This window comes from Gossypium raimondii, chromosome 13 (genome assembly GCF_025698545.1).
Source record: "Gossypium raimondii isolate GPD5lz chromosome 13, ASM2569854v1, whole genome shotgun sequence".
Taxonomy (NCBI): Eukaryota; Viridiplantae; Streptophyta; class Magnoliopsida; order Malvales; family Malvaceae; genus Gossypium; species Gossypium raimondii.
Genome location: NC_068577.1, coordinates 53242833 through 53387011, shown reverse-complemented (window position 1 = coordinate 53387011; position 144179 = coordinate 53242833). Strand labels below are relative to the sequence as shown.

Sequence of the window (144179 nt, the reverse complement as noted above, 5' to 3'; positions counted from 1 at the left end):
GTCACAGGTAATCCAAATACAAAATCCATCGTGACATGCTTCCATTTCCCATTCAGGATTCATGACAGGTTGTAACAACCCGTTGGAACCTGGTGTTCTGCTTTGACTTGTTGACAAATCAGACACTTTGCTGCAAACTCACAAATCTCCCGTTTCATACCCGTCCACAAATACATTCTTTTCAAATCATAATACATTTTCGTACTACCCGGATGAATGGAATACATGCTACTGTGAGCTTCAGAAAGAGTGTCATTTTTCAAATCTGAATTATTTGGAACATAAATGCTATTGCGATAACGTAACATACCATTATCATCATTGGTATACTCTAAACTCAACTTGTCCCGAACTATTTTTCGTTTTAACACCAATTTCAAATCATTTTCTTGCAACTCTCGAATTCGTTAAAGGAACATAGGTTTTGTTCTCAACTCTACTAATACAAAATCGTATTCATTAAGAGACAAATGAGCGTTCATTGCTCAAAGTGTAAATAATGATGAATTTTGACTAAGTGCATCTACAACCACATTAGCCTTCCCCGGGTGGTAGTCAATAACCAGGTTATAATCTTTTAGTATCTATAACCACCGACTTTGTCTCAAATTCAACTCTTTCTGAGTCATCAAGTATTTCAAAATTTTGTGATCCGTAAACACATAAAATTTCTCGCCGTATAAATAGTGTCTCCAGATTTTCAAAGCAAACACAACTGCAGCCAACTCACGATCATGTGTAGGATAATTCTTTTGATGCGATTTTAACTACCGAGAAGCAAAGGCCACTACTTTTCCTGACTGCATCAGTACATAACCCAATCCATTTAAAGGCGCATCACTGTAAACAACATACAGTACACCCAATTCTGGCTGAGTCAAGACCGAAACTTCTGTTAGCATTTTCTTCAACTTATCAAAAATCTGTTGACACTCATCAGACCAAACAAATTCTACGTTTTTTTGTGGTAATCGAGTCATCGGTGAAGCAATCATTGAAAAGTTCTTGAAAAATCAGCGGTAATATCCTGCTAAACCTAGAAAACTTCTTACTTTTGTTATATTCTTTGGAGTTTTCCAATTCACCACTGCAAATACTTTACTCGGGTCCACTCGAATCCCTTCGGCTGCTACAATATGACCAAAAATCTAACTTCATGAAGCCAGAATTCACAGTTATTTAACTTTGCATACAATTGTTTTTGTCTCAAAATATGTAACACAGTTCTCAAGTGTTGTACATGCACGAATTCTGTCTTAGAATAGATTAGTATATCATCAATAAACACAACCACAAATCTATCCAAATAATGTTGAAAAATCTGATTCATTAGATCCATAAAAGCAGCAGGAGCATTGGTCAAACCAAATGGCATTACCAGATACTCATAGTGACCATATCGAGTTTTGAAAGCAGTCTTCCGCACATCGCACTCTTTAACCTTCAGCTGATAATACCCAGATCTGAGATCTATCTTCGAAAATACTGCAGCACCTTTCAGTTGGTCAAACAAATCGTCAATATGAGGCAAATGATATTTATTTTTAATTGTGACCTTGTTCAACTGCCTATAGTCTATACATAGTCTCAAAGAACCATATTTCTTTTTCACAAATAAGACAAGTGCACCCCAAGAAGAGATACTCGGTTTGATGAATCCTTTGTCCAAAATCTCTTGCAACTATGGCTTTTACTCCTTTAACTTAGCTGGTGCCATACGGTATGGTGTTACCGATATCAGAGCTATTTTTGGAATTACATCAATTACAAATTCAACTTCATGATCAGGTGGTAAACCCAACAACTCCTCAAGATATACATCAGCAAACTCATTAACAATTAGTAACTATTCTAGCTTTGATTTAGAATCTTGGGTATCAAGAATGTAGGCTAAAAATGCCTCATTACCTTTCCGCATTAGTTTCTGAGTTGAAAAAGCTAAAATAATTCTAACAATTTCTTTCGGATTCTCAGACTCAACAGTAATCATTTCATCTGTTTGATTTAGTGGTTTCGAACCACTGTTTTCAGCACCACTAAAAATTTGGATGTTACAGTTAACAAGAAGAAGTCTTCTTATGAATCTTGTAATTTTCGTGGTAATCTACTTGAGTGGATTGACCATATTGTTTGAGAATGCATGGTTGCAAAGGAGAATTGGCTTTCTTCTCATCAAACTTCTACGATTGGTTTCAGAATAATCATACGTCTAACAACATGTTGAGCTCAAAGTTGTCATCAAGGTTCTATTTTTTTTTTGGTAATAAGGTATTCATTATTGATAGTAATGATTAATCGTCTGATTACATGCACTTTGAAAAGGTAAACAGTTGATCATGAATTGTGATTTATTCTCATAAATAGTTCTATTCTGTTTGCTTCTTTATTATGGGGTCTGTGAAAGTATAGAAATAATAAGATTTATGTAACTTCAGTATGTTAGTAGCACACGTGGCTGTTGAAGTTTAATAGTTTGCACTTGATATTTGTAAGGCCTTGTATAGTGCGATGAACCAAGTAGCCAGAGGGCCAAGGTTGGTCAGTTGGTCTAAGTTAAACACTGGAACATAGGGATGTGAATTTGATTTGTATTGGATATTTGACTTTTTGCAGATTTAGATATTGTAAATTTAGACAATATTTGGATATTTCAGATGCAAAAATTACTATTCGTTTCGAATTTGGAGCGGATGCATATAGATTCCCGCATAAATTTATCATCAGAATCCATATTCCTACACTTGTGGATTTAGATTTAGATATCCACAAATATTTGATCGGAATCTACTAGATAGAAAATCAATGCTTCTATCAAAGTTTGAACACAAAAGTCATGTTTTAACTATCAATATTTACCTTAAACATTGGTTATACTTTACACAAATTAACAAATGTAATGTAAAAAGATAATAAATTATATATTTTTAAAATTAAATATAAAATATATTATAAAAATCTCTTCTTTAACATATTATTCACTAAACCAAATTTAGTTTATCTTGGTTTATATATTTTTGCATAAGTAAATCTAACCAAAATAATGAGTGGAATCATAAAATCCCTATTTTTTTATCCCTTTTAGTTTTGATAAATTTAATAAGTGAAATTACTTTAAACAAAAAATTAAAATTTATATAATTAAAATAAATATTATTGATAAGCCACAAAAGTAGCATATATTTAATCCCATTCTTGATGCGTTTTTGGATGATTTATTATGTAAGTTAGTGAATTTGATGCTCCTAATTATTTAAATTAATGTTTTTATACATAGGTGAGCATATGGGGGTGAAAGGAGTGAAAAACATGCCAAAATCAGACAAAAAGTGCTACTTTTAGGATCCACACGGCCTGGGCATTTCCACGCGGGCTGGCTACATGCCCATGTGTTAGTTCGTGTCAATTTCGGAACTTGTTTCCCAAATACGCGGAAAACCCAGTTTTTAGGCTTTCTAAGCATTCTAAGTCTATAAATACCAATTAGAAGAAGACCTATAGGAGCAATCAGAGAAGATCGAAGAAAACACTCGAAGATCGCCATCGGAATCAACTTGGAAGCGAATCTCCCTCAAGATCGAATATATCCATTTAATCTCTTTTGAAGTTTTATTAAGTTTCCTTATGTCTTATGGTTATCTTAACGATGAGATGTTTAAATTCAAGATTATGAACTAAATTCCATAGATACCTAGGGAGGATGAAACCTATGATAAATCTTATTATTTAATTTCTATTTTTTACATGATAAATACTTGATTCTTGTTCTCAATTATGTATGCTTATTTTATGTTTTAATATTTTTGGGAGACTAATTCTTGTTTAATGTGATTATTTCAGTGGAGCAAAAGACCCTATTTAAGAGTAGATCTAGCATAATTGAGTGGAGTTGCATGCAATCCTAGAAATACAACAACATAAATCTACCGGATTAGAGTCAAATCTAATAGGGGAATCTATAGATCGAGTTAATACGATGATAAGGGTTTTAATTAGAAAGAGATTTCAATTAATCAACCTAGAGTCAGTTGTTCTTACTCCCGAAAGAGATATTAACATAATCTAGGGATTTCTACGGATCAAGACACAAGTGAGTAAATCGTTTCATTTAGGTTTATAATAATAGGTGAAGTCTAGGTGGATTCTTTCCTGGGTATTGTCTATCTCATTAGTTATCTTCGATTATTTTCCTATTTCATTCTCTGTTGTGTTCTTAGTTAGATTAGTTTAGTAATTTTAGATTAAAAACAACCATTCCAATTTGACGGCTAAATAATAGAAAAATGATAATTACTAGTAATTTTAGTCCTTGTGGATACGATATTTCCTACTCACCATAACTATACTATTGTTCGATAGGTGCGTTTGCCTTAGTCGTATTTATAGTTAGTTTAGTGACCATCAATTATAACTAATATGAATTTACTTTATAGTGTGAGATATAATTATAATCAATATACATACACATTTAACTTCATATAATATATCAATTGTTATATATAAGTAAATTATGAATAGTGAGAGGTTCTGTTCATTCCCAGACACAGCTTGGTTTCATCTTCCCTTGCTAAAATCGAACCATATTTTGATTTCTTCGCATTTGACAAGACATATTCGTCACAATAGGTCTTTTTGGTTCTTGGCTTCTTAGGTGCAACACCTTCCTTTTCCCAACTTATTCAAGATAGCTTGAAAATAGGTTTAGTAAATTCTAAGAATGTGGAATAAAGAAGTGTACGGACATATTACTACAAGGAAGCATTCGCTCTCATATCCAATATGTATAAGAGTTGTTCTGAAACATCAAGGTTGATCCCACCTCTACCTAGCGAAATACCATTTGTAGACAATACATTGTGATTCAATAGATCAACAAAGCACATAGCTTTGATGGCCTGGAAGCTTGAAGGTAACCCACATGGGTCTTGATGCCCTTGTGGAGGCTACTTTTACCCAATAGCTATTATGTCTTTGTAAATATTATTGTTATTCTCTAAAATTCATATATAGCACTAGCGTTGTTTATCAAGTCCTTAGTGTAGGTCTGGTCCTTTGGTTAAGTATTGGGCTAAGCTTATAATTATGGTTGCCCCAAACCCAACTGTTTCATTTGGACCTTTGTGGCATAAATGGTATATATCACTAAAATAAGAAATATGTAACTGACAGCCAGATATATGAACCCTAAACAAACTTATGCATTTAATGTCTACATTAAAATTACAGCTACTATGGTAAAAAATTTGGTATCATATCTAGAATTTAAACACTTGTCTTCTCATTTCCTTTTTAGGTCAAAATTAATATGTGTCTAGCGAGGACAAGTGATGCATCCCTTCTTCTCTACCAGCCTCTAATATCCATATATAAGCGTACACATTGTTGGCGTAACATGCAATCAAATACATAGAAACTAAGACTTCAATTCTCCATGTCTAGAAAGAAAATGAAGCTTGCCTACATTACCAATGATACAAAAAGGAAAACTACCTGCAAAAAAAGAACCAAGGGTCTGCTGAAAAAGGTGCGTGAACTCACTACCCTTTGTAAGATTGAGGCTTGTGCTATTATCCTCTCCCCTGATTTCGACTCTCAACCAGAGGTATGGCCATCCCACACAGGTGCCCAACAGTTACTTTCTCAGTTCAAGAAGCTACCCCAGTCGATACGAAACAATAAGATGGTTAACCAAGAGAGTTTCCTCGAGCAAAGCATAGCCAAAGCTACTCAGCAGCTTAAGAAACGACGCAATGAGAACCGTCAGAAGGATTTGAAAAAATTCATGTTCCAGAGCCTGAGTGGAAAATGGATACTTCAGAGTATGAATGTGATGGATTTGAATGAGGTCGGTGTGTTCGTTGAGCAAAACTTGAAGGATATTGACAAAAGAGTTCGTGTGCTTACTAATGAGTCTCGTTCCTAAGGATGTTATTTGCAGTGCTCTCTAGATCTAGTGCTTTCTTTGTCTCGGGATATATAGGCGTATCAACTTTAATTTTTTCTTGTGTTATGTCGACCAAATATTGTAGTCATTTACCCCTTGAATTTAATATGGTTCAATAAATTACATAGAATTCGAATATTTTATGTGACTATCGTCTTTGTAATAATTGAAATATATCATTTCCCCCATTTCAGATTCCTGTTGAGTCATTATTTATGAAGGCTTATCTGCAAAAAAAAAACATTATTTTTGAACTAGAAAGAAAAAAACATATTAATGTTTGATTTATGAGTTTAGATTTGTACTGAACTACGGTGAGCAAAGATATCGTGCCCATGAGGACTAATAGTACTAGTAACTACTGTCTTTCTATTATTTAATTGACAAAGTAGAGAGTTTGATTAAAACTAAAATTAACTGAATTAATTAACTAAAGAACACGACAAAGAACGAATTAGGAAATTAAACCATTAACTAGGAAGCGAAACAATACCTAGGAAAGAATCCACTTAGATTTCTTCTATCATTATCAATCTGAATGAAACAATTTCTTCACTTAGAACCTTGATCTGTAGAAATCCCTAAATTTTACTAATATCTCCTTCGAGAGTAAGAGCAACTGACTGTAAGTTGATCAATTGAAATTTTTTTCTAATTAAAACCTCTATTATTACATTAACTCGATATATAGATCCCCCTATTAGATTTGACTCTAGTCCGGTAGATTTATGTCATCCTATTTCTAGGATTGTATGAAACTCCACTCAATTATGCTAGATCTACTGTTAAGCAGAGGCTTTTCCTCCTCTGATTTCATCACATCAAACATGGATTAATAGTCCAAAAATATTAAACCAAGAATTAAGCACACATAATTGAAAACAAGACTCAATTATTTATTGTGTAAAATAGAAACCAAAAGACAGATTTGTTCAGGATATAATTGATCCCAACTTACCCAAAGGTAGACCGTTTAGATTTGTTGTTGGATGGGTTGCACACCCAAATTTTTTGGACTTCGTTAAGGACAATTGGAGATTTAACGGAAACATGACTGATATAAGCCATAAAATTAACATGTTTTTAATCCCATTCTTGATGTGTTTTTGGATGATTTATTATGTAAATTAGTGAATTTGATGCTCGTAATTCTTTAAATTCATGTTTCTATACTTGGTTGAGCATAGGGGAGTTAAAGGTACGAAAAAAAAATCAGGCAAAAGAGCTATTTTCAGTATCTATACGCCATGGGCATTTCCACACGGTTTGGTCACACGCCCTTGTGAGACACACGGGATGGCCACACGCCCATGTACCATCCTGTGTCGATATCGTACCCTACTTCCCAAATACGCAGAAAAACGTAAGTTTTAAGCTTTCTAAGCATTCTAAAGTTTATAAATACCAATTAGAAGAGGGCTTAAGGGAGCATGCAGAGAAGATTAAAGAAAAGACTCAAAGAACACCATCAGAGCCGACTTAGAAGTGAATCGCCTTCAAGATTAAAGATCTCCTTTTAACTTCTTTTGAAGTTTTATTGAATTTCTTTATGTCTTGTGGTTTTTCTGACTTTGAGATGTTTTCATTCAGGATTATTAACTAATCCCCTAAATACTTAGGGGGGATGAAACCTATGATGAATCCGATTATTTAATTTCTATTTTACGCGATAAATACTTAGTTCTTGTTCTCAATTATGTATGTTTATTTCATGTTTTAATATTTTCGGGATATTAATTCATATTTAATGTGCTTATTTCAGTGGAGAAAAGTCCCTGTCTAATAGTAGATCTAGACTAATTGAGTGGAGTTGCATGCAATCCTAGAAATAGGACGACATAAATCTACCAGATTAGAGTCAAATCTAATAGGGGAATCCATAGATCGATTTAATGTGACAATAGGGGTTTTAATTAGAAAGAGATTTCAATTAATCAACCTAGATTTAATTGTTCTTACTCTCGAAAGAGATATTAACATAATTTAAGGATTTCTATGGATCAAGACACAAGTGAATAAATCGTTTAATTCATATTCATAATAATAGGTGAAGACTAGGTAGATTCTTTCTTGGGTATTTTCTATCTCATTGGTTATCTTTGAATATTTTTCTATTTCATTCTTTGTTGCGTTATTAGATAAATTAGATTAGTAAATTTAGATTAAAAGCAATCACTCCAATTTTTCGCCTAAATAATAGAAAAAGGGTAATTACTAGTACTTTTTGTCCTCGTGGATACGATATTCCCTACTCACCATAACTATACTATTGTTCGATAGGTGCGCTTGCTTAATTGTATTTATAGTTAGTTTAGTGACCATCAAGTTTTTGGCGCCGTTGCCGAGGACTAAAATTTTAGGAACACTAGATTTTTATTAATTTAGCCATTTTATTTTTAGTTTAATTTTTGTATTATAATTTTTCTTTTATTTGCTTTTAGCAGGTTCCTTTAGTTTATGACTAAAAGAAACTCGTCAATACCATTACTATTTGATAGTGAGATTGAAAGTATAGCTCGTAGAAATCATAGAGAAGCAAGGCAGAGTCCATAGAGTATAGCAGACGAGTAAGAGGACGTTATTATTATTACTGAGGAGATGAGTGATAACCAGAATAATCAACTGCCTCCTGCGATTCCTGTAAATCCTGCAAATCCAAACCCTGTTCCTCGTACTATGTACAATTATGCCAAACCCACTCTAACTGGGGTTGAATTGAGTATTGTGAGACCCACCATTGCTACGAATAATTTCAAACTGAAGCCGAACACTATTCAAATGGTACAACAATTTGTTCAGTTTGGTGGTTTGCAAGACGAAGATCCAAATACTCATTTGGCTAATTTTCTAGAAGTCTGTGATACTTTCAAGATAAATGACGTTTCTGACGACGCCATTCACCTATGGTTATTCCCTTTCTCGTTGAGGAACAAAGCTAAACAATGGTTGAATTCTTTACCATGAGGTTCAATCAATACATGGGATCAAATGACCGAGAAATTCCTACTGAAGTGCTTCCCATCGGCTAAGACAGCTAAGTTGAGGAATGATATCTCTTCCTTCATTCAGATTGACTTAGAAACCTTATATGATGCATGAGAGAGGTATAAGGACTTATTGAGACGATGCCCTCACCATGGGTTACCTCTATGGCTACAGGTTCAGATCTTCTACAACGGTTTGAATCCCTTAACTAGGCAATTAATCGATGCAGTAGTCGGTGGTACGCTAAACAATAAAACACCTTAAGTGGCTTATAAATTTATAGAGGAGATGGCATTGAATAATTACCAATGGCAGGTCATGAGGACAAAGCCGATGAAAGAAGCCAATGTTTTTAACTTAGATGCGGTCACCATGTTATCGAATCAGATAGAACTTTTAAATAAAAAATTGATGGTTTATATGTTCTACGTAGGTACATCTGGTGATGCAATGCGATACGAATGGAGGAGGAATGAACAATCCAGAATGTCTACCCTACGTTCCTAGCATAGAAAACGAACAAATAAATTATATGGGTAATAATTCTAGGCCTCAAAATAACCCTTATAGTAATACCTATAATGCATGTTGGAGGAAATATCCCAAATTCTATTGGGTTGGTCAAGGAAATCAGAGAGCACAAGCCCCTCTAGGCTTCTAACAACAACCTTACCAGTAAGAGAAGAAGCCAACCCTTAAGGAGATGTTGATGATGTTTATCTCGGTGTTAGAAACCAATTTTTAAAACATTGAAGGAGCGCTTAAAATTTAACAAGCATTGATTCAAGGTTGGTAAGGTTGGTAAGCTAATTTCAGAAAGACCATGAGAGAGCTTGCCTAGCAATATCGAAACTAACCCAAGAGGGCAACTCCATGCAATTATTGTGGGACATGAAGAAGGGTTAGTTGAATTTGAACCAGAACCAAGGTAGGAAATTATGGTGAGTAACGGTAAGGTCGAGGTAAACCAGATTGAACAAAAATCGGTTGGTAAAGATTATAAACCTTGAGTGTCATATCCTAACGCGATGAAGAGAGACCACATGAATGAACAATTTGGTAAATTTCTTAAACTTCTAAAAAACTTACATATTAACTTACCGTTTATTGATGCTCTTTCACAGATGCCCAATTCTATCAAATTTTTAAAGGAGCTTTTGGCGAACAAGAGGAAGTTAGATGATTCGTCGCATGTGGTGGTAAATGCAATTTGCTCAGCCATTTAGCAAAATAAACTACCCAACAAATTGAAAGATCTATGGAGTTTTACTATTCCTTTTTTAATTGGTAGTTTGAATATTAATAATGCTTTGGTTGATTTAGGGGCGAGTATTAATGTCATGCCCTATAAAATGTTTAAGCAATTAGGTATTGGGAAACCCAAACAAACTAGGATGAGTATTCAACTAGCAGATAGATCAATTAGATTTCCTAGGGATATTATTGAAGATGTTCTTGTAAAAATTGATAAATTCATATTCCTAGTTGATTTTGTTGGTTTTGACTTTGATGAGGATAGTGGTGTACCTCTGATTCTAGGTTGGCCCTTTTTAGCAACTGCTAGAACTATAATTAATGTTGGTACAGGTGAATTAATACTTCGTGTAGGTGATGAAATGATTACTTTCCAAGCTCGTGATTCTGTAAAGACATCTAGTGATCGAGATGATTATTCAAGTTCTATTAATATGAGTAACCTTGTAGCTCAACCTTCTTCGCAGGAAATCCCTCGAAAAAATGCAATGGAGCCATGGTCCAGTCCATACGACAAAAACAGAACGGTTTATGATGAACGAATTTTACAAATCGATGAATTAGATGAATGGCGGACACGTGTCAATGAGAAATCGAGAAAACACGATGAAGAGCCAAAATGACGCCTTGACAAGCATATGGATAAAACAAACCAATTTAAGGTAGGGGACAAGGTACTGCTAGATAAAATAGATCCTTGAATTGCCACTTCAGAGCTTGATGCAAACAGATCAAATCCCTTTACGGTACTAAATGTCTTTCCATACGGTACGGTCGAGGTAACTCATTCTGAATTTGGCACATTTAAGGTAAATAGTACTCGACTCAAACCTTATTTTGATAATAGAATTGATAACGAGAAAGAGGAGTTTTGACTCTACGAACTACCGCAACCCGAGTGTTAACACTGCTATTTTTTTTTAATTTTATTTCATGATATTTTTAAAATTAATTAATTTAAAAAAAAGTGTTTAGACCCACAAGGCCTGGACACACAGACGTGTCCCAAGCTGTGTGCACGAAAAGAGGTTCGACAGTGAGTTACATAGCCTGGTGACATGGCCATGTGACCCACACGACCTGGACACACGGGTGTGTCCTTGGCCGTGTAGATCTTGTGACTTAATTTTTCCAAAAATCGACTGTTACACGGCCTAAAATAGTCCACACGGGATTGTGGCACTACCGTGTAGACCACATGGTCTGGACACATGGGCGAGTCCTATGCCGTGTGATACTTGGAGCAAATTTTTTCATTTTTAAATCAAGTCAGAAAGTTACATGGGAAAGGCACACGGCCGTGTTCGAGACATAGCCGAGCCACATGGGCGTGTGGATGTTCACACGAGCATGGGAGAAGTGAAGGAGGTTGCACACGGCCTGGACACACGGGCATATCTGAATCCATGTGAAAATTGGGCCTATATTTTTTAAAACGCAAACGGGCTAAAACGGAACCACACGGGCGTGTGCCATGGTTATTTTTAGAATTAAAAATTATAGGTTATTTACCTGAATTGAGGTATTACCTTGAAGTTTTAAATTTACAAGTTTGAGCCTTTAGAGCATACTTTTTTTTCTTGCGCATAAAAAATCTCTTTTTAACATATTATTCTCTATAATCAAATTTAGTTTATCTTACATTAAATTTTTTTGCATGAGTAAATCTAACCAAATAATGTGATGGAATCATAAAAATCCTCTATTTTGTTTATTCCTTTATTTTTTGATAGATTCAAGTAGTTAAATTACTTTATAAAAATAATAATGTTATAATTAATATGAATTTACGTGTGAGATATAATTATTGTTAGTACATATTATATTAAAAAAAATAGACATACACATTTAACTTCATATAATATATTAATTGTTATACATAAGTAAATTATGAATGGTGAGTGGTTGCAGCTTTGTTTCATCTTCCCCGGTTGAAATCGAACAATCGACTCATTCTGATTTCTTCGCATTCGACAAGGCAAATTCGTCACAACAGGCCTTTTTGGTTCTTGGCTTCTTGGGTGCAACACCTTCCTTTTCGCAACTTATTCGAGATAGCTTGAAAATGAGTTTAGACATGTCGACAAATCTTATTTCTCTTGTTTCGGTTCTGAAAAAATGGAATGAAAAAGTGTATGGACATATTGCTACAAGGAAGCATTCGCTTGCTCGTTGTATCGAGAATGTCTAAACTGCTCTAGATCATAAGTGCTCATAGTTTCTCTTGGATCTTGAGATGGATCTACGTTTTGAATATGAAAAAGTTATTGATGAAAAGGAGCTACTTTAGCAGCAAAAATCTGAGAGGGATTGGATTCACCAAGGAGACAGAACACCAAGTTCTTTCATAACAAAACTCTCTTGAGGCGTAAGTTTAACAAGATATCTGCTCTAAAGATCGATGGTGCTTGGTGTTACTGTTAGGATCGTCCCGATTAAGCAACGAACAAGTAAAAATAGTAGAAGAAATTGAGAAGATGAACACACAAATTTAACGTGGAAAAACCCCTCAAAAGAGGATAAAAAACCACGGTCAAAGATAATTTTACTATAATGGCAAAAGAATGAAGAGTACAAAAGATGGAGATAAAAACTAAACCCCGAAAACCCGAAAAACAAAGAACCCTCAAAACATAAACACAAAATTCTCTGAATGTGTTATGAGTTCTAATCTAATGGGTGTCTCTTTAATTCTAAGATTGTAAAGAGCCTATTTATAGGCTAAATTAGTAAGTCAAATAAACTATACTAATAAATGCTAAATATATTATACTAATAAATACTAAATCTTCTTTAAAGAAAATATATTTTTGTTTAACTTGACTTGCAAGCAATCTCTTAGAATTTGGGTCACACAATTCTAACAATCTCCACCTTAACACGAATTCTTTCAATGCCATCTTTGCCAAAACCATACCACGGCCTATCTTGAACTATGCAGGAATTAATCGAGTCGAATCTATGCTTAGAAGTCGGAAGACTTCTAGCCTTCGACTTGTGCAATTGCCAAATCAAAACTAACACAGGTCCGATCTTCACGAATACAATGCCCTAACTTTTCAAAACCAGCATCCAAAAGAGAACCTCTCTTCAACGAAACGGTCATACCTTTTTCCCTCCTATGACCAAGTTGCCTCCGCTTCAAATGAGTTGACTTTGACTCCGTAACAGACGAGGGACGTCCGATTTCACCGGTCACTGTAGAACCTTCCAGAATATAAAGACTGCCGGTTTTTTTACCTTTTAACAAAACGAGAGCTCCACGAGATACTTTAATGTCGCTCGACTCGATGTTGATTCTGCATCCTTTCAAGTCTAAAATACTCAAGGAGATGAGATTCTTTCGTAAATCAGGTACATACCTGACATCTGAGAGTGTCCTAATCGTCCCATCGTGTATCCTAATTTTAACATTACCAATACCGATTATTTTACTAGATGAATCGTTTCCCATGTGCACAACTCCACCTTCAACTGAACTGTATGTGGAGAACCATTCTCTATTGGGACACATGTGGAAAGAACTTCATGAATCTAGGATCCACTCAGACGTAAGCTTGGAATTATCGCTCGTTGACACTAACAAGAAATCATCATCGCCTTCATCGACCAAATTAGCACCAACTACATGTTCCTCGTTACTCTCAGCAGCTCTTTTATTTCGGAGTTTATAACAATCTGCTTTGACGTGACCTAACTTTTTACAATAGCGACACCTTTTGTCTTGTTTCTTTGATGCTACCAAAACGGAAGCTTGCCTATCTGCTTTTCTATTCAAACCAAACTCATTGTCGAGTTTGTCTCTACTCAACAAATAACCCTTCACATCTTCGAACGAGAGTTTGTCTCTGCCATAAATCAGGGTCTCCCTGAAAGACTTGTATGAAGAGGGTAAAGAGCACAATAATAGCATAGCTTGATCTTCATCGTCAATATGAACCTCAACGTTCTTTAAATCATTTAAAAGAGTAATGAATTGACTGATGTGATCTTTAAGAAGCTCACCTTCGTTCATGCGAAACGTAAATAGACGTTTCACCACTAAACGGTTAGCCAGAGACTTAGTCACATAAAGAGTTTCTAACATTTTCCATAAGGCGAATGAGGTCTTCTCCATCAATACCTCCTGCAATACTGTATTCGCGAGGCACAACTGGATTGCAGACAAGGCCTTTTCATCAAGCTCTTCCCATTCTGTTTGATTTAGATTCTCAGGCTTTTTCCCTGTAACAACCTTTTTCAAGCCATTTTGAACGAGAATTGCCATCATCCGAACTTGCCACAGATTGAAATTTGTCTCACCATCGAACTTTTCAATTTCAAACCTTGTTGCTGCCATCTCTGAACGGGCTGATCTATGAAAGTTAAACTAGCTCTGATACCACTTGTTAGGATCGTCCCGATTAAGCAACGAACAAGTAAAAATAGTAGAAGAAATTGAGAAGATGAACACACAAATTTAACGTGGAAAAACCCCTCAAAAGAGGATAAAAAACCACGGGCAAAGATAATTTTACTATAATGGCAAAAGAATGAAGAGTACAAAAGATGGAGATAAAAACTAAACCCCGAAAACCCGAAAAACAAAGAACCCTCAAAACGTAAACACAAAATTCTTTGAATGTGTTATGAGTTCTAATCTAATGGGTGTCTCTTAAATTCTAAGATTGTAAAGAGCCTATTTATAGGCTAAATTAGTAAGTCAAATAAACTATACTAATAAATGCTAAATATATTATACTAATAAATACTAAATCTTCTAGAAAGAAAATATATTTTTGTTTAACTTGACTTGCAAGCAATCTCTTAGAATTTGGGTCACACAATTCTAACAGTTACAATGATAAAGTCCTCTAGAGAGAAGCTGTTAATTTTTTCTCATCATTGTAGTCTCCAATTGACAAAAATTGGGTCAGTATTGGGCCGAGTTTACAATTTTGGTTACTCTAAACACAATTATCTTAAATTTTATTTCGACCTTCGTGACATAAATAATATATATCATTGAAATATGGAATATGTAACTGAAAGCCGGATGTATTAACCTTAAACATGCTTATGCATTTAATGTCTACATTAAAATTACAGCTATTATGGTAATGAATTTGGTGCCAATCACTCGATTTTAAACACCTGTCTTCTTCTTTTCTTTTTAGGTCAACATTAATATATGTCCAGCGAGGACAAGTGGGGCATCCCTTCTTCTCTACCAGCCTCTAGTATCCATATATAAGCACACACACTATTGGGGTAACATGCAATTAAATACTTAGAAACTAAGCCTTCAATTCTCCATGTCTAGAAAGAAAATAAAGCTTGCCTACATTACGAATGATTCAGCAAGGAAAACTACCTACAAGAGAAGAACCAAGTGTCTGGTGAAGAAGGTGCGTGAACTCACTACCCTTTGTGGGATTGAAGGTTTTGCTGTTATGAACTCTCCTGATTTCGGCTCACAAGTGGAGGTATGGCCGTCCCTCGAGGATGCCCGACGCTTGCTTTCCGATTTCAAGAAGCTGCCCCTGTCGAAACAAAACAAGAAGATGGTTAGCCAAGAGAGTTTCCTTGAGCAAAGCTTAGCCAAAGCTACTCAACAGCTTAGGAAACTGCGCGAGAAGAATCGCCAGAAGGAGTTGAAAGAAGTCATGTTCGAAAGCCTGAGTGGAAAAGGGATATTGCAGAGTTTGAATGCGATGGATTTGGATGAGGTGGATCTATTGGTTAAGCAAAACTTGACGGATATTGACGACAGGGTTCGTGTGCTTACTAAAGCGTCTCGTTCCTAAGGATATTATTGACAGTGCTCTCTGGTTCTAGTGCCTTCTTTGTCTTGGGATATATAGGTGTATCTGTTTCAATGCTTGCTTCTGTTATGTCGACCAAATATTTACAGTCAGTTACCCTTGAATTCGAATATTTTATGTGCTTACCGTCTTCGTAATAATCGAAATAAATCATTCCCCCATTTCAGATTTCTGTGGAGTGATTGCTGATGCAGGCTTATTTGCAGAAAAATAACGTTTTTTTTTTAACCGGAAAGAAAAAACATATTAATGTTTGTTTTATGAGTTACTTTCTTAATTGCTCTTAAATCAACATTCTCTTCATACCAACAATTTCAATTGAGCATAATTGAAGAAATTTATAAAATGGTTTTGTTAATATATTGATAAAAAACCAAGATAAATGGTCTAGTAATTAAAAGATAAGATAAAGATAATAACAATGTATTTAAATGGCTTTGTTACCGTTCGGATTTATGGATCGATTCACTGAACTATTTATCGAAAAATCTATTACGATTGATGGGTTTTTTTTTTCTTTTTATGGTTCTTTTTGCGAGTATAATCTATAATATATGAGTGAAACTCGTCAAATGAAATCTTTTTCCTCAAACTTAATGAGAGTGAGCTTGAAATTAAATGCCAATCAACCTCTTAATAAATTGAATACAAATCATGTAGGGGTTAACAAGAACAAGTCTTCTTATGCATCTTGTAGTTTTCATGGTAATCTACTTGAGTGGATTGACCATATTGTTAGAGAATGCATGGTTGTAAAGGAGATTTGACTTTGTTCTCGTCAAGCTTCCATGATTGACTTGAGAACAATTGTATGTCTAACAGCACGTGGAACTCGAAGTTACCATGAGGGTTCTATTTTTTTTGGGTAATAAAGTAGTCATCGTTAATAGTAGTGATTAATCCTCTCATTATATATGTTCTCAAAAAAAAGTAAACAATTGATTGTGCTACGTGGTTTATTCTCATAAATGTTTCTATTCTATTTATTTCTTTATTAAGGGCTCTGGGAAACTGTAGAAATAATAAGGTTTTACGTGGTTCCGGTATGTAAGAAGTATATGTGGTTGTTCAGGTTAAAAATTTTGCACTTGATATTTGTAAGGCCTTGTATAGTGCCATCAACCAAATAGCCAGATGGCCAAGGTTAGGCATTTAGTCTAAGTCAGACATTGGAACTTAGGGATGACAATTTGGATTGTTAACTGGTTATTTGACTTGAATTTTGTGGATTCAGATAATATTCAAAAAATTCAGATGTTTAAATTACTGTTCGTTTCGAATCTGGAGTGGATGCAGATAGACTCCCTCGTATATCCGTTATTGGAATCCAAATTCCTACACTTGTACATTTGGATTCAGATACATGCGAACATTCGATCCGAATTTACTAATTACAAAATCAATGCTTCCAACAAGGTTTGAATACAAAAGTCGTGTTTTAATTATCAATATTTACCTTAAACATTGGTTATACTTTACACAAATTAGTAAATTTCTTACAAAATATACTAAATTATATTTTTAAAATTAAATATAAAAAAATTATTAGAAAAATCTAATCTTTTAATATATTATTCTCTAAAATCAAATTTAGTTTATCTTGAATTATATCCTTTTGCATAATAAAACCTAACTAAACAATGAGATAGAATCATAAAATCCCTATATTTGTGTTTATCACATTTATTATTTGACCAATTAAATTAATTTAAACAAAAATTAACTAATACATATCTAATTAAAATAAATATTATAATTAATATGAATTTAATTTATAGTGTGAGATATAATTATAGTTAGTAAATATCATATTAAAAAAATGATATACATACACATTTAACTTCATCTAATATATCAATTGCTATATATAAGTAAATTATGAATGTATAATAATTATTACACAATTATGATAAGCAAAAAATTAAATAGTCATATTCATAAGTAAATTGCCTCTAGTGTTTTTCTCTTTTAAAACTTTTTGAATCTCCATAGACAGATCATCAAACATGGGCAAAACTTCATCATTTGAGAGAGCCATTTTTGTTAATGCGTGTGCAATCTTGTTGGTCTCTCTAGGAACATATCTCAAGCACCACTTCTCTTCATTTAATAGAATCTGTTGAATCTGTCTAACCAGAGTAGATTTTGATCGTTCAAGTTTGCTATCACTAATAGTAACAACGACCTCGAGGTTATCAAATTGGATGATGATCTCATTGTATCCTTGTTTTTGAATCAGGAGTAGACCATCCAATATGCCCCAAAGCTCTGCAACAAAGACTGAGCACTTCCCCAAGAATCGATTGTATCCCACGATCCAATTTCCCTTCCCGCAATACTCCATCTGCAGCAAAAAAACCTAGAAACTGATTGAACAACACCGTCAGTATTGAGGAAGACACACATACCTGAGTTTGAATGTTTAGGAGTCTGTTGTAGTCCCATCACCAAAGCATTTATTGATGATATGCAACCTAGTCTTTAAACATGTAACTGATTTTATGCTAAATTGTAATATAGACAATTAACATTACCTAATTTCAATTGAGTTAAGGCTTAATTAACATAATTTGAAGAAATTTATAAAATGATTTTGTTAATATATTGATAAAAAAAACAAGATAGACAGTTACATAAAAATTCAAACTAATAATTAAAAGATAAGATAAAGATAATAACAATGTATTTGAATGTTTCTGTTATAGTTCAGATTTATGGATCGATTCACTGAAGGATTTATGGAAAAATCTACTACGAGTGACGGTTTTTTTTCATTTTACGATTCTTGTTGTGAGAATAATCTATAATAAATGAGTGAAACTCGTCAAACGAAATCTCTTACCTTAGACTTAATGAGAGAGTTTGAAATTAAATTCCAATCAACCTCTTAATAGATTGAATACAAATCATGTAGAGTTAACAAGAACATGTTTTCTTATGCATCTTGTAGTTTTCGTGGTAATCTACTTGAGTGGATTGACCACATTGTTTGAGAATGCATGGTTGCAAAGGAGAATTGGATTTCTTCTCGTTAAGCTTCTATGGTTGGTTTCTGAATAATCGTAAGTCTAACAGCTTGTTGAAGTCAAAGTTGCCATTAGGGTTCTAATTTTTTTTTTTTGGTAATAAGGTATTCAGTGTTGATAGTAGTGATAAATCCTCTCATTTCATATGCTCTCTGAAAAGTTCAACAGTTGATCATGAATTGTGATTTATTCTTATAAATGGTTCTATTCTATTTGCTTCTTTATTATGGGGTCTGTGAAAGTATAGAAATAATAAGATTTTACGTGGCTTCGGTATGATAGCATCACACGTGACTATTCATATTTAAAATTTTGCACTTGATATTTGTAAGGCCTTTTATAGTGCGACCAACCAAATAGCCGGAGGGCCAAGGTTGGTCAGTTGGTCTAAGTCAAACAGTAGAACTTAGGGATGTGAATTTGGATTGTGGATTTGATATTTGACTACAATTTTGTGGATTCAGATAATATTTGAATATTTTGGATGCAAAAATTACTATTAGTTTCGAATTTGGAGCGAACGCATATAGACTCCCTTGTAAATTTATTATCAGAATCCACATTCCTACACTTGCATATTTAAATTCAGATATCCACAAATATTTGATCGGAATCTACTAGTTACAAAATCAATTCTTCTAACAAAGTTTGAACACAAAAGTCATGTTTTAACTATCAATATTTACCTTAAACATTGGTTATACTTTACACAAATTAATAAATGTAATGTAAAAATATAATAAATTATATTTTTTAAAATTAAATATAAAAATATATTATAAGAAATCTCTACTTTAACATATTATTCACTAAAATCAAATTTAGTTTATCTTGGATTATATTCTTTTGCATCAGTAAATCTAACCAAATAATGAGATGAAATCATAAAAATCGCTATTTTTACCCAATAACTTGTATCTCTTTGTGAATATTATTGTTATTCTCTAAAATTCATATATAGCACTAGCGTTGTTTATCTAGTCCTCAGTGTAGGTCTGATCTTTGGGTTAAGTATTGGGCTAAGCTTACTATTTTGGTTGCCCCAAACCCAATTGTCTTAAATCTTATTTGGACCTTTGTGACATGAATGATATATATAACTGAAATATGAAATACGTAACTGAAAGGCATGAACCTTAAACATTCTTATGCATTTAATGTCTACATTAAAATTGCAGCTACTATGGTAATAAATTTGGTATCAAATCTGGAATTTAAACACCTGTCTTCTCCTTTCCTTTTTAGGTCAAAATTAATATGTGTCCAGCGAGGACAAGTGATGCATCCCTTCTTCTCTACAAGACTCTAATATACATATATAATCGCACACACTATTGGCGTAACATGCAATCAAATACATAGAAACTAAGACTTCAATTCTCCATGTCTAGAAAGAAAATGAAGCTTGCTTACATTACCAATGACTCAAAAAGGAAAACTACCTACAAGAAAAGTACCAAGGGTTTGGTGAAGAAGGTGCATGAACTCACTACCCTTTGTGGGATTGAGACTTGTGCTATTATCCACTCTCCTGATTTCGACTCTCAACCAGAGGTATGGCTGTCCCACGCAGGTGCTCGACGATTGCTTTCTGAGTTCAAGAAGCTGCCCCGGTCGAAATAAAACAATAAGATGGTTAACCAAGAGAGATTCCTCGAGCAAAGCATAGCCAAAGCTACTCGACAGCTTAGGAAACTGTGCAAGGAGAATCGCCAAACGGAGTTGAAAAAAGTCATGTTCCAAAGCTTGAGTGGAAAAGTGATATTTCAGAGTTTGAATGCGATGGATTTGAATGAGGTGGGTCTGTTTGTTAAGCAAAACTTGAAGGATATTAATGATAGAGTTCGTGTGCTTACTAAAGCGTCTCGTTTCTAAGGATGTTATTGGTAGTGTTCTCTAGATCAAGTGTGTTAAAGTTAGTTCCCATGCAACCAGCTTCCCATGCAAAGGTGGCCATGCAGAAGAATACGTTGCAGGCATTCGAGCCTTGGTCTGCAGAAACTGAAGCCTGAAGCTTAATGTTGCCGATCCACTTGGTGTTTTTGGTTGCTTTTTGATTATTTTGTAATTTAGTTCATGTTGAACTAAGTAGGTAAATGTTTTGGTATTGATTGATTGAAAAATCAGCAATGCAAGTTGTACAAGCTAATCTTGTAAGTTTCAATGCAAATTAGTGGTGTTAGGTAATTGATTAGGTGATTACTTGTTTGTTTTACTTGTTGACTAATATATGTAATGGCTTAATGCCTTGTTGGTGTGTTAATGAAAAATATCAGCTCACTTTCATTCAATCTTTCTCTCTTCTTCTTGTTCTTCACTAGCTAATTTCATTTTCTGCTTTGTTTCTGAGTTTGTTTCTTCAGCAAGGCTCGAGGCTTGCTATCCAAGCAAGACCAAAACAGTCTACTGCTGCCTCTTTGCACCAACAATTGGTATCTAGAGCCTTTGTCTTAGTGGACCTGTTGCTTCAAATCAAGGAACCTGATGGCTTCTTCAGATTTTCACCAGACCCCACCAGTCTTCAATGGGAAGGCTTCCACATATGGTAGTAAAGATGAAGACTTACCTGCAGGCTTTTGATCTGTGGGAAGTTGTCAACACAGATGCTGAGCCAGCACCACTGAGGGCTAATCCCACAGTAGCTCAGATCAGGCAACATGCCGATGAAAGGACCAAAAGGCACAAAGCCATATCTTGCATCCAGAACTGTGTGTCAGATGTCATCTTCACCAGAATTATGGCCTGTGAGACTCCAAAATAGGCATGGAGTAAGCTTAAGGAGGAGTTTCAAGGCACTGAAAGGACAAGGCAATAGCAGCTGTTGAATTTAAGAAGAGATTTCGAGAATCTGAAGATGAGGGAAGAAGAAACAGTGAAGCAGTATGCAGATAGAATCATGGCAGTGGTTAACAGCATAAGGCTCCTTGGTGAGCACTTTGATGAGGCAAGAATAGTGGAGAAAGTCCTCTCCACTTTGCCTGAGAGATATGAGGCAAAGATATCCTCCTTAGAGGACTCAAGAGACCTTGCTAGCATCTCTTTGACTGAGCTTATCAACACCTTCTATGCTCAGGAACAAAGGAGAGCTAGCAGAGCTGAAGACCACCAGGAAGGTGTATTTCAAGCCAAGACAAGAGAGGCCTCGAGCACCAATGCTCCAAGAGGCAAAAAGCCTTGGAAAAGCAGGCCTAAGCCTGATACTGCAAGGAGTAATGATCAGCCCTGCAGATATTGTAAAAGACCTGGACATCCAGAAGATAGATGCTGGTTTAGGCCAGATGCAGTATGTCAACACTGCAAGAAGAAAGGCCATGTTAAGAGGGTTTGCAAAAACAAAACCAAGCCAAGGCAGAGCCAATTTCAACAACCAAAGGTTGAAGCTCGAGTAGCTAAGGACAGTAATGACCAAGAAGAGCAGGTCTTTGCTGTTTCTTGCTTAGCTGCTGAGAAGAAATGCTCAAAAGGGTGGCTCTTTGATGGTGGTTGCACCAACCACATGTCACCAGATGCATCTTTGTTCAAAACCTTGGATGAAGTAAAACTAAGGTTAAGGTTGGAAATGGTCAGTTTATAAAAGCTGAAGGAAGAGGAGAAGTGCTGATATGTACTCCTACAGGCAACAAAGTCATTTCAAATGTCCTGCTGGTACCTGAGATTGACAGAAATCTCCTTAGCATTGCTCAACTGCTTGAGAAAGGCTATTCTGTTGTGTTCAAGGACAAACACTGCCACATAGCTGATCCAAGTGGATCAAGCCTTATGACAGTCACAATGACTGATAAATGCTTTGAGGTCCATTGGTCAAATGACTTAAAGTCAGCATACACAGCCTCTACAGATGATTCCAAGCTCTGGCATCAAAGGCTCGGGCATGCCAACTTCAGATCAATAGCTCAAATGGCCAAAGAAGGCTTGGCAGAGAACTTCACCAGCTCAGTGGAGCATGATGATGTGTGTGAAGTGTGCCAGATGGGAAAACAGGCAAGACTGCCATTCCCAACAAACTCAGCATGGAGAGCCACTGAAAGATTGCAGCTGGTGCACTCTAATGTATGTGGACCTATGAGGACTGAATCACTCAGCAAAAATAGGTATTTCATCATCTTCATTGATGATTTTACAAGGTTTTGCTGGATTTTCTTCTTGAAACACAAGTATGAGGTAGCTCAAGTGTTTGTGAAGTTTAAAACTGCTGTAGAAACAGAAACAGGCTGCAAGATGAAATCGATAAGGTCAGACGATGGCACTGAGTACACTTCAGCTCAGTTCCAGGCCATTTGCAATGATGTTGGCATCAAACACCAGCTTACAAATGTCTACACACCTCAGCAGAATGGGGTATCTGAAAGGAAGAACAGAAGTCTGATGGATATGGCCAGATGTCTCCTGTTTGAGAAGAAAATGCCCAAGACCATGTGGGCTGAGGCAGTAAACACTGTCGTTTATCTGCAAAATAGGCTTCTCACCAAGGCCCTTGCACACAAGACACCTTTTGAGGCATGGTTTGGCTTCAAACCTTCATTGGCACACCTGAATGTGTTTGGTTGCCTGTGCTATGCACAAATACCAGCAGCAAAGAGGGACAAGCTCTCAAAAAGGGCTCAACCAGGTATCCTAGTGGGCTATAGCTCAGACAAAAAGGGCTATAGGGTTCTGGATCCCTTGACATGCAAAGTTCAGGTAAGCAGAGATGTTGTCTTTGATGAAAAGGCATGCTGGAATTGGGAAAAGAATGAACCAGAGGCAGTTTCAGAGGACCTGGTGCCTAATCAAGCTGAATTCGAGCACCTTGGTCCTGAAATGGATGTTGATGATGTGCCTGTGAGAGGAACAAGGCCCTTGGATGAAATTTATGAAAGAGCACAGATTGCTATAGCAGAACCAACCAGTTTTGAAGAGGCCGAGTCTGATGAAGGCTGGAAGCAAGCTATGGTTGATGAAATCAACATGATACAGAAGAACCAAACATGGGAGTTAGTTGATAAGCCTGCTGGAAAGAAGGCCATTGGAGTGAAGTGGGTCTATCGAGCTAAACAAAATGCAGATGGCAGTCTTAACAAGCTGAAAGCCAGGCTTGTTGTCAAAGGTTTTAGCCAAAGGTATGGTTTGGACTACTTGGAGACCTTTGCACCAGTAGCCAGACTTGACACTGTCAGAATGATAGTTGCTTTGGCTGCTCAAAATCAGTGGACCATTCATCAGCTGGATGTGAAGTCTGCATTCCTCAATGGCTTCCTAGAAGAAGAGATCTACATTGAGCAGCCTCAAGGGTTTGTATTCACTGGTAAAGAACACATGGTCTACAGGTTAAAAAAGGCATTGTATGGCCTGAAACAAGCTCCTCGAGCCTGGTATGCTCGAATCGATTCCTACTTGCTCAGTTTGGAATTTGAGAGAAGTGCCAGTGAACCAACTTTGTATGTGAAGAAAAATCAAGCTGAGACTCAGCTTATCTTGTCACTCTATGTTGATGATTTGTTAGTAACTGGAGGAGACAAAAATATGCTGCATGATTTCAAGAAGAAAATGATGAAAATGTTCGAGATGTCTGATCTAGGCAGAATGAATTACTTTCTAGGAATGGAAGTAAGACAAAATGCAACTGGAATCTTTCTCAGCCAGAGTTCTTTTGCTATGAAGGTCTTAAACAAGTTCTCAATGAAGAATTGCAAGCCAACAAGCACACCAATGGCTGTTGGAATGAAGCTATCAAGGTATGAAACTGGTGAACCAGTTTGTGAGACTATGTACAAGAGTCTCATTGGTAGTCTATTGTATTTGACTGTAACAAGGCCCGACATTATGTTTGCAGTTAGTGTGCTATCCAGATACATGAATTGCTGCAAAGATCTGCACTTTCAAGCAGCAAAAAGGGTGCTGAGGTACATCAAAGGCACAATCAATCATGGTGTAATGTTCAAAAGGGTTGAAAACATGAAGTTAGTAGGATATGTCGATAGTGATTGGGCTGGATCGAGTGATGACATGAGGAGCACATCTGGATACTCATTTAGTCTTGGCTCAGGCATGTTTTGCTGGAGTTCTAAGAAACAAAGTCTGGTGGCACAATCAACAATGAAGGTTGAATATGTTCTTCTTTGCATCTGCTGTGAATCAAGCCATATGGCTTAGAAAAATCTTGGCTGATTTAAACCAAAACCAAGAAGAAGCAATAGAGATTTACTGTGACAACAAATCTATTGTTGCAATTGCAAAGAATCCCATCTTCTATGGCAGAACCAAGCACTTCAATATCAAATTACATGTTATAAGGGAGATGGAACAAGCTCATGAAATCGAGCTGGTTCATTGCAATTCGGAGGACCAAATTGCAGACATTTTTACCAAGGCACTCAATGTGTCAAGGTTTATAAAATTAAAAGGGAAGCTAGGCGTAACCAGCATAGAAACTAAGGAGGAGTGTTAAAGTTAGTTCCCATGCAACCAGCTTCCCATGCAAAGGTGGCCATGCAGAAGAATACGTTGCAGGCATTCGAGCCTTGGTCTGTAGAAACTGAAGCCTAAAGCTTAATGTTGCCGATCCACTTGGTGTTTTTGGTTGCTTTTTGATTATTTTGTAATTTAGTTCATGTTGAACTAAGTAGGTAAATGTTTTGGTATTGATTGATTGAAAAATCAGCAATGCAAGTTGTACAAGCTAATCTTGTAAGTTTCAACGCAAATTAGTGGTGTTAGGTAATTGATTAGGTGATTACTTGTTTGTTTTACTTGTTGACTAATATATGTAATGGCTTAATGCCTTGTTGGTGTGTTAATGAAAAATATCAGCTCACTTTCATTCAATCTTTCTCTCTTCTTCTTGTTCTTCACTAGCTAGTTTCATTTTCTGCTTTGTTTCTGAGTTTGTTTCTTCAGCAAGGCTCGAGGCTTGCTATCCAAGCAAGACCAAAACAGTCTGCTGCTGCCTCTTTGCACCAACAAAGTGCCTTCTTTGTATTGGGATATATAGGTATATCAACTTCAATTTTTGCTTGTGTTATGTCGACCAAATATTGAAGTTGTTTACCCCTTGAATTTAATATGGTTCAATAAATTATTTTATGTGGCTATCGTCTTTGTAATAATCGAAATATATCATTCCCCCATTTCAAATTTCTATGGAGTCATTATTTATGAAGGCTTATTTGCAAAAAAAACATTTTTTAAACTAGAAAGTAAAAAAAATACTAATGTTTGTTTTATGAGTTTAGATTCATCTTGAACTATTTGGTTTTTCAATACAAATATACCCATACTTCCTTTCCACCCAGAGTTTAAATAAGCTTAAAGAAATGTTCTCTTAGTTGTTATAATAATAACAATTTCAATTGAATTAAGGTTTAATCAACGTAATTGAAGAAATTTATAAAATAATTTTGTTAATGTATTGATAAAAAACAAGATTTTTTTTTCTTTCCTTATGACGGAAGATTGTGGTGGCTCTCGCTCGTCGGAAGTAGATCTGAATACCAAAAAAATACATTTTAAAGAAACCAAAAGGGAGGAAAGTATCGATATGGTCGTTGAGCTATCCCCTGAACCAACACTTTCTTGGAAGGGCAAACTTTTGGGCAAGGGATCTCTTGAGCGTAACAATGTTTGATGTAGTTGTAAACTAAATAAAAATCTGACTAAGGCAAGTGCACCTATCAATTAATAGTATAGCTACGGTGAGAAAAGATATTGTTCCCACGAGGACTAAAAGTACTAGTAAATACTGACTTTCTATGAATTGACTGACAAATTAGAGAGTTTGATTAAAACTAAAATTAACTTAATTAATTAACTAAAGAACACAACAAAGAATGAATAAGGAAAATAAATGATTACCAACTAGGAAGCGAAACAATACCTAGGAAAGAGTCCACCGAGATTTCATTTGTCATTATCAATCTGAATTAAACAATTTCTTCACTTAGTACCTTGATCCAAAGAAATCCCTAAATTATGCTAATATCTCTTTCGTGAGTAAGATCAACTGACTCTAGGTTGATTAATTGAAATTTCTTTCTAATTAAAACCCCTATTATCACATTAACTCGATATATGGATCCCCTTACTAGATTTGACTCTAACCCAGTAGATTTATGACGTCCTATTTCTAGGATTGCATTGAACTCCACTCAATTATTCTAGATCTACTATCAAGTAGAGACTTTTCCTCCTCTGATTTAAGCACATCAAACATGGATTAACAGTCCAAAAATATTAAACCAAGAATTAAACACACATAACTAAGAACAAGATTCAATTATTTATTGCGTAAAACAGAAATCAAAAGATAGAAATCATCATAGGGTTCATCTCCCCTAGGTATTTAGAAAGTTAGGTCATGCTCGCAAATGAAAACATCCTAAAGATTGTATAACCACAAGAAATAAAAAAAATCATAATAAGCTTCAAAGAAAGCAAAAGGAGATCGTCAATCTTGATGGAAATCTGCTTCAGAGTTGGCTTCAATGGTGTTTTTCGAGTTGTTTTCTTGAGTATTCTATGACAGCTCCCTTATCTCTTCTCGTATTTGGTATATATAGATCTTATGATGCCCAAAAAAAACCTAAAAATAGCATTTTCTCGCGTGTTTGGAGTGTAGATCATGATTTCCAAATGGTCTGGTACATGGTCGTGTGGCTCACATGACCTTGTGGCTAGCCCCTGTAGCTTTTGTACCTTGCTCTAATTTTTTGGTTTTCACTCATTTTCGCTTATTTTTCTCCCAAATTCTCTCTTAAGTATAGAAACATGAATTTAAAGGATTAAGAGCATAAAATTCACCATTTTAAATCGAATAATCATCCAAAAACGCATTAAGAACTAGGCTAAAACATATAACTTTTGGATGATCTAAAGACCACTATTCATGATATGTCTACCCATTGGATGAGAATTGGAGACTTTAATACTATACTTTCCCTTAGTGAAAAGAAATGTGGGCGACATCCTGGGAAGAGGTGTTCTTTTTTGGGGGATTTTATGGATTGGGATGGAAATCAGAGACTTTTATTGATTTGAATGATTGTTTTCGTGGTCCCTCTTTCACTTGGCTTAGAGGCGGGATCCACGAACGTCTCGATAGGGCTATTGGTAATAATGTGTGGCTTACTGCATTTCCTCAGAGTTTGGTGACTTATCTCCCACGAATTAAGTCTGACCATAGGCCTCTACTCCTTATTCTAAGACTTGAGGCCAACTTACCCAAAGGTAAACCCGTTCAGATTTGTAGTTGGATGGGTTGACCCAAATTTTTTGGAGTTCGTTAAAGACAATTAGAGCTTTAATGGAAACATGTTTGCTTCCCTTGATCAATTTACCTTCAATATTAATCATTGGAACAAATCAGTATAAGGTCATATTTGAAATTGTTAAGGACATCTAGTAGAAAAATTATGTTATATTCAAAGGTAGATGGAATGATCAGATTATGATTTGTTGAGACAATTAGAAATGGAGCTTCGTGAAGACTTGGAGAATATATTTTGGTCCTTGGATGGCCATAAAGATCGATCTCGAGAAGGCATAAGATTGGGTTCATGGGATTTCATTGATGATTCACTATATGCTGCAGGTATATAACATCCAAAGTTGTTAATAGGTATATAACATCCTCTTCTTTAGCATTTACAGGGAATTGGATCCAGATGTGCACAGATGGATCCATCAAATTAGATTCAAGCTTTGCAACTGTAGTAGGAGTTATGCGAGATTGGAATGGGAAATGAATCGTAGGATTTAATCGATATTTAGGAACATGTTCAATCTTGGTAGCTGAGTTGTGGGCCATTTTTGATGGATTGACCCTTATCTTAGAACGGGGCCATGATAGAGTGTTGATTAATACAGACAGTATGGTGACAGTTCTGGTTATTCAGGATCAATACTCAAGAGATTCAAAATCTACTCTAATTAGACGAATTCACCAGTTTTTGACAAAGGCACATTGTAACACCCCAAACCCAGCCCAAACGTTATGGCCAGATCTAGCAATGTCACATGATAGGGTGTTTGAAAACCGTGTTGTCGCGTTAAAACCATTTCCATTGAATTCCTTATCTTGATATCTTATTAGCTCCAAAATTGTGTTGCTCATTTAATCGATAGTTTCAAAACATTATTCATTTGCGGAAGCTTTTAAAATAGATTAACAATCCTGGGCCTAAGCCATTTTTCAGTATCAGTAACAGTTTGGGCCTTAGCCCATCTCAGTACAGTATCAAATATGTAGTAGGGCCTTAGCCCATCACAATATCAATAGCAGTCATGCAGTATTCAGTAACAAAGTCCTACCCAACCAGCCTCTACACACCATCTCTGCCCAACCCTACACTCCATGTGGAGATCAAATCAACCTATCCATCCCTACACTCCAGGTAGTACCGAATGCGGCACAAAATAGTAATTTGTAGCTGAGCTACCAGTATGTTAGGCTTAAGAGCCTCTCAGTACACTTCCTCCAAATATAATTAACCCAACCCCATGTAATGCAACATACAAGTCATGACATGCTATTTCAGGACATAAGTACATATAACCAGTTCAGTATACAAGCATACTATCATCATGCTCAACACATACAGTTAATTCGTACAATTAGGGGTCTAAGTGATGCTTACCGACCCTACAGTAGGTTCATAGTCGACTTGGGCGACCCGTGCAACCTTAGCAATCAATTCAGTGAAAATGGCCTCACACACCCATGTGGTCTGCCCGTGTGGCCTACTTGGCCCAAATTGGCCTTGGCCGCAGGGTCCATTTTTAATGTAACCCGTGCTAGCTAAATATTCATATATCTTCCTTCAAAGCTGTCTACTTGAGTTACTCTTACTAAATTATTTATATCTTGAGCTACAGAATTCAAAATTAATGACCGCTTGATGTATTTGAAACTAGACTCAAATACCTTTCTACCATAAAATTTTCAAAATTTTTCGTCCAGCCAATAAGTACAGTAATATCTTCAATCCTACTCCTATTCTGTTGTCTGACAGTTTTGACCTTTCTTTGATAAAAATTAATTATCTCTTAGTAAAAAATTTGGATGATGTTACCATTTATTTCTATTGAAAATATACTCATTAATAATTTAAACATGTAAATTTTAACCCCTAATTATTTTTCTCCAATTTTTTATGATTTTCCAAAGTCAAAACAGGGGAACCCGATTTCATTCTGACCTTGTCTCACAAAACTTATTATATCTCACGATTTACAATTCAATTACTTACACCGTTTCTTCTATGAGAAACTAGACTCAGTAAGATTTAATTCCATATTTTTTTAATCCTCTAATTTGATTTCTACAATTTATGGTGATTTTTCAAAGTTAGCCTACTACTGCTATCCAAATAGAAAGCAATTTTGGCTTTTTGCCGAATCTCATTTTCTGCGTTTCGGGTACACACCTGGTTCCAGTTTGACGTGTAGACACTCCCAAGACACTCAGAACCTAGAATTTACATTGCCAAACATAGAGTCAAATTTTAAAAGAGTTTTTAAAATGTGAATATGAACGACTATAGCGCTAATCAAGCGACCAATGCTTACCCCAACACCCTTAGTGATTTCAATTACGATGTGACACGAGGAAGACCCCGTTCTTCTCGATTGTCTGCTGTCCAAAATAGAAAATCACAACCTTCAGTCGATAATCGAGTGCCAAAACTATAATAACTTAAGCCACTTACCAAACGGGGAAAAACACAGTGATCAAACAGAATCTCGAACAAGGAGACACGTCTTGGTCAAAACCATAAAAGGAAGAAAAAGGGATTTGCTAACACAAAAAGAAAGAAAAACAGCAGAGGAGAATTCGACAAGGGGAATTGATGGAAAAACGTGCAGATTTTTTTGGGAAAAAAAAGACTAACAAAATATCCGGTAACCACACTAAATCCCTTATTTTTCTCCTAAAAACAGTCCATCACACTCCCACTATCTCTCAAACTCCCCAAAAATCGTCCACCACATTCCGTCAACAATCGAATACAAACTTCACTCAAACACTTCAGTATTTTACTTCCCTTCAAACTCCCACACGGCACAGATAACAAAAAAATAACTCCCTTGCATGCACAGGGATTTGAACTCAAAACCACCAGCATATTAGCACTCTGCCAGATCAACAGGCCCATTCTGTTATATTTTTACAACCAAGAGTGAGGCTTTATTCAGAAAAATTCCAAAATTTTACCAAAGGCATGGCTTGAACTTGGGACCTTATACACACACACCTAAAACACTTAACCACTAAAGCAGGCAAATATTTGTCATATTTTTACAAAAACAAAAATATACATTCTTGGGGCGTTACGCACACCAATGGAAAATCCAACATATTTCAAGAGAAGAAAATCAATTTGCAGACTAGCTAGCAAAAATGGCTTGTCGCAATAATTATAATATTAAACTGTTTGAACAGCCTCCTCGTGGGGTACTAGATTAGGTTTAGCCTTTCCTTGTTATTTTTTTAACAAAAAAAAGGATAGATTTTCTAGTAATTAAAAGATAATATAAAGATAATAACAATGTATTTGAATGTTTGCGTTATGGTTCAGATTTATGGATCGATTCACTGAACATTTATCAAAAAATCTATTACGATTGATAGTTTTTTTTTCTTTTTGTGATTCTTGTTGCGAGAATAATCTATAATAAATGAGTGAAACTTGTCAAATGAAATCTCTTAACTTAGACTTAATAGATTATGCCAATCAACCTCTTAATAGATTGAATACAAATCTAGTAGGGGTTAACAAGAATATTTCTTTTTATGCATCTTATGGTTTTCGTGGTAATCTACTTGAGTGGATTGACCATATTGTTAGAGAATGCATGGTTGCAAAAGAGATTTGGCTTTCTTCTTGTCAAACTTCCATGATTGGATTCAAAATAATCATAAGTCTAACAACATTTTGATTTCAAAGTTGCCATAAGGGTTCTATATTTTTTTTGGTAATAAGGTATTCATTGTTGATAGTAGTGATTAATCCTCTCATTACATATGCTCCCCGAAAAGGTAAAAAATTGATCGTGAAATGTGATTTATTCTCATAAATAGTTTTATTCTATTTACTTCTTTATTATGGGGTATTTGAAAGTACAGAACTAATAAGATCTTATGCGGCTCCGGTATGTAAGCAGCACACGTGGCTGTTCAAGTTAAAAAATTTGCACTTGATATTTGTAAGGCCTTGTATAGTGCGGTCAACCAAATAGCTAGAGGGCCAAGGTTGGTCAGTTGGTCTAAGTTAAACACTGAAACTTAGGGATGTGAATTTGGATTGTGGATTGGATATTTGACTTGAATTTTGTGGATTTAGAGCAGATTCAGATAATATTTGGATATTTCAGATGCTGAAATTACTATTTGTTTCATATTTGGAGCGGATGCAGATAGACTCCCTCGTAAATCCATTATCAAAATCCACATTCCTACACTTACAGATTTAGATTCGGGTATCCACGAATATTTCATCTGAATCTACTAGTTACAAAATTAATGCTTCCAACAAAGTTTGAACACAAAAGTCATATTTTAACTATCAATATTTACCTTAAACATTTGTTATACATTACACAAATTAATACATGTCAAGTAAAAATATAATAAATGATATATTTTAAAATTAAATATAATAATTAAATATAAAAAGTATTATAAAAATCTCTTCTTTAACATATTATTCTCTAAAATCGGGTTTAGTTTATCTTGCATTATATTCTTTTGCATAAGTAAATCTAATGAAATAATATGATGGAATCATAAAATCCCTATATTTTTGTTTATCCCTTTATTTTTTTATGATTTCAAGTAGTTAAATTACTTTATAAAAATTAATATTTATATAATTAAAATAAATATTATAATTAATATGAATTTACGTGTGAGGTATAATTATTGTTAGTTCATATTATATTTAAAAAAATAGACATACACATTTAACTTCATATAATATATCAATTGTTATATATAAGTAAATTACGAATAGTGAGTGGTTGCAGCTTTGTTTCATCTTCCTCGGATGAAATAAAAAAATCGACTCATTTTGATTTCTTCGCATTTGACAAGACAAATTCGTCACAATAGGCCTTTTTGGTTCTTGGCTTCTTGGGTGAAACACCTTCCTTTTCGTAACTTAATCGAGATAGCTTGAAAACGGGTTTAGACATGTTGACAAATCTTATTTCTCTTGTTTGGTTCTGAAAAAGTGGAATGAAAATGTGTATGATCATATTGCTACAAGGATGCATTCTCTTGCTCGTCGTATCGAGAATGTCCAAGCTACTTTGGATCGTAAGTGCTCATAGTTTCTCTTGGATCTTGAGATGGATATGCGTTTTGAATATGAAAAAGTTCTTGATGAAAAGGAGTTACTTTAGCTGCAAAAATCCAAGAGGGATTGGATTCACCAAGGAGACAGAACACCAAGTTCTTTCGTAACAAAACTCTCTTGAGGCGTAAGTTTAAAAGGATATCTGCTCTAAAGATCGATGGTGCTTGGTGTTACAATGATAAAGTCCTCCAGAGACAAGCTGTTAATTTTTTCTCATCGTTGTACTCTCTGACCAAAATTGGGTAAATATTGGGCCGAGCTTACTGTTTTAGTTTCCCCAAACCCAATTATCTTAAATTTGATTTCGACCTTTGTGACATAAATGGTATATATCATTGAAATATGGAATATGTAACTGAAAGCCGGATATATTAACCTTAAACATGCTTATGCATTTAATGTCTACATTAAAATTATAGCCATTATGGTAATGAATTTGGTATCATCACTCGATTTTAAACGCCTGTCTTCTCCTTTCCTTTCTAGGTCAACATTAATATATGTCCAGCGAGGACAAGCCAGCCTCTAATATCCATATATAAGCACACACACTATTGGGGTAACATGCAATCAAATACATAGAAAATAAGCCTTTAATTCTCCATGTCTAGAAAGAAAATAAAGCTTGCCTACATTACCAATGATTCAGCAAGGAAAACTACCTACAAGAAAAGAAGCAAGGGTCTGTTGAAGAAGGTGCGTGAAATCACTACCCTTTGTGGGATTCAAGCTTTTGTTGTTATCAACTCTCCTGATTTTGGCTCTCAAGCGGAGGTATGGCCGTCCCTCGAGGATGCCCGACGCTTGCTTTCCGAGTTCAAGAAGTTGCCCCTGTCGAAACAAAACAAGAACATGGTTAACCAAGAGAGTTTTCTTGAGCAAAGCTTAGCCAAAGCTACTCAACAGCTTAGGAAACTGCGCAAGGAGAATCACCAGAAGGAGTTGAAAGAAGTCATGTTCGAAAGCCTTGAGTGGAAAAGGGATATTGCAGAGTTTGAATGCGATGGATTTGGATGAGGTGGATCTATTGATTAAGCAAAACTTGGCGGATATTGACAATAGGGTTCGTGTGCTTACTAAAGCGTCTCGTTCCTAAGGATATTATTGACAGTGTTCTCTGGTTCTAGTGCCTTCTTTGTCTTGGGATATATAGGTGTATCTATTTCAATGCTTTCTTCTGTTATGTCGACCAAATATTTACAGTCAGTTACCCCTTGAATTTGAATATTTTATGTGTTTACCATCTTCGTAATAATCGAAATAAATCATTCCCCCATTTCAGATTTCTGTGGAGTGATTGCTGATGCAGGCTTATTTGTAGAAAAATAACATATTTTTTTGAACTGGAAAGAAAAAAATATATTAATGTTTGTTTTATGAGTTCAGATTAGTATTGTGAAGTATTTGGTTTTCTAATACAAAAGAGACTATTTTCTATATCCTGCAAAATAGGTAATATTAGCATCATGAAAGCCATGTGTGATTTGGGAGCATCTATTAATGTAATGTCTTTATCTATTTTTAAATTGCTAAACACGAGTCTATTGAAAGAAACAGGGTGATTATTCAATTGGCAGATTAGTCATGCGTATATCTAGAAGGGGTGTTGGAAGATGTCCTCGTAAAGGTAAATGAAGTAATTTTTCCTGCAGACTTTTACATCATCGATATGGAGGATGACTACTCAAAAAATGCTTCTGATATTTTCCTCGGAAGACCATTCCTAAGTACCATACGTACAAATATTGATGTTCAAAGTGGAACCCTCACTATGGAATTCGACAGTGAGGTGGTAAAATTTAATGTTTATGAGGCAATGGGCCAACCCAACACAATGTCGAACATTTTTAGTATTTATATTATTGAATCACTAATGAAATTTCATTTTGAGTATCATGAAGGGGATGGGTTGCAAAATATACTTTGCAAGAGTTTAGACCTCGATAAGATGGATAAATTTGAGAAGTTAATGACATTCAAAGAATCGATTCGTGAAACCGTTATTCTATTGGAGACTCTACCATTTCCTAGAAGTCAAGGTAAATATTTTGAACTTTCTCCTTCTAAAACTAAATTCTTGCCTTCTATTTTGCAGGCTTAAGAACTAGAACTCAAACCGTTACCGGAACATTTAAGGATTCCAATAAAGGAAAAGGCAAACCTGAACGGAGAAGCTCAAATACGCCTTAATCCACCAATAATGGTGGAATTCCAAGTGCACATAATGGAAGAATTAATTCTTGAGAAGCCAAACGAATAACACTTAGGTCGTCGAGCTAACGACGTTAAACAAAAGCGCTTTGTGGGAGGCAACCCACATTTATTTCTATTTTATTTATTTCATTTAATTTTGACTTTTAGTTTAGTTTGAGAATTTAATAAAATATTATTTTAATCTATTTGATCGTGTTGTTTTCTAGGAGCAACCACATTCAACTGTAGATGAACGACTTCATTGCATTAAAACTCGCCTCGAAATAATGGAAGCCAACATCTCAGACATCCTCACAATTCTACAAAACAATCACTTCCATCACCCTCCGGCCCATTAAATATAAATGGGGAGTACACTTTCTCCATTCATATTATTCTTTTTACACATTGGGGGAAATATGGGCTAAGTAGGGGGAATTTTGTATCATGCCATACTTTCTTTTTGCATGTGTTTTGCCAAGAATATATTTTTTAATTCCTTTCAAAAATAAACCTCTAGTTCTTATGTTTAGTTTACTTAAATAAGTGGGTGAATCATGAATAACTATTGCTTACTTGATCAATGAATATTTTGAAGAATTGAAAATGTTATGCCTTAGTCGATATTTCATGAAAATTGTTGGTGTTGTTGAACTTGCCTAATAAAAGTACTCGTTTAAATAAATAAATAAAAAGCTTGGTTAAGAGTGAAGATTCGGAAATGTGACCAAGTTGAGTAACCGGGATGAGGTGCTTGGGTTGTCATCTTGTTTCGAGTCAAAAGGTTTGGTGACCAGCCGAAGCTTGTAACACTCTGCTAATCGAGCTACCTTGAGAAATAAATCGATTAGGGATATGTGAAATTGAGTAACCGGAATGAGGTGCTTGGGTTGTCATCTCATTTCGCGTCAAAAGGTTTGATTATGTCTCAAATTCGTTAAAAATAAAAAAAATCAAATAAAGAGAACGTGTCGGGTTGAGTAATCGGGGTAAGGTGCTTGGGTTGTCATCTCACTTCGCATCAAAAGACTTGACTACGTTTGGAAAAAAAACACAAAAAAAAAATAAAAAAATATGTATATAGATTGAGCCTAAATTTAGTGAAATAGTTGAGTTTGACATACTGTTTGAGATTTTATAAAATTCTTATTGATTGAGTTTTGTAATTTTTTTTTTCATTTTTGATTCACCTAATTGTTTGATGTATGCTTGACTAGGAAAGGGGGTTTTGATTTTGAAAGGGGTTGACAAATTATTTTTAGTAGATATCATGCTTGAGGACAAGCATCAGCTAAGTAGGGGGAGTTTGATAGCAAGATAAATTCGTATTTTTAATATATTTATTTTTTGCTAATTATCAAATAAAATGCTATTAAATTTGAATTTTTCTTATCAGGAATGACATTGGTGTGCTAAATTCAAATTCTTACAGAAAAAAGGGCTAAATTGGAACAAGAAGAAAAGATGAGGGCTTGGTTGAAAGATTGAAGATTCAAAGATGATTGGATAAGGATTGAAGGGTTGAAGATTTTTTTCAAAAGTGGCTGGATAAAGATTGAATAATTTTTGATATTGTTACAACTCTGTAATTAGTTTAAATTTGATTTTTAAATTTAGAATTATTTAGTGATAATATTTAGAATTATTTACTTATAATATTTAGTGATAATATTTAGAATTATTTAGTGATAATATTTAGGAAAAATCGAGCTAAATTTTAGCACTAAAAGTGCGTCTAAATACCTAATAGCTACAACCAATTGAACACACTTGGCTTTAGGCTTTAATAAATTCTTTTCTTTTCTTTTTTCCTTTCCATTACCTGTGTCACTTCATTATGTCATTTTCAATTTTTTTTTCTTTACTTTCAATCTTTTGGTCTAATTGCCTTGCAAGGCCCTTCCCCTTTCCATCACCCATAATTTCACAAATCTATTTTCAAAGCATATTTTTTCCATGATTAACTAAACCCTTTTTTAACTTTAGCTCGTATATTACTTCAACAAAACAATCGTGAGATACGAGCCCGCTCAAAAAACCTCTCAGCACAATATTTTCTATCTCTCCGGTATATGGGATAGTACAAATTTGTCCCTTAAAGTTTATTTAGCTTCGATTCAAAAAGTGCACGTTAGGTTGGAGTTGTTTGGCGTACAGTTGAAAAGATGAATCAGTCGTGCTGTGTTCCAATTCCCGCGAACAAATTGGTGTGTCTAGGTGGGAAAAGCCAGTTGGATTCCGTCAAGGGAGATAGAGATCGGATTTAAACGACCCACACAGTTAAGGCCGTTGATTCGAGTTAGGCTTTTCAGATCACAAGGCTGTTGAAATCTTAAATTGCGAACACGTATATCGTAGTTAGAAATTTGGCAATAGTCAGTTTGCAGGTCGTATCGGGATAGACTACATAAGGAAAAGTTGGTGACCGGGATGTTCTTGGTCGCTATAACCAACTTATTTCTTGGAAGGGAAAATCTATTTCAAGGATCGATTCAAGATTGGAGTACACCAAGGCTAAGGCTAAGCTTAAAATTATGTTATTTACCTATTTATTTTATTTTCTTAAATTTATTTTTGCATTTTCGAATCTATTTTTTATTTTATTTCACTTCATATTTCTTTATTTTATTATCTTAATCAATTTAAACCCCCACATTTATTTTTATTTTTTTCAGTACTACTACGCACAAGTTGTGGGCACGACTATGGTCGCAACAACAAATCTAGTTACAAGAAAAGGCGAAATTAGATAACCAATCTCTGTGGATTCGACCCTACTACTCTATATTTCAATTTATTGTTATTTGTCGTAGGAATTTATATTTGGTGATTTCGACGCCCATCAAAAGGGCAAACTTTTGGGCAAAGGATCTCCTAAGCGTAACAATGTTTAATGCAGTTGTAAACTAACTAAAAATCTAACTAAGGCAAGTGCACCTATCAGTTAATAGTATAGCTACGGTGAGAAAATATATCGTTCCCCCAAGGACTAAAAGTATTAGTAATTACTCTCTTTCTATTATTTAACCGACAAATTGGAGAGCTTGATTAAAACAAAAATTAACTGAATTAATTAACTAAAGAACACGACAAAGAACGAATCAGGAAAACAAGCGATTAATAGCTAGGAAGCGAAACAATACCCAAGAAAGTATCTACCTAGATTTCATCTGTCATTATCAATCTGAATTAAACAATTTCTTCACTTAGTACATTGATCCAAAGAAATCCCTAAATTATGCTAATATCTTTTTCGAGAGTAAGATCAACTAACTCTAGGTTGATCTATTGAAATTTCTTTCTAATTAAAACCCCTATTATCGCATTAACTCGATATATGGATCCCCCTATTAAATTTGACTCTAATCTGGTAGATTTATGTCATCCTATTTCTAGGATTGCATTAAACTCCACTCAATTATGATAAATCTACTCTTAAGCAGAGACTTTTCCTCCTCTGATTTAAGCACATCAAACATGAATTAATAAACCAAAAATTAAACACACGTAATTGAGAACAAGATTCAATTATTTATTTCGTAAAACAGAAATCAAAAGACAGAATTCATAATAGAGTTCATCTCCTCTAGGTATTTAGAAAATTAGGTCATGCTCGCAAATGAAAACATCCCAAAGATAGTATAACAACAAGAAATAAAAAAACTCATAATAAACTTCGAAGAAAGTAAAAGGAGATCTTCAATCTTGATGAAAATCTGTTTTAGAGTTAGCTTCTGTAATAGGCCCAATTTACCCAGCCCACAAACATTTCAGAAAAACAAATAATAAACAAAAATTAAAAAACCAAACAAAAATAAATAAAGTCCATTTACAAACTGCAAATCTATTTACAACCCAACTAAACCCGTGGCCCAATAACCAATTACAAACCCAACTCTACCCTAACCCAAAATACAATCCTAAACCCAAATTACCCAAAATCAAAACCCCATTACAATTAAGCCCCAAGTAGCCCAAATTCCAGAAACCCTAAGGGTTTCTAGAACAATCTGGCGTTCCAGGTTCCCAAGCGCTGCGCCTCAAGCCTAAGCCGCTACAGCCGAGCCAGGCCTCCTCCCCGCGCGTGCAGCGCCTCCGCACCAAATCCACGCGCACCCTCAGCGCCAGGCTGGTTCATCACCTGCAACAAACTCACAAAAAAACAAAACAAAAACGAAATAACAAGAAAAAAAAGGACAACAGATTGTATTTCAGTATTTTTTATTTTTATCTTATTTTTTATTTTGGCTATAAAGAGCCAATACAAACACTGTAAACGGATCTTTTGACACACATATTGAATAGAAAAACAGAAAATTTTAGAGAAAAAAAAGATCAAAAATTCGAAAGGTGATTTCAGACTCTTTTTCCTGGATTTTCTTTTCTCTTTTGCTTCATTTTTGTGCACGAGATGAAATAAAAGCAAGAAAATATAGGGCTAAAAGTTTACCTGTTACCTGAACATCGTTTACTCCGCCGTAATCGGAGCCAGACGATCATTCGTAGAGCTTCCGATTAGCCCGATTGCAGGAGCGGCGCATGGGGATTCTCTTTTGCCTTGGATTTTTTAGAATGGAAATGGCTGTTAAATTTTAGGGTTTACTTAGGCTTATTTTTAATGGAAGAAACGACGCCGTTTAAGGCCTGCACCAGTGGGCTTAAAACAGCGCCGTATTGGCCCTATAACCCGCGCGTGTGACCCGCCCCGGGGAAGGATCCTCGCCTTTTTGGCTCAATGGTCTATTTGTGCTATAAGTCCCTCTGTATTTGGGTGTTGTTGCGATTAAGTTCTCTTTCTTTTTTAATTTGTACTGTGTATTTGACTCAGTTTCCATTTCAGTCCACAGACAAACGGTGTCGTTTTCATTAATCAGATTTGAATTTCCGACTTTTTGTGTTTATTTGCTGTTTTGGTCCCTCAATGTGGAATCGGTTATTCATTTAGTTCGAATTTGTTCTTCTTTAAATTTTGGTCACAATTTTATTTTAGTTTTTTTTAGTACTTAATTTAAAATATAATTAGATTTTATTCCTACATATTTATTTCTAAAAAAATCTAATATTATTTCAATATGTAGGTTTGATATTGTTTTAAACTTATTATTAGTGTAATTTTAAGATATAATATATTATTATTATTATCAACATTATTTAAATTTGTCAAACATTAATGTTTTAGATATATTATATATTTTTGTTTTAAATTTAACATATTATATTTACTTCATCATTGATTATTTTATATATTTTATGGAAATTTAATACAACTCAAATAAATTTTGATGTTTTATTTTATATTGTTTCTAAAATTTATCTTTTATATATTCCGATAAATATTTACATAATAATTTTTATTTATACTATTATTCATATAAATATATAACTTATGAAATTATTCTTTTCTTAGGTATATATTAATATTTTGATTTCATTGTGATTATTAATTTTAAGTTCTTTTATATTTATATATGTCTTTTAAATCGGTTTTATTTATATAATTATGTTTTTTTAAATGCAATAATATACTTTCCTATTCTATTTTTTTTACTAGTATATATATATCATTATTATTATATTATTATATGCATTATTTATATATCAAACTAATAAATGTATATTGTCTATTTCAAATTTATTTCCAATTTATTTCAAATACCAATTATTTAATGTTTTATTATATTTTGTGTCTATTTTGAAGATCATATATGTAATTTATTTGGAAGCTTTCATACATAGGATATATTGTTTTATTATCTTAATGTATCTTTTGAATTTATGATGAATTTATTTAGCTTTTAAGCATTGACATCGATGTTTGTATAATATAGTTAAAATCATTATGGTTATTTGCATCTACCTACTATTTGTTTGCCACTTGTTAGTGTACATTTGGGTTGTGATTTATTTTTACATTATATATTGCTTTTGTCATGTCTCATTTGTAAAAATTGTATTTTATTGGAGCATTGCAATCATTTTTATTTCATAATTTTCAAGACATGGTGTTCATAGCTCTCGAGAGAATTGTGCCCTAACTTATCGGGCTTCAATTCTCCTCGACAAATTTGAATAATAGCGTTTATTTTGGTAAAACCATATAATTTTAAAATAAAGCTTTTGAGACTTCAAAGTGATGGATCCTAACTTACTGGACACAACATTTTGTTATCTCGATTTTAAAATAAAGGCAATGTTTGATGTTAGGGAATTTCGAGAAATTGAATCCTAACTTACTGGATTTTAATTTCTCGATTGATTTAAATAATCGAATAACTTTCTTAAAACACATGATTTTCTTAAAAAAGAGACGAATTTAATTTCGAAGATTGAATTGTTGCACTCTAACTTACTGAGTGTAACAATTTATTTCTTTGAAATAAGTGAACCTTATCATCCAATTCATTTTATTCAAGATAAAATGATCGTATTTTAAAATCTTTTCAAAATTCTGACATTAAGACATTAAACAATCAATTCGGTATCAATTTTGGCCGTCACGAGGGTGCTAACCCTTCCTCGTGCATAACCGACTCCCGAACCTGTTTTCTCAAAATTCGAAGACCTAAAATTATTTTCAAGGTGATCCGATCACACCTCAATACAAGATCGGTGGCGACTCCCAAATTTTCATTTTTAATAAGTCGATAACTAAAATTTAGATTTTTCAAAATGGTTTCGACAGCTTGGCGACTCCACTGGGGACCTTTAGAGAGTCAAGCCGTAAAATTGATTATTTTTGGTCTTATTGTCGAAAATTAAAAATTTGATTTGAAAATTTATGATCCTCCCTTTGCATTTGTTTGTATAATCACTGCAAATTAAATTTTATACCTTGGCATCATATTGCATAAAGACTTTTTAGTCTCACCTTTTAAGTGAGAGTGAGAAGCTACTCCTTCGTGAGGTTTTCACCTCCGTGCAGGATAGTGAATCACTTTCGGGATACATCCGTACCTATGTCTTCGTGAGATTTTCATCTCCGTGCAGCCATAGGGTAATGTATTCCCCTGAACCGAAATCGGTCTGTATGAGCCTATAATGGGTGAAGATCGAGGAATCTGCTGGTTTGGGTACCTTGACTTTAGAGCCAAACCGCATGTAGAAGACCTTAGGAATCCATCCTAGGTAGAGCCCCTCCAAATCCTTAGTGGTTACCTGACTAGGTACTTTTGTTTTCCTTGCTTGCTTATGTTTTCTACTAACCCCTCTTGTCGTGTTTTGATTGAGATTGCATTGCATCTGCATCTTAGGAAAGAGATATTGATTCAAGTTTGATTACTAACTTAGAAAACAATAAGACTGCCTGAATATATTCTGAGAAACACAAGAAGGGCGATGGAAGAGTTCGTAACCTTGCTTCGTGGCCTGAGGATTCAAGATGATTGTCTAAAAGCAACGTTTCAAAGAAGCTGGCGAGCCTTATGAAGATGGGCAGATGATGGATCGCGACCAAGATCAAGAAAAGAAGCTAGCAGTGGCATCTATTGGAAACTGGCGAGATTGTCTCAAACATGCGGAGGAGGAAAAAGATCGATGTTGTCTCTTGGAATATAAGGGCGATGCCATACATGCATCTGCTTTATGTAAAGGAATTTTCTTTCTAGTAAAGTTTCCTAAATGTAATTGAATCCGAATCAACATCTCTTTAGGCATTCATTTCATGCATTTGCATTACATGCATTAAAATCCTTTGAAAGGGTCTAATTGAGTAAGTTTATTTTAGCTAAGTCAACCTAACACCCTTACGGTATCCAAGCAAAGACTAGAGAAATGGAACAAAGGTTGGCAAAATTAGAGTGAATGCAGATACAGATACAGGAGCAACTAACTGAATTTCAATAGGAGATGAGAGATCAGATGCTAGAATTACGGATAACCATGATGAGCTAGTTCAACCGATTGCTAGCTGGAGAGTTAGAAAAAAGGAAAGACCCGGTGGTCCACTTTAGGGTTGATAATGAGGATCTTGCCCATTCCCTAGATTATACTCCGACAGGTGTCCAAGTCTAGCCAGATGGGCGTTCACAAGGGGCACTCTTTACTATCAGATCACAACAAGATCGGTGATCGGTACAAAGAACACCAAAGGTTGCTTGCTGCACTCCAAGGTCCAATTTGAGGAACAATTTTCCTGTTGCTCTCGATAACCCGGCTAAAACAAAGCAGGCGAGGGAGGAGTACCTAGGCACTACAAAGGCCCCGAGGAGGAAGGGGAATAAATGGGATAATGCAGGCAGGTATAACAAGGGCCACTCAAAACCAATCACTGCGGGCCGACCAAAGACGAAAACCACCAGCCATCAGAGCCCTTTAAAACAAGAATCTGGAGTGAAACCAGGTACTGAGAAGCTCCAGTTCACACCAATTCTGATGTTATTTAGTGAGTTACACCGAAGCTTATTTGATGCACGGGTGGTGTCCCCCTTCTACTTAAAACCCATAAAGCCTCCGTATCCCAAATAGTATGACACAAACGTACAATACGACTACCATGCGAAAATTACAGGGCATTCAATAGAGAATTGCATTGCCTTCAAGAAATTGGTTGAAAAACTCATTAACATGGGTGTTGTCAGATTTGATGACTCGTCTAGCGCAGAAAAACCACTACCTAATCATATTGATAATGGGGTAGACATGAAGGTAGGAAGGGGATTAGTTATTTCTGATTCAGGAGGAAATCAAGGAAAGACAAGGAACCATTGCGAGTTCCATCACGAGAAGGGATACGAGACCCAAGAGAGTGTGAAATTCAAGGCCTTGGCTCCGGACATGATGGACGAAAAGGAGATGAAGCTCTGTGAAGAAATTAAAGAGGGGAAAAACATACACACAATGTTGGCAAGTGTTCACACTAGAGTCGCTCATGGTCGGGCGGCCTGCCTCGACCTGACTACCGCCTCAAATATGGGAGGTTTGGGTAAAATATAGGCCCGAAATATGGGCTTGGGCAAAAAACGAGGCCCGATTAAAAAGCAGGCGGACCTCGCACACACTTTTTGGCTCGAGGCCATTGGCCCCACCCTACCAATTTAATAATAAATATTTTATTTTTATTTTTTAATTTTAAAATACTTTTAAAATACTTTTTAAATTTTTAAATTTTAAAATATTTTAAAATACTTTGTAAAATTTTTAATTTAAAATATTTTAAAATAATTTTTTAATTTTAAAATATTTTTTGGTATTTATTTAAAACGGGCGGGCCGGCTCGGACAAAATTCTAGGCCCATATTTGGTAGGGCCCTGCCTAGGACACAGGCCAAAATTTTTATGGGCCGGCCAACCTGCCTTACCTACCCATGAGCACCTCTAGTTCACACTAATGACATATATGAAGACACAAATGAAAAGGGACCTTGTTAAATATCTGCCCTTATAAATCTGGAGTGTTCTAAGCAATTAGACTGTTGAAGAAATCCCTATAGTTTTTAGAGCTTATTTAGAGTAATGTTCAGAGCATTTTGTTGTTTTTAGCCTAAAATGATAGAAATTCCTTTGTGAAATAGGCTCATGTCTGAACGTTGTTATTCTAATGATACATCTTTGTGATCATTTTTTAGTCAATGTTCTTTCATTCTTTTTGAATAATTATCTTTGATTACTTCATTCTTTTGGATTTTCTTCCACATTATTCATTCATTCATAATCATATTGTACAAATAATAATTCATGAATTTATGCATTCTCTTATATATTCTTCGGTGCTTATTATGGGTGCCCGGATATCAATTACGTGAATGACTCTGCTACAGACCCAGATTTTCCTTTTGAGCGAGACATGTGTTCAGAGGGATCTCACGACTTTGAAAATGACATAGATCATAGCTTATCTCTGTACTTGTTGATGATGGTTGAACAAGAGGATAGATAGATCTTACCTCACAAGGAATCATTAGAAATTGTGAGCTTGGTGAATATTAGAATTGACCTGATTACAAAGACGAAGCAAGACCTCGTTGAGTTACCTCTAGAGTTCAAAGATGTCTTTGTGTGGTTCTACCAGGATATGCCCGGGTTAACTGCTGATAATGAAATCTGCACAACAGTACAATGTCAGAAATTTGCAGTATGAACGATGTAATCTTTTGCCGGGGCAATACCTTTCTCGTTGACTCAGCATAACTTTGCCCATTTGAAGTCGAGTTTCTATCCCTTCAAGATGTTGTTGGATTTTATCCTGATGGAAGAGGAAGATCAAAAGTTTTCAGTCGTAGTTTCGCCCCAAGAGGCTCTATGGAAGAAATCTGACATCAAAAGAGATTCTTCGAAAGGGATAACGAGGACTTGCCTAACCCTATGAGCTCAAAAAAATCAAAATCAAAATAAAAAAGAATAAAAAATCAAAATCAAAATCAAGGCCAAAATGAAAATGAGAGAAAAAGAAGAAAAAAAGAAAAATCTAGGTGAAAAAAATCAAAATAAAAAATAACAAAAAACGGTAAAGGAGAGGCCAAAGTGAAAATCCGCAAATGGCACCTTGTGACCAAAAGTGGTTTTGAGTTGAAAACCCGAAAAGGGCGACACAAATTTTGAGCAAAATGGGGCATGGACAGCACCATTATCGAATACTTCTAATGGGTATTGCTTCACTATTAAAATCATTAATTACTTCACCAAATGGATAGAGGCTACTTCATACGCCAATGTCATCATATACTTACTCTAGAGAAGATGGTATTGGAAAATACATTGGACTGGAACAATAGCACGATAGCTGAGGTCTGAAATCAATTCAGAAACGGACACCACAATTCGTCACTGAGTTGTCTAGAGATGAACATCGAGAAAATTGAAGAAAAATGACTGAGACTTACAAGGACGGGCATGAGAAATTACCATTTGCCCTCCTTGTTGGTTGAACATCTATCAAGATTCCTACCGGAGTAGCATCATTCTCTTTGGTTTGAGGGATGGAGGTAGTTCTGCCCATTACAATAAAAATCTTTTCTCTCCAGGTGGTAGTTGAGCTAAGAGTTGCATGAGGCAGAATAAATCCAATCTGATTAGAAGGAAAAGGCTAAAAGCTATACAGCACAGTCAAGTGTATCAAAGGCAAATGACGCGAGCCTAAAACCAAAAAGTTCGCCTCAGAGAATTCTATAAGGGAAACCTAACGTTGAGAATGATCCTTCTTACACAAAAGGATTTTAGAGGAAAATGGACACCAAATGCCTTTTCCAGAGGAGTTCTGATCTTGAGTAGGATAGATGGTAAAATGTCACCAAATCCTACAAACTCAGATTCAGTCGAGCATTACTTCACCTTAAGAAGGAGAAGGGACCAAGATGAAAGCCTACAAAGGGTGACTCGATTTTTCAAACTAAAAAAAAGGATGAAAAATGAAAAATGAAAATGAAAAGTAATGACGGAGAGGCTAAGGGGAAAACCCGAAAATGGCACCTTAGGCCAAAGGGGATTTGAGTTGAAAACCCGAAAAGGGTGACTCAAATATTGATCAGAACGGGGCATGAAGTGATCAGTGCAACTCGAATCTTGATCGTATTGGGGCATGTGGTGATCTTCCTATGCCTGAATCAACATGAAAGGATAGGTGACATCTTGAGGCATCGACAAAGCACTGTAGATCTCCTAAATATGTGTCCAACTCAAAATGGTCTTCAGAAAGTTTGTTCAGAGAAGTTCAAGCTGCGATATCTGGGGTACCCAATTCTCATATTATTTGTTGTTCTTGGAATACTTTTTTCTTTTCCAAGATATACATTCCCAATTAATTTCTTTGTCATCCTTCTTTACTATTTTCAATAATTTGTTCTTTCGAGCTATGCTCAGAACCAACTTTATTCTTATCCATTGTTATGACCTTTTTTGCAAACATGTTGCATTGGAATAATGATTAATGGACTAATAAAACTTTCACAAAGGAAGTTTTGCATATTACTCTGAAAAGTTTCTAAATAATATAGGAACCTGAAACAGGACTATTGTTTAGAACGCACCAGGTTTAAAGGTTGGAAATTTGAGAAGGAAGAGTCTAATTTGGACTTTCTCTTTGGATTTTGTTGTCAAATGCATTGATTGAACAAAATGATAAGATGATGGGTTAATGACAAAGCTTAAATAAACAAGCAAGTGATGATCACCAGGCAAAAGGAAGAGGTTACCTCGGAGAAGAGGGCCTTCATCTGCGCATAAGTCTTTGGTACGACACCCTGAGAATGGTGTAAGAAACTAGAACGATTTAGATCATGTATCCTCAAATGGTGATAGAAGGATTGAGGAAAAGCCGCATATTTCTACACTTGGATTACAATGGGAGAATGGAGGTACAAATTTTGTGTCCCAATGGATTAAACTTTGAGGTTTACAGTTGTGGGCAACCTGGCTAAATGTCTCTTCAGAAAAGTCAGTCAAACAAGAAGGTGTTGTGTCACGTCGGTGTTAAAGCCTTAATAAACTTTGAGTAATGACAACCTAAGCGGGATCATTCTCGAAAAAAATAAAACTCTACATTTATACAAACACTATTCACATATCTAGTTAGGAGCATTTGATTCATTTTGATCATGCCATCCTAATCATTAGGCATAATTAGGTTCATTATACAGGTCATGTTCCCCGGAGAACAGATCTGGGAAATTACAGATCTTGTCTCCCTAAGCAATAGCAGGGCAGATCGAAGACGGCAAATCTTATCTTCAAGTGTAATGAAGCAGATTTAGGCCACAGGTCTTATCTCCTTGAGATTACAGTGGATTAGACCGAAGAATTCTTAATCGAAAATGGTGAATCTTATCTCCCTGATGTTACAGTGGAGCAGATTGAAGCTAGAAATCTTATCTCCCTGAGATTAGAGCGGAGCAGATTGAAGCTATTAATCCTATCTCCCTGAGATTACAGTGGAGCGGATTAAAATAAATGATCTTATCTCTCTGAAGTTACAGTAGAGTAGATCGCAGCAGATTGAAGCTAGAAATCTTATCTCCCTGAGATTACAGCGGAGCAGATTGAAGTTAGTAATCTTATCTTCCTGAGATTACAGTGGAACGGATTAAAATAAAGGATCTTATCTCTCTGAAGTTACAGTAGAGTAGATCGCATCAGATTGAAGCCAGAAATCTTATCTCCCTGATATTACAGCGGAGCAGATTGAAGCCAGTAATTCTATTTCCCTAAGATTACAGTGGATTAGACCAAAGAATTTCTAATCGGAAATGGTGAATCTTATCTCCCTAATGTTACAGTGGAGCAGATTGAAGCCAAAAATCTTATCTCCCTAATATTACAGCGGAGCATATTGAAGCTAGTAATCCTATCTCCCTGAGATTACAGTAGAGCGGATTAAAATAAATGATCTTATCTCTCTGAAGTTACAGTAGAGTAGATCGCAACAGATTGAAGCTAGTAATCCTATCTCCCTGAGATTACAGTGGAGCGGATTAAAATAAATGATCTTATCTTTCTGAAGTTACAGTAGAGTAAATCGCAGCAGATTGAAGCTAGTAATCTCATCTCCCTGAGATTACAGTGGAGCGGATTAAAATAAAGGATCTTATCTCTCTGAAGTTACAATAGAGTAAATCGCATCAGATTGAAGCCAGAAATCTTATCTCCCTAAGATTACAGCGGAACAGATTAAAGCCAGTAATCATATTTCCCTGAGATTACGGTGGAATAGACCGAAGAATTACAGATCTTATCTCCCAAGCGGTGTAGTGGAACAGATTAAAGCCACAACGGCGAATCTTGCTTCCCCGGCATTGCAATTAAAAAGATTAAAGCTACAAAGAATGAATCTTACCTCCCGAGCGCAAAGGTGGAGGAATGATTAAAGCCTGAGCGGTGAATCTTGCCTCCCTGACATTACAGTTAAAAAGGTTAAAGCTACAGCAGCGAATCTTACCTCCCAGGCGGTGCAGTGGAACAGATTAAAGCCACAACGGTGAATCTTGCTTCCCCAACATTGCAGTTAAAAAGATTAAAGCTATAACGGTGAATCTTACTCCTCAGGCAGTACAGTGGAACAAATTAAAGCCACATTGGTGAATCTTGCTCCCCCGTCTGTGCATTTCAGAAGATTAAAGCTATAGCAGTGAATCTTACCTCCTAGGTGATGCAGTGGATCAGATTAAAGCCACATTGGCGTATCTTGCTTCCCCGACATTGCAATTAAAAAGACTAAAGCCACAGCGACGAGTGTTACTTCCCAGGCAGTGCAGTGAAGCAGATTAAAGCCACAACGGTGAATCTTGCTTCCCCGACATTGCAGTTAAAAAGATTAAAGCCACAATGGCAAATCTTACTTTCCAAAGTTACGAGTAATAAATCCTATCTCCCTAATATTACAGTGGAGCGGATCGAAACAATTCCTATACCTCTGAAGATGCAATAGGATGGAATGAAGCCACTCGAAGAAGAAGAGCACCAAGGTCCAAGCTCGACCGGGCATAATTGGGCTTTTAGTCTTTGCTCCGTTCCCGTTACACGACAACGAGCAAAGAGGGACAGCTGTAATAGGCCTAATTTGCCCGGCCCACAAACATTTCAGAAAAACAAATAATAAACAAAAATTAAAAAACCAAACAAAAATAAATAAAGTCTATTTACAAACCCAACTAAACCCGTGGCCCAATAACCAATTACAAACCCAACTCTACCCTAACCCAAAATACAATCCTAAACCCAAGTTACCCAAAATCAAAACCCAATTACAATTAAGCCCAAAGTAGCCCAAATTCCAGAAACCCTAGGGTTTCTAGAACAATCTGGTGTTCCAGGTTCCCAAGTGCTGCGCCTCAAGCCTTAGCCACTGCAGCCGAGCCAGGCCTTCTCCCCACGCGTGCAGCGCCTCCGCGCCAAATCCACGCGCACCCTCAGCGCCAGGCTGGTTCATCACCTGCAACAAACTCACAAACAAACAAAAGAAAAACGAAATAACAAGAAAAAAATGACAACAGATTGTATTTCAGTATTTTTTATTTTATCTTATTTTTTATTTTGGCTATAAAGAGCCAATACAAACACTGTAAACGGATCTTTTGACACACATATTGAATAGAAAAACAGAAAAATTTCAGAGAAAAAAGATCAAAATTGAAAGGTGATTTTACTCTTTTCTGGATTTTCTTTTCTCTTTTGCTTTATTTTGTGCACGAGATGAAATAAAAGCAAGAAAATAGAGGATAAAAGCTTACATTACACGAACATCGTTTACTCACCGTAATCGGAGCAGACGATCGCTCGTAGAGCTTCCGATTAGCCCGATTGCGGAGCGGCGCATGGGGATTTTCTTTTGCCTTAGATTTTTAGAATGGAAATGGTCATTAAATTTTAGGGTTTACTTAGGCTTATTTTTAATGGAAGAAATGACGCGTTTAGGGCTGCACTGATGGCCTTAAAACGGCGCCAGATTAACCTATAACCCGCGTGTGTGACCCGCCCCAGGGAAGGATCCACGCCTTTTTGGCTCAATGGTCTATTTGCGCTATAAATCCCTCTGTATTTGGGTGTTGTTGCGATTCAGTTCTCTTTCTTTTTTAATTTGTACTGTGCATTTGACTCGATTTCCATTTCAGTCCACAGACAAATGATGTCGTTTTCATTAATCAGATTTGAATTTCCGAACTTATGTGTTTATTTGTTGTTTTGGTCCCTCAATGTGGAATCGATTATTAATTTAGTTCGAATTTGTTCTTCTTTAAATTTTGGTCACAATTTTAATTTAGTTTTTTTAGTACTTAATTTAAAATATAATTAGATTTTATTCCGACATATTTATTTCTAAAAAAATCTAATATTATTTCAATATGTAGGTTTGATATTGTTTTAAACTTATTATTAGTGTAATTTTAAGATATAATATATTATTATTATTATTATCAACATTATTTAAATTTGTCAAACATTAATGTTTTAGATATATTATATATTTTTGTTTTAAATTTAACATATTATATTTACTTCATCATTGATTATTTTATATATTTTATGGAAATTTAATACAACTCAAATAAATTTTGATGTTTTATTTTATATTGTTTCTAAAATTTATCTTTTATATATTCCGATAAATATTTACATAATAATTTTTATTTATACTATTATTCATATAAATATATAACTTATGAAATTATTCTTTTCTTAGGTATATATTAATATTTTGATTTCATTGTGATTATTAATTTTAAGTTCTTTTATATTTATATATGTCTTTTAAATCGGTTTTATTTATATAATTATGTTTTTTTAAATGCAATAATATACTTTCCTATTCTATTTTTTTTACTAGTATATATATATCATTATTATTATATTATTATATGCATTATTTATATATCAAACTAATAAATGTATATTGTCTATTTCAAATTTATTTCCAATTTATTTCAAATACCAATTATTTAATGTTTTATTATATTTTGTGTCTATTTTGAAGATCATATATGTAATTTATTTGGAAGCTTTCATACATAGGATATATTGTTTTTATTATCTTAATGTATCTTTTGAATTTATGATGAATTTATTTAGCTTTTAAGCATTGACATCGATGTTTGTATAATATAGTTAAAATCATTATGGTTATTTGCATCTACCTACTATTTGTTTGCCACTTGTTAGTGTACATTTGGGTTGTGATTTATTTTTTACATTATATATTGCTTTTGTCATGTCTCATTTGTAAAAATTGTATTTTATTGGAGCATTGCAATCATTTTTATTTCATAATTTTCAAGACATGGTGTTCATAGCTCTCGAGAGAATTGTGCCCTAACTTACTGGGCTTCAATTCTCCTCGACAAATTTGAATAGCCAAGCGTTTATTTTGGTAAAACCATATAATTTTAAAATAAAGCTTTTGAGACTTCAAAGTGATGGATCCTAACTTACTGGACACAACATTTTGTTATCTCGATTTTAAAATAAAGGCAATGTTTGATGTTAGGGAATTTCGAGAAATTGAATCCTAACTTACTGGATTTTAATTTCTCGATTGATTTAAATAATCGAATAACCTTCTTAAAACACATAATTTTCTTAAAAAGGAGACGAATTTAATTTCGAAGATTGAATTGTTGCACTCTAACTTACTGAGTGTAACAATTTGTTTCTTTGAAATAAGTGAACCTTATCATCCAATTCATTTTATTCAAGATAAAAGGATCGTATTTTAAAATCTTTTCAAAATTCTGACATTAAGACATTAAACAATCAATTCGGTACCAATTTTGGCCGTCACGAGGGTGCTAACCCTTCCTCGTGCGTAACCGACTCCCGAACCTGTTTTCTCAAAATTCGCAGACCTAAAATTATTTTCAAGGTGATCCGATCACACCTCAATATAAGATCGGTGGCGACTCCCAAATTTTCATTTTTAATAAGTCGATAACTAAAATTTAGATTTTTCAAAATGGTTTCGACAGCTTCAATTGTGTTTTTCAAGTTGTTTTCTTGTGTATTATATGATAGGTCCCTCCTCTCTTCCCATATTTGGTATATATAGGTCTTATAATGCCTGAAAAACGTAAAAATAGCGTTTTCCCTCGTGTTTGGAGTGTAGATCATGATTTCCACACGGTCTAGCACATGGCCATGTGGTTCACACAACCTTGTGACCAGCCTTGTAGCCTTTGTACCTTACTCCGATTTTTCAGTTTTCACTCTTTTTGCTCCCAAATGCTCTTCTAAGTATAGAAACATGAATTTAAAGTGTTAAGAGCATAAAATTCACCATTTTAAATCGAATAATCACCCAAAAAAGCATTAATAAATAGGCTAAAACATGTTACTTTTGGATGATCTAAAGACCACTATTCATGATATGTCTACCCCTTGGATGACAATCGGAGACTTTAATGCTATTCTTTCCCCTAGTGAAAAGAAAGGTGGGCAATATCCTGGGAAGAGGTGTTCTTTTTTGGGGGATTTTATGGATTTGGATGGTAATCAGAGACTTTTATGGATTTGAATTATTTGGGTTTTCGTGGTCCTCTTTCACTTGGCTTAGAGGCGGGATCCATGAACATCTCGATAGGGCTGTTGGTAATAATGTGTGGCTTACTGCATTTCCTCATAGTTTGGTGACTCATCTCCTGCGAATCAAGTCCAACCATAGGTCTCTACTCCTTATTCTAAGACCTGAGGCCAACTTACCCAAAGGTAGACCGTTCAGATTTGTTGTTGGATGGGTTGGACACCCAAATTTTTTGGACTTCGTTAAGGACAATTGGAGCTTTAATGGAAACATGACTACTTCCCTTGATCAATTTACCTCTAGTATTAATCATTGGAATAAATCAGTATAAGGTCATATTAGAAATCGTAAAGGCCATCTAGTAGAAAAATTATGTTATATTCAGAGGCAAATGAAACGATCAGATTCTGATTTGTTGAGACAATTAGAAATGGAGGTTCATGAAGATTAAAAGAATGTTTTACATCATGAGGAGCTCCTTTTCATTGATGATTGGCTCCTTTTCATTGAAGACTTGGTGAATGTATTTCGGTCCTTAGATGGCCATAAACATCGGTCTCGAGAAGGCATATGCCCAGGCCCGAATATGTAAAAAAGAAAACTATTGTTGTTTTTATTGCTTTATTGTTGTATTTTATTGTTTTATTGCTATTTTCTTGTTGTTTTTTCACTATTTTACTATCATTTCACTATTATGTTGCTACTATTTTATTGTTATTGCTTGGATATTGTATAACTCTTGTTTTATTGTTAATTTTGTTACTATTTTAGATGTATTTGTTTGTTAAGTTGTATATATCTTAATGTTATTTGAGTATACATATTATTTTTAAAATTTATTTTTATTTTGTTGGGAAATATTTATTTTAATATTTTTTATTATTTTTATGTATTATATATTTTTAAAAATTATATAAAAAAATTTAATGCGGGCTAGGCCGGGCTTGGACAAAATTTTAGGCCCATTTTTCGAGCCAAGCCAAGCCAGAACCTAGCAAACGGGCCTAAAATTTTGGTTGGGTCTAGCCCAGCCCATGGACACATCTAGTTTGAATACACAAGTCATGTTTTATTTATAAATATTTACCTTAAACATTGGTTATACTTTACACAAATTAATAAATGTCATGTAAAATATAATAAATTATACTTTTTAAACTAAATTAAAAAATAATAGAAAAAAATCTCTTCTTTAACATTATTCTGTAAAATCAAATTTAGTTTATATTGAATTATATTATTTTGCATCAATAAACCTAACAAAACAATGAGATGGAATCATAAAAAACCCCATATATTTGTGTTTATCCCTTTATTTTGATCAATTAAATTACTTTAAACAAAAATTTAATTAATATTTATATAATTACAATAAATATTATAATTAATATGAATTTACTTTATAGTGTGAGATAGAATTATAGTTAGTACATATCATATTAAAATATATATACATACACATTTAACTTCATATAATATATCAATTGTTATATATAATTAAATTACAAATAGTGAGTGGTTTTGTTGATTCCTAGACGCAGTTTTGTTTCATCTTTCCTGGTTGGAATTGAACCATTGACCCATTCTGATTTCTTTGCATTCGACAAGACAAATTTGTCACAACAGGCCTTTTTGGTTCTTGTCTTCTTGGGTGCAACACCTTCCTTTTCGCAACTTATTCGAGATAGCTTGAAAACAGGTTTAGACATGTCGATCAATCTTATTTCTCTTGTTTCGGTTTTGAAAAAGTGGAATAAAGAAGTGTATAAGCATATTGCTACAAGGAAGCGTTCACTTGCTCGTCGTATCGAGAATATCCAAGCTGCTTTGGATCATAAGTGCTCAAAGTTTCTCTTGGAACTTGAGATGGATCTGCGTTTTGAATATGAAAAAGTTCTTGATGAAGAGGAGTTACTTTTGCTGCAAAAATTCAGGATAGATTGGATTCACCAAGGAGATAGAATACCAAGTTCTTTCATACCAAAACTCTCTCGTGGTGTAAGTTTAACAGAATCTTTGCTCTAAAGATCGATGGTGCTTGGTGCTATAATGATAAAGCCCTCTAGAGAGAAGTTAGTTTTTTTCTCATCGTTGTACTCTCTGACTAATCAAAAGCGGGTTAGTATTGGGCCAAGTTTACTGTTTTCGTTGCCCCAAACCCAACTATCTTAAATTTTATTTCGTCCTTCGTGACATAAAAAGTATATATCACTGAAATATGAAATATATAACTGAAAGCCAGATATATGAACCATTATCGTAATCCACATTCCTACACTTGCACATTTGGATTTGGAGCAGGTGCAAATAGACGCCCTCGTATATCCATTATCGTAATCTACATTCCTATACTTGCACATTTGGATTAAGATATATGCAAACATTTGATCCGAATCTACTAATATAACACCCTAAACCCGGTCTAAACGTTATGATCGAATCTGGCGATGTCACATTGTAACACCCCTTACCCGTATTCGACGTCGGAATAGGGTACGAGGCATTACTAAAAGACATACATTTGCATACGTATTAAACCGAGTTACAAAATTTCATCCGAATTAAAACTTTCAAATTTTTAACGTGCTTTTATAATTCTTTACAACATATCCTCGAAATATTATATTCATAACAAATAGGGCCTACGAGACCCGATATTTACTCATGTAATTCAAAGCTTCATTTCCATTTCATTCAATTCACAATTTCTCATGTTCACAATTCAAATCAATTTCTCAATCCAATATATATATTTCAATCATCTAAGAATATAATTCAAGTTACACGAACTTACCAAGCTAAATTGCAGAAATACCAAAATTTAGGGACATTTTGGTAATTTTTTTATTTTCCTCGAATTTCCACCCAATCTTGATATAAATTATTATTTCATTCAATTTATTAATTTAAATAATAAAACAATTCATTTCATGCAATTTGGTCACTTTTTGACATTTTACAAAATTACTCTTAAAATTTTACTTTTATTCAATTTAGTCCCTGAACCTAAAACATGTAAATTGGCTATTTTAAAATAAATTCATATTAGCTGAATATTCAAATATATTTTTCCTCCTCCTCCACTCCATTCCACATCCTTGATATATACATAATACCACTATTAACTTGTTTACTCATAACAAGCTGTTCACTTGAGTCACAGTCACTAAATTAATTATATCTTAAGCTACAGAACTCTGAATTGAGATCCAAAATTTTATCTGAAACTATACTCACATATATTATTATCATAAAATTTTCATAATTTTTGTTTAGCCAATAAGTACATTTTATTTTTAAAGTTTCCCTATTTCACTATTTGACAGTTCCGACCCTCTTCACTAAAAATTAATTATCTCTTTGTACAGAATTCGGATGATGTTCAAGTTTATTTCTATTGAAAATAGACTCATTAAGGATTTTAAAATATAAACTATAACCCATAATTATTTTTTACAATTTTAATGATTTTTCAAGTCAGAACAGGGGAACCCGAATTCATTCTGACCTTGTCTCACAAAATTTATTATATCTCATGATTTACAATTCCATTACTTACACCGTTTATTCTATGAGAAACTAGACTCAATAATATTTATTTCCATATTTTATTCATACTCTAATTCTATTTCCACAATTTATGGTGATTTTTCAAGGTTAACCTACTGCTGCTGTCCAAAACTGTTTTAGTGCAAAATGTTGATTACTAGGTGTATAACTCCCTTATTCCCTTTCTCTATAATATTTCCCATCACTTTCACTTATTTCTCTTCACTAATATATCAAGAACATAAGACCTTATATAAGAAAACTCTACTAGAACATTATTTCCATGCTTTTTCAATATTATCAAACTTAAAAATATATTGAAATCTTGGTGTTCTTACCTTGTGCTATTGATTTCAATCTTTAACTTGATTTTCTCTCTCCTCCAGCTTCTATTTCTTAAATCTAACTTGATATTCTAGCTCCCCATTGTCTCCTTGTTATTCTTCTCTCTTGGAAGCTATGGAAATTCTTTTTATTTCTAGGTGAAAATGGTAAATTTTTTGTGGAATGGCCAAATTGTAAAGAAAGCAAAATTTTCTTTCTTCTCCTCTCTTCTCACGTTAGTTGCATGGAAATATGGTGGAATGGATGATTCTTCATCTTCCTTTTCTTATATATACTAAATAAAATACTAATAAAATAATAAAATATCATTTAAAAATCAAATTAAAATATTAATAAACTAATATTTATTTATTTAATATAAAATATCTCCAACATCATCATTATCTTCTAGATTTCTCTCTCTTCTAATTGACCATTTTTCCCTTCATAATCTTTAAAAATTTCATCCTTGAGTCATCACTTAATTTGGTAAAATTGTGATTTAGTCCCTCAAAATTCTTCACCTTTTCAATTTGGTCCTAATTCATCCATTTTCCTTAGTTTCTAGATTATTCCACCCTTAAAATATTTACACTATTGGTCCTTCAAATTTTTCATATTTACACTTTAATCCCTCAAATTTTGAGTATTTACTCTTGGGCAATAAAACTTTTCTCACTTTTACGATTTAATCATTTCTTGAATTAATATGTCATAATATAATTCCCAATGTTGCCATAGCTCAAAATTTCCCTTTTGTCACTTTATTTCCTTATTTTACTATCAAGGATACCTACTTTCTTCTTGTAGTAATTTTCGGGTATTACAACTAATTACAAAATCAATACTTCCAACAAGGTTTGAATACAAAAGTCATGTTTTAATTATTAATATTTACCTTAAACATTGGTTATACTTTAAAAAATTTAATAAATGTCATATAAAATATAATTTATTATAGTTTTAAATTTAAATATTAAAATTATTAGAAAAATATCTTCTTTTAACATATTATTCTCTAAAATCAAATTTAGTTAATTTTGAATTATATTCTTTTGCATAGTAAATTTAACCAAACAATGGAATCATAAAATTCCTATATTTGTGTTTATTCTCCTTTATTATTTGATCAATTCAATTAGTTTAATTACTTTAAACAAAAATTAGTTAATATTTATATAGTTTAAATAAATATTATAATTAATATGAATTTACTTTATAGTATGAGATGTAATTATAGTTGTACATATCATATCAAAAAATATACATGCACATTTAACTTCGTATAATATATTAATTGTTATATATAAATAAATTACGAATGTATAATAATTATTACATAATTATGATATTATAAAAGTACTTTCTTTTATTAATGATATGCAACCTAGACTTTAAATATGTAATTGATTTTATGATAAATTGTAATATATACAATTAATATTATCTAATTTTAATTGAGTTAAGGATTAATAAAAATAATTGGAGAAATTTATAAAATGATTTTGTAAATATATTGATAAAAAACAAGATAGAAGGTTACATAAAAATTCAAACTAATAATTAAACACAAGAGGGGCATCCTTTCTTCTCTACCAGCCTCTAATATCCATATATAAGCACACACACTGTTGGGGTAACATGCAATCAAATCCATAGAAACTAAGCCTTCAATTCTCCATGTCTAGAAAGAAAATAAAGCTTGCCTACATTACCAATGATTCAGCAAGGAAAACTACCTACAAGAAAAGAAGCAAGGGTCTGGTGAAGAAGGTGCGTGAACTCATACCCTTTGTGGGATTGAAGCTTTTGCTATTATCAACTCCCCTGATTTCGGCTCTCAAGCGGAGGTATGGCCGTCCCTCGAGGATGCCCGACGCTTGCTGTCCGAGTTCAAGCAGCTGCCCCTTTGGAAACAAAACAATAAGATGTTGAACCAAGAGAGTTTCCTTGAGCAAAGCTTAGCCAAAGATACTCAACAGCTTTGGAAACTGCAGGAGGAGAATTACCGGAAGGAGTTGAACAAAGTCATGTTCGAAAGCCTGAGTGGAAATGGGATATTGCAGAGTTTGAATACGATGGATTTGAATGAGGTGGGTCGATTGGTTAAGCAAAATTTGACGGATATTGATGATAGGATTCGTGTGCTTACTAAAGCGTCTCGTTCCTAAGGATGTTATTGACTGTGCTCTCTGGTTCTACTGCCTATTTTGTCTTGGGTTATATAGGTGTATTAGTTTCATTGTTCGCTTGTGTTATGTCGGCCAAATATTTACAGTCAACTCGAATATTTTATGTGGCTATCGTCTTCGTAATAATCGATATATATCATTTCCCCCATTTCAGATTTCTGTGGAGTCATTGCTGATGAAGGCTTATTTGCAGAAAAATAACATTTTTTTTTTTAACTAGAAAGAACAAAAATATTAATGTTTTGTTTTTATGAGTTTAGATTAGTACTCAACTATTTGGTTTTCTGATACAAAGAGACAGTTTTTACGCATACTTTCTTTCTACCCGTACTTTGAAAGCGCTTAAATCAATGTTGTCTTAGTTGTTATAATAACAACAATTTCAATTCAGATGTGGTTCAATCAACATAATTGAAGAAATTTATAAAATGGTTTTATTAATATTTTGATAAAAAACAAGATAGATGGTCTAGTAATAATAATAATAATAATAATGTATTTGAATGTTTCATTATCGCTCGGATTTATAGATTGATTCATCGAACGCTTTATCGAAAAATTTATTATGATTGACGATTTTTCTTTTCTTTTTATGATTTTTGTTGTGAGAATAAATTATAATAAATAAGTTAAGTTCGTGAAATGAAATCTCTTACCTTAAACTTAATATGAGTGAATTTGAAATTAAATTAAAACTTTATTTAACTTTATTATGCAAATCAACCTCTTAATAGATTGAATACAAATCATGCAGGGGTTAACAAGAACATGTCTTCTTATGCATCTTGTAGTTTTCATGATAATCTACTTGAGTGGATTGGACATATTGTTAGAGAATTCATGGTTAAAAGGAGATTTGGCTTTTTTCCAGTCAAACTTCCATGATTGGCTTGAGAATAATCGTAAGTCTAACAGCATGTTGAGCTCTAAGTTGCCATGAAGGTTCTTTTTTATTTGGTAATAAAGTATTCATTGTTAATAGTAGTGATTAATTCTCTCACTATATATGTTCTCCGAAAAAGGTAAACAATTGATCGTGCTACGTGATTTATTCTCATAATTAATGGTTCTATTCTATTTATTTCTTTATTATGGGGTCTGTGAAATTGTAAAAATAATAAGGTTTTACGTTGCTTCTGTATGTTAACAGTACAGGTGGTTGTTCAGTTTAAAAATTTTGCACTTGTTATTTGTAAGGCCTTGTATAGTGCTATCAACCAAATAGCCAAAGGGCCAAGGTTGGGCAATTGGTCTAAGTCAAACATTGGAACTTAGGGATGACAATTTGGATTGTGAATTGGATATTTGACTTGAATTTTGTGGATTCAAATAATATTCGGATGTTTAAATTACTATTTATTTTGGATCTGGAGTGGATATAGATAGACTCCCTCTTATATCCATTATCAAAATTCACATTCTTGCACTTGCAGATTTAGATTCGGGTATCCGCGAATATTCGAGCCAAAACTACTAGTTACAAAATCAATGCTTCCAACAAGGTTTGAACACAAAAGTCATGTTAATTTTAACTATCAATATTTACCTTAAATATTGGTTATACTTTACACAAATTAATAAATGTCATATAAAAATTAATTATATATTAAAAATTAAATATAATAATTAATGATTAAATTAAATATAAAAATATTTTTAAAAATCTCTTTTTAGCATATTATTCTCTAAAATGAAATTTAATTTATCTTGAATTATATTCTTTTGCATTAGTAAATCTAACCAAACAATGAGATGGAATCATAAAATCCCTATATTTGTGTTTATCCACTTTATTATTTGATCAATTTAATTAGTTTAATTATTTTAAACTAAAAATATTTATATAATTAAAATAAATATTATAATTAATATGAATTTATGTTATAGTGTGAGATATAATTATAGTAGTACATATCATATTAAAAAAATAATATACATACACATTTAACGTCATATAATATATCATTTGTTATATATAAGTAAATTACGAATGTATAATAATTATTACACAATTATAATATTATAATGTACTTTTTTTATTAATGATATGCAACCCAAACTTTAAACATATAATTAATTTTATGGTAAATTGTAATATATACAATGAACTTTATATAATTAAGGCAGATTATTTATGATATGTATCCCTATATACAACTATGTTATTATAATTTATATTTTTATATTAATAATATGTAAGCTTAAACCCTAAACGCATGACTAACTATATAATAAATTATGTATACAATTAACATTTAAGTTACTTCATATTGTTATGGAACTTTGAATTGTTAGGCATATTTAAGTTGGTGTGAAATTGTTACGTTTGATTTGTTTAGGTTGTTATTTAATCACTCTTGTTAATTTGTATTTATTTATTGTCAATTATGAATAAACTGTATTTAAAATTAATTTTTTTGATTTTCTATTATTTTCGAATTCAAATATAAATTTTGTAGATTCAAGTATCTTACATATAATTGAAAATGTTAAATTCAATTTTTTTTCTTTTGCATATTGTTATAGAACTTTTAATTTGTTCGATATTCTTACGTTTAAGTTATTAGGTATGTTTAAATTGTTACGAGGTTATTAAGTTTAATTTGTTTGGATTGTTATTTAATTACTTTGGTTAATTTACTTTTATTTTATATTATTCTAAAGATTCAAATTCGGATTGTTACGGATTTGGATATCTGATAGATAATGATATTTAAGTTAAATTTAGATTTGAATAGTAAAATCTAAATAGTTTGCGGATTTGAATAATCCAAAAATTATATATATATATATGACCTGTTACCATTCCTAAACTTAAATTCTAAAGACAGATGGGGCCATTCAAACAAATTTGAGAATGGCTTCAGCAGGTGGCCTGAACGTGCCGAGAAGGGAGAGTGGATTCATGGTTTATGTTAAAGATAGGGAGAACAGACAGTAGGGAACTTTGGGGCGTCAAAGAGGGTTTGCGGCGTGCTAAGAGGTTGGGTATTCGTCAACAAACTGTTAAGATGGATTCTTTGATGGCTGTTAAATTTTTAGAGAATCCATATGATGACTCTCACCCCTCAGGCACCTTGCCGTGAGACTGTTTGGTCATGAGTAGAGAAGGTTGGGTAATTGAAGTGAGGCATATTCTTAGAAAGGGCAACAAATGCGTATATCATTTTGCAAATCTTGCTCAGGATAAATCTTAAATTTCTAATATAAACTTACAAGGTTTACTTGATTTAATTCAATTTTACTAAGTTAAGGAAGTCGATTACCTTGATCTAATCCAAACTAATCTTAAAGATATATTATCATAAGCAGTTTGGATGTCAAAGATGAACTTATTATCATCTAAAATATCAGCAATAATCAAAACCTAAGAATATTTGTTGTCAAAATTTGTCAACTCAGACATAACAAGTTTCTGAGTTGAATAACGGAACACCAATACGCACCGCTTAAAACTAACTTAACATATTTAAAGTATTAATTCTCTATCATAGACATGATATTAAAGAAAATTGCTTTGGAAATCATTCGAAGAGCATCAAAAAAAAAATTCAAACCTTCTTATTGCTACAGCTACGTATAGCTATTTGGTTGAGTGCAAATTTAAGTGATCATGCTAATAGCATAACAAAACTGCATCACCTACTTGATATAATTCTTGCACATTTAGTTAAAGTAAGTTAAACTCATTGCATGTTGTAATTAAATTAAGCTTAAACCATAAAATATACTTAAATTATAATTTTTCTTTTAAGTTAATACTTAAATTTTTTTTATTAAAAGTTTTACCTAAACTATACTCTGTTGATCAAAGTGCTATGTTCTGTTGCCTAAATTACTCCAATCGTTAAAAAATTTTTACTAATTATTTTGTGGCACATGCAATTTTTAACTAAAAAATTCAAAAATTTTGAATATTATTTCTATAAATTTTTAAAAAATTGTAAATATATTCATCTTTTTGTTTCACTCAAAAACTTTGGTTACAAAAAATTCAAGAACTCATCGAAAAATTCATCCAAACCCAGTTTCTGGTGACAAAACCTAGATTCTGATGAGTTTCTTTCCCCTTTTAAAACCTCAATTTTAATTTCTTTCTCACCCCGATTCCTTAATAATAACTTTCTTCATTTTTTTCTATATACTTTGCATTAAATAATTAAAGTTGGGTGAACTTGCATTATGAAAAAGAAACCCTTTAAAAACATGAAACTCAAATACTAAAAAGAAGCTAAGTAAAAAAATGGTAAGATGATTGCAAAATGTTTTTATCTAACGATGAAAAAAAGTGTATTAAAAGAGAAGAAAGAAACGTGGCTAGAGAGAGTAGGTAAAAATTGAAAAGTTTTAATTTAATGAGTTTTATAATTTAATTTAATTTAATCTTTTCTTTTAATTTAAAAGTGTCATGTGTCACAAAACAATTGATTAAGAGATTTTTTAACGGTTAGAGTAATTTAGATAACGAAGTATAGGGCAGATACCATTTTGTGATTTAAACATTAAATTAATTTAATCCTAGAAATAACCAGAGCTACGTTATATATCTGTTCTAACAATTTGATTTTGATTGTTTTAGCATAGTCATTATAAAATTTCTTACAGATTGAGTGTCTGAGAATAAGATTGCAACAAATTTTGAGTAAATTAGGCTTACATTAGAGCTTGTATCGATTCAATAGTGAATTCATTTCTAGACTAAAAGATCTAAGTTCAAAATCAAATTACATAAACAATTTTGGGGCACTTTTCAGCTCTGCTATGTTAGTGAAGAAGTTGTTATAATCTGCCAATGATGCAGATCAGTCCATTAATTTCCAAGGTATACCATTTCATACTAGTCCATACTGTAATATTCTTGTTGGTTATTTATGTTGAATCCGAACCAATGATGATATACATGAATACGATTCTGATCCCTATCTTGCAGCTTAATTATGATGCAGATGAACTGAACTCCTAAATTATACAATTCCAATGCCATTAGCCCACAATCCACAGAATAACGATTCCATTGCCTTGGTGTTAACTGATCCTAAGCATGTTTACTGGTATTCTTGCAAATAAACAAAACAAACCAAAAGCCATAGCTTATTTAAAGTATTCATAGACGTGATATCATAGAAATTTTGCTTTGGAAATCATTGCTAGTGCATCAGTAAATAAATTTCAGACGTCGTCATTGCTAGTGCTGCATATATATGAGCCATTTGGTTGAGTTTGAATTTAAGTGATAATGCTAAAAGCGTAACAAAACTACAGTAAATCTTGCATATTTGGTTAAAGTAAGTCAAACTCATAGCATGTTGTAATTAAATTAAGGCTTAAACGATAAATGTACCTGTTGATACAGTGTACAATAAGGAGGATAATAGAGAGGAGTAAGTAGTGGTGCTAAGAAGGTCAGTTCACCTAAAGAGGCAGAAAGTCAAAAAGGAATAAGAAAACAAACTGATTAATTGTAGAGAGGATAATTGCTCAGAGCAACTTTAAGGTCTCAAATGTTTATCACTTTTTCATCGTTGAGAGGGTATTTATAGGTTTGACATCACATAGTATGTGAAGAATGTGCAGCGTGAGGTCCATTCTATTATGCCTTTGATCAGTATGAGGTTGTTATGCTAAGGTGAATCTTTATTGCCTTGAGGGTGTATTCACACTTGAAGAGTGTTCACACCTAAAAAGTGAGTGCTTGTCTTATCTTAGAAGAGTGAGAAGGGCTTGTTAAGAAGGCCTTCCAAGCAGGTTGGTCATGAGTACAGGAGGTTGGTACTTCTTAATTTGGTCAAAACGGAAGGTTAAGTAAGGCGCTTTCTCATATAAAGTTAAAGAGAAAGTCAACGCCGTCTGTCTTGCTGACACGTGTACAAGTTAAGGAGAGATCTAACATTGCTTAAACTTTTTTGTATCAAAAGAGATAATTGTACTCTGAAAAAATCTCTTAACCAATTATTTTGTAATACAAAATAATTTTTAACTTAAAAAAATCCAAAACATAATTGAGTAGGAAAAAATTACAAGATGATTTCAAAAAAAAATTTATATAACTATATTATATTATCTAAGTTAGCCAATCATTTAAAAAAAATTAGCCAATAATTTAAAAGAGCTAAGTAGAAAAAGTGGCAAGATGATTGCAAAAGAAGTTATTTAAAAGTTCAAAAAGTGTATTAAAAGAGAAGGAATAATTGTGGGGAGAGAACGTAAAAATTGAAATGGTTTCATTTAATTAAATTTATTTTTTATAATTTAATTTAAAAGTGTCACATATCACAAAATAATTTGCTAAAATATTTTTTAACAGTTAAAATAATTTAGATAACATAGTAGAATATAACTATCACTTGTAAAAAATTTAGATACCAATTTAAAAAAACGATATAATTTTAATATCATTTAGCGATTTAATAAACCTTAAATCAATATTCTGACTTACATTATATGTAAATAAATATTTGGAATGAACCATCAGTTCTAATAATTTAATTCTTTTTCTGTTTTAGCATATTCATTTTTAAATTTCTTGAGGAATTTAGGTTTAATGTTTACTATTTTTGAATAAATTTATAGTTGAATACTAAATCTCTATAAACTACAAAATCAAAGTTCAAAATTGCAACAACGCATGCAACAATCTTGCTTTTACGTACCACGTTGGAAAATATGTATTTTAGTGAAGTTGTTATAATCTGCCAATGTTGCAGATCAGTCCATTAAATTTCCAAGGTATACCATTTCATACTAGTCCATACTGTAATGTTCTTGTTGGTTATCCAAATATATTTATGTTGAATCCGACCTTACATATGAACGAATGATGATATATATGAATAAGAATCTGATCCCTATCTTGCAGCTTAATTATGATGCAGATGAACTGATCAAAATTTCCAAATTATACACATTCCATAGTCATTAGGCCACAATCCACAGAAAGAACAAACCCATATTCATAACCTCTCTCACCCATTATTAAACAAATCTACTCCTTGAAAGGTAACATTTCTTAAAACTGAAAATGAAATGATTAAATATTAATCATATGGTTAGGTAGTTCTCCACTTTTCCTAGCCTGTTTCTTCTTCTTTTAGCCCAGTGATCACAGCTGTATGCATGTATATACACATAGGAATAAGGTTTGCAGATGTACTAGTAAAATAATTAAAGGCTTTGCTTCTTCTGACTGGAATTAAAGCATTACTTGAGTGAAAAAGAAGCACCAGCAATTAGAAATTTACACTACCATGGGTGCCTAACTTAGGTGCAAAATGGCTCTTCAACAATAATTTAATAATACAGATACCAATTTGAAAAGCAAGCAAGGCATTATCTAGCATAAGACCAGTCAGAAATCAAGATGTTGACTGGATTCTGATTCTAAAGTTTTGGAAGCCTACCAAAGTGGGGGGCTTGACCTTTCAACAAATGAATCTCCCCCTTCTTTTACTGTGAGCAATGAAGGTAATTAACTAAGGAACTTTTCTCACTTTATCTCCAATTGCATGCTTGGCTTTTTATGGTCTTTGAATCTTCAATATTATCCATCTATCTTAGGTTACTAGGCATGTAGCCCATTTCAAAGCATGAATTGTCTTTTTAACTCAGATGCTTACTAGCCAAAACCTATAAGCAATTATCATTCAAATGTTGAAGAATCAATTTGCTTTGGAATTTTTTTTGAGTTTGTATTATATCTGATTCTTCTCTTATAAGCTGAGCAGTGAAAAAAAATGAATGGATGTTTTGCTAAAGACTGAATGGAGGAGGTTTAGTGGAAAATGCATTTAGCAGTTTAACTGAGAATCAAAGCCTTATAGATTTTAGAAAAACTAAAAATATCATGGCTCTTTGTCCCCTTAACTAAAAATGAGCAAGTTAGTCCTGTACAATAAATCAAGGAGTAAACTAGTCATTTTAGTTAAAATTTTCATTCATTCCTACTAATAAAAACTTGTATAGATAACAGAATAACCAGACAATTACACATAGCGTGTCACATGTACCTCATATCAACATACAAGGACTAGTTTTTAACAGTAGAAATGAATGAAATTTTTAATAGAATGATCAGTTTACTCTTTGATCTAAGGATTATTTTGTTCATTTTAAGTAAAAGAGATAAAATGTAATCCAATTCTTAGTTATATTACTCTCATATATAATATACATTATATAAGGCGAATACCTAAATACTGCATTATATATCGTAGCTTTGCATTAGATATTAACCCAAATTTTATTTGGCAATATTAAGTTCGGATTCAATTAAAATTATGGATTACTCCATGATAATTAAATTTATTTAAAATGTAAATATTCTTATTAGGAGGAAGTTTTAGTGACATAAGATTTCTTGTTGATCAAGTAATAGTTCTATCGGTAGAGATGAATCTTCACTGAATTGTATTGTGAACAGAGTTTGTAACATTATCTATGTATTAGGGAAGTGATTTTTTATCTTTTCTGGATCGTCTCGTCTTGTTATTTTTCTGCTTACGAATTCTTAATCCTCTAATCATATTTGCTTTCAACATTAGGATGATCTTCTCATAGACAAGTAAGAAGCCCCAATTTTGAGCACAGTTGATTAATTAAACACACATATATATATGTAAAGGGGAGCCTGTGGACATATGTGTATGTATGTCTATATGTACAGTAATGATGGTTTACATGAACTTGGTTAAATGATTCCTTAGCCGGCAAACAAGATTTTAATTCTCCACTATAGATGGATTAGCATGGTCTGGTCTAGCTGAAATGAAAGAATCTGAACTGTGTACACTACAGTGTGAGTATTCAATAAGACTAAGTTATGTAAAACACAAAGTATTATATTGGAAAATAAAAAGAGGGGCTCATAGCTCATTGCCCCCATTCTAATGCTGCCAAAATATGAGATTCTGATGTGACTAAACAATGCAGCTTAAAAGAGAAAACTAAACCTGAGATTATATCTGCTTGGACAAACACTATTCTGCAATATATATTATGCTTCAAAGGAAAGCTCTCTCAGATTACCATTAATTAATTGAGATTTTCTTCTGATTATTAGCCATTCGAATAACACAGTCCAGCTGGTTTAATGCATCTAGATATATGAAAATGGACGATTTGCTAATTAATTAATGAAAAAAGTGTAAGATAAGAAATCAAAAGAAAGGGAAAGAAAAAGTAATGCCTGGAGGAGCTGAGAACCATTGTAGAGTACTAGAATGTAGAGTGGGGTACAATTGAATGAGAATCGAAGGGTTTAAATAGATGTGTTGCGAGTTGTCCAAGCAGACAGCATAGAACTGAACCATCAATTATGTTTAAAAGGTTCCCCCATGGGATCCAAAGGAAAAGCACACCACTTGTATTACTTTTAATGGTCACCATTCCATGTATACAGCTGTACCAGGAGGCAACAGACAAACACAAGCATATGTATGCATGCATGTATGTATGTTACATGCATGGATATTAATGATCCCTTTTTCTTTTTACCTAGTTTGTGCTTTCTAAGACTAGGCATAGGAAGAGCATTACAAGGGAAAGTGAAAAGGAAAAAGAACCCTTTAAAAGAAATACAACAGTGGGCACATTTACATTTACATTTGCATTTTGCATATGGATATATGGATATATATTTTAACTATTGGGAAGTAATAATTAAGTACAGAAGGTGAGATATTTTCATTAAATAATCATATATTACCTGGCATGGAAACACGTGATTAAACGTATTGAACCAACAGATGATTAATATATATACATATGCTTTTGTAAAGCATATTTGTATGTTTCTAAGCAATTTCTAATTAGAAAATATAAACAAAGTGTTCTCATTTATAGCAAGATTCCTTTCTGGAAGACATAAGGGGGGTCCAGTCATCCTATTGACAAAATGCAAAAAAAAAACAAAGAGATTCTACTTATATATATTTATGCATTTGCTACAAGGAAAAAGGCTCAAGGCTGGATGCCATATCACATACCTTTTAGGACGATTTCAGGAGGTTTTAGAGCCAATTCTCGCCGTTGGTTTCTTTCAAGTGCTTGACAGTACTACACCATTTTTATTATTGTACGGCTTTAACTTCTCTTTTCAACAACATTAATCCGAACTTGTGATTTTCTAAGTTGGCTAATTATTACATAATTACTATCAGTTTCCAGTCGGGAATATATACGTATGTGTGTATATATATATATATATATTTGTCCATAGAAAAGATTGTATTTCTAGTACTACACAAAGGAATTAAAACCTAAAAGGACGTGACTGTGATGCCTGAGTGATGAGAAATGAAATGATATTGATAGATGTGCATGTATTATGCACATCATGTAGTACAATATTTGATGTGTTGGGAGCAAGCCACAGCCCCTATTCGTGGAGATTTGTCAGATTCCATTAACATGCATGCAGGATGCTGTACTCTACTCTCTTGAAACCAAAGCTAGCTTTAATCAATTAAAACCTGAGGAAATTAAACCATCTTGGATTTCATAGCTCAAGCCACTATTGATTATTACATATTGATATGAATGAGGGTAATCCGATCTTTGAAAGAAAATTGCGAAGTAATTTCCAGGTTATTTAAGGAACTCCACATTCATTACTGTCTCATCATTTAGGAAGCTCCAATGAAACTGATATCACATGCTTTAAACATTTTTGGCTTTCTGTTGATGTAAATGGTGCTTGCTGGATGCTGGATTGGCATATTGTTCATGTTGTAGTGTATAAAAAGAAGTAAACAAAACAATCATTTACAGAAACTTGAAAGAACAGAAGCAGTTTTTTGTTTGCTATAAGAATCCAGATGATGTTTTATTAATCATTCACAAACTATTAACAACTGATAATAATTGAGGAATAATTTAACAACAAAGAAAGAAAGAAAGATGATTTGAAAAAGGAAAACTATAGGATAGAAGGAGAAGTGTGTTGTTGATATGAAGAGCAGAGCAGGAGCAGGAGCAGGAGCAGGTGCAGGGCGGGGCGGGCCTTTGTTTTTTTTTTTCAGCCAGCTTGTTGATGATGGATGGCTTCAGAAACACGAGTTGCATGGAAATTAGCAATGAAAGCTGAAGCTCTCTTGTCGATACCGGGCTCAGCAACCACCCTGTGAGTATTGTCTTCATCACTGGGATAAATCTTCCTGGCGGCGCCCCAAGCATCATCCCCATAGGAGTAAGAATCATGGTCTCTACGGCCCTTCTTGCCTTTAAACAAGCTAGTGAAGAAAGAGAAGGACTTCTTGTGCTTGTTCCCACCCATAGCTAAACTATAAATGTTTTTTGTGTTTTTTTTCGAGTCGCAGAGTTTAGCAGGGGGCTGGATATGGGTGAGTTTTGCAGTGCTGTGAAGTGTGGTTTCGAGGTGGCCCTTTTTATAGCAAGTGACCTGTAATAGAAAAGAATAATTGAGGGGTAAGATGAAGGACACGTGTAGGGATTAGATGAAATAGGAAGGGGGTGTGGTGGTGTTGGACTTCATACATCCAAAACATGTGTTGTGGTCCGTTGGCTTGGTTTGGTTGTTTGACTAAGGAAAAAAAAGAAAAAGGAAAGGAATGGTTGGGAGATAAGAACCTGAAGTCTTGGGTCTTTGCCTGTAAATTGTTCCATGCCATATACCACTCCATTGCTGAGAATTAAAATGATTGCCAACTTGGCAATACTGTAACACTATATACCTGTAGTAGTATTCACCTTGCCTTCCCTTCCATACCATTGGTTTTTGTTTTGTTGATGGCATGTAGTATCAATGATATAATTGGAACCCCAACAGCATCTTCCTACACTTATTGATGGCCGAGGATGAGGAAGAAACTGTTTGCTTTTGTTTTCCAAATGCACATATCATTATTATTTATTATGTATTCATCTTATTCAAATAAAATAATTTATTAAAAATTATAAAATATTGTTCAATAAATTCGTTCATGTTTACGAATCAGTCGATTTTTTCTCTCTTAAACTAATATCTTAATCCGATCAATTTGATCGACCGATTTAATCCGATTCTGAAAACACTAATTTTCATTCCATTATGATCTAAATGTTTTTTGTTTTGATGTTTATAAGTTAAAAACTTGTGATTATTTAAATTAATTTGAATTGAAATTTATTTTTATTTAATTTATATATTTTTATAAGCTAAATATAAATATTTTATATATTTAAATATAGTGACTAGTATAGTGAAAATAACTTTGAAATACTGGGAGGTTGAGTTTTAGGAGGAAATTTGAAATACCGAGTAAAAGTGTTGTTTTTATTTTAAATGACCAACAAACTGAATTGATTTAAAGCGGTAGAATTCAATTTGGTTTTTGGTTTGAATCATAATAGCATAGGATAATCACAAATCTTTTTCATAATAATTGATCTGAAATCAAACTGATATCATCTCTATTGGTGACATAAGTTCAAATTTTAATTAAAAGGAAGTTAATTCAAATTGTATCAAGCTTAAAATATAACGTTGTTAAATTATTAGTAAGTTTATCTTTTAGTTATTTAATTTTAAAAGGTTACAAAATAATTATTAAATTATTTAAAAGTTTTCATTTAAATCACTGAATTATTCAAGAGTTTTTATCTGAGTAGACCTGTTCATAGATCGGGCTATTCCCCCAGGCCCGAAGGGTCACTCAAAATTTGGGAAGGTTTGGGTAAAAATATTACGCTTGTAAAATGGGCTTGGGCAAAAATATTAGGCCCGTTTAAAATATGGGCCGAGCTTGAACATTCAAGGCCCGATCCTGGCTCAACCTGTTTTTAAATTTATAATACTTTATATTATGTTATGTTTATATATTATGTAATTTAGAACACATTAAAAGATAAACCTATACTAAATATATAATACTACTCTAATGTAAACATTAAAATAATGTTAAGATGATTATATCAAAATTTTCAATAAATAAAAATTGTTTAAATTTATTAAATATTAAAATAATATAATATAAATATTTTGAAAAAAATAATATGGGCGAGCCTAAATGGGTTTGGATTAGTCTTTTACAAATATGGGCAGGTTTGGGCCAAATTTGAAGCCCATATTTTAGGTCGGGCCGGGCTTAGGCAAGCGTGAAGTATGTTAGTATCATGCTTAGGTCTGGCCCGAACCTAACCTGGTCCATGAGCACCTCTATATCTAAGTGACTAAATAAAAACTTTTGAATAGTTCAATAACTATTTTATAATTTTTTGAAGTTGGTGACCAAAAAATAAATTTTATAATAGTTTAGTAACCTTGGGTGTAATTTACCCTAAATTTTTTATAGTTTTAGCTTGGAACATTTTTGGGTTAGAGTTTGATGCTAGGGTTGTTTGAGTTAGATAATTTATGATTTGTATTGGATAGGTTTGGATTAGAGTTGTTCATGAGTCGCCCAACCAAAATTTTAGGCTCGTTTGTTAGGTTTAGGTCTAATCCGACTCGAAAAATGGGTCTAAAATTTTATTTAAACTCGACTTGTATAAAAATGCTAAATTTTGGGCTTAGCCCACCGTATTAATTTTTTTATGTAAACTTTTTTAAATAATATACTACCTTAAAAATATTAAAAACATTAAAATAAATGTTTCCTAACAAATTGAAAATAAATTAAAAGAATATGTATACTTAAATAACACCAAGATAGGTGCAACCTAACAAACAAATGCTTTTAAAATAGTAACAGAATTAACAATAAAACAAGAGTTATATAATAACATCAAAATAGTAGCAACATAATAGTGAAATAGTAGCAAAATAGTGAAAAAACAACAAGAAAGTAGTAAAAAAAAGGGTAAAAAAAGAGAGCAAGAAAACAATAAAAGAAAAACAATAATTTTTTATGCATATTCGGGCTGGGCTCGGGCCAAAAAAGTCTTACCCGAGGTTCAACTTGTTTTCTAATATTTATTTGCCAAAACTCATTTTTTGAGCTTATATTTTTACCTAATCCCTCTCACTTTTCGGGTGGGCATTCGGACCTGGCAAACCTAATTTGGATCATTAATTTTTTTATGATTAAATCAAATTAAATAAGGTTTGAGTTGATCTGATTGAATCTTTCGGATTCGGGTTAGAATTGACGGATGTAGTCATTTGGGGTCAATGTTTGGGCTTACTTTCATGATTATATATTTGGGCCTCAACGGCGATTGCTGGAAATTATTATCCAGCAGAGAAGATCAGAGCCCAAAGACATACGCTAACGTTTGTTTAACTCATTTTTTCAATCAATTAAGAAATCAAATCGAGTACTTTTCACACGTTCATCAATACCCTACCAAGTTGAAGAAGGTCAAGCTGAAGCCGCAGAGCTGAAAAATAAGAAGGTCTCATCTCACCGGCACCAGTTGTTGCGTTTCACATCCATTTCTCTCTCTTTATCTGCTCCGGTATTGCTTTTTCTTTTCTTTTCTAGCTATTATTTTCTGTGTAATGTATAATCCCTAGTTTCTTTTATTTGAATTCCATGCTGATTTTAGTAATACCAGATTAATGCTTTCTTCGCTTTGATATCTCTTTCCTTTGCCTATTCACTAAGCTACTTTTGGTTCTTGCCATATATACATGTATTGGTAGGGGCCAGGGAGGTTGTGGGATCTGGTTCTGTCTTCTTTATCATGGTGGTTTTTTTTTCTTTTTGTGCTTATGGTTCTTAAAGTTTTCTCTCTCTTTTTTTTAACGATGATTCTTGCTTAGAGATTGCTCTGTCAGCTTGGAGATTGAATCTAATTATAAAAAAACCCTTATTCCACAACGGGTCTTCGACCTGCTCAGTTAATTGCCTCCAAATGCTTATTGGCACCTTCAAACTTGTGTTTCTGCTCTCTTTGATGGACACTATGAATATAAGTTTCTGATTGTTTACTTGGACTGCATATAGGATCAACTTTAATTCCTAATTATATCTCAATTGCTTCTCTTTTTAAAAAAAAAATTCACTTATTCTTCTCCAACTACGTCGATGATATTGCAATGTTATGACTATTTCTATTCCATATTATTATGCCTCAAATCACTCAATTGCATCTTAGTTTTTAATTAACATAAGTTTTCTTAATCGCTAAACAAGATGTTTGATGGAACGTTGAACACCTTTGTTTTCTGTCATGATTCCCACCTGTATTTCATCCACTAATGACATCTTTGATTAACTTACTAGCTTTTTGTTCTCTCATGGTGTAGGTGGTATAAAATGGACTACCGAAGATACAACAGTTCTCAAGGGGCAAACCTTGGAACTAAACAGCAAATTTCAGAAGAGCAAGTAGGCAATCTCATTTCTATAATTTCACATCCATTTAAGTTCATTTATACTCAGATTGAATCTCTTCAATTACTGTTCTACTTTTTTTGTTTTAAGAGGAGGTTATAATCGAAAAAATCAACTGACTTATCTAACTCCTTTCTTTTAAAAATCTACTCTGGGTATTCTTACTATGGTTCTGTACTTGTAAAGATACAATAACATTTCTGATATATATGCCCACTTTGTCTTCCATGTTTATGATTGTTGATGTATTGAGCTTTATCATCTGCACTTTCTGGAATAGGCATACCAAGATTCTCTTGTTGAGGATTTGGCTGAAGATTTCCGCTTGCCAATCAATCACAAGCCAACAGAGAATGTTGATCTGGATAATGTTCAGCAAGCAACGTTAGATACAAAGTTGAATTCTTCAAATGTTGGGTTTAGGCTTCTTCAAAAAATGGGTTGGAAAGGAAAGGGTCTTGGGAAGGATGAACAGGGTATGTTAGTGTTAAATTCCTATCATTGAACTGCATTTTCCTTCTCCATTATGGGTCTTTCTTTATTTGGCATCTAACTAGTTGGAAAATATTCTGGGATAAATAATATGAAGCTGGAATTTAACATGAACTTAGTAATTTTACCCATGATTACTATACGAATAATTTCTTAATGCAGCTTAGATTTTATTTAAGTTCTGGGCTTGACATTCTCCAATAGTTTTTATTAGGTTATGACATAATTTTATTAACTTGTTTCTTTGCTGTTTTTTTTTTTTCATTCTTGATTACTCAGAATCCTGACTGGCCATCCATTCCATTGCTCAAGCTATTTGTTTATCGTTAACAATTATTTTCTGGTTAGCAGGAATAATTGAGCCTATAAGATCTGGGATTAGAGATCCGAAGTTAGGGATTGGAAAACAAGAAGAAGATGATTTCTTCACTGCTGAAGAAAATATCCAGCGTAGGAAACTAGATATTGAGGTTGAGGAGACTGAGGAACATGCCAAGAAACGAGAGGTATGATTTTCAACTTGTAGATAATCACTATAAGTTTCAGCGCTAGATAATAATGAGGTTGATGCTTTACATTTTGTGAAAACCTCCATTAGCAGAAGGCAGCATATAGCATATATGTGTGTCTTTTGATCGGAATGGTATATCATAGGGGAACATCAACCTCGGAAGCTCTTGTCAATTTCATGCAGTTTTTATTACCTGGTGGCTTCTACTGCCTGCTTCGTGCACATTATGAAAATCCAGGTGTTAGCAGAACGTGAGCAGAAAATTCAAACGGAGGTGAAAGAAATACGCAAGGTGTTCTATTGTGAGCTTTGCAACAAGCAATACAAATTGGCTATGGAATTTGAGGTCCATCTGAGTTCATATGATCACAACCACAGAAAGGTAAATGGCCCAGTTCTTTCACTCCCTCCCTAAACACACCCATGGACTGCTCCTTTTCCTACTTTTGATCTTTAGGTAGTTTTCAATGTTGTCTAACCTGTAACATCATTTGTTATTTGCTTGCAGCGCTTTAAAGAAATGAGAGAAATGCATGGTAGTTCCAGTCGTGATGATCGACAAAAGCGAGAGCAGCAACGTCAGGAAAGAGAGATGGCTAAGTTTGCTCAAATGTATCTAATTAATTGAGCTTTTATATCTCCATGGTTTTTGAAATAATTTTCTGCTTCACGTTATTATTTGAGCTGCATGTTATAGTGCTGCTAATCAGTTATTAACCATTTTATGTCTTTTCATTTTGTTTTCTTTAATGTGGTATAGGGCTGGTGCTCGTAAACAGCAGCAGCAGGAGTCCCGGGAGGAATCTGGGCCTGCGACTGCTCCTGCTTCTTCTCCTGCTCCTGCTCCTGCTCCTGCTCCTGCCATTGCTACTGCACTTGCTGATCAGGAGCAGCGAAAGACGTTGAAGTTTGGTTTTTCTTCTAAAAGCAGCAGCTCTAAGGTATGTGATTACAGAGTAACACTTTATCCGTGCTTGATAGGTACTGAGATTGGCAATAAACTGCATATTTGTTTATTATGCATCCATAAGTATGCATGTTAGAACATATATCATCTAGGGTGCTAGGTTTTATTGTTGAATACTGAAGAAAATTCTGACATATATAAATTCAGAATATCCATGTGATGTAGGAAAATAATCTGGCTGTCTGAAATTAAATTTTATGGCCTACTCTCTAATGACTCTGCATTCCGTTCTCAAAAACCATTTTGTGTCTGATCATGTAACCCAAGAGTTTTTTTCTTCTATCAATTGTCTCTGTCCCATTAATGACTTCATTGGTCACAGTGAGAGTGAACTTGTGTGAGAGTGAATTTCTTGGTCACAGTGATGTTACAGTGCATGTACTATGACATAGAATGGTAGATGAGTAGGTTCAGGTTGAGGATAAAATTATGGAGTAGGGATCTACATTTCCTGTGTTTCATATGGTTGGAACCACAATTGCATAAGTGATAGCGATGTAACGAAACAACGGACTGGAAATTCGAATCCTTAATCTGTTGCTAGTTTAAAGTTTTAGTGGAGCTGACTTTGAACATGCCTGTGACAATCTTCAACTTTGTCCCCTCATTTTGCAGAATGCATCTGGTAGTGCAGTGAAGAAACCAAAAGTAGCTGTTGCATCAGTTTTTGGGAATGACAGTGATGATGAATAGATAAAGTTAGCTATTTATCTTCTTAGGCATGTTTGTGTTATGTAATGGTTTGCATAATCCCTAAGATTGTTGTGACAATGATGGCCATATTTCAACATTTTATGTATTTCCTGTTGTCTATTTAACATTATGTGAAGTATGTTCGATTTGTGAAACAAAAGATGAACTATTAGTTACTGGATACAAGTAGAATGAGCTACATTAGGAGTCCTCCATCTATGTTTTTTTTTTTTTTTCACCTCATTATGAAAAGTTATAAAATGATCACTTAACTATTTAATTTTGTTATTTCGCCACTCAACTATCTTAGATTTTTAACTATTTTTACATTTGCCTGTTGATGACTGAAACAGATAAAATTAAATAGTTAAGTGGTAAAAATATACTAATATTGAAAAAATTATAGTTAGTACAACTACTAACCTGCCATTATTATCACGTAAACCTTCTATTTTTTCATTTTGGTGCTTTATTTTTCCTAATTTGGTACTTACAGGTAAACCATTTTGAAAATAATCTTATAAAGCATCATGTGGTGTCTTTATATAAAATAAATAAATAATTTTTTATTAAAGGTATATAAATATTATAAAAATATATATAATTTTTAAAAATAAAATTTACAAAAAATTGATAATTAAAAAAATAGTTGAAATTAATAGTTTGATTGAGGGTTTGTCGTAGAGGTGCTCATGGGTCGGGTGGCCCGGCCTGGCCCGACGGTCCGCCCGAAATATGGGAGGGTTTGGGTAAAAATATAGGCTCGAAATATGGGCTTGGGCAAAAAAACGAGGCTCGTTTAGAAAAAGGGTCGGGCCTTGGGCACCAATTTTTTGGTCCAGGCTTGGCCCGACCCGGCCCGATATAATAAATATATTTATTTTTTTAATTTTTTTAATTTTAAAATATTTTTAAATTTTTTTTAAAATACTTTTTTTTAATTTTTAAAACAAAATTTTGGTATTTATTAAAAAAATGGGCCGGGCCGGGCCTGGGCTTATGATTTTTTTCTCGGGCCGGGCCTGGGCAAAATTTTTTATGGGCCCGACCTGGTCCATGAGCACCTCTAGTTTGCCGGCTTTTATTTTTTTAATATAATATATATTATATTGATTTAAAATGTAAAAAAATCATATATAATGGATAAAAGTTTATAATTATATATTTTAAAACTTTTGAAAAATATTTTTATAATTGTTTTCATTTTTTGTAATAATATTATCAATTTTAACTAATTTCTTTTCGGGCAAATTACACATAAAAGCCTATTTTTTAAAAAATTTACCGAAATGAGTCCGGTAAATAATTATTTATCGGAATGGCCCTATTTCCCCGTCAGCGCGTCCACGTCAGCGCGATGTCAGGGGACGTGGCAGGAAAACACTTCCCTAAGGAAGCGTTTTGCCTACATGGACAGAAATTGCTCCTTCAAGGGCGCGCTTTATGTCCAAGTAGGCAAAACGCTTCCTCAAGGACGCGTTTTGCCCATGTCTCCTGTAGTAGGGTTTTGGGTTATTGGTTTAGGATTAGGGTTAGGGTTTTGGTATTTTTAAGTTTAGGGTTTTAGAGAAAAAAATTAAATAAATAAGAGATTAGGGTTTAGGGTTTGTAAATTAAATTAATTATAAATTTTTCAAAATTGGATTAGTTTTCGTGTTTATTGTTTTTTAAGAAAAAATAATTAAATTAGGGTTTAGGGTTACTTGAGTAATTTAATTAAAAAAATTTTAAAAATCAGATTAGGGTTGGACGCGCTTTTGCTACAGTAGCTCCTGAAAAATAATTTCGAGTAGACGTTTTTGAGCAAACAGTGTCAAAAACGCTTTAAGCAGGATGCTTTGTCAGCAGAAGTATTGAAAAAAGCTCCCACGTGGACGCGCCTTTGCTATAGTAGCTCCTGAAAAAATAATTTCGAGTAGACGTTTCTGAGCAAACAGTGTCAAAAACGGTTTAAGCAGGATGCTTTGTCAGCAGAAGTACTGAAAAAAGCTCCTACGTGGACGCGCTTTTGCTACAGTGGCGCATGGCCTGAGGCTATAAATAAGGAAAAATTTTCCCTCAGATTGCATAAGTTACTTACAGCAAAAAAAAATTAAAAAGGCTAAGAAGGATAGAAATTGAAGATGAGTGAACGTATTAGTGTTGTTATTTACTATGATTGTGAGGTTTGCCACACCGAGAACGGTGTTGTTTTTTTATCGGAGAATACAGTGCGACTGGTTTTTAACCAGAATATAGATTTGACAGAACTTCGTAAAAGAATTAGGCGTAAAATATTCGGAACGACGCCAATGAAAGTTCTGTCTATTACGTATCGATTTTGTTCTTCTGTTGATCCGGTGACATATGACTCGTTTGACATAAAAGGTGCTCGTAGCTTGGAGGCAATGGTGCAGACTCATCTCGCTAGTGGAGCACCGTACATTGAGTTATATGTACAATTTACATCGCCAAATGATGCACTTGTGACTGGTGTTCGAGAGGTATACGCGACCCCTGTCTGACACTTAGTTAGTGGGTTACGAAACACGGAGCAGCCCATGTTTGGTAGCGGTGTGGAATACACAACCCCTGCACGACACTCTGTCGGTGGATGGGACATGCACATCGGTGGGTCAATGTTTGATGCTGGAAATACATACTGGGAAATGACATCAACTTCTACTGGTTGGCAATCTACATCCAATTGGGGACGTTATGAAACGCCCAGAAGAAGGGATGATGTACTTCTTACGATGTCCACCGGTGAGGAGACCTCGTACGTTGCAGATGATGGTGGGTTAGAAGATGACTCTGATGTGGATCCACCTCGAGAGCCCGGGCCCGATGGTGTAGAAGTTGGAATATTTTCTTAACCGGAGCCTATTCCAACCGAACCTGAAGATGTTGAAGGGGGTTCAGATGAAGAAGAAGATCCACAATTCAGGGCATACTCACCTCCAGCCCACATGCATAATGTCGATTTGTCTGCAGATGATGCGTTGGAGTTTTCAGACCTACCACACCAGTTACGTGATCGTACAAGTTCGGTACAAGTTTAGGGTTTAATGTTTAAGGTTTATGATTTAGGGTTTAGGATTTAGGGTTTACAATACGTTATTGTAAAAAACTTTGTATTATTAATATTTTTTTAAATCGAAAATTGGTACAAATATTCGAAATATTGACTTATTTAAAAGAAAATCTATTCAACATATTGCCTTATTTAAAAGAATTTCTATTATATTAAAAATGTAAAAGTAAATTTCTATTTTAGTACATGAAATAACATAGAAGAATTTCTATTTTATTACATCAAATAATATCAAATTATTCAAAATGTTTATACAAATATATTAAAATAAAAATCAATCTTCGTGCCCGCCAGATTCAGTGCCACATGGCGGCCGTCGACGGTTACGCACTGGATTACTCCTTTGTCCAGCTTTCGGCGGGGGTTGTGGTTGCTCCGGTGAGGATTTTGGTTCCTTCGATAGGGTATCTGGTTATTGGTGTTGGGACGATGAGCCACCTTGATAGAATAGTGACTGTGGAGGTGTTTGCATCACCAACGACGAAGCTGTTTGAAACCCATACGGTGACGAGGATTGGTAAAAAGAAGAGCTCCTCGACGGCCCCTCTTGCGATCCCTCGTGCAACGCTGGCCTATACATCGGCGGTTTACTCCGCGTAACGGAAAATGGAGATGAACCGGGCCATGGACTTCAACCTGCCATAGGACTCGAAAAAGGAAACATATATAAGGGTTAGGATACATAAAAGGGCTAGGATACGCACCTGGCATCATCTGAAAAGGTTGTGCCGTGGGTATCGTCGATTGAACTGCTGGGTCAGGTGACTGTGTCGGTGCTGTTGTTAGGCTTGGTGATTGTATAGGCGTTAATGATGAGCCGGGTGAATGTCTGGGCCTCGTTGATGGGCTTGTGTCGTCGTCCCTTCTTCTTGGATTTAAAGGGCCACGTCGTTCCCTTTGAACACGTAATTGCCGCTGCCTCTCCTCTGCCAACAGTAAATACGGCTTGCCATGGATCCTAAACCATGACATGTATTCCGGCACGCACGCTAACTCTGAAACGATGATCGGTTCTAGAGTTGGTATATAATCATACCGATCTTCCCACATTTGGATGTAGTATGACCAGAATCTCAGCCAATCCGTATGCAGTTGACGTAGGTCGATTTTGTGATGGTCATCCAACACCTCAAGTGCCACGGGAATCGGTTGTCGGGATCTAAATTGCCGTAATACTTTGTCCGACTGGTGCATCTTCACGGTCGCATAGTTGACTAATACGACTTTCGCGTGCCAAGCGTTTGGATTTTGGAAGTACTCATCCGAAATTATTGCCCGAATTGTTGGATCCTCGTATGGTGTCCATTGAAACTATATGAACATGATGGAAATATTAGTTATATACATAATACATAATACTAAATACTAAATACCAATCGACTAGCTCATGATGAAAACATCAATTTTATTTAATACTTACTTGTGCTTCCGACTGTTGGTCTAATAGAAGCCGTATATCTTCAAGAGAGCTAGGTAATCCAATATAACTTGCCGGATGATTCCACCTAATTAAATAAATTTTTAGCATACTATTATATTTTAAATCTACGTAATAATTGTAAAATCTAATATAAAATTTACCTCGTTATGAGTGGGAATGTATATGGATGGTCCACTCGAGAATGTAAAAATGAAAAGCGAAACCGTGCCCATGACTGCAGTAGTGACAGGCAACCTCCAATTTTCGCTTTACTTGGTCGCGTCGCCCCGCACATCTCCCGATACAATGTGGCCAAAACGGCAGACCCCCAACTCAATTCACCAGTTACTCTAAAATCAACGAGTTTCAGTAGCAATCTTAGATGTATGAGCTTCCGTGACAAGTCCGGCATCAGATAACCTCCAATTATCTGAAGAATGTATGCACGAGCATATCAGATTCTTTCTAGTTCGGTTGAATCATCATCTGGATCCGAGAATGTGTCTCGTAATCAGCCCATCTCGATCCGACCTCTGTTAATATTATCCGAAATAGCGCCCAAAAGCTCGTAGCATACCGCTCCCCAATCGCCAGATTGAACAGACTCGGTGACTGGGTACCTGTCCACTGGCAATCCCAATTGCAAATTCACATCTTCCAAAGTGATAGTGCACTCTCCACATGGAAGATGGAATGTGTGCGTCTCAGGTCTCCACCTCTCAATCAACGCACTGATAAGTTTCGGGTCCAACTTGCATCCCAGGCTACAGTCGCCATGTGCCAAAAACCCGCTTCCGCTAGGTAATTCTCTACCAACGGTGATGGAGGACCATGCATATTACGAATATAGCATTGCAATATCCGATCTACAGACTTTTATAACAAATAATAAATTAATAATTATTTAAAATTGCATAAATAAAAAAATCTTAAATAATATTTAAAAATTAAATTTAACACTTACCATTTTCATTTGTTCGACGGATATGAGCTTGTCATCAAGACGAATCAATTCTCCGGCCATTTCTAAATTCGTACAAATTTTTATGATTTAAAAAAAATTCAAAAAAGTAAAATTTAAATTTTTTTAAAAATAATTAAAAAATTAAAGCTCTTTTAAATAGGGATTTGAGAGAAATTTCAGAGGAAATTGAGAGAATATTAGAGAGAATATTAGAGAAAGGATTTATTTGTGAAAAAAAATGAAAGGGGGGTTTTTATAGTTTTTTTTTTACCTTTGGGGGGTCACCAACGGTAAAAAAAGTAGCTGTTGCTACTGTTCACGCGCGGGCAAAACGCGTCCCTAAGGGAGCGCTTATGTGGCAGGAAAACACGTCCTTGAGGGCGCGCTTACTGCCACGTAGGCAAAGCGCTTCCTCGACGAAGCATTTTCCTGCCACGTCCCCTGATATCGCGCTGACGTGGACGCGCTTTCGGGGAATTGGGCTAATCTGGTAATTAATTTATTATCGGGCCCATTTCGATAAATTTTTTAAAAAATGAGCTTTTTTAGTGTTTTGCCCTTTCTTTTCAAATACCGTATTTAAAAAAAATTATTTTTATAATTTTTATTTTTTTCTATATCATATATATGTTTCTAAATTTTTATATATTTATTTCTATTTTTAATGTGTATATAGATCTAATAAAAGAATATATTTATTTTTATAAAAAGATATCATGTGGCGCTTTGTGATTGACTATAAGTTTCTTTTATCATCTTTAAAAAATGGACTAAAAATTTAATGGATGCATACTTTAGGTATCAAATTGTAAAATGATTGATATTTTAGATACTAAATTGGGACAAAAAAATTAGTATCAAAGTGGGAAAATCAGGAGCTAAATCGTGTACAATTAAATCTCTATAATAGCCTAATTTATTAGCCCAGATTTTATATTTGATTCTCTTTCATTTGTTTGTTTAATTGGTATCTTGCGCTAATAAAAATTTATATTAAATCTTGTTTTACAATTCTAACAATTATTTTATAAACAATCTTTCAAGCTAAATATGATGTATTATTATATGTACTTACCTACCAATTGTCATCATTTAATTAATAGTTCCTTTATTTTTGCTTGAAACAATAATATTTTAATTCAAATGAAATTCTAGAGGTGAAAATTGAGAATAAGACAAATTTTATATCATTTTTATTCGAGTTTTTAGGTAATCGAGACTAAAAAGTAAATTTTATTGAAAAATAACATACTTTCACTATAACCTGTGGAGATACTAAAGAGTATACTTTATTTGAGAAATCTTGATATTTTAAAATTTTATTTAACTTATTTTTTATATATGAGGTTTATTTTTATATTTAAAATGGTTAAACAATTTTTATTTTATTTTTTAATAACTCGACAAATTCGAGTGTTATTCTGACAAACCACGCGACCTTAGGCGATTTATTGGATTCAAATCCGTCTAAGTTAGCCTTAGTCTTGAAAAAAATTAGAATTCTCACAAAAAATCTCTAAGGCAACGAATCAAAGAAGAAGCAAACTTAAAACAAAAGAAGCCACGAATGAACATAAATGCATCGGAAAAATAACGCACACCAAGTGTTTGACTAAATGCTCTCCAAAAATATTCTATTACTTTGAAAGTTTATAAGTGAGTGATTACAAATGAGGGGAATACCTTTATTTATAATTGAGCTTCCTCAAAACCAATGGTACAGATCAAATTATATCGACAGTTGAGTCCTAAGATATTTAAACTCTATACATTTTTATTCATTAGAATTTACAATAATTACCCTGATAACTCTAGTTCTACTGGAGTGTTTCACTGCGCCACTAAGACTTCAAGTAAGTTGACTTCTCTATATGTTTCACAAATCGGGCCAGTTCAAGTGAGTCAAATGAGCTCAATTTAATCAGTTGACCTTCATGGGATGTTCAATGCGCAATGGTCAAGAACTTTGATCCGCGGTCCGTGATATAAACTGGTAGATAATTTAAAATATATTATTTAAAATTAAATTAAATTGGCCATTGAACAATTTTTTTGAATTTTAAAAATACCAAGGAATCCAATTTAACAATATTCTTTTGATTCTTTTACCAATTAGAATTTAATTATTGAATAAAAAGAGTAGAAAAATTGAAGTCTTGCAACTAAATGTAAAGAGACTAAATTTTAAATGTATAAAAAGTACAGGGGCTGAAAACAAAATTAGACCATGTTAGGTATGTAATGGAAGTAGGTATACATAATTTACGTTCTTACCCTCTCTACCTCCGGTGACTTTTTTTTTTTTTTTGTCTATCTGTACCGTTCGAGAGAAACAGAAGGGTTTCTCAAATTTGATTATTACATTTACCAGACCCCCCAGAAAAATCCTAGTTATTGGGGATTTGGGGAATCCTATTCCTCACTATTCAAGGTAATCGCTCTCTAATTTTTTTTCCTCAATAATTACGTATACTAGGGTTTATTCATTCCTTTTATGCATAAAAATACATTTCTGCTCCTTAAAACCAACAAAAAATATACAAGATGGCAGGGTTTTTTTAGCCTCAATGCTAAATTACCACTTTAGATTTTTAACCTCTGTTTTGTTTTTTCTTTGCAATACTATTACTGTTTATTCACGACCTCACACTCTGCTTGTTTATGGAGAAAATTCAGCCTGAAATTTCAAAATTGGGGTGAAAGCACCCATTTCTGATTTCTCTTCCCATGTTTTAGACTTGGGAATTTTCAATTATACCCTTTACAAATCCATATATAGGGATACTCGAAGTGCTAGGAATGGAATACAAGTGAAAAAGTTAGCCAAATATATCACCAGAATATCTACTGCATTTGAGCACTGAATTCAACGTGATTGATTATCCTTTCTCCTATTATTTCTTATTTTATAACTATATCATTTAAACTTTTTGTTTTGCTTTACTTGATTGGTTTTACGGACTGTCCTGGGCATTTTTTTTCTGAAATGATTGGCAGGTCATGGCTACAAAGAAGATAATAGCAATTTGTCAATCTGGAGGTGAATTTGAGACTGAAAATGATGGCTCATTGTCGTATAGAGGTGGAGATGCTCATGCAATAGACATTGATGATCAGATGAAGTTCAGTGACTTCAAGATGGAAGTAGCAGAAATGTTTAATTGTAGCTTTGGTGCTATGTCTATCAAATACTTCCTCCCTGGTAATAGAAAGACTCTCATTACTGTCTCCAATGACAAGGATTTAGAGCGGATGATTAAATTTCATGGGGATTCTATAACTGCTGATGTGTATATCGTAATGGAAGAAAATGGAGCTGCTGATGTTTCTAACATGTCAGATAGTAGGTAGTTCTCTTCATTTCTAACTTCTAAGCTAAAGCTTAGATGTAATTCTTGATTTACTAACTTATTTCTGAGAATGTGTTTTTACAGGTCAAGTAGAACAACTTTGTCTGAAGCAGTGCCTCCACTTGAGTTACCTCTAGATGTTGTGGATGATACCACTCAACCCAATATTCCTCTTGGTGCCCCTCTTGATATTGATGGCACCAACCATATTGACGCGCACTTTAATTTGCCACCTGAGGTTTTGTCTGTTCGTCCTCTTTCTGTTGTTCCCTATGAGAAGCATGCTAAAGCTGCTGAGCAGTGGCAGGATACAATTACAGGGGTGGGGCAAAGATTCAGTAGTGTTCATGAATTTCGTGAGACATTGCGTAAATATGCCATTGCACATCAGTTTGCATTTAAGTATAAAAAGAATGATAGCCATCGTGTGACTGTTAAGTGCAAAGCTGAAGGTTGCCCTTGGAGAATTCATGCATCAAGGTTGTCAGCCACTCAGCTTAGTATATGTATCAAGACGATGAATCCAACACATACTTGCGGAGGGTCTGCTGTGACAGTTGGGCATCAAAGCTGGGTAGCCGGTATTATCAAGGAGAAGTTGAAAATTTTTCCAGATTACAAACCCAAGGACATTGTAAATGACATTAAACAAGAATATGGAATACAACTGAACTACTGCCAGGCTTGGCGTGGGAAAGAAATTGCCAAGGAGCAGCTTCAGGGTTCATATAAGGATGCATATAGTCAGTTGCCATTTTTGTGTGACAAGATAATGGAGACCAATCCTGGCAGTCTTGCTACATTCACCACTAAGGAAGACTCGAGTTTCCAACGCCTCTTTATCGCATTCCATGCCTCTTTGAGCGGTTTCGTACAAGGATGCAGGCCTCTCCTTTTCCTTGATAGCATACCCTTGAAGTCCAAATATCAAGGCATATTGTTGACAGCAACTGCTGCAGATGGAAATGACTCTGTATTTCCTGTTGCTTTTGCTTTTGTAGATGCAGAAACCAATGATAATTGGCATTGGTTTTTATCACAACTAAAATCAGCTCTGTCAACATCTTGTCCTCTAACATTTGTTGCAGACAGACAGAAGGGTTTGCGGGAGTCAATCTCTGAAATTTTCAAGGATTCCTATCATGGTTATTGTCTGCACTATTTAACTGAGCAACTCATTAGAGACTTGAAAGGGCAGTTTTCTCGTGATGTTAAAGGTATCATGATTGAGGACCTTTATCATGCAGCTTTTGCACCTAGACCTGAAGAGTTTCATAAGATTACTGAGGGCATCAAAAGTCTTTCACTGGAAGCTTACAATTGGATCATGCAAAGTGAGCCCCAGAATTGGGCAAATTCACTTTTCCAGGGTGCCAGATATAACCATATGAAATCAAACTTTGGTGAACTCTTTTACAGCTGGGCATCAGATGCAGATGAATTACCTATAATACAGATGGTTGACGTCATACGGGGAGAGATTATGGAGTTAATTTATTTCCGTAGGACCGATTCTGATCAGTGGTTAACAAGGCTGACTCCATCCATGGAGGAAAAGCTGGAAAAGGAGAGCTTGAAAGTCAGTGCCCTTCAAGTGCAACCGACTACTGGTAGCAAATTTGAGGTTCAAGGTGAGTTCACTGAAGTGGTTGACATGGATGGTTGGGATTGTAGTTGTAAAGGTTGGCAACTTACTGGTTTACCATGCTGCCATGCTATTGCTGTTATCAATTGCATTGGACGAAGCCCTTATGATTATTGCTCAAGATACTTTTCAACTGAGAGCTACAGATTAACCTATGCAGAATCTGTCAAGCCTATTCCAGATACGGACTGGGCTATGCAGAATGATTATTCGGAAGCCGCAATGACTGTAACTCCACCAACACGTCGTCCACCAGGTCGGCCTACCACAAAGAAAGTTGGATCACAGGAGGCAATGAAGCGACAACTCCAGTGCAGTAAGTGCAAGGGTCTTGGACACAACAAGGCCACTTGCAAAGAGCTCTTGTAAATTGTTGTAAACTGTACGCATTGAGTATTCATGTTCTGTTCTTTAAAGCTTGCATCAGTTATCACTGAATACATCAATATAGTGGCATTGCTTCATTCCATTCCATATTTGATCTAAGACTGGTTTCTGTGGAGAGAGCCTATTTTTAATAGACGGCTTGTGTATTTAGCATTTTTATGTGCAATTTTACATGCAGCTTTGAGAAGAATGTTCGACTGTTTGTATAACACATGCTTATTATATCTCTGCTGCACCAGAACCTACAAGTTTTTGTAGGGTTTACATGAGCCAGTTGGCGGATATTCTGCAGTTTTCACCTATCTGTGTCCCCTCGTATTGCTCTGTAGCATATGTGATGGAATATTTTTTATTTGTTAGCAGAATTCTGTGGATGGCAATAGCCATCAATTTTATTCCTTTCTTGAAAGTGTGTTGATATCGCCATTCGACCAATTATTCCTCTTATATGTTGGTGTTTTATAGGGATCACATTAAGGATCAAGTGCATCACATACTGTACATGCAAGCGACGGCGTTTATATTAGTGATGAGGGCAATGGCTGCTATGGTCATTGAACATGTCAATGATCAGTAGGGAAACCAATGGTTGGTTAAACTAGCTATTTATACCTCTGTTGATTGGAAGGTAATAAATGATACCATAAACTTGATCATCTTTTGTTGGTGCATATTGAGGAAGAGATTGATTGGTTTAAGTTTGTGAACCATGGATATGCTAAGCTAAAAGAAACTCTGATGGTGGAAAGATGGTATTTGGATGAGATACAGTGGAATGCTCTTCATTTGGTGCACCTGCTTCTTGTAATGTAGGGGATGTTGATGATGGAAGGAAGTCAAAAGAAGTTGTAAACTTGCTTGCTTTGTGTAATGAGTAAGCAATATATAGAGTGCTGACATTAGAGGCTGCAGTACTAAAGGTATTTAAATAAGAAAACACAACCTTAGTTTTGCTACAGAATCAGAAAAATGTGTATGACAAATGATAAAAGGTTGGTTGAGTTTGAACAGTTTTAGAGATTTGATTTCGAATTTGATTAAGGTCATAGGGCAGGGTTTTAAAAAAAAAAACTGAAAATATTATTAAATATTGGCTATAAATTATAATAATTTTATTAAACCTAAACCAAGTCAATGACAGCATGGTTGAACTTTTAGTTGGTATATATTTGTAAGTAATAGAAAATGAGTCTTAGAACACAATAAACCCTAAATATAGTTTTAACAAAGAAAAAAGACGAAACATTATAAGACTAAAACCAGAGGAGGGCAGGGCAGAGAAGAGGGTCCTCGATCACCATGGCTACTGGTTTGAGTACTAGGAATGGCAATATTGGCATGGCCCTCCCCACCGCCGCCGTCAACAAACTCAACAATCCATTACCATCCAAAGAATGCAGCAACTGCAGTGGCCATTCTCCCTTCTTTATCCACCAAGTTCGCCACTTAGGCATCCTCCGCCGCCTCTGCACTGCCTGTGTCCTCCGCCTCCACCCTTCCTCGTTCTGCCCTGCTTGTTTTACCTTCTACGGCGGCTCCCCACCCCATCCTTCCAAACGTGTCAACTGCTCCAATTGCTGCTCCCTCACCCATTCTCACTGCGCAGGCGACACCATTCTCACCTCTTACCTCTGCACACCTTGTAAGGACTCTTCTTTCTCTTTCTTTCCTCTCAAGGACAACAAGATCGACAAGAAGCTCGCTCTCGCTTTGCTCTGCGCTGCCAAGATTGCCTCCTCTTCCATGGGGAAGGCCGTTACCGTAGCATGGGCCGAGGCTGACAGGAAGGTAAGGGAGGCGGCGCTTGCAAGAAAACGGGCAAGGGAATCCCTCGAACATCTACTCGTTGTTACTCGTAAGGAAAAGGCCAGAAAGGAAAATGAGGCCAAAGTTGAGGACTTGGACGTGGACAATGGTGATGAAGATGGTGACGGTGATGGGGATGGGGATATTGATGTTGATCTCGTACGACATATAGAAGATAGTCTTGTTAAAGCCGACGATTGAGTTCTTTTTGTGTGTTTTGATGGAGGTGTCAAAGCTTGGAAACCAAGGCTGTACATTGTTTTTTCATTTATTCTTCATTTATTCTTCATCATTATCTTACATGCTTGCATTGCATCGTTTGCAGCAAGAAATTTTGATTGGTTTTCTACCTGTGTTAAACCCACAATTGGTGGTTTACAGATTGGGTTGGGTCACAAAAACTGTTAGACTATGACTCTCAAGAGTTGATCTTTGTTTTTTTTTTTTTCCTTTGCGTTTCTTCAATATACTACAAAATTGTGTTAGAAATGAGGACATGAAGCAAAACAGAACAGACTTTGATTTGAGTTATAAAGAGTATCAGTTTCCTTTACATGTAGTTGTTTTGTTCATGTAATATAGGTTTCATTTTCTGGGTTTATCTGAAGCTTGTTAAATGATTCCATGAAGCATATGGGCTGTAATAGATTGATCCTCCTCTCTTGGGAGGTATTTTTATAGGCTTCTTTTGAGCTTCTTCATCCTCTAGGTGTTATTATGAAGTCATGATGGGTCTCTTACACGAGTACTTAGGAACAATCGAAGGCGAGCTCATATGTTTGTGTGTTGTGGGTAAGGTGTTTCTTGATTTTGATTGACCAAACACTTCAAACGTGGTATTTGATTGACCAAATACCTATTCAATACTTGTACCAATATGGGTGGTGCATTTACCTGAGGTTAGTGTAAAAACAGCGGTGGCGGTGAAATTAGATACTGTAGTGTGAGACAAAAAGTAAACTAAACGCACCGCACCGCACCCAATCGTCCATCCAAACCCACCCAAGTGTTTGAAGGTTCCAGCACAACTGAGCAATGCTCAGATGTTAACAGACAGGACAATATTGGTACAAGTATTGAATAGGTATTTACACTGTAGCCAAAAATGCATTTCTGCTAGGTAATTTTAAAGTTAGCACAAATAAAGGGTCGATTTGATTTTAAAATTTACAATTGAATTTATAGTTACCTTATTTATATATCTAATCTAATCTAATACTTCCAGTTATGTAATTATAGAAATATTCATTTTTTAATTATAATTAATATTATTATCATAGTAATTTTATCTTTTTTATATTTCTATATCATCTTTAAATAAAATAATTATAAATTTAAGGATTGAACATGTGTTTAATAGTATTTTAAAATATAAATTCATCGTCATCCCCTATATTCATTATTAAATAAATTTTAAACATAAAATAATTCCTTTCACCTACATTATCGGTGTGACAAAATCTATAATTATTAAAATTTTAAAGCCAAATTCACGACCAAATATATTATGGGTAAACTACAAAAATAGTCACTTTTGTTTGCCTCAGATTACATTTTAGTCACTCATGTTTGAAATGTTACGTTTTAGTCACTTACGTTATCATTTTGTTATGAAGTGTCCACTCTATCGTTAAACTCCGTTACCTCCCTAACGACAGTCCTACGTGGCAGCCCAAATGAGTTTCAAATGCCAATTTGGATGTTCAGTTGCTGAAATGAAAATAGGTTTTTAATTAAATTGATTTAATTTGGACTACCACATAGGACATCTAAGTTGACATTTAAAACCCATTTAGACTGCCATGTAGGATTGCCGTTAGGGAGGTAACGGAGTTTAACGGTAGAGTGACCACTTCGTAACAAAACGATAACGTAAGTAACTAAGACGTAACGTTTCAAACATAAGTGACTAAAATGTAATCCAAGACAAACATAAGTGACTATTTTTATAGTTTACCCATATATGATAAATCCAAACTTAAAATAAACTCAATCCATGCCCAAATTAAAAAAAAAAACCCGCAAACCCAAATAAAGGAAATTTTAATTCAAAAATCCATTTTCTTTGCTTGAACAGGTTATAAATATCTTATTAAGTGGATATCCATCAAGATCAAGATAAGTTTTGATGTACTTTAAATTCTAGTAGTCATTAGAATTAGATCTATACTTCATTTATACTTCTTATGCCTATAAATAGAGATTTTGAAGAAGCATTGTAATCATCCCATTGATCAATAAAATATACACTCTATTGCTTCACATATTTTCTTTTTTCTTTATTCTCTCTATCTCTCTTTATTTTATAACACGTTATCGATGCGATCTTACTCAAAGCGATAGTTCCTTTTATTGATGATCAAATTTATTCTCCATGATTTCCAAGATCTTTGATGGCAAGATGCAAAGTTTTTGTAGGAAATTTCTTTTATTTAATATTCCATATTTGATTATTTTTAGCTAATTCATGATTAATTATAATTATTTTGATTAACTTATTTTATTTTTATGTTATTAAGGATGGTGAAGGATTTGATATCGCTATCTATATGAAATTGTGAAATAAGATCCATTCTCAAAGATTGTTATTGATAAATTTTGATTGAATTCAAAGTCTACTATTGAAGTTTAAATTTACTTACTTGTTGATAGAATCATCAAGATTCCGTTGAACAAGAAAGGTACATTAACTTAATTAGATATCTATTTTTACACTTTTTCTCAATAATAGCTGTAATGATCCAATTTTGCCAGGGCCCAAGACCAAATACAAATAATAAATAAAACCAAATGAATAAAAAGTCCAAATACCAAGTCCATTTACAACAAACCCAACAGGCCCAAATTACAAAAAAACTCTAGTGGCCCAACAAGCCCGAAGCCTAAACATCTTTTCAGAAAAAAAAACCCTAGCCCAATGTGTGCCGCCCCTCCTCGGGTGCAACGCTCACGCCTCGTCCCGAGGTCTGACCTCCCTCTGTTGGCCACGCCTAACTTGCAGAGAAACAACAAAAATGGCAGCAATAACAGTGGCAGAGAGCAAGAACACGCAAGACAGTAGAAACAATAGCAAAATGACAAAAAAAAATAGAGACAAACAGTTTGTAATCCGGCTATAAAAGCCACAAACACTCACTTTGTATTTTTCTGGACAAATATCAATAGGAAATATAAAAAAAATTGCTGAAGGTTTTTTTTTACTTCTACTTTCGTTTTAAGTTTTTGTTTTATTTTATTTTACTTTTTTCATTTTTTACATACGAAAATAAAAAAAGGGAAAAGGGAGAAGAAACTCACCTGGTGTTTGAGTTTTCAACACCATGGACTGTTGAGGAAGACACCTCCGAGGATAGGTGGCTGGAAACCGAAAGGTTTCTTGCGTTTTTGGGTGTTTTTGTTAATATTTCAGGAATTTTGGACCTGGATTTGGATTTAGGAGGGTCGAAGGGACAAGGATCGGAGTTTTGGCTTTTTTCGGCCACCGCAGACGGTGGCGCCGCTTCTTGGTGACCGGTGGTCAGGTGCAATGGTGGTGCAATGGTGATGGTCGGATCCTGGCCGAGCTCGAGGGTGAGAGAGGTTGAGAGAATCTTAGTGTTTTTTTTTTGAGAAAGAAGAAAAATAAAGTTTTTAGAAAACATTTGATTTAAATAGAGAAGCAAAACGGCGCCGTTTTGGGTTAGGGACCCAAGCGCCAAAACGAAGCCATTTAGGGCCTATCCGCACGCGACCCGACCTGTTCCAGGGGGATCAGCGTGTTTTCACCTTTTGGGTTATTTATAACCCTAGCCCTTCCTCATTTCTCTCCCTTTTAATTTAGTCCCTTTGATTTAGTTTTTATTTTTATTTAATTTAACCACAGAATTTTTTTTGTTTTTCAATCGGATCCTTGGCTCACTGACACGCTGGAAAGTAGACACGTGTCCAGGGATTGGTTTATTTACCCATTTGGCTCTCCGCCCTTTCGCACCCTTTCATTTTGGTCCTTCTTTGTTTATTTTATTATAGTTTTTACCTTTGATTTCATTTTTGTCCTAGTTTAGTCCCAAATCTGTTTGATTTCAATTTATTTTCGAATTTTTTATTCATTTATATTTTAAACCTTTTTCTTATATTATTTATTTTAAATTGTTTTATTATTATTTATTTCAAGTTTCCACATGTCATGTATTTTAAACTATTTCAAACTATTATCCATTTTTATATATTATTTTTTAAAAGCTGTTATATATATTATTTATTTTGAATTATTTATATATACATCATTTATTTTGTAAACTATTTTGTATATTATTTATTTGAAACTTCTTTTTACATATAATTTATTTTAAACTTTTTATTGTCTGATATGTTATTTATTTTAAATTGCTTTGTGTATTATTTATTTTAATTTGTTTTACATATTATTTACTTTAAATTATTTTATTCTATTTACTTCAAATTGTTCTATATATTATTTTGTTTCATTTTCTTTGATTGTTAATATTGATATTAAAGTGACATGCTTCATGTGATTATTGCCATCATGTATACTGTAATTTGTTTATTCGTGTTTTCATATTATTGTCACTCATTAATGTAACATTTTATTCATAAATCGTTATTCCATGTTCTATATGATCATTCCATTTCATTTCATCACTTCAAAAGTCGTGTTTAATTTTTATATACCCATAATAAACCGTTCTATTTTATTCCTAATAAAATAAATGCACCTCATTCGAGTATTGTACTCGCTATTATTCAAAAAAAAGGGGAAAATTTTTAAAATCAGGCAATATTTCGCGTTTTGGAGATTCGAGAAATCGTACCCTAACTTACGGGGTTTCAATTTTCTCGTTAAACCTAAATAGCAAAATATCCTTTTAAATTTCAAAATACATGGAATTTTAATCAAAATTAAAGGCAAGTTTATTCTCGAGGGTTCCAAGTGTCGTGTCCTAACTTACGGGACGTGACATTCTGTTACCTCGAGATGAGAGGGTCTTTAACTTTCTTTTCGATTTATTCAAGCGTTTTTTTTTAAAAATTTAACATTAACAAAGAGAGATCGTATTTTAAATTCTTTTCGAATTTTCAATTTTCGACATTAAGACATTAATTAATCAACTAGGTACCAATTTTGGGCGTATTGAGGGTGCTAATCCTTTCTCGTGCGTAATCGACTCCCGAACCCGTTTTCTAGATTTTGTGGACCAAAAATTATTGTTTTAGTAAATTTAAACTTTTTTTAAAATGATTAAATTATGAGGTGATCCGATCACACCTAAATAAAAAGGATTGGTGGCGACTCCATTTTCATTTTTAAATAAAAAGTCGATGACCTTTTTTCAAAAAAATGGTTTCGACAATAGCATCTTTAGATATTAAATTAATTTGTTATATGGTTTAAATATTTGAGATGATTTTATTTTAAGTTTTGGTCCCATGGGTTACTTATGGTTTCAAACATCTTATTTGTCCATGAAAATGAATATTTATTGACTTTTTATGTCGCTATAGTAGGTTTTATAATTAAATAATATTTTTGGCTAAAATATATTACTATGTAAATTTGTGTTGATAAACCTATGAAATTTATGATTGTTCAAATTTGATTTAGTTCGAATATAAATTATGTGCCTTTAATGTCTCTTATTATTTTGGTTATACAATTGAGGTTTTTCAATACTCATACATGCGTACTTCTAAAGACAATTTTTGAGGAATGTCTAAATTGATTTTTGGGTTGGTTTTAATATTGAATTTCAAGTTTAATTGTTGTCATTTTTAATTCTTGAATTATTTTGGTTGAAAACATTTTCATAAACTTAAAAATGAGAATTACTATATTAATTTGACCGTTTGCATTTCTATGAATCTCGTTTGTATTAATCAATTGTTATTTGATAAGAAGCATTAAAACAACTCGTGTGATTTGATTTTATAAATACCTTATACTTTCTTACTATACAACCCTAGGAAACATGTTACTTTCATAAAGTTGTTAAAGGTAGTTTATATACTTTATATTTGTTAAGTATTTAGAGAAATTATATGAGCAATTATAAATGAAAAAGTTTTAGTGAACATGAGATGTATGATTTTGAAGTAAATTTCATACATGTCTGCAATGGTTTATGAACTTTTTGTTGGCACTAGTATTATATCAGGTTTGATATTTTAAATGTCAGTGTTATCCGTGCGTTTGGTTTGCAATAAACTCCATGCTTGACTTGGTTATTTCTTTCTAGTTAATTGATGATGAAAAACTCTTATGAAAATGACTTTAAAAGTATTTTGGATTGATCTAATGCCTTCTTAAGGCCAAACAAAATAATGAAATATTTGTTCCACTGATTCTGCTCCATTCCTCAAGTGAATGTAGTAATACATAACAATTATAAATGAAACCTCTTGTCATTATTGACAAATAGATGAAAAGAAGATGAATGATTTGAAATGTTGCTAATTGTTCATTCTTATAACAAAATGACCAATGATTCATACTAATTAATCATTCCTTGAAGTGAATGTTATCTATATAATCTTATTGGTAAGGAATATAATATATGCTTACATTAATTTCTGAATTTATTTTTTGCACATCCCTTGAAGTGAATGTTTGTATTAAATATAACAAATTGTATAATCAATTTTGATTATTAATGTTAATTTGAATATTTGAAGATTTTGACATATTCTGAAGTGAATGTTGCAAATAATTGCTTGCAAATTATATTTTTTATTGAGTTAATAACATTATGGACTTCGCATTGGTGTAGACATTTTCGAGTAAATGTCACAATATTGCTTATATGTGGATTCAAAATAAAAGAATGGCGGTAAAATTATCAATTGTCAAAATTTATATTGACATTATTTGTACAACTAAAAATATGTTAAAGTAAACCGGAAGTTTATTGGTACAAATACATTTACTATTTGGCGTGACCGGTTAGATTATCCTAGATTATATATGATGCAAAAAATAATTGAGAATTCATATAAACATTTATTAAAGAACCAAAAGATTATTTAATTTAAAGAATTCTCATGTGTTGCTTATTCTCAATGATAATTGATTATTACAAACTCACTGGCTAAAGTTGAGATTTAATGCCTTGCATTTTTGAAATGAATATGGACCCATTCGTCCACGTAGGAGCGTTTTAGGGTGAAATTTCCAGCAAATCGCTCCTTTAGGGGAGTGTTTTTTCCATGTCAGCACAAAACGCGCTAAAGTGGACGCGTTTTGCTAACGTGGCAAAAACGCTCACCTAGGGGAGCGTTTTGCTCCGTGTTTTTGTCCCTAACGGCTAATTTTTTTGACCGTTGGGGGGGTCCAACGGTAAAAAAAAAGTATAAAACCCCTCCTATTATTCCACACAAAATTTCTTCAAATTTTAGCAAAAAATCTTAAATTTCTCCCTAAATTTCTCAAAACTCTCAAATTTCTCTTTAAATTTCTCAAAACTCTCTTTAATTAATTATTTCCTTTAATTTTCTTTCTAAATTAGTATTATTTTTTTTTATAATTTCAAAATATTTGATCGTGTAAGCAATGACAGGGGAATTAATTCGTCTCGATCATAAACATATCTCCGTCGAACAAATGAAAATGGTAAGGGTAAATTTTAATTTTTGAATATTATTTAATATTTTTTTCATTTATGTAATTTTAATTAATTTACATTTTATAATTTTTTATAACAGTCTGTAGATCGGGTGTTACAATGTTATATTCGTAATATGTCTGGTCGTTCATCACTGTTGATAGAAAATTACTTGAGGAAAGCGGGTTTTTGGCACGTGGCCACTGTAAGCCGAGGGTGGAAGTTGGACTCGAAAATCATCAGCACGTTAATAGAGAGGTGGAGACCCGAGACGCACACATTTCATCTTCCGTGCGAAGAGTGTACTATCACTTTGAAGGACGTGCAGTTACAATTAGGATTGCCAGTGGATGGGTCCGCACTTACTAGGTCCATTCAATCTGCTGATTGGGGAGCCATATGCTACAATCTTTTGGGTGTGATTTTGGATAATATTTATGGAGGTCGAATCGAGATGGACTGGTTACGATACACATTCCTAGAGCCGGGGAATGATTCGACTGAAGTAGAAAGAATACGATATGCTCGAGCATATATCCTTGAGATGATTGGAGGTTATTTGATGCCGGACTTGTCATGAAACGTCGTACATTTGAGGTGGCTGCTGAAACTTATTGATTTTAGAGCAGCTGACGAATTAAGTTGGGGGTCTGCCGTGTTGGCAACATTGTATCGGGAGATGTGCAGGGCAATGCCACCAAATAAAGCCAAAATCGGAGGTTGCCTATTACTATTACAATCATGGGCTCAGTTTCGCTTTCCATTTTTACGTCATCGAGTGAACTATCCATATACATTTCCACTCATAAAGAGGTAAAATTTTTATTTGATTTTACAATTATTACATAGATTTAAAACAAAATTATATGCTAAAAATTTATTTAATTAGATGGAACCATCCGGCTATGTTGGAATGCCTACCGCTCTTAAAGATATACGGCTTCTATTAGACCAACAGTCAGAACCGCAAGTAAGTATTAAATAAAATATATATACATAAAATAGTTGTTTCATATTTAGTATTTAGTATTATGTATATAACTAATATTTTTATCACGTTCATATAGTTTCAATGGACACTATACGAGGATCCGGTAATTCGGGCAGTAATTCCGGATGAATTCTTTCAAAATCCGAACATTTGGCATATTAAGGTCTCATTGGTCAACTATGTTACTGTGGAGATGCATTAGACGGATAGAGTGTTGCGGTAATTTAGATTCTAAAAACCAATTCCCGAGGAACCTGAGGTGCTCAATAAAGAGCACAAAATCGACTTATGGTAAAAAATACGAATTGACCAGTATTCTTCTCAGAATATATCGAAAATTTGAAAAATTGTTATGATCATATACTTGCTCGCGAACTGATCATCGTCCTAGAGTTAGCATGCGCGCCGGATTACATGCCATGGTTTAAGATCCATGACAAGCCATATTTGTTGTCGGAAGAGCAGAGGTGTCGGCAAATCCATGTCAAAAGGGAACAATGAGGCCCTTAAATCCAAGGAGAAATGATGACAGCATGGACCCATCAACAACGCCTATACAATCACCAGCCCCAATGCCTCAACCAACGACACCCACAGCACAGCCCCTTCAGATTATGCCAGGTGCGTATCCTAGCCCTTATATGTATCCTAACCCTTATATGTTTCATTTTCCCAGTTCTATGCTAGGTTGGAATGCATGACTTGGTACATCTCCTTTCCTGTTGACTCCGACTCAACCAATGATATATAGGCCATCATCGCTAGAGGGATCGCACGAGGCACCGTCTGGGAGCTCATTTCATTACCAATCTCCATCGCCTTATGGGATTCAAACACCTCTGCTGTGGGTGATGCAAACACCTCCACATTCTTTATTCTATCAAGGTGGGTCATCCTCCCAACACCCACAATCGGAGCAACCAAAACACTCGCCGAAAGTTAAACCAAGGAGGAATCCAGCGCGTAATCGTCGACCACCCCCATGTGGCATTGATTCTGACCGGCACATACATTGATTTTTTAATATATTTGTTCAAACTGTTTTTATATTGTTTTATTTAATAAAATAAAAGTTGTTTTTAATATTTTAATAGTAAATTATTTTTATATTTTTAATAAAATAGAAGTTCTTTTAAATAAGGCGCAATAGAAATAATGCAACATAGTTTCATTACAGCAATTATCAACTATTTTGGTTTGGACATGATCGAATTGTATGACTTGAGTTCCTACACCATCCGCACAACTTCTGTTGGTTTGTTCTTTCCCAGATATCCATATTATTACTTATTCTACTCGAGCAAGGTCGACTTTTTGGTTTACGACGTAATACTCTATTCGGTAACAACTTAAACGGAGCAAGCGATATAAACAACCACTTATGTTCATTTGGGACCGGGGGGAATACGTGTCTCCACACATTGTACATGTATTCTATTTTGTATACTTCGTCGACATATCTTATGGGATCTAAACGGAGATTCTGACAAGCTGTAATTGCATGAGCGCATGGATAATGAAGTGCGTCAAACGTCTCACAGTCGCAAGTCCTATTTATCAGGTGTACACGATATTACCTGCCGGTAATATATTGGCTCGATCTGTCAAACTCCGTCACACGAAACCATAGGTTGTCACGATTGTGACACACTGTGTGCATGGTGTTGGCCCGTGCCTTCGCATTGCTAATTTCTTGCAATACCTTCTAGAACCATACATGGCCTCCCTGCATTTAGCCTTTATAACTCACTGTTCGCTTTGGAAATAGTGCTGCCAAAAGAAAATATGTCTCTCGCACAATCGAGGTTATCAACAAATGACGCGTTCCTTTTAGAACATAATTTATGCATTCAGCCAGGTTTATGGTCATATGACCATATTGTAGGCCACCATCGTATGCTTGTGTCCACTGTTCGAAAGGTATGTTACAGAGGTAGTCTGCGCCTTGATCGTTAACTGAATGCAAAATCCCCAACATCTCATGAAACTGGTTCTTATTTATCTTGTACCCTACCAATATAAGTTGATAGCGAAAATTACATACCACTATTCCATTCAGAATAAATTGAATATTAAAATCGAAATTATATTAATAGAGATTAAATACCCATGTTGGTCACTTGCTGTCGTTCAGTGGTAGACCGATATTGCCTGTAGTAGCTGGACACAACGTGCCTTAGATAATACTGATGGTGTGTACGATCCCATAGGCTTCCTTGTCACTCAATTGCGGCTAGTATTCCAGTGCCTCGATCCGATATAACATAAATATCAGGTTGGGGGCATACATGTCTCATTAACCTAGAAAGAAATAAATCTTAGTCATCACCTGACTTCCCAGTGTTACTGCAAACGCAATTGGAAAGATTCTCCCACTGCCATCCTGTGCCACAGCTAGCAATAGGCGATGGGTATATCTACCACATATAAAGGTACCGCCAATTTGTACCAATGGCTTACAGTACACAAATGCGTCCCGACATTACTTAAAGCTCTAGAACAGACGCTTGAACACTTGGCATCCACGGAGCAATCAGTCATTGTATTTTGATCAGACCCTTGGACTCGATATTTATGCTGAAACATTTGTCGGTGATGCCTTAAGAAGAGGTATCTCTGGTTGCCAGAAGAAAATAGTGAGTACAGGTAGTGAATTTGGCGATGTATGTAAATAGCAAAGTTTAGCAGGGAATTAATTAGTCGAAAATAGATAAATTGTTGGAGTTTTTGTAAGAGCAAAGGAAGAAAAATAGGACACAAGTCAAGGCAGCAAGATACAAGAAATATTTTTACTTGCTCACAAATGTGTAGCAAGGGAGCTTATGGCTGATAGCTAATTTTTGCTCATTCATTCAACTAGAAAAACAATACATTTATAGTCAAATACATCACCAAATACTACCTACTACCACTAAGTAGCCTAGTAACTTGATAAACATAGCTTGTACACATAAACAAGCCACCTAAACTAGTCATTCAATACCTAATGTATCAAGTTGTTCATTTTCAACTAGTTTGATTACAATGAAACTAAAGAGAAAACCTTGTTGTTATAGCAAGCATACGTGCTGCAACATGTTTACAAACTGCATGCACTTCAACCAAAAATATCACAGCAGCATGGTTGGCCAATTTTCAACACTCCTCCTTGGACTCCATGCTGCGAATACAAATCATTCAACAATTTTTAAGCTTAACAGTCCCAAAATGCTTTGTTTCAAGCTGACCCTGCTCAAGCACTTCATTTTCAACTTATCTTCAACCATGGCCTCATACTCAACCAAATCTGACTCACACACTTACCATACTAGTCTTTTGTGCTAAAGATTTGTTCTTAAAATAGAGTATTTTCTCCATCACAACCTTAGCTAAAAACACATATTGCCTTGTTCCCTTGTTCATTACAATCTTATTTCTTCTTGTATATACAGTTTGCGAGTATAATTTGCTTGCCTTCAGTCTACCATTTTGGCTTGCACCCACTCGAGCTTGCATTTAGACCGTTCTCCACTTCGGCTTGCACCCATTCGGGTTTGCATTTAGACTGTCCACCACTTCGGCTTGCAATTTGACAGGCTCACACTTTGACAGACTTGCACCTTGCTTACTGTCTTCAACAGGCTTGCACTTTGCTCACTGTCTTTAATAAGCTTGCAACTTTACAACTCGCATTGAGCTTCCACATGTTGCTGAGCTCACACGTTTGACAGACTTGCATCTTTGCATATTGTCTTCAACAGGTGTCTTAAACAGGCTCGCAACTATACAGGGCTCGCACCTTTAAACCTTGCATTGAGCTTCAACATGTTGCTGAGCTCTCACATTTGACAAACTTGCACTTCGCATACTATCTTCAAAAGGCTTAAAACTATATAGGATCGTACCTTTTGATGAGCTCGCACCACTTGCTTTCAAGCTCGCCATTTGCACTTTGGGCAACTCCCATACTTTCTTTGAAGCTCCTCCTTCAACTTATCAAAGCTTGTTTGGGAGTTTCACAGGGTTGAGCTATTGTTGTCTTCTCTACAAGCAGTCTTAAATGACATACTTTGGCAGCTTCTTTCTTTTTAACAAGCAGCAAAAAAAAATACAAAAACATACCATTTGTTGAGCTACAAGTGATCTCAAAGAAAATAACCCTTCAAAGATCATAAAAGCTCCGATACCAATTGAGTTTTTGTAGGAGTAGAGGAAGAAAAACAGGACATAAGACAAGGCAGCAAGATACAAGAAATATTTTTACTTGCTCACAAATGTACAGCAAGGGAGCTTATGGCTGATAGCTCATTTTTGCTCATTCATTCAACTAGAAAAATAATACATTTATAGTCAAATACATCACCAAATACTACTTACTACCACTAAGTAGCCTTGTAACTTGATAAACATTGCTTGTATACATAAACAAGCCACCTAAACTAGTCATTCAACACCTAATGTATCAAGTTGTCATCAACTTGTTCATTTTCAACTAGTTTAATTACAATGAAACTAAAGAGAAAACATTGCTGTTACAGCAAGCATACGTGCTACAGCATGTTTACAAGCTGCATGCACTTCAACCAAAAATATCACAGCAGCATGGTTGGCCAATTTTCATCATAAATATTATCTTCCGGTCATTCTGAGTTTAGCTTGAATATATTTTCTCTGACATATGCAGGGGAGATCGTTGTAGGTCCCATAAAAACTTTGTTTCTGGATGAAATAACAAATGGACTTGACAGTTCCACTGCCTTTCAGATTGTTGCTTGTCTTCAATAGCTTGTGCATATGGCAGATGCTACTTTGTTGGTTTCACTGCTATAGCCTGCACCTGAGACATTTGATCTCTTTGATGATATAATCTTGATGGCAGAAAGGAAAATTTTGTATCACGGACCACGCGATCACATTCTAGACTTATTCGAGAACTGTGGGTTTAGATGTCCTCCATAGAAAGCAGTTGTGGACTTCCTTTAAGAGGAAAGTGAAATCCAGTTTTTGATAATCTTTTTCCTTTTATGCAGTGGTGTTTGTTGCTTCTACAACTTCGAAAGTATTTTGGTTTGCATTTTGTAGGTTTTAAGCAAGCAAGATCAAGCACGATACTGCTACAGCAGTGAGCTGCCCTACTCATATTTTTCAGTTGATATGTTCTCCATGAAATTTAAGGCATCCTCCTTAGGGAAGAAGATAGATGAGGATCTCTTAGAACCGTATGACAAGCCCCAATGCCATAAAGATTCCCTCTACTAAGTATTCTATTTCTAAAGGGGAAATCTTTAAAGCTTGCATGTCAAGGGAGCTTCTTCTTTTGAGAAGGAACTTAATCTTTTATGTATTAAAAATAACTCAGGTGAGGACTTTCTTTAATTCACTCCTTTCAATTTCGTCAATCAAATTTCGTGCTCAAACAGATTCAAGCTTCAAGAACATATTGATAGAAATGAACATTTGGGGTCAAATTTTGAGGATGAAGTTTGTAACAAACAACCTTAGTCATAAAGCTTATGCACTTCAAAAGATTAAAATTTTCCTCTTTTGGCAGCTTGTGTTCATAGCATGCGTCATAATGACTGTATTTTATAAGACACAGATGGATATCGATATTGTTCATGCAAACTACTACCTAGCTGCGCTGTTTTACACGCTCATAATACTTGTGGCGGATGACTTTCCGGAGGTATTCATGACAATTTCAAGACTTCAAGTTTTCTACAAGCAGAAAATGTTATCCTTTTACCCTGCTTGGGCCTATGTAATTCCATCAGCCATATTAAAGCTTCCAATGTCATTTTTGCAATCCTTGATCTGGACATCTATCACTTACTTCAGAATGGGATACACACCTGAGGCCTCAAGGTGAGTTCAAGTTCTAAAAGAGAAAATTATGCTATTTTAGTCAGGGAAGGACTACTAACCCCATAAGATGGAAAAAGAATACTAATAATACTGATAGAAAAACTGGGAAGAAAATGTTTCCTTTTTTCATAGTATACATAAGCAAACAAGATTTATTCTGGTTGGTGAGCCTAAATGTCAGATCATTTGCGCTGTTTTCAGGTTCTTCTGCCAGTTCGTGACATTTTTTGCTCTACGATTAACATGAATATCCTTGTTCCGATTCATGGCCTCCATCTTTTAGAATTTTGATTATTCTCTGTCAGCTTCTAGCCTCATATTCTTTTTACACGGGTTATTCTGCGGTTTCATTATTCTGCTACGTAGTGCTCTTCCTACCTCTCATTGATCAGTTTATTTAAGTGGTTCCTGTAAAAGGATGCATACTTATCAATTTGTTTCATTCATTACAACATCCTGGCCGGGTTGGATGAAGTGGCTTTTTTGGGTTTCTCCTATGTCTAATGCAGAGATAGCAGTTTCAGGAAATGAATTTCTTTCTCCGCGATGGCAACAAGTGAGATTCATTGGTATAAATGAGTTTTATTATTCTGGTACTTAAGCAGCCTTCTTCAAAAGAACAAGGAATTCTTACATATTTCTTGTTGGTTATATATTTGACAAGCATTAAGCATATCAGTTTGAACCAGTCCAAGGAACTATAGTTAACGATCTGTAAATACAATAGACTACATGAACTAATGAGTGTTTTTTTAATAAAAAAATATTGTGCCTTTCCGCTCCCAAAGAAGACCTTGCTACAAGGTTTCAAAGAGTCTAATTCACAAAAAGATGTTAAGAGTAGGGGCTGGACAATGAAAATGGTTCTTTGACTAAAACGATGCTTGCTTAATGAAAGTTCACACCAATACAGAAATCGTACTCTATTTTCCACTGATTATTTGTTTTGCAGATGCTGACCATGCGAACTACAATAGGACAAGCAACATTAGAGAGTCGAGGACTAAACTTCGGTGAAAGTTTTTTCTGGATAGCAATAGCTGCATTGTTTGGTTTTGCCATAGTTTATAACATAGGATTCACCTTCGCCTTATGTTTCTTGAAGTGTAAGTTTTTATTTTTGGTCTTTTTTTCCAATTTTCCTTCGTGTTTAACTTTTGAAGAAGAGAAATAGAGGGTTATTTAGCATTGATACTTGAAACACATGCAGCTCCGGGATGGTCTCGTGTTGTTATTTCACGCGAAAAGCTTTTCAAGATACAAAAGGGAGGTTCAAGTGGGGGTAAAGGTGTGGAGAATAGAACAAGCCATATGAATTCCAATGGTAATAAACCAGCTAGTAATAATTCTTCCTAGCTTTTCATCATATAATTGTTCTTTTTAGATCTCATTCTCATCGTTTTTATGGTTGATTTGTATACATCACAGGTAGGATGATGGTATTACCTTTTGAACCTTTAACATTAACTTTTCAGGATGTGCAATACTATATCGACACTCCTTTGGTAATGAAAAAAACATTATTCTTTCGTATAAACTCACTTTTCATGAACCATAGAATCTTGATGCATTGTGACTTTTTGGCTTTAGGAAATGAGAAAAAAATGATACACTCAGAGAAAGCTGCAACTCATTTCAAATGTTACGGGAGCATTAAGGCCTGGTATTCTAACAACATTGATGGGCACTAGCGGAGCAGGAAAAACCACTCTTTTCGATGTCCTTGCAGGTAGAAAAACTATAGGATGCGTACAAGGAGAAATTAAAGTTGATGGCAAGAAACATTTGCTAGGATATCCAGTTATTGTGAACAAAATGACATTCATTATCCAAAAATCATTGTAGAAGAATCTTTAATTTTTTCGGCTTCATTGCGCCTGGCTTCTCATATTGACTCAAAAACTAAAGTAGTAAGGGTCTCAAATATAATAGCTGATGTTTTCACAAAAACTAAAATTTGAGCTAAGTTGTGATGAAGTTGCTTTTGATGGTTCTGTAGGAATTTGTTAAAGAAGTTCTTGAAATTATGGAGCTCAACGATGTTAAGGATGCCTTAGCTGGGATACCTTGTCTTTCTAGTTTATCAACAGCTCAATGGAAGTGGCTTACAATAGCGGTAGAGCTTGTTGCTAATCCCTCTGTAATTTTCATGGATGAACCTACAACTAGCTTGGATGCAAGAGCTGCAGCCATTGTCATGCGTGCAGTGAAGAATGTAGCTGATACAGGTCGAACAATAATTTCCACAATCCACCAAACAAGCTTGATATATTTGAAGCATCTGATGAGGTAAAACCGGTTATGTTAATGTCTAACTGTATATAGATATAATTGCTATTTTGAAGATATCTATCATAATGTATGGGAACTTTTTCTTTATATATAGCATTCAGGTTTTCTTTCATAAATATATGTGTTGCTTTTTTTGCAGTTGATTCTTCTGAAAAATGGTGGGAGTTTAATCTACTTTGGCCCATTAGGTCAAAATTCTTGTAAAGTTATAGAGTATTTTGAGGTTAGTTTAAGAGTTCAATCACCCCCACTTCTACCATATACTGTTCATTGACCTTGACCTTATCCTCTCTGGATTCTTACTGACAGAGTATTACTGGGGTGCCCAAGATTAAAGACAACTGCAATCCAACAACATGGATGCTAGAGGTAACCTCCTCATTTGCAGAGGATGAACTTGGAGCTGATTTTACAGAAATTTACAAGAAATCTTCTTTACATGAGTTAGTTCAATTAGTCAGTAATAATTAGATTTGATTTTTACAAAGCTTAATGTTTCATTAGTGCGCCAAATGCAATCCTCTTATGTTCATCATCAATCACAATCTTAGAAAGACATAAACCAGTTGTATCTTTCTGAAAAGCATATGGAAAGGACCATGTCAGATTGTTTTAACCACCTCTGATATTGTAGGAATTTGTTAGTGTTGAAGGCAGTAGCAAGCTGCTTTGATATTACTTCAACAGGAAGCCTCTAGACTTACAGAAGAAACAATTGATGATGAACAGAATTTTTGCAAGTGGAAAAACAAAAAGAGAGAGTTTTTAATCAAGAATGATTTGAAATTATCATTAACTTGAAAGAATGATTTGAAATTATCATTAACTTGAAAATAAGGCATTGAGCCATTACAGAAGTATGTCAACTTCAAAAGAAAACAAAGAAGCTTTTACCTAATCAACTACCTAACATCACTAAATTACATTGAAACTTGTGAACATGACTTGTTTAAGTTGTATTGCTGAATTATCAATCAATCAACACCTAATTACATCAAAATGCAACTACCTACTAAGTTTAAAACAAACTAAAATACAAAATGTTCATTGGAGTAACCAAATGAAACAAAAACAGTTTCACTTGCTGCTTGCTGCACGTTCCCTGCATGGCCACTTTGGTTGCTGCATGAGAGCTGACTTCATCACTCCTCCTCAGCTTCCATGTTGCTGACTCCCAGTTGCTTTCTTAAGCTCATGAATCTCGATACTCCAAAAGCTTTTGTGAAGATATCAGCAATTTGTTCTTCAGAGTTACAGTGAATTAACTCAATCTCTCGAGCTTATTCCATTTCTCTTATCACATGCAACTTGATACTGAAGTGTTTTGTCTAACCATGGAAGACATGATTTTTAGCAATAGCAACAGCAAATTTGTTGTGAAAATAAATCTTAGTTGCTTCACTCTGTTGTAGATTCAAATCAGTGAGAATTTTTCTTAGCCACACAGCTTGGTTAACAGCATTAGCAGTTGCAACATACTCTGATTTTGCTGTTGACTGTGCCACCATTGATTGCTTTCTAGAACTCCAACAAAACATGGTTGAACCAACTGTAAATGCATAACCAGACGTGCTCTTCATATCATCCTTTGAACGAGTCCAGTCACTGTCAATGTTACCTATCGGTTTCAAATTTTCAGCTTTGCTGAAATGCATTCCATGATTCAAGGTACCTTTGATGTACCTAAGCACTCTTTTCCCTACTTGGTAATGCTGCTTGTTGCAACAATGCATAAACCTTGATAGCATGTTCACAGCAAAAAAAAAATCAGGTCTTGTTGCTGTTAAATACAGCAACCAACCAACAAGGCTCCTGTAAACAGATTCATAGATGGGCTCATGATCTTCTTGGCTCGATAGCTTCATGCCAACAGCCATAGGTGTGCTTGTTGGCTTACAAATTTGCATTGAAAACTTGGATAGAACCTTCAAAGCAAATGTTCTTTGTCCCAAAAAGATTCCTTCTTCTGCTTGTTGTACCTCCATTCCAAGGAAATATGTCATCAAACCCAGGTCAGACATCTCGAACATCTCTTTCATTTTTACTTTGAAATATGCTAACTTGGTCTTGTCTCCTCTTGTCACTAAGAGACACAATAAACTATGTTTCAGCTTGATTCTTCTTAACATAAAGTGTTGGTTCACTAGAAATTCTTTCAAATCCCAAACTGACTAGGTATGAGTCAATTCGAGCATACCAGGCTCTAGGAGCCTGTTTCAGGCCATACAAGGCCTTTTTAAGCCTGTACACTATGTGTTCCCTACCAGGCATTATAAAACCTGGAGGCTGTTCAATGTATATCTCCTCTTCCAGGATATTTCACATCCAATTGGTGAATTGTCCACTGCTTTTGAGCAGCCACAGCAACCAACAATTTGATTGTGTCAAGTCTGGCTACTGGAGCAAATGTTTCTAGGTAGTCCAAACCATATATCTGACTAAAGCCCTTCACAACCAATCTAGCTTTCAGCTTGTTTAAACTCCCATCTGTATTGTGCTTGACTCGATAGACCCATTTTACTCCTATGGTTTTCTTTCCAGCTGGCTTATCAACCAGCTCCCATGTTTGATTCTTGTGAATCATGTTGATTTCATCAACCATAGCCTGCTTCCAACCTTCATCTTCCTCAGCCTCTTCAAAACTAGTAGGTTCTGTTATAGCAATCTGTGCTCTCTCATAAACTTCATCCAAGGACCTTGTGCCTCTCACAGGCACATCATCAATGTCTATTTCAGGACCAATCTGTTTGAGTTCAGCTTGGTTAGGCACCAGTTCTTCTGAAACAGTTTCTGGCTAATTTTTCTCCCAATTCCAGCATGCTTTTTCATTGAAAATCACATCCCTGCTTACTTGAATTTTGCTTGTCAAGGGGTCTAGGATCCTATAGCCTTTCTTGACTGAGCTATAGTGTAACACCCCTTACCCGAGACCGTCACCGGAATCGAGTACGAGATGTTATCCAATCTAACTTACCAATTCGGAGCATAAAAATTTGCTTTTAAAATTAAATTCACTGTTTACAACAAAACTGTCCACCTGCGCGACTGTCACTAATTTAATTATAACTTAAGTTAAAAAACTAGAAATTTAAATCCGTAAATTTTTCCTGAAACTAGACTCATATTCCTACTTACCATAAAATTTTCAGAATTTTTTACTTATCCAATTAGTACAGTTTATTCATTAAAATATCCCCTGTTTCACAGCTCGACAGATCTGACCTCTTGCCACTAAAAATCAATTATCTCCTTGTACAGAATTCATATAAGGTTATCGTTTGTTTCTTTTGAAAATAGACTCACTAAGAAATATAAAAATATAAATTATGACCCATAATTATTTTTTTACAATTTATAATGATTTTTCAAATTCAGAATAGGGGACTTCAAAAACCATTCTGACCCTATCTCACTAAAATTCAAATATCTCAAAATACAGAATTCCTTTGCCTACACCGTTTATTTCATATAAAAATATACTTGATAAGATTTAATTCCATATATAATTCACTCTCTAATTCCATTTCTACTATTTATGGTGATTTTTCACATTTACGTCACTGCTGCTGCCAAAGAAACTGCTTCTTTGTATTAGCTACCATTTACACATACATAATACCAAAACATAATCTTTACTAACCATTTCAATAGCTAATCTTAGCCATATCATATGAACATGCTCAAAATGATTAAGACTCTATACATGCCATAGTTTAAACATTTTGAAAAGCACATAATACCGAGATGATTATGATAGTGTGATACGAGCTCCGACGATCCCCAATTCGATCAAGTTCAAATCACTATAAAACAAAGGAAAGAAAGAAAGGTGTAAGCTATAAATAGCTTAGTAAGTTACATGTAAACAATAATTACTCATTTAATAATTAACACTTTTAACATATAACTAATCAAAACATTTCTTAGCAATTTCAATCACTTACACATGCACAATCTTACCAATTCACTTGCATATACATTTTCACACTTAACATTTATCACATATGCTCAATTCTTTCAATTGTACCTGCATACACACTTCATTTCATATTCACTTTAACCCATCATTAATCCCGTTGAACACTCGGAATATACACAGATACGTAGAGATTTAGCACATAAGTGCAACACTGATATGTAGCCGCTACCACTGAAATGTAGCCGGTTACCATCATTATGTAGCCGGCTACCACTCAAACGTAGCCAAGCTACCACCGATCAATAACACTGAAATGTCCACGGCCTGCTCACACAAGCTGTCAGTGTCCGCAACACATGCTAGATCACCCAGCACAGGACTCACTGTAACACTCAGTAACATCGATCTCTAGTGACATGTCACTTGTATCCACTTCTATTCCTAAGTTCAACTTGGAATTTACACTTAACACTTTATTTTCAACACTTTAACACTTGAATAATTCATGAATAATTTTCCTTCCACATTGAATATTAATTCACATATCAAATATAATTCACAATTTATAAAAATATAACTATTATTTACACGTAACTTACCTCGGATGCAAAACGACTATTTTTGTAATTTAGTCGATAACTTTCTCTTTTTCCCGATCACTTCCACTATTTCTTCTTTCTTGATCTATATTAACACAATTTAATACATTTTATCAACATTTCTTTCAAATACAATTCATACACAACATTTTGGCAAATTTACATTTTTCCCCAAAACTTTTCAAAAATTCCACTTTTGTCCCTAAGCTCGTAAAAATAAAATTCACTAAATTCTTAAATTTCAAACTTCACTAAATCATATTTCATGCTCATAACAGCCCTCAATTTCACAAAATCACAACTTTATGCACACTTTACCATCTTTCACAATTTAGCCCTTTTTCAACATTTTCATCAAAATTCATCTAGTAAAACTTGTAATTAACACTTCAAACATTCATTATCTAACATCACTAATCAATTTACAATTATATCATGAATGGGTCAATTTTTAAACTTTAATTTCATTTAAATTAAATGGTAGAAACATGAAATTCAAGCTTCAATAAGCATAAAAATACGAAAATAATTAAAAACGGGGCAAGAAATCACATACAATTGAGCTTAGGAAGATCAAGAACCCTAGCTATGGTGACATGAATTTTTTTGGCAGCAAACGTCTGATTTTGAAGAAGATGGACACTTATTTTCACTTTATTTTGTCTTTTATTCAATTTGGACAAAAATGCCCTTGACCCATTACTTAGATATTTTTCTAGAAATACCCTTTTGTGTCCATAACACTAATTTATGGTCTAATTGCCACATAAACACTTCCAATTTCATGCAATAATTTAATTAAGTCATTTAATCACTAATTAGACACACTTTGCATTTTTCTCAATTTAGTCCTAAAAATTCAATTAGGCATTAAATCATTAAAATTTTCTATCCATATTTTCACACAATATTTCAATCAATCAGTAACTAATAAAAATTTATAAAATAAAACTATTTCACTTCGAATTTGTGGTTACGAAACCACTATTTCGATTAAGCCCTATTTCGGGCTATCACATATAGCCTACTAGAGTGACAGGCTGAGCTCTCCTTGAAAGCTTGTCCCTCTTCATTGCTAGTATTTGTGCATAGCACAAGCAACCAAATACTTTCAGATGTGCCAGTGAAGGTTTGAATCCGAACCAAGCCTCAAAAGGTGTCTTGTGAGCAAGAGCCTTAGTTGGGAGCCTATTTTAAAGGTAAATAGTAGTGTTTACTGCCTTAGCCCACATGGTTTTGGGCAGTTTCTTCTCAAACAGCAGGCACTTAGCCATATCCATCAGACTTCTGTTCTTCCTTTTAGAGACCCCATTCTGCTGAGGTGTATACACATTTGTTAGCTGGTGTTTGATGCCAGCATCATTGCAAATGGCTTGGAACTGAGTTGAAGTGTACTCAGTCCCATTGTCTGACCTCACTGACTTCAACTTGCAACCTTTTTTTGTTTCAACACCAGCTTTGAACTTCATAAACACTTGAGCTACCTCTGACTTGTGCTTCATGAAGAAAATCCAACAATATCTAGTATAATCATCAATGAAAAAGATAAAGTACCTATTTTTGCTGAGTGATTCATTCCTCAATGGGCCACACACATCAGTGTGCACCAGCTGCAGTCTTTGTGTAGCTCTTCATGCTGAATTTGTATGAAGTTGTAATGGCCCAAATTCAAAATTATCGGAATAGTGGTTTCGTAACCACAAATCCAATTTAAAGAGAAATTTATTTTAATATTTTTGAATGAATATTGATATGATAGGAAAAATCGTATGAAAATATCGATAGAAAAATTTTACTGATTAAGCGGTTAGTTAGAAAAAGAAATTATTGAAGAAATTAGGTAAAAATAAGATATCGAGACTTCGATCTCAGAAAACCGAGTCAAAATATTTTTATAAATATTTATGAAGTGTTAGTAATATGGTATTAAAATTTCGTTAGAAAATTTTAATGTTTGGGTAGTCAATTAAGTAAAAGGACTAAATTGAAAAGGTGTAAAAGTTACTAGAGGAATTAAATAGCTCAATTGTGAAATGAGGAGGGACATAAATTGCAAATAACCCCAAAAGGAGATATTTTGGGCGGCATACGCTGAGAAAAATCAGGAGAATTGAAGAAATAAGGGTAAAATTGGAATATTACAAACTTTGCTTTAAAAGTTAGGACTAAAGTGGAATTATCTAGATTTCTCTTTATTTTTCTGCACTCTCATCAGCCAAAAAAACGTCCTAAGGGTTTCTTCAAGCTGGTTTTTCATAATTTTGCACCAAGTGAGTTAATTCTTGCCTTTTTCTTGTAATTTTGTGTTTCTAAGACTTTTACAACTAGGTCCTATTACTAAATTCATTAGTTTTGATTTTATGAATGATATTGAAAGTTGATATGAATATGTGCTGGAATTTTATGAGGAAATATGATGAAATTGATGCTTTAATTTGTTTATGAGATGATTTTATTAGGTAATTCCAATAGAAATTGATTTGTAGGACCTAATTGTGAAAAAGTTTGGAATTAAAGTTTAGTGCTGAAATTCTGATTTCCAAAGGTTATAAGGTAGTTTAAAGTGATATAATAAAGTGTTGATTGAGAAAAATCAGCTCAATTGAGAGGTTAATTGAGCAGGGACGAAATTATCATTGTTGAAAGTTTAAGGGAAAAATGGTAATTAACACCATGCACTAAAACAGTTTTGGACAGCAGCAGTACCCTGACTTTGAAAAATCACCAAAAATTGTAGAGATCGAATTAGAGGATGAATAAAATATGAAATTAAATATTATTGAGTCTAGTTTCTTATAAAAGAAACGGTGTAAGCAATGGAATTGTAAATCATGAGATATAATAGATTTTGTGAGACAAGGTCAGAATGAATTCGGGTTCCCCTGTTCTGACTTTGGAAAATCATTAAAAATTTTAAAAAAATGATTATGAGTTATAATTTATATGATTAGAATCCTTAATGAGTCTATTTTCTGAAGAAATAAAGGGAAGCATTATCCTAATTCTGTACAGTGATATAATTAATTTTTAGTGAAGAGGGTCAGAACTGTCATACAGTGAAACAGGGAAACTTTAAAGAATAAAATGTACTTATTGGCTAAACCAAAATTCTAAAATTTTTATGGTAAGAATATATGTGAGTCTAGTTTCAGGTAAAATTAATGGATATTAATTTGAATTTCTGTAGCTCAATATATAAATAATTTAGTGACTGTGACTCAGTGAGGCAGCTTTGAATGCAATATAAATAATAATGGAATTGTAGAGAAAGTTACATATGAACATGAAATGTATTAGATTAATGATTAAATTTATTTATTTAGATCCGGAAAATTCAAATACGAAGCAAGAATGAGGAAAAGAAAAAGTTCGGGATTAGTAGATTTTTGTTTACGAACAATTGTCGAGGTAAGTTCGTGTAACTTGAATTATATTCATAAATGCTTGAAATGTTTGTTATTGATGTGAATATGATTTGGATGTTTATTGTATGATAACTGATGAAGTATTGATATTCGGATGAAAAGAGGAAATAAATCCCGGTTGAATGAAAGGAAAATTCGATGGATCTCTCGAAAAGGAATTGACGGTAAAAGGATCTAGCCGGACGGGTGATCCTATCTGATATAGCCCTCCGAAGAATATGTGGAAAATGGATTTAGCCAGACGGGTAATCCGGATTAGGTCTGAATTTAGCTTTGGGTGTAATTCAGATCCAAGCTCATTAGAGTAATTGTCGCTGCAGGATTTAGCCTGGGTGGTAATCCCGACAATACTCGTGAGTTTATATTACAAGGATTTAGCTCGACCGTAATCCCATTTGTAAGGATGAGGTTCGCGGGAGTGTGCTCTCTGAAATGGAAATGTGCGCACATGAATATGAATTGACGGACCCGGATTTGTACACTTAGGTGTACCCCTGAATATCCATCGAAATTCCAAGTAGTTCAACGGGATAAATATGGAAAAATAACAAGGAAATGGAAATCATGGAATTGATGAGCTCATCAATCATTTATCTTTGTAATGAATTTGTATGAGGTTGAGTTTGTATGTGATAGGTATATGTTTATGTGAATTGGATGTGTGCTTGTGTTATTAAATGATGGATGTATAAGTATGGTAAGTATAGTTCCTGTTGCATGAACTTACGAAGCACAAAGTGCTTACCCTGTTTCTTTTTCCCCTGATTGTAGAGTTAAGAGCTCGGAGGTCGGATTTGGTCGGAGACACATCACACTATCAATCTCGAGATCTCGGTACATAAAGGAACTTTATTTTGGAAATCAATGGCATGTATAAGCTAGTAAATTAGATGTTAATGTGAAATGAATGTATGGTTAGCCATTGGTATGGCTAACAAATTTTGGTTTTGGTATGTGATAAAATTATCTTATGAATATGATAAATCTATCTTGAAAAAAAAAATTTGGTAAAATCTGGTAATGCCTCATACTCTATTTCGGCGACGAATACGGGTAGGGGGTATTACAGAAATGGCAGTCTTGCCTGTTTTCCCATCTAGCACACTTCACAAACTTCATCATGCTCCACTGGGTTGGTGAAGTTCTCATCCAAGCTTTCACTAACCATTTGAGCCATCAATCTAAATTTGGCATGTCCAAGCCTTTGATGCCAGAGCTTGGAATCATCAGCAGAGGCTGTGTAGGCTGACTTTGAGTCACTTGGCCAGGGGACCTCAAAGCATTTTCCAGTCATGGTGACTGTCATGAGACTTGATCCACTTGGATCAGTATTCTGACACTGTTTTCCCTTGAACGCAACTGTGTAACCTTTCTCAAGCAGTTGAGCTATGCTGAGAAGGTTTCTGTCAATCTCAGGCACCAATAGCACATTCGAGATGACCTTGTTGCCTGTAGGAGTGCATATCAGCACATCCACTTTTCCTTCAGCTTTTATAAACTGACCATTTCCAACCTTAACCTTGGTTTTACAGCTTCTGTCCAAGGTTTTGAACAAGGATGCATCTGGTGACATGTGATTAGTGCAGCCACTGTCCAATAGCCAGCCTTTAGAGCACTTTCTCTTAGCAACTAAGCAGGAAACAACAAAAACTTACTCTTCTTGATCACTAGTGTCTTCAGCCATTCGAGCTTCAGCCTTTGGTTGCTGAATTGGTTCTGCCTTGGTTTGTTTCTGTTCTTACAAACCCTTTCAACATGGCCCTTCTTCTTGTAGTGTTGGCATACTGCATCTAGTCTAAACCAGCATCTATCTTCTAGATGACCAGCCCTTTTACAATGCTTGCAGGGTTGGTTACTACTTCTTGCAGCATCAGGCTTAGGCCTATTTTTCCAGTGCTTTTTGCCTTTATAAGCATTGGTGCTCGAGGCCTTTCTGGTTTTGACTTGAAAAGCACATTCCTGGTGGTCTTCAGCCCTGCTAGCTCTTCTTTGTTCCTGAGCATAGAAGGTGTTAATCAGCTCAGTCAAAGAGATGCTAGCAAGATCTCTTGAGTCCCCTAAAGAGGATATCTTTGCGTCATATCTCTCAGGCAAAGTGGAGAGAAATTTCTCCACAATTCTTGCCTCATCAAAGTGCTCACCAAAGAGCCTTATACTGTTGACCACTGCCATTATTCTGTCTGCGTACTGCTTCACTGTTTCTTCCTCCTTCATCTTTAGATTTTCAAAATCCCTTCACAAATTCAACAACTACTGTTGCCTTGCCCTCTCTGTGCCTTGAAACTCCTCATTAAGCTTGTTCGGGCCTGTTTTGGAGTCTCACAGGCCATAATTCTGGTGAATATGACATCTGATACACAGTTCTGAATGCAGGACATGGCTTTGTGCCTCTTAGTCCTCTCATCAGCATGTTGCCTTATCTAAGCTACTGTGGGATTGGCCCTCAGTGGTGCTGGCTCAGTATCTGTGTTGGCAACTTCCCACAGATCAAAGGCCTACAGGTAAGTCTTCATCTTGACCAGCCATATATGGAAACCTTCTCCATTGAAGATAAGTGGGGCTGCTAGTGAAAATCCTGAAGAAGCCATAGTTCCTGGTGTTGATCTACCACAGGTCCTCTAAGAATGCAGCTCTAGATACCAATTGTTAGTGTTGAAGGCAGTAGCAAGCTGCTTGATCTTACTTCAACAACAAGCCTCGAGACTTGCAGAAGAAACAATTGATGATTAACAGAATTTTTGCAAGTGGAAAAACAAAAAGAGAGAGTTTTTAATCAAGAATGATTTGAAATTATCATTAACTTGAAAATAAGGCATTGAGCCATTACATAAGTAAGTCAACTTTAAAAGAAAACAAAGAAGCTTTTACCTAATCAGCTACCTAACACCACTAAATTACATTAAAACTTGTGAACATGACTTGTTTAAGTTGTATTGGTGAATTATCAGTCAATCAACACCTAATTACATCAAAATGCAGCTACCTACTAAGTTTAAAACAAACTAAAATACAAAATGTTCATTAGAGTAACCAAATGAAACAAAAACAGTTTCACTTTGCTGCTTGCTGCATGTTCCCTACATGGCCACCTTGGTTGCTGCATGGGAGCGGACTTCATCAGAATTATACTTAAACCATTTGCATAGGTTTCAAATATATATTATGTTACATGTAATACCTGTATATTGGAGTACATGAGGGTCACTGGCTTGAAACTTCCCTTATCATTGATGGGCATTATTGGAGTAGTTGAGCAAAGTAGGGTTTGAAAGGCTAGCTCTTTTCTTGTTATGATGGTATCTTATCTTCCAAAAGGAACCATTCAGTGTAGCAACTTACAAGTGCTTCCTGGCTCTGTGTACTTGATTAAAAGAATGCCTTAAGTGTCTATAGAATTAAATAATTATCATTACAAACTGTCTGGTTCACTTATTATTTCTTATTTTCTCTCTTTTTGCTAGTAGGAACAACAAAGAGTTTGTAAAGCAGTTGAGTGATCCACCTCCTGGTTCAAGTGATCTTCATTTTCAAGCTAAAATTTCACAAAGTTTCTAGGGCCAGGTTAATTCTTGCCTAGGGAAACTGCATTTTTCCTATTGGAGAAGTCCTTCATATAACCTGAATCATTTCTTACAAATATTATAATATCTTTGGCTTTGGGCATGGTATTTTGGAACCAAGGACAGAAAATGTAAGGATGCAGACAAACTGGCATAGGAATCATCATTTTCATAAGAAGTCATACATAAAAGCATTACTTTTCCTTTGCAGTAAATTTGATGATATTAACTTCAAACTTTCTATCTTCTTTTCTTATTTAAATCCCCAGAAATAACCAGCAAAAGTTGTTCAATGTTTTTGGTTCAATGTATGCTGCTGTACTCTTTCTGGGGATGAATAGCAGCTCATCTGTCCAACCATTTGTAGCCACAGAGAGAGTTGTTATGTATAGAGAAAGATTTACAGGGATTTACTCTTCTTGGGCTTATGCACTAGCACAAGTACGTTCTCTTTCACTTCACAAGTCAATATGAACTTTTCATTCTTTTTTCTTTCCAGTTGAGTAGTTTTCCAAACTTATAGTAAATAAGTGTTGAGTAGTTTTCCAAACTTATAGTAAGTAAGGGGGCTTAAATAATTTGCAGGTGACAATTGAGGTACCCTATCTATTTATCCAAGCCCTTATGTTTGAGGTTATCACATATCCCATGATTGGCTATTATGCATCAGCATATAAGGTTTTTTTGTACTTCTATGTCGTCTTCTGTACACAGCTCTACTTCACCTTTTTTGGAATGTTGTTTGTGTCATTGACACCAAAAGTCACGATAGCCGGAGCTTTATTGTCTACCTTCTATCCGCTGCTTAATCTTTTCACTGGCTTTCTGATTCCTCAACGGGTAGCCAAATACTATTATAGAGTCTTTGCTACGATGGAAAGTGAATACTTGAAAACATAATTCTAACAACTATTACCATGAGATAGTATATTCACTTGGCTGGTTATCTTGTTCTTCATGTGCAGCAAATCCCAAAGTGGTGGATGTGGTTGTGTTATCTAATGCCTACATCATGGACATTGAATTGCTTGCTCACTTCACAATATGGAGATATAAATAATGAGGTTATGGTATTTGGTGAAGCCAAGACAGTTGCTACTTTGCTAGAAAATTATTTTGGGTTTCATCATGACCTCTTACCTATTACAACAATCCTTTTGATTACCTATCCCCTAAACTTTGCAGCCCTTTTTGCATTTTTTCTTGCACGTTTAAATTTTGAGAGAAGGTGAATTTTTCCATCCCATAAAGATGAAATTGTTGTTCAGTAAGCATATGATGTAATCAGAGTTGGAATTATTTACCCTTAAACTATGAACTACAACTTTCTTTTACTTATTGTTGGAGTTTTTGCAGGAGCAGAGGAAGAAAAACAGGGTACAAGACAAGGCAGCAAGATACAAGAAATAATTTTACTAGCTCACAAATGTGCAGTAAGAGAGCTTATGGCTGATAGCTCATTTTTGCTCACTCATTCAATAAGAAAACAATACATTTATAGTCAAATACATCACCAAATGCTACCTACTACCACTAAGTAGCCTAGTGTCATGAACTGCAGTTCAAAGCCCGTGACCATTGCACCAAATGCATTCGATGGAGGTTTATTGTGTAGATGGGGATCATTTGGCCCGCAATAATTGGCCCGATTTGGTAAGCTATTGGAGAAGTTTGTCAGATTGAAGCCTGGTTGTCCCGATAATGAAGATATGACAACTTAGGCTATTTTGGTAACTAATCTTAGAAGATAGATAGAATCATATCTTGTAAAAATTAAATTAGATTTGACAATGCATATCTTGTAAATCCCTAAAATCAAGGGATATGGTTAATCACATCCGTCGATGTAAATGTATCTTGACCATCACTTTTGGGGGAGCTCAATTATAAATAGAGAGCCTCCCCCTAATTTGTACTCACTCCATTCATTGTTTCATTATTCTTTGTGAATAAGAGAATATTGAGAGCATTTACTCAAACGCCTTGTGTGCGTTCTTTCTGTTGTTCTTTGTGGCTTTTTTTTGGCATAAATCGCTTCCGCTTTACAAATTGGTGCCTTGGAGGAGCTCTAAAGAAATCCTCAATTGAGTAAAGGCTGACTTAGGCGAGTTTGGATGAACGGATCACCTAAGGCCGCATGGATTGCGAGACGAAATATCTAGCCTCGTGACACTAGTAACTTGATAAATATTGCTTGTACACATAAACAAGCCACCTAAACAAGTCATTCAACACCTAATGTATCAAGTTGTCATCAACTTGTTCATTTTCAACTAGTTTGATTACAATGAAACTAAAGAGAAAAACTTGCTGTTACAGCAAGCATACGCAACATGTTTACAAGCTGCATGCACTTCAACCAAAAATATCACAGCTGCATGGTTGGCTAATTTTCAACATTTCTCCTTGGACTTCATGCTGCGCATACAAATCATTCAACAATTTTAAAGCTTGCAGTCCCAAAATGCTTTGTTTCAAGCTGACCCTGCTCAAGTACTTCATTTTCAACTTATCATCAACCATGGCCTCATACTCAACGAAATCTGACTCACGCACTTACCATACTAGTCTTTTGTGCCAAAGATTTGTTCTTAAAATGGAGTATTTCCTCCATCACAGCCTTAGTTGACAACACATATTGCCTTGTTCCCTTGTTCATTACAATCCTATTTCTTCTTGCATATACATTTTGCGAGTATAATTTGCTTGCCTTCAGTCTGCCATTTTAGCTTGCACCCACTCGAGCTTGCATTTAAACCTTCCGTCACTTTGGCTTGCACCCATTCGGGTTTGCATTTAGACTGTCCACCACTTTGGCTTGCAATTCAACAGGCTCACACTTTGACAGGCTCGCACTTTGCTTATTATCTTCAATAGGCTTGCAACTTTACAACTCGCATTGAGCTTCCACATGTTGAGATCGCACCTTTGACAGACTCGCATCTTTACATACTGTCTTCAACATGTGTCTTTAACAGGCTCGCAACTATACAGGGCTCGCACCTTTATAGCTCGCATTAAGCTTCAACATGTTGCTGAGCTCTCACATTTGACAGACTTCCACTTAGCATATTGTCTTCAACAGGCTTGAAACTATATAGGGCTCGCACCTTTTGGTGAGCTCACATCACTTGCTTTCAAGTTCGCCACTTGCACTTTGGGCAACTCACATACTTTCTTTGAAGCTCCTCCTTCAACTTATCCAAGCTTGTTTGGGAGTCTCACAGGGTTGAGCTATTGATGTCTTCTCTACAAGCAATCTTAAATGACATGCTTTGGCAACTTCTTTCTTTTTAACAAGTAGAGAAAAAGCAAAAAAAAAATTAATACAAAAACATACCATTTGTTAACCTACAAGTGATCTCAAAGAAAAAACCTTTCAAAGATCATAAAAGCTCCGATACCAATTGTTGGAGTTTTTGTAGGAGCAGAGGAAGAAAAACAGGACACAAGACAAGGCAGCAAGATACAAGAAATATTTTTACTTGCTCACAAATGTGCAGCAAGGGAGCTTATGACTGATAGCTCATTTTTGCTCACTCATTCAATAAGACAACAATACATTTATAGTCAAACATCACCAAATACTACCTACTACCACTAAGTAGCCTAGTAGCATGATAAACATTGCTTGTACACATAAATAAGCCACCTAAACTAGTCATTCAACACCTAATGTATCAAATTGTCATCAAGTTGTTCATTTTCAACTAGTTTGATTACAATGAAACTAAAGAGAAAACCTTGCTGTTACAACAAGCATACTTGCTACAGCATGTTTACAAGCTGCATGCACTTCAACCAAAAATATCACAGTAGCATGGTTGGCCAATTTTCAACACTTATCCCATATAAATCGTTTTACTATGGTGTTTAATAGAAGTATTTTTTTTCTTTTTGCACATGTTTTAATATAGGAATTAGCATTAAACTAATCCAATTGGTAATATTTAGCCACTTTCATGACTTATTTTTAGTAAGGAGATGGATTTTTTATTAGTTTGAATAGGTCTTAGTTTTTACAAAACCTTTTACTTATCTTTCTAATTTCTATTTTAAAATTGTACTAATTATTTTAGCTAACCGAATTTAGGTTTAAGTAAACCAAAGGTCCTATACTCTTTTGAAATTTAAAATTTAATTTTATATTTTAACTTAGGAATTAGGATGGATGCTATAAAAAAAGGTAAAGTAACTCTCTGAATCCTTATTTTTTCACATTTTGTATCAATTTGGTTCTTACTCTTTAAAAGTATATAAATAATTATTTAAAAAAATTATTTTTTTTTATTTTCAATAAAGTATAATAATTGTAAAAAATTAAAAACTCTTTAAAATTAAAAATATATGAAAAATATAAAAATGTTCAAAAATTCAAAAAAATGTGTTAGTTACTTAAACCTATCCATTGGTTGAGCTGATTCGAGCTATGGCTAGAGTCTAAAATTTTTTTCAAGCCCATACTCATTTTTGGCTCAGCCCATCCGAAAAGCACATTTCACTATTCAAAAAAAATATTTTGTAACACTCTGAATTTTGGGGTTAAAAGTTTTGAGTTTTATGGTTAGAGTCAGTGAGTAGGTTGTGCTATTGTGTTTAGTTGTGCGTTTAAGTGACAGAATAAGCCTGCTGGTCTAGTGGTTGGTAGTGTGTTAATGTGCCTTTGGGTCACGGGTTTGAGTCCTTTGGAATGTTTTGAGGGACCATTTTTTTTGTTTTAAAGGTTTAGATAATTATTTTCTTTACTTACTGTTTATTATTATTGTTATGATTATTTTTATTTTTCTTTTCTTTCTTTCTAGAGGTTCTCCTTTTCCCCTTTCTTTGTTTTCTTTTTGTTTTTTCTTCTTTTCTTTTTTGAAAATAGTTGTGTTGTAGTTTTCGAAGAGCTTTGATTTCTTGGTCATCAAGTCAGGTTCTGGACGTCTCTGATCGTGAATCAGGTGTGGGTTTAAACTCTCCAACTTCTTTTACAGTTTATTGCTTCGATTATGTGGAATTTGATATATTCTAAGTGGTTTGGTGAGTGTGTGGAAGGCTTCGCTCCTAAGTTGCATAAAACTTGGTTTTCTATGGCATGTTTTTGAACTATTAGAGTTCAGGGGGCGTTTGGTGTGTAAATTCACGATTTGCAATATGTTTTGAAGTGGTTTTGGGACCACATGGGTGGACACACGAGCATGTGCCTATTCACACGGCCGTGTGGAATTAGGAATTATAGTTTTCAGGCAGGATTAGGTGTCACAAGGGCCGTGTGGCTGATTTGGGAAATTAGTCGATTTTCACACGGCCGTGTCCTTTGGTTACACGGGCGTGTGCGTTTGGAAATTAGGGTTTGGCTATTTTGGTGCCACATGGTCTGGTCACATGGCTGTGTGTCCTATTTGAGGGTTTAAGGATCTTATATGGGCGTGTGTTTTGGACACACGACCGTGTCTGGTGGGCACACGGGCATGTGAAACCCTCACACGACTATGTCTGCCCTGTACCCTATTTTAGCACAAACGAACAGAAAGTTACACGACCCGATCACACGACATGTCCCTAGGTCACACGGGCGTGTGCCCTCCACATGGGCGTGTTGACCCCTCACACGACTTGGGCATTTCCATACTACAGGGGCACAGGGTAGTATGGCCCTTTCTCTCTGATTTTGATCTGTGCCAATTTTAGGCTTGATTGCATTTCTATAGGTTCCGACTCTTAGCAAAGTCTCAGTAAGGGTGGTCGGAAATTTGTTTCAGCTTTAACTTGTGTGTTTTTGTTGTTACAGCTTTATGTAAGCAACTCGTTTGAGTTTTATTCGATGTTATTATGAAATTGATTTTGAATTCGGGTTAATGAGTGTACGTATTTTTGAATCTGTTTGATTGGTGTGTGGGAATTTGTATGTGGTACACATTCTATGGTTGCACGAGAATTCTATCATTGATTGACTGGATGTGAGTTTGTGTTTGAATGACTGTTAGGAAATTTTATATTTTGATTCCGTATGCTTGTCTACATACATATATTTGCATAAAAAATTTTGGGTTTAGTTGTGAAGAGAAGGAAGATTGTTCTAATCTAGCAGTTTAAATTGCAACATATTTGTACAGCGGCTTACTGCAATGCACTGTATTGTATATACGCCAACTTTGCTGTGTCTTATTATCTGAGTGGCTTAGTCCATATACATGGTGTGTAGGGTTGGATGGGCCTTTCGAGGTTCTTTATGGTGTGCTTGGTTGGATGAGCTTATGCAGCTCTTTTGGGGTGTGATTGGAGGTCAGAGAGGTGTGTTGGCTGGATGAGTGAGTTTTGTTACTTGAATGCATTCATACGCATCTGTTTAAGTGACTGGGTGTGAGATTATTTGACTGTATTCTATCTGACTGAATAACACTTGTGACTGAGTGTATGTGTATGACATGGTGTGCTTGAATTGTTACGTTCTGTTGGGACGTTGATTCCAAGTTTACTTTCTGATTCTATGTATATTTTTCGTTATCGAATTGGTTTATGTAATTCTGTTATTAGTCATATGTCGAACTCACACTGAGCTCATGTAGCTCACCCCTTTAGTGTTTCCCCTTTCAGGTACATTTACATGTTTTAATGCTGGGCTCGGTATGCGGAGGTCTCAGACAGTCACGATTAAAAATAGGCTTTAATAGTGTTATTATAATTTCTAAGATTATAATTATACAGTTTGTGTTATAAGTGCTATTTGAAAACTGTGGTATGAAATTTTGTGTTTTACTCTCGTAAGTGTCGTTGGGACTGCATCTTCTTTTGAAATATCAAGATTTTATAATTGAGAGTTTTTTTACAACTTAAATACTATTATGTTTTTCGGTTTGTTAAACTAAAATTTACCTTTAATCACTTTGGTGATCAATGTGACTCCGGGATTCGGCCTAAACTTCTAGGCCGAGTTTTGGGGCATTACATATTTTTTATATTAATATTTTATAATTAAATTTAATTTTAAGATTATTTTTATTATTTAAATTGAATTTAGGTTAGTCTCGCCCAAGATATAAAAAATCATGTCCAAGCTTGGCCCAAGTTGGATCAAGTTGGGCGTGCTACCTGACCTATGGACAGGTCTATTAATTTACTCCATGAATGATAATAATGTCGCTCCAAACTTTCAGCTATTTATTCGGTCTTGTAACACCTCTCACCCAATCCGATAACAAATCCGAGCAAAAGATGTTACATTTAAGCACATAATCATCTTTTGAAATCACACTCATACACTTGTTTTATAACATTTCTATTATACATTTATAGTTCATATTTACACTACCAAACCTTGTACATGTCATCTCTAACGTCCAAAATTTATATATACACCAAAAAAGAATTTGGTATTGTAGCTTGGATTAGTGATGTGATCCAAGTTGAAGTAACAATCCTCGTAAAGAAGTAGCCCAATTGCCTTCAATTTACTTTCTTTCACATACTCGTTTAAACAAATACATTAAGCTATGTGAATAGCTTAATAAGTACATAATTAAATTCAATCTTTCCATTTTATATATATTCAATTTAATTAATTTTAATCATATTTATTCACACAATTTCTTTCACTAATATGCATAAACTTTTAATTCATTTCCAAAACATAAAATCATTTAAACTAACTTTATGACTTATAGTTTTCACTTTAACAAATAGAATCACCAATTAACTTTTACATTCACATATCAAAATCTTTTCTCATTTAATAACATGACATAAACACTTAATTCTCATTTTCACTTTTATCTTGATTTTCACATTCTATTACACATACATATACACTTTTACTTTCACATATTACTGTTGTAGTCATTAGTGAGTCTCAGAGAAGTTCAATAATTTTGATAAATTGCAGAGATCCAGGCCAAACACGATTTCCTGGCCAATAATGGAACTCCGATAACGGGAACTCTGAAAAATATACAATAATTCCAGTAAACACATCACATAACCTATTTCTCCTCTATTAATCCCCTCCAAACCCCCACAACACTATCCCGGTTCCTATTCAAACCCCCAGCCCCTCTCAACTCCAAAATCATTTTTTTATTACATATCATATATCCTATGTGCTCACTAAGACATTTATTTACGAAACACTTTATTTGTTCATTTTAAATCACATAAACATATGCATAATATTTTCATTTCATCATTCACATATTCACTTTCATATAACATACTTGACATATCACCTATATCACTCTGCATCACATCATTAATTCACTTTGAACTACATAACCACATGCACTACATCTTCAATTCATACATTAGTTCACATGAACACTAGCATATCACATATTTACAATACTTTACAATTTGGATTTTAATTCACTTTCATATAACATATTACTTTCATAAAACATATTTATTTAACTAATTTAACGCACTTGGTAATTTTTAAATATTTTATAATTTAATCTCTAAATTCATGAAAATTCAACATTTATTTTATAACCACTTTAATATCACTTTTCACTTCGATAAAAACTTTAATCATAATATTTATTTCACACAAAAATATTTACACTCTTTATAATTTAATCCTTAGTTTCATAAAATTCATTAATTACTAAATTATCACTTTATCATTTCTTACATTACTAATATACCTTTATTTACATATTCACTACTAAATTCAATATACATATTCAATAATCTTAATCATGTTTTATTTAATTATTTCATATTAAAATTTTAATACTAAAATATTCAAATTAAAATAAACTAACTTGAATTCAATTAAGTACTTACCTATTTCTCTACTTGAAAGTAACTCTTCCCTTGACTTTCCCAAGCTTTCCCTGCACTTTCATCTTCATCTAAGTTGTTTCCGTGATTGAAAATATTTCATAGCACTCTAGGATATGAAATTAAGCTATGGTTTTAAAGAAAATCTCAAAACAAAAAAATGTATGGGAGATTTTCCTCTTCTTTTTTTTTTTTTTCTCTTTTCTTTTGCCTTTTCTTTCTTCCTTCCCTCTATTTCCTTTTACTTTTTCACTTCATTCAATTTAATCTCTATCTCAAATTTTAAACTCCACATATCAATACATATCCATATCACGTTCATAAAAATATTTATTCAATTTCATCTCCTTTCTAAAATGGTCAATTTACACTTTTAGTCTTTCAACTTTACAAAATTGTAATTTAATCCTTACTAAATTTCATTGTTCATACTTTCACTCCAAAAACTTATCCTTTCTCAAAGACTAAAATTTTGGGGCATTATAGGTCCATATTAAATCAAATTTGAACATGTTTTTTTTAAATTCAATCAAATTAATTATATATCGAAAATATTTTTATGTAAATTTAATTATAAAGTATATAAAATATTAGTATAAAATAATTTTAAGTAATGATACAAACTTTGAATCGATTCAAATTATTTAAATTTTTTACTCTATGAATGACAACTAAACGAATTTTAATGATTGTTTTATATATAAATGATTTGAATTAAATAATCATACAAATTATAAATCAATTTGAATTAAATTTAAATATAGTGTTAATTTTTCCAAACATATTATATGATAATTTCAAGACTTAATTTATTGGCTTTTTAAGGAATAACTTATTGCCTTTGTATTTTTGAAGGAAATTTTATTGCCTTTGTATTTTGCCAAAATGGGTCCTTCTTATATCAAATTATTTTAATGTAGTCTATCTTGAACCAAAAATATATTAAATTTAATTTAAAATGGTTCAAATTTATTATTATTATTTAAAATTGATTTTATATTAATATTTTATATATCGTATAATTAAATTTACATAAAAATATTTTTGATATATGATTAATCTTATTGAAATTTAAAAAATATATATTCAAAATTGATTTAATATGAATCGAACTCGAAGTTTGGAGAGACCTTATTACCATTTATAGAGTAAATTAATAGACATGTTCATGGGTCAGGTAGCTTGTCTGGCCCGATAGGCCCGATCTAACTTGGGTTAAGCTTGGAAAATGTTTTTTTTGTCTTAGATCGAGCCGACCTTAATTCAAATCAAATAATAAAAATATTCTTAAAATTAAATTAATTATAAAATATTAGTATAACAATATATTTTTAATATTTTATTAGTTTTTGAATATTGAAATTGACTTTTTGGGTGGGCCAAGCTGAAAAAGGGCTCGAGCTTGAAACTTTTTTTGACCCAAGCCTCGGGTAAACTCTGCTCGACTTGTGGATAGGTTTAAGTAAATAATACATTTTTTGAATTTTTGAAAATTTATATACTTTTAAATTATCTTAAATTATTTTTATTCTTTTTTAAATTTTAAAGAGTTTTTAACTTTTTACAATTTTTTATATTTTTATTGAAAATACAAAAAATAACTTTTAAAACAATTTTTGTAATTATTTATGTACTTTTAAGGAGTAAAATGAAACCAACAAGTAGTTGGAAGAAATGAAAATGGATTTCTTAACTAAGCATTTGGATCAAGTTTGAAACTTGGAGTCGACATTGGGAGGGCTTTATCTGGATACCACCCCTGGTCCAAATAGGACTATACTTAGACCAGAAAACTGTAGAAACTGATGAGGATACCGATGGTTATATATATATATAAAGAGTAAGGACCAAATGTTGGGAGGGATTTACCAAAATACCATCTCGACATATGTGGTTGTACCAAAAAAAAGAAGAAGGAAGGACCAAATCAGAGGCGAATTTAAGGGGCTGGTAGGGGACTCGACCCCCCTAAAATGGAAAATTATTATTTAGGCCCTTTAAAAATTTTAAAATTTTTAAATAGTAAAGGTAAAATTGTACTTTGGCCCCCCCTAAAATTATAAAAATTCGATTTAATCATTTAAAAATTATAAATATATAGACTATAAAAAATTAAAATTTCATTCGCCCCCCTAAAAAATTGTTCTAGCTTCGCCCCTGGATCAAATGTTGGGAGGGCATTACTTGAATACCATCCTGACCTAAACAGGACTATACTCAAACTGTAAAATGGATGAATGGAGGAGGACACATGTGATTATAAAAAAAGAAGAAGTAAGAACCAAATTGACACAATTGTAAATAATGAGGACTAAAAGAGTTATTTTACCTTTTTTATAATAGCCAAATCAACCATTCCAATGGAAAAATTGATGGAAAGATCAAGATTTTCAAATAAAAAAAAAAAGCTAGGAACCCAATGTATTTTAAAGTATAGGAACTAATCAAATTTTAAAATTTAGAAGAGTACAAGTAACTTTTGCATATTTAAACTTAAAATTTTGGCTTAAGGGTCAAAAAAGCCGTAAGCAAAAAAATAAAAATAAAAATCAATTGAGGCTTTATGAAATAAATGTGCCCAATTGAACCCTTAATGACTAAAAAAAAATTACCACTTCCGTTAACGGAAACCACCGATTTAACTAGTTTTACTGTTAACTTCGAAGCTAACTAACGGTTTTTGTTAACAGAAATAACTAATTGATTTTTTTTATCATTGATGACTTAATTGGATACACTTATTTCATTAAAGTTCAATTAAAATTTTTTTTTACTGAGGCCTTAGAATTTATCCCCTAATTAAACATGATTAACTCTCATACATTAAACACTAATAATGATATTGGAGACTTTGAGAGATGAGGAAAGGATTAAGGAGAGTCGACCATAATCGAAATAAAAACTACAGATACAGATCTAAATGGCACTTAAGATTTTTTTTTTCATTTTGTTAATATATTTTATTTTATAAATTAGAAAAGACAACGATAAATCCTAATATCTAGGATACCAACAATTAATACTAGTAAAGAACATTAAAGAATTCAAGGGTCGATCTTGAGAAGTCCGGATTAAACACAACTACAGGGAAGTGAATGGGCCAACGGATTTCATGGCAAGATACACAAACAATAATGAACCTAGTCTCTATGTTTTCAATGTACCACCTCACGGTATTAGCAAGGTCTTATTAGTAGATGCCACGGGATTTGCTAGTAGCCCTCCTTTATTCCATCAAAAAGAAATATATTTCTTTTATTTTTTATAAGTAGTAATTAGATTACAATTATAAATTTTATTAAAAACAAATTTATTCATAAATTGTAAATCAAATATCCATGTGCATATTTTCCTGGTCACGAATGATCACTAATCATTCATGCTTCAACTACCAAGGCTGACAAAAAAACTATAAAGTATAACTTCATGTCAGCGTTTAGGTGTATGATTTAAGGAAGAGCGAGAAAAGGCGATGAGCATTAACAGTAGAGTTATGGAGATGCAAATAAGTAAGTTTTGAATCACAGGATAAAACTTATTTAATATGCCTCCTAACGTAGCCATACCTATGATAGAAGTTACTTTTTATATGTACATTATAATATGGATGGGATGGCAAGCCAACAACATGCACGTATATGTATTTGTGGGGATCGAGTATTTAGGACAGAGGAGTGGACTCATAATAAAGGAAGGGAGGCTGCTATCGTTGAAGTCGATCAGAATGGTAGCCATATGAACTAACATAGAAACAGGTAGGCAAGGGATCTCATCATCAAACAAAGGACGGGAATCGCAATGGATACGAAAATGGATACACTTACAAACCTTCCACCACCTTTGGAACGCCGCCTCATCATTAACAACCTCATCAAAAACATTCAAGTTGATTGTCGAAACCATTTTTTTGAAAACAAAAATTAGTTGTTGACTTAAAAAAAATAAAAATTGGAGTCGTCACCAATCTTGTATTGAGGCGTGTTTGGATCACCTAAAAACGATCTTGGTCTACTAGTTTTAGAAAAATGGGTTCGGGAGTCTGTTACGTACGAGGAAGGATTAGACCCTCGTAACGCCCAAAATTAGTACCGAATTAATTATTTAATGTCTTAAGGTCGAATGAAAAAGATTTAAAAAACGTTTCTCCTTTTAAAATCTTTATTGAAATTTATTAATTTGAAAACTAAAAAAGTTTGGTCATCTTGTTTCTATGAAGAAATCGAAACCTCATAAGCGAGGGTACGATTATTGGAAATTTTGACGACCACACACTGGTTTGCTTTTGTTAAAAAATCTTGTCTTGAGATAACAAAATGTCCGATCCAGTGAGTTAGGACACAACATTTTTGAATTCTCAAGAGAGCTTTGGTTTGAAATTGCTTTTTTTACATTTTGATTACAAAAGGGATACACAATTTCTTAAATCCCACAAGAAAAATTGAGGCCTGGTAAGTTAGGGCACAATTTCCTCGAGGAACCCGGATTTCAAGTATCACATTATTCTTGGAAAACCTTTGTATAAAATGACTTAGACATTTATATTAAACGCAATCTTTTGAAAGAAAAACGATGGAATAATGATGTGTAATGCGAAATGATAATTGAAAATAAAATGTACACTAATGAAGAATGAATAATAAACAAGTATAAACCAGCATAACAACAATAATTACATTATACCAATACCAATATCAACATTTAAAAGCTAATAAAAACAAGCCAATTAATGCTAATGCACACCAAATGTACAAGTTTTAAAATAACTAAAAACAAATAGCATTAAGGAAAGGAATTATTATTAATAAAGTATATAAAAAATCTAGGATGAACAATGTATGAACATTTTAAACTAATAGATTATACATGAAATAATAATGCACTATTGGGCTTTTAAAATAAATAAAAAATGCAATACCTATGTACACTAATTTTAAAGAAATAATACAAGAGAAGCGAAAATTTTCATAAAATATTATATATAATATATGTAGAAGTTGGAATAAATTAAAGATATTAACACATTTGAAAGAGATGAAAAAAATGTAATGAGTGAATTTAGGAAGATATATTATAGAATAAAAATATTAAAGAATGTATATAAAACATATCGAACTTGCATAAAAAAAAAGACTAATCTAGTGGTGATGAAGATATAATAGTGAATAATACATAATAAATTTCAAAAAATAATACATAATAGATTTTAAAACAAATGTATAAATAACCTAAAATGGTTATTTATAACACCAATGAGACACTAATATATAATAATATAAAACTTAAAATATTAATACACAATAAAACGATGTATATGTATAAAAGGCAAATAAATGTATGTAAACTGGTGCAAATAACATCATCAACAATTACAAGGATAGTAACATTAAAATAAAAATAATAAGAAGAAGAACATTTAATTAATAGAAAGAAAATAGTGCATATAAAAGGGCTAATTAAAACAGAAAGTCGAGGGCTGTATTGAAATCCATTTAAAACCCAAGGGGATTGCACATCAATTAACGCATAAGTTTCCCTTTGGCAAATAAATCAAAACATTGGAAACCGCGCCGTTTCAAAAGTCACTCTCCTTTAATGTCAATGGACCAAATTAAAAACGAAGTGAAATTAAGTAACAAAATTTAAAAAACGAAAAAAATATTAAATTGGAACAAGCTAAGAAACAAAAGGACTTAATGCGCAAATATACCCTTGAGACAAAACGTGCGGATCCTCCCCGGGTCGGGTCACTGTGCGGGTCAGAGGGGAATAAAGGTCAAAACGACATCGTTTTGGCCTCTGAGCTTAAAACTCAAAACGGCGTCGTTTTGGTATGGATATTTAAGCCAAATTTTTTTTAAAACCTTCATTTCAGCCTTTGCTTTTTAAAAAACTTCAAAAACCTCTCAACCCCCTCTCAACTCTTTCTCAACCTTCCAGAATCCGGCCAGCCTGCGTTGCTGGACCATCGTGGCGGCCGCCTGCCACCGGTGCCACCGTTCGCTGTGGCTGAAAAATAAAAAACTTATTTTTTTTTGGATTTTTTCGACTCCCCGACTTAAAAACACCAATTTTCATCGGAATCGGCACCTCTTCCACAAAAAAGGTACGATTTTTATCTTTTTCGTTTTTGTTTTCTTTCAAAATAAAAGAAATAAAATAAATAAATAAATAAACAAATAGGCCGAGAAAACAACTACCTTTGAAAAAGATCTATACTTGAATTGATTTTTTTCCACTTTTCTTTGATTCATTCATGTGTAAAATATACAAATTCGGGACCCTTTTTATAGCCCAAAAAATACTACTTATCTTCCTATTTTTCCTCTTTTTTACACTATGTTTGTGTTGGTATTGGACTCTCCTAGTCCGTTTTGCAGGCAAACGTGGCGGCACAGGCGGAGAAAGCGGTGCGCACCAGGGCTACCGTTAGGGCGTTGTTGGGGACGACAACTACTGATTTTTTTTGCTTAGGGTTTCTTTGTTGCTGTTTTGGGCTAGGGTTTAGTTGGGCTGTTTGGGTATTAGGCTAATTTTGGCCTGTTGGAAAAAATTTTATTTGGTTTTATTTGCATATGGGCTAGACAAATTTTGGGTTTGTACACTGGTAACTTTTGATTGCGGCACGATATCAGACAAAGATTACTCAAGTAATAATAATAATAAGAATACACTTGCAACTTTTATATGCGGGCGCAGCTAAACTGGAAAACATTTGCAGAGTTGGTGTAAAACTGCCGAATGTTGAAGTGAGATATAAAAACCTCTACATGGAAGCTGAATGTGATGTAGTTCATGGGAAACCGCTACCTACACTATAGAATTCTCTAGAAACCACTATTTCTATATGTATATATATTCTAGGAATATATATAAATATATATAGTGTAGCCAACCATGCATAACGACGGTCTAAATTATTTGGATGTTATTTCACAGTTTCCTGTAGCCTCCAAACTGATAGGTTCAAAATCACACCAAGCTAACATATGCCTTATTAGTGATATCAGTGGCATCATAAAACTGAGTTATGATCTTACACATCATACCTTACATTTAATGTTCTAGTGGACTTTTTATGTTGTCATAGCCGAGTTATGGTCTTACACATCATACCCCATGTTTAATGTCCCGACGGACTCTTTATGTTGTCATAGCTGAGCTATGGCCTTACACATCATACCACATGTTTAATGTCCTAGCGAGCTCTTTATGTTGTTATAGCTGAGCTATGGTCTTACGCATCATACCCCATGTTTAATGCCCAAGCGGGCTCTCTATGTTGTTATAGTTGAGCTCTGATTTTATACATCATACCCCATGTTTAATGTCTTGACGTGTCACAACCTGAAATCGGGGCCAAAAGTTTTGGCCATGCAAAGTAAGGTTCTCCAGTGTTCCAGCAAACCGGGTTCACCAAGATTCAGGCAAGCTGGTGTTCGCCAATAAAGTTTCAGCAAGGGTGTTCGTTGAGCAGTAGTGTACGCCAAATGAAGTGGTAAGGGGTTCGCCAGTTTTATTGCGAGGTAGATTTGCTAATGCTTTGGCAAGCTAGGAGTTCGCCAGTTTTACTACAAGGCAGGTTCACTAATGTGTTGGTGACTTAGGGGTTCGCCAGTCAAAGATATAGTCATACTAAAATTAGGAAAAAAAAAGTGATTTAGTGTATCTAGGAACACTTTACGTGCAAGTAACGTGTAACACCCCTTACCCGAGACCGTTGTCGGAGTCGAGCACGAGGCGTTACTTAACTTATCTTACTAATTCGGAGTATAAAAACTTGTTTGAAAATTTATTTCACTATTTATAGCAAATCTGTCCAATTGTGCAGCAGTTACTAAATTAATTATAACTCGAGCTACGAGACTCAAAATTTAATTCCGTAAATTTTTCTTGAAACTAGACTCATATATCTTCCTACCATAAAATTTTTATAATTTTTGGTTCAGCCAATTAGTACAGTTTATTAGTTAAAGTCTCCCCTGTTTCACCACTTGACTGTCCTGACCTCTTGCCACTAAAGATAAATTTTCTCATTGTAGGATTTTCATATGAAGTTATTAATTGTTTCTACAGAAAATATACTCAATAAGGAATCTAAGCATGTAAAATAAAACTCATAAATATTTTTTTACAATTTTTAATGATTTCCTAAACTCAAAACAGGGGACACCAAAAACTGTTCTAACCCTGTGTCACGAAAATTCAAATATCTTAAAATATAAAACTCCTTTTGTTAAACCAATATTTTTCCATGAAAATAGACTCAACAAGCTTTAATTCCATATATCATTCACCCTCTAATTCATCTTATACTATCCTAGGTGATTTTTCAAAGTCACATCACTGTAGCTGCTTAAAATCTGTTTCTTTGCAAATTTTTACTCTTTCATGATTTCCATGCATGATTTATCATCTAAACATACATATTTACCAAACATATTCATACTTAACCATTTTAAAAGCCAAACATTATCACATACTCACACATCTTCCTTTAGCAATATCATAGATACAAACATTCAAATTGACTAATCCCTGTACATCACTTAGGTATATATATTACTTAGGTACATGCCACGTTATCAAAAGAAATGTACATCACTAAAATTTCTCTGAAGTCGGGATTACTTTGGATGCTGGAGCGACACTGATTTTCTACTAACCTGGGCACGGAAACAACCGTACGCTGAGCATGGGAATACTCAGTGGTATTACCACAATTCAAATTAATAACATTAATCGATAAATTATATACATTTAATTTATGTCTATAATTATTCGTTAATTGTCTCGTACTTTAAAACAACTTGATAATTAATAACAATAAGCAATATTTCAATCTTGTATTTAATTGTATTCATACCTTATTTCACTATCTCAATTCTATTGGATTTTTCAACATCTCATTCTAATAACTCATTTCAATTCATACAAATTCAATCAATTTATCAACTCATTCATTATCATTTCTATTTATATTCAATTTATACTTTTAATCATTTAATAAACATTTAATATATTAAATCTATAAATAAATTTCAATAACTTGTATTCAATTAAATTCACATATAATTCCACTATTTGAATCATTTTACTTTCACTTCTCATTTCTCAGCAATAGCTATTTCAATTTACTTTTCTTTACTTATATTTTACATCATCTCATACTACCAAAATCATTTCATGAACTATATCGTTAACTATTTCTTGAACCCTTGGTTCATACATTTCATTCCATATCTCAATTTAATATCTCATTTCGATTCATATTCAAGATCATTCAATAAAATTTATATTATCAAAATTATTCATTTACCCCTATTAACTTGACTCGGACTTTGGCGGATACACGGATCCAACCAAACACACCAGAATGGTACCCAGTGCCTCATCAGATAGTTCGAAGCAATATAGTGACACCCAGTGTCTCATCGGCCAAGCCGAAGTAAGTTGGTACCCAGTACCTCATCGAATCTATCCGAAGTAACAGTATGACACCCAGTGTCTCATCGACTCAAGGTCGAAGTATCCCTGAACACTTCCAATCCTATGGCATGCCAACTATATCCGACTCAGCCCGACTAGTTAATAGGGTATTCAAATCATTTTTCTATTTCAAATTCACTTTCGATTCAATCACAATTCAACTCAGATTCACTTCCCACTTTCAAATCAATATAAAATTCAATACCAATACATATTTCAAATATTCGCATACAATCATACTTCAATTCAATTCAAACCACTTTTCAATCAATACACAATTCACATATTCACATATCAATTCACAATTCACATATTCACACATAATCATAATTTAATTCACTTTTATTCAATTTATGTTTTAATTCATTTTCCAATCAAACTCAAATCACTAATTATTTTTCAATCAATATGCATTTCAAATACTCACGTATTTTCTTCATTCAATTCAATTTCATTCAATCCAAATCACTATTATTATTTCTATTGCTTACCTAATTTTACTTATCTGCATGCATTTTAATCAAAATATAACAATTAATAATTAAATTCGAATTATGGTAATACTAACCGAAATTTCTCTCGAGTCAATCCTTATCCACCTTCTCCTTCCCTTTCTTGGACAATGACTCTCGCACGACATTAGCTATGTAGTTAAACAATTAAAAATCATTAATACACAATTTCATTAAAATATTTCCATTTATACCTAAACTTTACATAAACTCTAATTTAATCCCTTATCAATACTAATTTTATTTTTCCTAATCTAACTCCATATTCTCTCTTAATTCTCACTATAAACTCATTTTAACTCTTCAATTTCACCATAAATCCCTAATTTCGAAATTCTCTCAATTTAGTCCCTACTATTCAAAACTTACACTTTATTTTACAATTAAATCATTTACTAACTTCTAACTTGAAATTCAATCAATTTAACCCCTAACACTTCAATTTATTCAACATGAACATCATCTAATAATCTACTAACTTTCAAAATATCAACATAAATCAAGTAGTATTTATCTCTAGGATTCCAAAAACATCAAAACTAAGAGAAAATGGATTAAATTGACTTACCAAATGAGCTTGGAACCTCAAAACCTCAATTTTCTCTTTTCTTTCTTTCCTTCTCTGTTTCGTCCATGCTATTCTGTTTCTATTCTCTTTTCAATCTTTTATTTCATTAGTTTAATATAATAACAATAAAATAATAATATAAAATTATTTACTTAAATAATAAGTAAATGTGTAATAATTACTAATATATGTATTTTATTTTTCCACATGGCATCATATACACCATACATTTGTCAACAATTTTATTTATTTAAAATATAATAATATAATAATATAATATAATTTACAATATAATAAAATAATAATATACTTCAAAAAAAATCTCAGATTTTATCATGCATATGCCGCCTCATTTATGGGACTTGGCATATTTACCTATTTAGTCCTTTTAACTTTTCTTTAATCTATAATTAAACTTTTACCCTTGTTGCAATTTAGTCCTTTTTAATCAATTAACCATCGGAACATTAAAATTTCTTAACGAAACTTTAATACTACCCTAATGGCACTCCGTAAATATTTATAAAAATATTTACGGCTCAGTTTATAATATCGAGGTCTCGATACCTCGTTTTCGACCCAATTTTCCTAATAATTTCTTTTAAATCACAAAATTCGCTAATTCAAAAATATTTCTAAAATCACACTGAACTTATAATTATTAATTAATAAATTTTTCTAACGTTTTCATCAGATTTAGTGATCTCAAATCACTATTCTGACACTACTGAAAATTGGGCTGTTACATAACGTCTTTCATAAAGCAAATAAAGTATACAAAGATATTTAGGACTCTTAGGTTTATAAATAAGATCTTCACTGAATATCTTGTTGTCAAGTCTCTATTCTGAAAATTCTAATCTTAGCAATCCGAGTAAGTCCTTGTCTTGTTAGGGTTGATTGTCCTTAGAGCTAGGTTCGCATACATGTGTGAATTCTGAATATTCTGTTAGTAACTGTTTAAGTTCTCTGTTTCTGGTGAGTGATCGATAACTATCAGTTTATGGGTTTCCAAAGGTACTCTGATCATGTTTGCTAATGGCTATGGTTTTTCTAAAAGAAACCTTGTTTGTAAAAACCAAAAGTAAGTTTTCTGAAAGGTTCTGATTTAAGTTATGAAACTCTGTTTTCAAAAATACGATTTTGAAAAGATGATTTTTAGAACACAGTTGTATGCGAGCCTTTGATTATAAGAATGTTTTGAAAGAACAGTTTTAAATATGTTTTTAAAAGGCACTTAACGTGCGAGCCTTTTATAAGCAAATGTTTTAAGCTCTGCTTTGTGTGAGCTCTCTATTTAGCTTTGTCTTCGTGCGACCTTTCTATTCTGTGAGCTCTTTAGTGGGCCTTCTAATTGGTATACCAATAGTGTGAGTACTCACTCATGATATGTCTCAAAACGTATGCTCTTTTGTGAGTTCGGTTGGGATATGCTCAATGAGACAAAGTTTGCTCTTTAGTAAGCCCAGCTCTGTATATGAGCTAAAGTGATATGTCTCAAAGTACGTGCTCCTCTGTGAGTTCGGATGGGTAATTATGTACTCAATAAGACAAAGTTTTCTCCTGAGTGAAACCAGCTCTGTATATGAGCTAATGTGATATGTCCCAAAGCGCGTGCTCCTCTATGAGTTTGGTTGGGTATTATATACTCAACGAGACAAAGACTCTGATGGAAGAACTAGTCGTACAACTAAAGGTCAACTCTATTCATAAGTGTGAACTGATCTTGCGACTTAGTCAGACCCTGTTTAAAGAAAAGTTTGCTAAAAATCATGTGCGAGCTGGCTTCGAGACCAAAGACGAACCCAGTCTCAAATTTTTAAATATTTTGAAAGAAATATGGCCTCGCAATTTTAATCCAAGCCCCTTCTTTTTTTTAAAGCAAGTTTTTAGAAGAAAGGATTTGTAACCATTGTTTTTAAACTATTTTCACGAAAATATGTTTTTCAGATGCGAACTCAGTCTCGCATCCTTACATGCAAACACAACACGCAAAATATTTTTAAACTAAGTTTTCTACTATTTACAAATATTGTTTTTAAGCATAACAAAATGGTTTCTGATTATTCACTGAGTTCTCCCCAAACTTACCCACTCCTCTCTTACTTCTTAGGTAAGTTGGTTGTGGATGACATAGGTGAGGTTGATGATTTGGCAAAGCACGTAACTGATACGGGCAAACCATAGAGTTGGGTGATGGGTTTATGCTATGCTGTTTTGAACGATAGTTACAATGTTAAATTGATTATAAAATCTTTTTCTTAAATATAAAATTATGCTATTCCATGTCATTAAGTTTACTCTATTTTTGTGAACTATGTTATGGATTTTGCCTTTTGTTTCTTAATAAATAAATCGAGGTTATTCATGCATGTTTACTTAGTTGATTGCAATCCTTGTGTAAATTACTTGTAAGTATTTTATTATTTACATGCGAACTATTGGTTCTTGCATGCTATATTTACTTACGTACCCCTATTATGTTAGTTTTATTACATGCGAAATCCTAAGTATATTTAGCATAATTACATGCGTACCTTTAGCTTTGCGAACCCTTGCATATGTGCAAACCTTGCATAAGTGTGATAATCTTCTGCATGCATGTTTATTTCGTTTGGGAAGCCTTTCACTTGGTGAAACTAGGATGTATGTGTAATTTAGGTGTTTAACGAGCTATAGTGTTCCTAAAGCTTGATTTCTCTACATGTGAACTGTCAAATCTTGTGAACTCATATTTTTGTGTGAGTCTATGGTAATATGCGAGCTTGTGTTTTTTTGCTAGTCTGCAACCTCTTATGTTGATAACGATATGCGAGCTATGTTTGAATGTTTTGTGTGGTGTTTAAATGTAGTGCGAACATATTGATATTTCTAGGTGTTTAGAAGTACTGCCTCGCATGATTAAATCTTCTGATGTTTTGTGCATGCGGGCCTTTATGCTTTGTGGAAGTGTTTTTTTCGCTGCTTTGCTAAATATTAACACTATGTTCATATGATATGTATAAGTGGTGTGTTGGAGGTTAGGTTGGGAGTTAACGAAGAGTCACTTTGGTGGCTAATGTGGCATGTTAGATTTTGGTCGAATCTTCTTGATCGTGTTTAGGGTGTTCCATGGCAAACTCTCTATGATGCCATAGCTGAGCTATGGTCTTACACATCATACCCCATGTTTAATGCCCTGACAGACTCTTTATGTTGCCATAGTTAAGCTATGGTCTTACACATTATACTCTATTACAACCTATCCCTTTCACCTCACTTCTAATATTGATGCTTAAACATTATAGTGTCCCTTCCGTAAGGCCCTGAAACTTCACACATCATAGTTTGCACCTAAAAGTTCCACATTGCCGAATCCTAACTTCATCTAACCTGTCCATAATTTTCCATTTGTACTCTACCATTATAAACATGCAATACATGCATTTCATAAATATATTATCACAGAGTATGTTACTTTTAGGCATGAAATCATAACCATTTCAAGCATATCGGAATACATTTTTCGATACTCCTATGCCTACACAATCTTATACATGTAAAACATTCTCAATCAACAAAGATTATACGTCATCATAGAACTCTCTCTAAACTCAACACATATTCATGTCAGCCATACAACAACCTAAGAATGGAGTATAGAAACTCACTTGATGCTTCTTTGCCTCCACAACTTAGCTTTTCCAAACGTCAGTGCTTCCATTCTCCTGGAAACTAACCATTACAACCAAAGCCATAAGTTAAACTCATCATTCCAGCTAAAAAAATCCATTTCCAAAAAAATGTAGAACCCTATCAAAGGTTCTAAAAATTTTTAACTCATTTTTCTCAAATTTATGGACACCGAAAGACTTAGAAGCTTACCAGCCCCCTTGCTTATCTATCCTCTTGATTTAATCCTCAAGAATATTGCTTCATGCAAAGAAAGATGAATATGTTTATATAATATGAAAATGGATGATAATTTATTGAGTGATGGATGAAATATGCATGGAATCTATTTTTTAATATATGTTATGTTTTATATATGTATTGTTTTCTTACTATCATTTAACCATATGGTTTCAATGGAAAATATGTGTAAAGGATATATGTATAGGTGATGGATTATGGACGAAACTTGAATGTTATCATGTATATGCCACGAGATACTTGGGATTTATATGTAATGATATATTTACTAACCTTATGAGATGAATGTATAGGAAAGGAAGTTTGGCATGCGACTTGACGAGAGTAGGTTTGGTTGTTTAAATTAATATGATTGGTAAGTTAAGTTTCACTTATACGATTTTATTAAGCATTAAATGCTTACGTAATCATTTCCTCTATCTTGTAGATTATCGAGAAGCATAACCAGTTGGAATCTCATCAAAGTATCGTCACACTATCTATTTGACATATTGGTATTTTTGATTATTTTGGTTAATGGTTATAAATGGCATGTAATAAGGTTGAAAGGCTATTTAAGTGAAATTTCTTGTCTTGAGTTGTCTCAAGCTTGTTATGGTTAATAAGGAAAATATTGACATGAATAATAGTTGCAAATATGGGTGAATGAAACATCATGCATACTCCATAGGTTCTAGATAGTATATGGTATGATGACATGTTTTGGAATGGTTATTTTGGCCATTTTTAAGTACTTGGATTATATGGTGATTTTTGGCATGTTTGTGATGATATGTAAATGGTTATATGTGATGTTATTTGGTAGTTAAAGAAATTAGATCTTATGCTTGAAAGGTGGCTATATTGCTTAGATTTGATTAATGATGTTTTGGTATAAATGTGGTGCCTTTGAATGGTTGGATGAATTAGAATGTTAGAAATGGTATGTTTAGATGTGTTTAAATGATGTTTAAGTCCCTTGAATGTGTGCCCAAATGGAATGGTTAGTTAAGCATAATTTGGCCTTGAAATGACTTGATTTTAGGTCAATTTTTGGGATCACATGGCTTGGTACACAGGCTGCCACACGGCCGTGTGACAAACATGACCTGACTACACAACCGTGTGTCTTTTGAAATTTCCTAGTGTTTTAAGTCAGTGAGTTACACAGCCTGCGACACGTCCTTGCAACCCTACGCAGTGAGTTACACGGGTGAGGACATGGGCTGACCACACGGCCGTGTAACTCACGTTTTTTAATTTTCTTCAACTTTTTCCCAAATCTTCTGTTTTGTTTCAAATTAGTCCTGAACTGCTTCTAAGTTATTTTTAGGGCCTTGAAGGCTCGACTTACAGACCAAATGCATATGATTGATCGTATTTAATTTAATTTACTTAAGTAATGTTTAATTATTGTATTGAGAAGTATTAAGGTTAAATTTTTTTATTGTACGGTAATGCTCCGTAACCCTAATATGACGATGGAGACGGGTTAGGGGTGTTACAATGGTAGCATGAACACTTTTTTTATTTTTTAACTTAGGTGCTCTAACAGTCTATTTAAACTTTCTCTTGAATGGTTTAGTAGTTTATAGTTCCTTCGTAACATGCACTTTGGCATTTTCAGAATCTAGGTCCTGATCTTCCTTTCGGTATTCTTCTTCAATACGAAGATGATTTGTCAAAGCCTTAAGAGATATTTTTCTCTTTCTTATGTTTGAAGTTTCTTTTAAAGTCTTTCCAAAATATAGAAAGTTTGCTTGTAATGGAGGATACAAAAATAATTTCATCCATTTTCATATCATATTGCTTAAACTGATTTAACATTTTTTCAGTATCACGAAATTGCTCCACAAGAGAACGACCATCAATCATTTGATAATTATTAAAAAGAATAATAAGAAATTTATTACTTGTAGCATCTTCGGTCATGTATCTTGTTTCCAATTTGTCTCATGGTTCCTTAGTAGTGACCTTGTTTTGGTAGGTTTCAAACAAACCATTCAATATGTGGCCTATGCACATGTAATCAACATTGTCTCATTTTTGCCTTTCTTGGGTTGCGACAATAGATTAATTTTCATTCTCTTTCAATCTTGGAGTATCTAAAAGATAAGTTATCTTCAAATTGATAGTAAGAAGAGAATTTTTTTCTGTTATCGCCAAAATTTGCCACTATCAAACCGATCAAGCTTGGCAAAGTTAGGAGTCAACTCACTTAGTATTCCACTTTCATGTGTTGTAGTAGTCATCATGAAAATGATTAGAACCTTAAAAATGTTAGTGCGGAACTTTGGTGAGGAAAATCTCTAACACACGAACGAAACATGAACAACAACTCAAACAGAAAAAAACGAAGCAATAGGACAAGGTTCCAAGACGTGTATCAAGCCACTAGCTTTAATGTTCTATTCGCCTTTATCTATACACGGTATGCAAATGAGTTTCAAGCAAATGAACACTGAGGATACAATGAATCCCAATGGCTATTTGTATTTTGCACTGACGAAAATAGTTTACTAAGCATTGAGCAGAGCATAACAAGAAAATTAATTTCTATAAAAAAATTTATGCAGTAATTCTTTATAGAACAATCTAATAATAGTAGAAGATGAAGGACAAAT

At 34.0% G+C, this 144179-nt stretch overlaps 8 protein-coding genes, 2 long non-coding RNA genes, 1 other non-coding gene and 1 pseudogene across 12 annotated transcripts; 8 read left to right on the top strand and 4 right to left on the bottom strand.

Moving 5' to 3' along the window:
- The first annotated feature begins 5428 nt into the window (after positions 1 to 5428).
- Positions 5429 to 5974, top strand: LOC105784180 (agamous-like MADS-box protein AGL80). Its single transcript, XM_012609984.2, has one exon. It carries the CDS (start codon positions 5429 to 5431, stop codon positions 5918 to 5920), a length of 492 nt encoding a protein of 163 aa, XP_012465438.1. The 3' UTR covers positions 5921 to 5974.
- A 3003-nt stretch (positions 5975 to 8977) lies between these two features.
- LOC128036418 (small nucleolar RNA R71) lies at positions 8978 to 9084 on the bottom strand. Its single transcript, XR_008193215.1, has one exon. It is a non-coding gene; the product is annotated as a small nucleolar RNA R71 (small nucleolar RNA).
- A 6390-nt stretch (positions 9085 to 15474) lies between these two features.
- On the top strand, positions 15475 to 15966 carry LOC105784177 (agamous-like MADS-box protein AGL80). The gene has a single exon (XM_012609981.2). It carries the CDS (start codon positions 15475 to 15477, stop codon positions 15964 to 15966), a length of 492 nt encoding a protein of 163 aa, XP_012465435.2.
- A 17977-nt stretch (positions 15967 to 33943) lies between these two features.
- On the top strand, positions 33944 to 34357 carry LOC105784178 (agamous-like MADS-box protein AGL80). Its single transcript, XM_012609982.2, has one exon. It carries the CDS (start codon positions 33944 to 33946, stop codon positions 34355 to 34357), a length of 414 nt encoding a protein of 137 aa, XP_012465436.2.
- Positions 34358 to 39208: 4851 nt separating this feature from the next.
- LOC105784384 (uncharacterized) lies at positions 39209 to 40135 on the bottom strand. Its single transcript, XR_001130478.2, has 2 exons — positions 39984 to 40135; positions 39209 to 39674 (listed from the first exon to the last, which is right to left on the bottom strand). It is a non-coding gene; the product is annotated as an uncharacterized LOC105784384 (long non-coding RNA).
- Positions 40136 to 58823: 18688 nt separating this feature from the next.
- On the bottom strand, positions 58824 to 59672 carry LOC128036093 (uncharacterized). The gene is made up of 2 exons (XR_008192964.1): positions 59351 to 59672; positions 58824 to 59248 (listed from the first exon to the last, which is right to left on the bottom strand). It is a non-coding gene; the product is annotated as an uncharacterized LOC128036093 (long non-coding RNA).
- A 10635-nt stretch (positions 59673 to 70307) lies between these two features.
- LOC105781784 (uncharacterized) lies at positions 70308 to 70899 on the bottom strand. Its single transcript, XM_012606312.2, has one exon. It carries the CDS (start codon positions 70800 to 70802, stop codon positions 70545 to 70547), a length of 258 nt encoding a protein of 85 aa, XP_012461766.1. The 5' UTR covers positions 70803 to 70899; the 3' UTR covers positions 70308 to 70544.
- A 2858-nt stretch (positions 70900 to 73757) lies between these two features.
- Positions 73758 to 77654, top strand: LOC105783743 (uncharacterized). Its single transcript, XM_012609368.2, has 8 exons — positions 73758 to 73924; positions 74718 to 74799; positions 75086 to 75281; positions 75649 to 75803; positions 76047 to 76190; positions 76317 to 76420; positions 76569 to 76749; positions 77391 to 77654. The coding sequence occupies exons 2-8, from the start codon at positions 74728 to 74730 to the stop codon at positions 77466 to 77468; spliced, it is 930 nt and encodes a 309-aa protein (XP_012464822.1). The 5' UTR covers positions 73758 to 73924; positions 74718 to 74727; the 3' UTR covers positions 77469 to 77654.
- Positions 77655 to 85225: 7571 nt separating this feature from the next.
- LOC105783155 (uncharacterized) lies at positions 85226 to 88460 on the top strand. Of its 2 annotated transcripts, none has more exons than XM_012608425.2 (3): positions 85226 to 85356; positions 85923 to 86272; positions 86360 to 88460. In XM_012608425.2, exons 2-3 carry the CDS (start codon positions 85926 to 85928, stop codon positions 88287 to 88289), a joined length of 2277 nt encoding a protein of 758 aa, XP_012463879.1. In that variant the 5' UTR covers positions 85226 to 85356; positions 85923 to 85925; the 3' UTR covers positions 88290 to 88460. The 2 variants fall into 2 exon arrangements, with proteins under 2 accessions (XP_012463879.1, XP_012463880.1); XM_012608426.2 differs by lacking the exon at positions 85226 to 85356 and adding an exon at positions 85419 to 85796.
- A 182-nt stretch (positions 88461 to 88642) lies between these two features.
- On the top strand, positions 88643 to 90413 carry LOC105783157 (uncharacterized). The gene has a single exon (XM_012608427.2). The coding sequence runs from the start codon at positions 89607 to 89609 to the stop codon at positions 90312 to 90314; it is 708 nt and encodes a 235-aa protein (XP_012463881.1). The 5' UTR covers positions 88643 to 89606; the 3' UTR covers positions 90315 to 90413.
- A 7431-nt stretch (positions 90414 to 97844) lies between these two features.
- Positions 97845 to 98288, top strand: LOC105781698 (protein MAINTENANCE OF MERISTEMS-like). Its single transcript, XM_012606212.1, has one exon. It carries the CDS (start codon positions 97845 to 97847, stop codon positions 98286 to 98288), a length of 444 nt encoding a protein of 147 aa, XP_012461666.1.
- Positions 98289 to 98597: 309 nt separating this feature from the next.
- On the top strand, positions 98598 to 119570 carry LOC105781697 (pleiotropic drug resistance protein 3-like; annotated as a pseudogene).
- The last annotated feature ends 24609 nt before the right edge of the window (positions 119571 to 144179 follow it).

Bases quoted from the DNA above. Each gene is read 5' to 3' on its own strand.
- LOC105783157 (XM_012608427.2), top strand. From the start codon at position 89,607: ATGGCTACTGGTTTGAGTACTAGGAATGGCAATATTGGCATGGCCCTC.
- LOC105781698 (XM_012606212.1), top strand. From the start codon at position 97,845: ATGTCTGGTCGTTCATCACTGTTGATAGAAAATTACTTGAGGAAAGCG.
- LOC105784178 (XM_012609982.2), top strand. From the start codon at position 33,944: ATGTCTAGAAAGAAAATAAAGCTTGCCTACATTACCAATGATTCAGCA.
- LOC105783155 (XM_012608425.2), top strand. From the start codon at position 85,926: ATGGCTACAAAGAAGATAATAGCAATTTGTCAATCTGGAGGTGAATTT. The intron at 86,273-86,359 runs GTAGTTCTCTTC...GTGTTTTTACAG, and splicing joins TCTAACATGTCAGATAGTAG to GTCAAGTAGAACAACTTTGT.
- LOC105781784 (XM_012606312.2), bottom strand. From the start codon at position 70,802: ATGGGTGGGAACAAGCACAAGAAGTCCTTCTCTTTCTTCACTAGCTTG.
- LOC105783743 (XM_012609368.2), top strand. From the start codon at position 74,728: ATGGACTACCGAAGATACAACAGTTCTCAAGGGGCAAACCTTGGAACT. The intron at 75,282-75,648 runs GTATGTTAGTGT...TCTGGTTAGCAG, and splicing joins TCTTGGGAAGGATGAACAGG to GAATAATTGAGCCTATAAGA. The intron at 76,750-77,390 runs GTATGTGATTAC...CTCATTTTGCAG, and splicing joins CTAAAAGCAGCAGCTCTAAG to AATGCATCTGGTAGTGCAGT.
- LOC105784180 (XM_012609984.2), top strand. From the start codon at position 5,429: ATGTCTAGAAAGAAAATGAAGCTTGCCTACATTACCAATGATACAAAA.
- LOC105784177 (XM_012609981.2), top strand. From the start codon at position 15,475: ATGTCTAGAAAGAAAATAAAGCTTGCCTACATTACGAATGATTCAGCA.